At 41.1% G+C, this 114,468-nt stretch overlaps 4 protein-coding genes across 4 annotated transcripts; 1 reads left to right on the top strand and 3 right to left on the bottom strand.

Moving 5' to 3' along the window:
• Positions 1–13,527: 13,527 nt before the first annotated feature.
• mmp21 (matrix metallopeptidase 21) lies at positions 13,528–20,823 on the bottom strand. Its single transcript, XM_061029010.1, has 16 exons — positions 20,051–20,823; positions 19,878–19,961; positions 19,671–19,767; positions 19,407–19,481; positions 18,908–18,982; positions 18,726–18,809; positions 18,508–18,593; positions 18,330–18,428; positions 18,108–18,240; positions 17,310–17,473; positions 16,317–17,220; positions 15,890–16,029; positions 15,630–15,771; positions 15,162–15,419; positions 14,880–15,052; positions 13,528–14,447 (listed from the first exon to the last, which is right to left on the bottom strand). The coding sequence occupies exons 1-16, from the start codon at positions 20,111–20,113 to the stop codon at positions 14,142–14,144; spliced, it is 2,883 nt and encodes a 960-aa protein (XP_060884993.1). The 5' UTR covers positions 20,114–20,823; the 3' UTR covers positions 13,528–14,141.
• Positions 20,824–20,952: 129 nt separating this feature from the next.
• Positions 20,953–24,200, top strand: bccip (BRCA2 and CDKN1A interacting protein). Its single transcript, XM_061027430.1, has 7 exons — positions 20,953–21,135; positions 21,309–21,383; positions 21,494–21,574; positions 21,677–21,763; positions 22,493–22,680; positions 23,080–23,248; positions 23,500–24,200. Exons 1-7 carry the CDS (start codon positions 20,995–20,997, stop codon positions 23,668–23,670), a joined length of 912 nt encoding a protein of 303 aa, XP_060883413.1. The 5' UTR covers positions 20,953–20,994; the 3' UTR covers positions 23,671–24,200.
• Positions 24,201–24,569: 369 nt separating this feature from the next.
• On the bottom strand, positions 24,570–32,393 carry dhx32a (DEAH (Asp-Glu-Ala-His) box polypeptide 32a). The gene is made up of 11 exons (XM_061027429.1): positions 31,255–32,393; positions 30,271–30,464; positions 28,755–29,127; positions 28,421–28,660; positions 28,239–28,332; positions 27,899–28,048; positions 26,573–26,764; positions 26,223–26,363; positions 25,443–25,633; positions 25,165–25,355; positions 24,570–24,925 (listed from the first exon to the last, which is right to left on the bottom strand). Exons 1-11 carry the CDS (start codon positions 31,513–31,515, stop codon positions 24,727–24,729), a joined length of 2,226 nt encoding a protein of 741 aa, XP_060883412.1. The 5' UTR covers positions 31,516–32,393; the 3' UTR covers positions 24,570–24,726.
• Positions 32,394–33,604: 1,211 nt separating this feature from the next.
• Positions 33,605–114,028, bottom strand: LOC132954915 (disintegrin and metalloproteinase domain-containing protein 12-like). Its single transcript, XM_061027428.1, has 23 exons — positions 113,505–114,028; positions 100,641–100,762; positions 97,057–97,130; positions 73,175–73,253; positions 68,945–69,021; positions 66,429–66,615; positions 61,293–61,358; positions 60,627–60,698; positions 60,082–60,251; positions 58,851–58,935; positions 56,807–56,955; positions 49,561–49,738; positions 46,971–47,060; positions 45,834–46,029; positions 45,589–45,697; positions 45,071–45,269; positions 43,349–43,426; positions 41,851–41,959; positions 40,093–40,228; positions 39,897–40,008; positions 38,559–38,804; positions 35,761–35,927; positions 33,605–35,668 (listed from the first exon to the last, which is right to left on the bottom strand). The coding sequence occupies exons 1-23, from the start codon at positions 113,605–113,607 to the stop codon at positions 35,599–35,601; spliced, it is 2,874 nt and encodes a 957-aa protein (XP_060883411.1). The 5' UTR covers positions 113,608–114,028; the 3' UTR covers positions 33,605–35,598.
• Positions 114,029–114,468: the final 440 nt, after the last annotated feature.

Genomic DNA, 114,468 nt, shown 5'->3' with positions numbered 1-114,468 from the left:
GCTGTGAGAGCCGCACCCTTGTCTTCTTACAGGCAGCAGGTGCAGATGGTTAAAGGCAGGTGCTCTATGAAAAAAAAAAAAAAAAAAGGAAGAAGAGAGAGCAAAAAAAAAAAGGAACAAGCACCTGGTCCCTCTGTTGTAACAGTCTGGGGCCGCTCTCACTATGATTAGCTTTGTTTCTCCAACAGAGCGCAGCGAGGAGCAAGACCTACAACTTCATTAGGGTGGAGAGCAGCACCCCCCTTCTTTTTGCTTTTGTCCTACACTTGACTGCACTGAGTAAGACTAGGACAGAGTGACTGCTGGAGATCAGACTCTAGAAAAAAAGCTATAATCTGATGCCTGTTAAAGAGCTCAACAGTGACCGCCCACTTTTTCGGCGGCTCTGGTTCCGGAAGTAAATTTCCACATTCAAATCCTCCATTGACATTTCACAAGAGATTGTGAAAGCTTCAAGAGATTGAAGCCTGGAACCAAGACAACCGGCTACCCCAAAACTCGTGACTATAATACTTTTTATTCTGCACGAAAACTGCTTTGAAAAACCGAGAAAAAGCCAAAGGTAGCTTACAAGACTATGTGGGCTACAGCATGTTTTCAGAGTCAAGAAACTACCTATCCCACAACCCATTGCGAATGATACCACTTCTCTTGAAAGGCTTTATATGCGATTTTTCACACCTAAATATAATAGAAATCAAGTATATCCTCTGAAAATAACTCTGTGAGTAATGACTGTCTACAATGGGTGTAACACCTGAGTCCCACTGTCTGTGATGTTTTCAGAGTTTTCTTTCTGTATGTTTACATAGCCGGCCAGACGGCTGACTCCTCCCCTCGCGAATAAAAGTTGTTTAATTGAGGGACTAGAGAAAAGAAGAATAACATACTGTACTCACTGCTTAACTGCGTTTCTAGATCACGCTTATTTCGGGTAAATTTACATGCAGTGTGAAGATACGAGCATAATAAAGATCGCTAGCATTAGCATGCTAACCCACAATGCACCGCAAGTTGTTTTGGTTTCATGCTCGTGCTCAAGGGCGACATCTGCTGGATCAAAAAATTGCATATAAAGCCTTTAAACTGATCTTTTCACATTGTTATAATGTTTATACTGATTTGTACAAGTGCTGTGATATATTGTAGTTTGTGTTGTGTGAATATATAAACTACATTCACTGCGGCATAACAAGGTTATTAGTACATTTCGTTTTAGCTAACTAACTAGCCTGCTAGCGAAATTATCCAATCACATTTAGCACAGGGCGGAAAAAATTGCCATGGTTACAGCAAGTTCCACCAATCAGAGATGTCGCTTTGACACTATGATCTGGGGTAGTGTAGTTCTTTCCCGTGACATCAAGGATAAACCATGTTTTTCTTGAAACGAGGTCGATATCTCACAAACTTGTGTCGTCTACTGGAGCATAAACCATCATTTAACCCTTCGCTCGTGGTGAGTCTCCCTTGGATGGTTGGGTGTGTGTGTGTGTGTGTGTGTGAGAGAGAGAGAGAGAATGAAGCTCATCCTCATAGGAAAACCTGTAGCTGTCCCAAGCGAAGCCCTATTTTGAAAAGAAGCAGTATACATTTATTTATATTGTAATATAAGCCCCTTCTTGGTTGCAGAGGAAAGCCTGTAGCTGTGTGGAGTAAAGCCCTACTTTGTATGGAAGGTGTGCTGTGTGTAATTTGTTTTATGCATGTGTGTATGAGCAGAGCCCCTGCTAGTCACAGAGGAAAACCCCTAGCTGTGTTGACTAAAGCCATATTTTGTGTGAAAGGTGAATTTGCATTTAAACACATTATAATATATTTTGCACTGTTCGGTTTATTGTAGTTTAAATGCACTTTAGAGTATTTTGATGAAGCTTTATGTTAAATGAGGTTATTTACTAAATTTGTCAATTATTTTATGGGTATATTCTTTAGATATTATATCATGAGTATGCTATTCCATATCTCTCTGTATGTTTAATTTAAAGTGTAATTTATGAATTTACTATTTTAAATTGTTGCTAAGGAATTATTACCTGAACATTTTTACTGTAATCTCTCTTTCAATATTAAAACATTATATCTGTTAGGAGTAAGTTAAAGATATGTTGAGCAGAGGAGTAAACCATGTGTGGGCATGAGTAGAGCCCCTGCTCCCTTACAGAGGAAAACCTGTAGCGTGAATGAGGGACGATTCTGTATGAAAGCAGAGTTATGTTTCATAGGCCGATATAATCCTAATTTATTTTGCACTGTTATTTGTAGAGTATGTTCAATGCACTTTTTGTTGAAGATTTTTTGAGAGTTGAGTTTATTTACTTTGTTTTTAACAGTACTGGGAGAGAAGAGTGGGTTTTTTTCCAGGTATATTCTGAGTTTATTATTTTACTGAGAGAGTGTGCATTTACTTCTCCCTGCTTCGAACATATGTTGAATTAAGTCGACCACAGTTGTTGCTGTTGAAACATAACCCTATCACTTACGTGTTTGTTTTCCACCATGTTCCATTGGCTTATCATTATTTCTACAATGTCATGATGAGCAAGTTCTGCAAAACAACTCTCCTAGTTTCACAAAGACCTTTGTAGAGATTGAAAAAAAAAAAAAAAGATCATCAGAGCTGACCTCACCGTCAGCTCACTCCTACGAGAGTTTGGCTGAGATTCAGTGTGTGGCACTGACCCCCGCCCAACTTTGTTTTTGGGCTTGAATATGCAGGTATTTAGTTGGAGAGCTCTGGAGGCAAACGCATGTAAGAACGAGGGTGTGAAGCAACAATGAGCACTTATATTCCTATGCCTAGGTATCTTCACTTATACATGTAAAACTTCTACCTAACCCCTAACACAAAGATAGGTACTTTGTATGCATTACATTTTCAAACTGACACTTGAGGAGGATAGTTTATTATTTTAATTTGACATCCCTGTGCGCCACCTTCCCAACAACAAGACTGATTTCAACCCAAACGGATGATTTAAGACATGGAAAAGACAATTTGTGGTAGCCAACAAATATAATGAAAACGATGTAAAACACGCATCAAGAATAAAGAATAGGTGTCGCATACTGTAGAGGATGTGATGACTGTGACTGAGATGGGGAACTTATGGCCACCCGGATGCAGGTAAGCAGCCAACATGGTCCAGGATGTTGCGATTAAGAGCAGCAAGACATTCACCAACCAACCAACCAACCAACCAACTGAACATGTGAGCCAGGTTCAAGTGACTTATTTAAGTATATTTATTTAAATTTAAGCAAAACATTTTTCAAATACGACGTAGGGTTTCACACAGAAACAGCCAGTGACAATGTCATTGAGAGGGATTTGCTTTTCCACTGTTACTGAAGTAAACAAGCTGAATCAGTACTTCTACTTTTACCAGATCATTTTGGTACTAAGGATGTGTTCATTTTCTCCACCTTTTGCACTGCTTCAATTTTAAGACTCCGTGGTGTACCTTCAAGGACGAGCAGAGGAAATAAGTGCTAATTGTGTGTTTGCATTGTCAGAGCTCATAGGCCCACAGATTTGCTTTATTCATGGCCTCACTTCATCTGCCAGCCAACCATTGAATAATTGAAGGAATTATCAGGCGAGGGGATCCAAAGCCCCTCAGAAATGTGTCATGCCCCTGAGCAAAGCCTGCAGAGAAGGGGAAAAAAAAAAACTGGAGTAAGAGGGGGCCTCCTAATTCGGAGCTGTGCAGCCGCTCAACACAACCCAGTAATGTTCCACCTACATACAAAGTTAAAACACAGAGGCTGGTGATGCCACAAATGGCAAGCTTTGACTGGCAGAATATCAATAGCTCATAACAGCAGGAGCGCATGCATGTCAGATACATTTATGATTCTTTCCAAAATGCTGCTTTCCTATTTTCCTCTGCATGAGAATGGGTGTTTTTTAGAGTCGCTAGATTTCACCATGCAGTTTGGCTGGTGTCCCTCATACAAAGAATGTGACTGACGCAACATTAATCTCCAAACAAAGAGACTGGCACAACTACTCCGCACAATTTCAGGGCTAGGAGGTGGCAACGTCAGTCTCAATTTCTCACTGCTCCTTCACGAGCTGTTCCACTTTCTCCCAATTCTCATTTAGATCAAACAAAACGCTCCAGAAAAAAAAAAAGGAGGTGAAACGGTGCTGTTTAAATCCGTGACACACAGGCACACAGGGGACCTCCTTCTCATTTTCCAAACAGAGAGTCATGGTGAGAACTTTTTAAATTTGTCATAATAAGGTGTGACCTACATGGGAGGGAGCCAAAGCACAAACTCCAGCTCGCAGCAAGATTCCTGCCTATTGAGTGATCCAAAATGTAATGCATGAACACGGAGCAGGAGAGAGCTTCCCCTCTGAAGACATAATGCTCTCATGGCTGACATGCAGAACCTTCCTGCAGCATAGGTTACAAAACATGCCATATCCTCCAATGTGAAAGGCATGCAATATTTATTTTACTGATGCACTGTTGGGTGCATTTAAAAAAAAAAATGTCACAGGCCCCAGCAAGAGGTTGTAATGTAATATAATCCTACTGACACTGACATATGAAAAACAGTCTTCAGCTGACACTCGTGAAAATTGGCAGCTGTCTGGAGAAGAACAACTTCTGAGGTCTATTTTCACACAGGTCTCATCTGGAGCTGTAAAACAACTACTCCTCTCTATGTGTTGCCTTGAAATGCATCTTTCATGAAAACAGGATACTTAAACATGTGTTTTAAAGAAGAAGAAAAAAACAGGAAGGAGGAAGATTTTACATTCTAATTTCTCAACTCTGATTTTGTTTTGGACAGGTTTTGCGGCATGTCTAAGTGTGGCATTGCATTTCCTTGCAGATTTTCTTTTGCAAACATGTCAAGAGTTTTGCAAAGCTCCCCAATAATAGAATCTAGGGGTGAGAGTTGCCGTCATTCACTGTGTCCGGTGTGAGTGCAGCCTGTTCTCTGTGTGGGCTGGGGGGCCTTATTAAGGGTGAAAAAGCATGTGAAGAGCTGAAGGCCTCACAAGACCAAGTGAGGACAACATACCAACCTGTTCCACATGATTGGAAGGCATTATTTAGGAGTTTTGGTGATGATTACAACTTTTCTGAAAGATAAATGCTGAAATCTGCTTCAATTATATTGTTATATTTGTAATTGTATTCTAACCAATGTGGAGATTGATGGAAAAAAATGTCTTATTTTACGTCGTTGTGGCTAGTTATAAATTTAACGATACATATATTTCATTTTTATGTATGTGGTGGTTGGGCACACAGTCTCAAGGTTCAGATTGTAAATCTGAGTTTTCCTGTTCAGATATCTTTATTAGGATTTTATAGAGTTTTTGTTTTTAAAATGAAAATGAATGAATATGTGTAGAAATACAATAAAGTGCACATTTTTTGATTAGGAAGTGCTATTAATGCAACAACATATTTTTGTGTGCACTTGCAAGACTGTTGAAACCCACTTTAAGACAAATATCCATTTGTTTAATAACCATATGGTTGCATGGTGGTTTTGGTAATACGCATAACATATAATACATTCAAAAAGAATGGGGAAAAAATGTGGTATTGCCAAAAATTAGGATGAAAGTGAAACCTGGACACACACGCAGACATTCACACACACGCACATACGCACACGCGGGCACACACACACGCTGGCATGTAACATAAAGTATGACACCCTTCCCCCAGTTAAGTAAGGCACTGTTCACATCCAACCATCATTGCCCCCCCTGAGTTAAACCCCATCTGTTCCTCTGGTAGAAGAGGGAGGGAGAGGGAGGGGGAGAGAGGGGGGGGCATGGGGGGTGCTGAGGTGAGGAGAAATCAGGGAGGGATCTGGAGACAGTCACAGGAAAGCGATGGAGGAAAGACAAACCCCGTTGCTCGGCCACTTGGTCCTCGTTCTGATACCCATAGTCTCATAAGCAGGCGTGTATCTGTGGCTCAGCCGTGAATGTTTACAGGTGCTGACAGCAGCATGCGATATTTTGCGCTAGAGTGTAAAGTTGGGACTTGTTGTCATCCCTCAAAAAAAAAATAGATACACTTGAAAGTAAATAAAGGGCTCTATTGCTGCTGATTATGTACAAATGAATCTAAAGGGTTATAGTGACAGATATACACTGTGACTTCTCTTATACTAATTAAAGGGCCGGTTCACAGAGACCAGTAGTAGTAGAAGGTCTTTTTTCAGCCTGCATCAACAAAAAAAACAACACTCCAGGTAAAAAACTCAGTTGCCTCTTAATTTGTTGCCTGTTCATTTCTGATAAATGACATTGATCCAACCAATGGGGGAAAAAAGCAGTTTTTAGTGGCAAAACTTTTCGACATTGAAAGAGTCCCTAAAAACTCTCTGCATGGCTGAAAGCACCAAGAGCTGAGTGTGTTTGTTTCTCTGACCTTTTCAAGTCAAATAAACAAAACAGGTATAAAACTTGAAAGTGGGCACGTATTTTCCCTTTCACTCATATTTTATGAAGACGCCTGGCGCGGGGTCCGGGGAGGCCACTCCTGTGTGGTCATGCGTGGGACAGCCTCGTCCCTCCCCCTTGACCTGCAGCTGCCACTCAGACTGACATCAGCAGAAAGCCCCTTGTTTTGTCCATGAAAGTCCTCCTTAGGCAAAGGTCAAGGTTCAGCTTGTGACTAGGCTGGAGGGAGAAATTCCTCTAACCGTGTAGGGAGGCAAATTAAGGGCCGGCTGCTTGTGTGAGTCACATTCCTTGTGGTATGACAAACCAAATCATCTTTCACACCCCCTCCACTTATTTACCAGGTATTTAGTTCTTAGACCTACATTATGCATGAAGCTACACAACACTTAATTACACTTTCATGATTTAGATTCTTCATTCAAATTAGCCTGTGTGATACATGGACTATTCTCAAGAGAAGACATGTAATTACTGTACTATTTCTATTTGGCATAGGGACTCCTGCTTACAAGTGTAAGCAAGCAGAGGGGGGAAAAACCTCATAAATATACTTGTTCTGCGTCTAAAATACTGTTTTTTACCGCAGACTTACACACTTTTCCATCACAAAAACAGAGTTTCTTTTTCTTCACGGTATAATGAGAGCATGAAAGCCCGGGGTTTGTGAATTCCAAATCCTATTTACCTCTCCTCGACATTAAAGATCCTGGGAGCACTTTGCCTGGAAAGTATTTGATGATAAGAGCTTTTGAAATATTGATTTGAATGTGAAATTGAGAGGCAGTCGTGAAGGCATCAGTCACTGTTTTTCTCTTTTAATCCCAACTTCTTTATGTGAGGGCAAGGAGAGAAGAAAAGAGGGAGGGAGAGGGACACATGTGGGGGAACATCTGCATGTGTGTGTTTGGCTCCTTTGAGAGAGCGCATGCATTTGAGCGTGAGTGTATTGCAAAAGTGTCTCTTGCTTAGCGAGGTGAGAGACTGCTTGTTTTTCTTTTTAACCACTGTAAACAAGCCGGAGCCTTGTTAACGATGCCACTCAGAGTTAATGCGCACAACAACTTTCAACTGCAAATCCGCTTTTCAGGAGAGTCTGAATTCCTCGCTTATTACTGCAGAATAAATGCTGATCCGCACTCTACCCCGGGGGTGGCAGTGAATTCTTTGGCAGCATATTTCCCTTCTCAAACGGAGCATATAGAGTTTGTAACACCCAGGTAAAGGCATTTCCATAACCTGTCATTTAAAGCAAAAACACACACAAAAAAGTGTCAGCTTTTCCACAGTGGGCCTCTGACAACAGGGGGGACACATTCAGAGTGTGCAAAGAATTCTCCAATTTCTCGTTCTGCTCTCAAAATACACCTGACACGTGCTCAGACACACAGAGATGCAACACAGACACACACAGCAAAGACGTTTACCAAATAAACCACAGACTTCAAATTAGCAGCCCAATAATGAGCAGCAGATCTCAATCACAGGTGTCTTAAAAAAAGAACACAGGTGCACATTTTGTTTCCTTTGCAGACCGACTTCTTAATTAGAAAATCTCTGGGAGTTTATGAAAATGCAAAATAAGCTCACAAACCTGAAAAAAAAATGACCTTGAAAATGAATAGAAATTTGCCAGAACACATTGTCCAAGACTTTTTGAGGGAAGTGATCAAGGCTTTTCAATCAACTTCTGTGTGTGGAGGTCGCCCTCTACTGGCCCCTTTTTCGGTGGCTAAGAAGCTGACTTCACAGCTTTTGAAGGCACAATATCATTCTGTGCATTTACGTTCATATACAGAAGCTACACGGGACTTCACAGTGAGTACCTGTAGACTCTAATCCATCGTTTGTTGACGTTTAGTGTCTCGACAATAGACATGTAAGTATGTGAGAGAATTCATATGGGAAGCATGAGAACTTAAAGAACACATGATTTGTCTTCTTTCTCTACTTTTTCCACTTTGTAATTCTTTTCGTCCAGGCTGTGTTTTTAAATATTTTAATGTCCTATTTGTTTGCCGGTTTGTTGCAGAATCTAAAGATAGTTAATGTAACGAAAATAAAAGGGTCTTTCCACCAATTTCCCCCATAAATTCTCATCATCATACTGTACTCCTCAGCGTGTGAAAACCATCGTATTGTATTCTGTTGCTAAAAAATTAGATAATAAGCTAAGTAATATTGCCAGCATGATATTCAAGATCAAAGTTTCTTTATTGGTACGTAGAAATGTAAATTTGTTGTGCAGACAGAGATATTGTCTCCTATACAACACATGCAGAAACATTCTTATAACCCATTAAAACATAAAGTCAGGGAGTTTTGGTGATCTTACTGAAGGAGAAAAGGTCTAATAACGAGATGATTTAATGTTGCATTGAGGGAAATGTAGGATCTGGTATTTTTTGGAATCAAGCTCTTCTTGGGGACTGAACGTTTGGACATCTTAAATTTGAATTTTTCTCATATGAAATTCCCCGAATATTTTAAAGAGGTGGAATTTTAGACATTTAAATACCACATATTTAATTTATAGACTATTGTTTACATGTCTGTTCATCATATTGTTCATACAGTTGTGCATGTTTAGGTTACTCTTCTCTTGTCTGTTCTGTTGTAACTTTTGTGTCGGAGAAAGGTGTTGAGCTTCATAAAATAAAACTGTGTCAGACACCTTCAATGAAAAGAAATCAGACAAAAACAATTTGAAATATTTTATTTTCATCTGTTGGTTTGTATTGAGTGAGGGGTGGGGGTTTGGGGGGGGGGGGGGGGGGTAAAGTATTGAGGTTCCTCAGAGTCAGGAAGGGGAATGTTGTCCTGTCCTCTCCGTGCTTACTGATAAACAGTCGTTGAAGTGATTTTCACAGCCTTGTCTAAATGTTATGACATGTGCAATGAAAGAAGTACAATTACTCAACTGAAACATACAATCAATTATAAAATAAACTATTCCACATCCTTCCTTAAAGGCGTGACTCCCAGAGAGAAATCTCATTTTCTATTCCAACATAAACCCTGGAGGTGTTTACTGGGTAAATGTTCTCTTTCTGTAAGCATATTGAAAGTGATTTATCCTTGAACTGGCTTGTTATTCAGCCTTAGAGATCAGTAGCATGACAATAAGGATCTCCATGAAAGGCTAAATCCTGCAGAAGATACATTTAAACGCAATACATTACTGTATCTACAAAAGCAGCAGTTTATTGAGTTAATCCCATGGCGCGCGGAAAAGACACACTACTGTATGACACTCAGTGGAAATGACACTGTTGGAGTGATTCATTGCTGTGTTTTCCCACACTGCTCCAAGACAAGAAATGAGGCAACAGCGGTGCAAGTTTTTCTCACGTCTTGGCAGAGTTTGGGAGATTTTTTTGTTTGTTGTTGTTGCTATAAAAATGTGCTGCAGGAGTCTAAATCCCATTCTCCTGTTTCTGAAGTGCCTCCCATGTGGATTCCTGCGCCACGACACAGGTTTGTGTATCTCTCTGGGGCTGCTTCTTCCATCAGCATGACTGATCTCATTTATCCTAGTCGCATCCAAAGAGGCCCGCGGTGCAGAGAGGAGGGAGCTTCAATAGATCACTGTTCACTGTTAGATCACTGAGCTGTGCAAGGCTGCAGCCGGGGACTCGCATGTGTGAATAACAGTTTGTATATTAGAGTTCTCTGTATGAGCGGAACTCCAGGGTGCAGGGGGTGTTTGAGGCTTCATAATGGGATAAATAAACAGATCACAAGCTTCGACCAAAGTGCATGATCTTATGTAGAAGATGTATTATTAGTCTATCAATTATGCCTGCTGAGATGTCAACTATACACAGCAAGGTTCTGCAGATACAAACAAAATGCATATTAGCCTCAAACAAATGTGTCTTCTTCTTTTGGAATATTCAACATTAATTAGCTAACTTTTAAAGGTCCCATATTATGCTTTTTCTGGTTTTATATGCTCTTTAGTGTGTTTTCCATGTGTCCTGTGCATGTTTAGGCACATCTATGTGCAAAAATTCAAAGTCCGTGGAAACGTGGCTTCTCCTACCTCCTCCTGTTAGCTGTAGCATTAGCTGCATGTAACGCTCGGTTCTAGCCCCCCTCGATAAAAATTTGTCAGTCCGGCGTCATTGTCAGTGTGAGATCACTGATCTAAGCCCATTGGCTCGTTGTGGCAAGCCCAGCAGCTCATGTTGAAATTTCCGAGACGCGTGCTGAGCAACTGACCAATAACGACAGAGCGGATCGGCAGACCAATCAGAGCAGACTTGGCCCACGTGGGGTCTAACAGTGGGGGCTCAACAGAGCGTAGCTGACGCACTCAGAGTGGAGAGGGAGCAAGGAGGAGCAGTACATGAAAACAGACACTTTTTTTGGACTTTAGCTATTGTGACCGTACAAAAGTAGGAACATAGATTAAATATACCAACCCCAAAACGGGCATAATATGGGCTCTTTAAGGTTGTATATTATGGAAGCCCAAGGCAGACAAGCATCCATACATTTTTAGTCTGATTTCCCTTTGAGAAGGAGCAGTGGTTTACTCAAGAACTCAACTTTTTTATCTTGAGATAACCAAGCTGGTTTCCCTGTAATAACAAGCTAACTTTTCTTGGATAACAAGGATGGTTTTTCCTTTACATTGGATTAATCATCATTATCTGGTGATAACAACCACAGGGTTCCAAGAGCCCAAAACCAACATAGATATAGAGTACATAGGCTTAACTTAATTCATTAGTGTGGGCAATGGCAGCATGGCTGGTCGTCAAGCGCTGGCCTATCACAGCAACTAGCCTATTGTTTTTTTTTGCCGGATTACCATCAAATTACCCCATGATAAGCTTTAACAAGAGTTCATATAGAGTAAATGAGATAAATTAGTTGAGCTCTCAAGAAAATAACTGAATTTAAAGGTCACATATTATCCTTCTTTTCAACCAGTTTAAATAAGTGTCAGAGCTCCTCAAAACATGTCTGTGAAGTTTCTTGTTATGAATCTACTCTGATCCCGTATTTTAGCATATAAACCGCTCGATTTCAGCCCTGCTCAGAACAGGCTGATTCTGAGTCTGTAGCTTTAAATGAGCTGTGGTCGACCACACCTCTCTAGAGGGGCTTGGGTGGCTCAGGCTTTCTTGCACCATGACCTGTTGATTGGCAGACTCAGAGGGCAGAACAAACACGTAGCTGTGGGAGTGTCACCCACTTTGGGGAGGGGTTACTGCCCTTTGTGATGTCACAAAGGGAAAATCCCCAAACGACCTGTTTGAGCAGTCATTTTCTGAAAAAGTGGAGCAGGTAAAAGATGGAGTAAATGGACTTTTCTCACAATTAGGGGGTTTGAAGACAGACTAGGGACACATATTAATGTTAGAATAACATGGTGAAGTGTATTTTGCAAGAGTCGTGACCTTTAAGTCATTATCACCAGTGAACCAGCATTGTTATCTCAAGGTAATGAAATAAATAAGTACATATCTCAAGAGAAAACTACTAATTAGTCATTATGATAGAAGCACTCAGGGCTTTTTTTTTTATTGCTAGACACAGCCAAACACAGCTCGCATTAGTAAATTGATCTATGTTAGATTTTCTTTCATTTTGAATATATTTTTTTTAGTCCATTAATCCATTTTATAAGCTTTAGTTGTTGTTAAAGACTTAAATGTTTTTACCAAGGTTGTTCACGCTGAGAGGAATTAGGAGAGCTATGGTACTAAGTCCAGGATGAACCCAAACCAAAACCAAAGCAACAACTTGTCATGCTTCTAAAATGGAAAAAGATGGATGTTAACAAGTTCAAATCACTGGCTTTATAGGAAATGGCCCCTTCTATAAAAGTAATTAACTACACCTTCTTTTCACTAACAGGAACTCCTTCTGCAAACCCACCATCTCATGACATCCGTCTCTATAGCCGCTCTTGCTGTGACATTTTGTTCCTTTGCTTGTAATTGATTTCTACTTCAATTTATTAATATAGCCTACAGAGCGCCCGGAGCGCCACGCTAGTTATCCGCGGCCCACCAGGAGCTTAATCTTCCGAAGATGAGCCGAATTAATAAGAGTGTTCAAGTAACGTATCGATTACAGAATCAATGTCTCTGTTTCTTTGCACCCTGCTCACATGATTACTATGAAATGGAACAGCGTTAAGTAATAAGGCGAGGCCTCTTTTCAATCATTCTGCTTCAATCTAAATTTCAAAAGGCTCTTTTTTTTTTTAATTATGTGTAAGTCTTTCACTAGGCCTCTGACAATGAGAAGGGTTTAAAAGAAGAATAGATTTTTTTAAACACCTCTGGGATGAAGCTCATACTGTTTTCTTACAAATCAGTGTATTGTACTGCAACCGGTGAATCAGGACTGGAACTGATTTTCTTTAAGGTTTTCTATTGCTTTCCATATTATGCCACTAGTCTGAGTTTCTGCCAGTGGTTAAGAGCTAACTGGTTGTTAGGTATACAGTGAGTCCATATGTGCTATAAAACCAACAAGAAGACTTGGGATTAACATTTATATACACCAAAACCTGACATGCCTTTAACAAGTAATTTAAAAGAAATCTGGCATAGTACAAATGAGGAACAATCGAGGAACTAAACTATAAAGGTCATTTTTAGTAGGGGGCCTTGCCGGTTAGGTTACGAGCCATGCAAGGAGGCGAAAGTCCACCAAGTGGGCGACCCTGGTTCATGTCCGACATGTGGCTCCACAAGTCATTCCTCCACTCACAATCAACTTTCCTATCAAATAAAGGCAAAAAAGCTAAAGAATAAATCTTTAAAAAACCATTAGTGACTCATTAACTTAAGGTTAATTAATAATTAAATAACCATTAGTTAATCATTAACTAATGGTGAATTAATCATAAATTAATCATAGAAGTACGGTTCCTCATTCCTTGCATTTAGAAGACATTTTTCTCCATTATTGTCAAGCTTCGTCATATCTATATTGCATATTCATTTGGACACTTTTTTTTTTTTTTTTTTTTTAAACGTGGTTATTAGATACACAGGTTTGTACATGAAATGGTCAATTAAAGAGAAACAAGCCACAACCTGCAGTACTGAAAAATCTGGTTTGTATTTTTGTACTTTCATAATGAGCAATGAACTGAACTGAAATGAGATCATTTGTACAGTCTGGGAAAAGTTATTTCATTACTACTTGTGCAAAATTGGAAAATGGGAATGCAACATAAAAACAGGAAAGGTCAAAGATGCCTTTATAAATGGTATTTGCATTGTGAGCCTGTACTTTATTCAACCTTTTTGAAGAAAGAATCCCCTTTTTCATGGTGTGCAATTTAAGAGTCCTCTTACATTCATCAACAAATCAAATGAGGTGTCGGTATAAAGACTTTACAAACACTCTATAAATAAATGAAATCTCTCTAATGCTTTATATATTGTAAACATAAAAGGTCCTTCAGGATTTATTTCCCGCCAATATGCTCTTGGCACCTCAAAGTATGAGACAGACAGCATATGTATTAATAGAACTCTTCATTTCAATAAAAGCCAACAGTGAAATTCAGCTGTTTTTGTCTTTAGGATCTTAAATTATACATTCACAACACACAAAAACAAGTAGATAACTGACATCTGCACATGTATGACAAGAGGCGAGTGCGTAGATCATACCTGTACACACGAGTAGTGTTCAAAAAGTCTCTGCTTCAGCAACCTCAGCGTGTCAGTTTGAGTGCCGTGGGATGAACGTTGCAGATGTCGAACCAGTGCTGATCCACCTCCCTGTGTGGCAGCAGGCCATTCCGTGGCAGAAAGGGCCGGCGCCAGCGATTTCGGCTTCCCACCACCTGCCAGAAGCGTGTGCCCTTGAGTAGAAAGATGGCATTGTGGGTGTAAGAGAAGTAGGCAGCGTCAATGTTGCCATCTGGATGGTCTCCGCTCTCCACTGCAGGGAAAACATCTCTGATGTTTCTGGGGAAGCCTCTTGCCAAGCTGTTGGCTGACACGTCGAATGCGTACACCTGTTTGAACAGATAATTGTTTTGCCTCTTTTGTAGAAATCAATTTAATTACGACACACAAACAAATCACAGGAGGTTTGTTTGCTTGGGGTTTAAAGCTGAGAAACAAATGAATCAAGGTGTGCTTTCTTTTCTCTAAGACGTACCTTTTTGTATATCAAACCAGCTTGGTTAGATTACAAATCACATAAGAAAAATGCACTTTTAGCCCAGCACCCAAAGGCCAAACCTCCATTTGTGGTGCCTGTAGGGGCCATTGCTCACTTTCAGCTGCCTACTCTGACTCCATTTAAAACCTTTAATTTGTCACCTCTTCAGATTTCTTTTACATAATCCCCAAGTGTATTATTGTTTCAAATCTTACTTATCGTTGGGCTTTATTTGCCCTAGCTGCCCAACACAAAAAAAAGAAGATAAGGACGCTATTCTTACGAGAGTGTTTTTGAAGAAGTAGATGTGGGAGTCCCTCCTGTCATAAAAGGCCGTGTCAACGGGACTCAGTACCCCAGGGAAACCCTCAGAGATTAACCTGGGATAACGGTGACCTTCAGGGTCTTGTTTGAACGCCTGGTCATTCTCATGGTCGTATCTCCAAAACTGAGTACCTGTACACAAAACAACATTGGACAAATATACCATGAGGGCCTGTTAGAAAAAAAAAAAAGGTGGCACTATACTGTACTTACATGGCGTGAAGACTCGCTTCATGATTACCTTTAAAGAAGTAAACAGCGTCTCTTTTTCTGGACCACACATGCACGCGTGCATCCACTCCGTCCATGGGAATTCCACGCCAACCAATCTGCAGTGCGACTGGATCTCCAAACCGGGTTCTGTTATTCCTGTTCTCATACAGCCAGTACCAGCCGCCCCTCATGAAGTAGGTGTTAAAGCGGATGACCACGTCCCCATAGGGCGTCTTCTCCTTCCTGATCCAGTCGAACACTGTGTTGAATCGACCTTTACAGCCCCCTAGAAGCACACAAAAGAGCTTTTTACATACATGTTGACTGTTTATTCCTGTGTGTAAATAACCCTCAATCTGGGTCTGTGTGTGTGTGTGTGTGTGTGTGTGTGTGTGTGTGTGTGTGTGTGTGTGTGTGTGTGTGTGTGTGTGTGTGTGTGTGTGTGTGTGTGTGTGTGTGTGTGTGTGTGTGTGTGTCCACTAGATGGTGCTGTTACCATAGAGGTGCTGTATGGCCTTCCTGTCCATCCAGTCCACCTCAAAGCCGGACTCCTGGGGCAGATAACTGGGCTGCATTATAGAGCCGGGTCTGTAGATGTGGGGGAGACCCAAAACATGGCCGATCTCATGAACTGCCACCTAATATAAAGCAATATAAAAAAGATGTTAGAATGAATGGCGCTGTAGACAAAGCTCTGATCATTTACTCCTTTATCCTTATTATATTATTCCTATAGTCGTGCCGCGGTATTCTTACTTTGAGAAGGCTGATGCCACTGCCAGCGTCGGGACCGGTGAAATGTTCATCATCATCAAAGTGAATGTCACCCAGAAACCAGGCGTGGGCAAACTCTTGACCGGTGCCGTCAAACCTTTGATTGCATCCCAGGTGTCTTCCTGTGTGGAGTTCAGAACGGACAAGGTTTGAATTAGATGCATTGCCTTTTCTGTTTGATTTGAATTAAGAACTCTGCAGCACAATGCAACACAATGCAAAATCCTCCAGCCGTTCTGTAGTAAAGACAACACATTCTTGTTCCAAGGATAGAGACTCTAAAGGTAACACACCTCCTTTGCTTACAGGCTGTAGAAGCACAGATTCCACAATGTATCAGGTTGGATAAATCAAAGTGCATTGTTATTGTATCTACATTTATGAAAAAAGTATAATGCAATGAGTGTACCTGTGCCAAAGCCCAGCCGGATGTCCACCTCCTCTAGCGGGGAGCGTGTGTCCTCCACAAAGTCCAGCGGAGACACCTCGCTCCACATCCTGAAGGCCAGTCTGAAGATATGCCTCTGGTCTTCGATGGACAGCTGACTGCTGTAGCCTTCTCCGATCAGCCTCCACTTCAGCACCTTCTTAGAAAAGGCCATGTAGCCCGTTTCGCTCAAATCTCTCCTTTGTCTGTTTTTGGATACGAGAGCTGCAAGGTCACGTTTTCTGCGCTGCACTGCTTTGCTCTGCTGAGAGCTCAGGCTGATATGTTTTGTTTGACTGTGCATGCTGATATCATTGGGAGAGGTTTCATTTGAAATGTGATCAACTAAGTCATTTGTGTAATTGCTGCTGGTGTCATTGGAGATGTTTGTGAGAACACTTTCTGTGTCGTTGAAATTGAAAAAGTCATCTTCAAATGAGTTTTCGGTGCCAAAAAAAGTGTCGCTGGTTGCATTACTCCCTGTGTTATTACTGTCAGCCTCACTGACACTGTTTTCAATATCTGAAACGGTAGTGTTCTCAAGTGCTTCATGGGCGTTCAGCTCGATCTCCTTGTCGGGGACTCCACACCTCGGTTTGTTCATCGCCTCCTTTGTGGCCTCATCAAACATGCCTGTGACCGGCAGACCCGACACTCTCTGAAACTCCTCAATAGCTGAAGCAAACGCCTGGCTCTCTGTGAAGCTGTTGCTGTCATCTTGAGCCCCAACACGAGGCGAATCCCTTGATCGATGCACTGAGGTCCCTTCTTGGATCTTATCTTGAAATTCCTCCAGGAAGTCTTCAGTGAAAGAGGTGTCCACGTCCTCAAACTGGACCTCCTCCCAGTTTACCGGTTTAATGAATCCATATCTAGAGAGAAATAACTAAAAAAACAAGAAAAGGTTACATTTAAGCCTCCAAAAGGTCACTCGTTTAATGTTACATAGTGGAGAAATGATAAGATTGTTTTTACCTCTGCCGAGTACTTGTCGGTGATAACCTCAGCTTGATGAGAGTTCAGGTTCTGCACATCAGAATGATCCCTTTTATGGAAAAGTTTCTCCGCATCAGCTGAGCTAATGCTCGTCCAAAAGAGCAAAATGATCAGCTGGATAAAAGTCAGCATCGTGCCGTCGGTTCACTCCTGAGATTACAAGTGAGATGATGGCGAGGAAGACGCCGCAGTGCAGCTTTTAAAGGCAGACGCGGAGCTTCGCCACACCCACCTGAAAGGTGCGACTTTCTCTCTCTGGAGGTGGACCCACTTTCTCCAGCTTTGTGTAAGAAGTAAACTCTTTACTGTCTCCCCCTGCTCACTTTGACTGAATTGCATGGATGTGTGAGACATGCGTCATTGGTTTTAAATGGACTGTTGTTGACCTGTGGAAGGAGGGTGAAACCTATGCTTTCATGTGGACAATAACAGTATAGACTGCCAACACTTGCTTTGAAAAGGACACACACACACTCTGAGGTGATATGCAATAAATAACCACTAACCAAACCTTCCACATCATCACATTGGCCAAAGTTTATTCTCAAAAACAAACGCACAACATTCAACTTCCTTAGGCAGGCTTAACATAAACAGCATTATATTAAGTCACATTTTCTTCTGGCACAGAAAGCCACTTTTTAAGTGCAAATCAGCTTTTTTTTTTTACATGCAAAACTGGCAAGATAATCCTTGAAATAAAACAGGTAAATGTCAAAACACATCAACTATACAGAATATACACAGAACAAAGATCAAGTGGAGGGATTTAGGAGCCTGTGTTTGGTTCTTGTAGAGCTTTAGCGATTGCTGCAGCCAAGTATTCTGGTGTCGGTTTTTCCGCCGTACAGCTGACACACAGGCCTTCTGCTGTCATAGCGTCTCTTGTAGTCGGTCCAATGGCTCCAAACTGGAAACAAGACCAGTTAAAGCGACGGTCAGAGGCAATGGAGTTGTTTTAAAAAGTGTATATTCAGCGTGATTATGAGTCAGCTGTACCTTTATCTGAGTCAGCTGTTCACCTGACAGCCTCCGCACCACTTCCAGGCAAAACTTCACCCCCGAAGGACTGAAGAAACTGATGCTGGCTGGCGTGCCCTACAATGATGATACACTAATGATTCATGTATACATTTCACATAGTGCTCTCTAAAATTGCAGTAGGAGTGCAGTTTACCTGCTCGGTGAAATAGTTCTTGAGATTTTTCTCCAGATCTGGATGTTCAGCGGTTTGATAGACAGTCAGCGTCTCCAGGGGCACTCCTGGAAACAAAAGAAACAGATCCCGCACAGTGATAAAGGTAGCACAATTATTATTTTATAATTAGCGTAACCCCCGTGGGACTTCTATCACCTTGAGCTTAAACTCTGAGGCACAAAGGGAAACATGCTTACCACTTTCCCTTAAAGCCGTAGGCAACACTTCTCTTTTGATTGAGCCACAGGGGAAAAAAAGTGGGGGAATATTTGTGTCCTCCCCTGTGACGAGAATTCAAATGTAAGGTCAAATCAATTATCAGAACCATCATGAAACTTCAGCTAAGATTAGCCTGTGGAAGTATATCATCAAATCGTACGTTCGATGATGACACGTGATAGGGCGTCTGCTGTCCCTGTGTCCTCGCCCAAAGGGTTCAGGCCCAGGTTTTGTACTGTTTGAGAGAAAACACAAATTGTTATTGTTGTTATTAAAATATGGAAAAGAAACCAGCAAAACAATGACACATATATCTAAAACCTTTAAATTGATTTCATCGAGTTTAACTACTAAATACACAACTCCTAGAAAACGGACAATAAAGGGATCAGCTGTTACTAAAGGAAGAAGTTCCAGCACACGTCAGACAGGTGCTGCACCTGCTTGTTTTCTAAAAAAGCAAATATTTGCTGTGTCTCACACCAAGCTGCCATTTAATGTACAACCCACTTCCAAAAGACTTTGTGAAGTAGCAGCACCTCACACACCTCTGTCAGCACCTGGTGCCTGCCACACTTCACTGCAATTAACATTAGCACAGCAAGGATGTATCATAAAAAAAAAAAAGAACTACAAACACAAAGACAAATGTGTCTCACCTAATGCAGCAGTTGCTTTCCCGACCACATAGATTGACTTCATATTCCACTTGTCTTTCACAGAGCTGTTCCATTCTTAAACATCAGGAAAAAGGTGAGACATCAAAAGATACGTCTCAGAAAAAGTAAAGCAATACAGCACATGGAAATGATACTAATTTGTACAAAAGTAATCCAATTGCAAAGGATTCATAGCATTAAATGAATACAGTAAAGGTAGTAATAATTCCCTTTTCTTCCTTTCTTCCTTTCTTCCTTTCTTACCTTCCTGTCTTTGTTCTGCTTCTAAGCACATCCTCACAGCTTCCACTGCTCTTGGACTGGTGAATATAAGACCGCCATGCTTTTCTGGCTGGAAAAGCTGAGAACAAGAGTGAATAAAAAAAAAAACAGATACACATAAAGCAAACTAACATTAAGATGAATCAAAAGACACAAAATCTAGTTAAGGACAGCACCAGTTTAATTTACCTTATCCGACAGGGTGTTTAATGAGACAAACTTAAAAGACAGCACTGGAATAAGGGTTGCTTTGTGTCCGTGTGATGCCAGCTCCTGTGCAAACAAAGTAATGCATTGCTTTAAAATGAACAACAATGGTTGAGTGCATCGAAATGAACACAAAACAAATGTACTGTATCCACCTTAATGTAAGGATCAGGTCCTGACTCCTCTTCTCTTGGGTCTTTGAGAAGCAGTACATGCATCCTGGCCAAGACTCTAAAACACCGGCTGAAGGGTGAGAGTGCAGCAGAACAGAGCAGGGTGAAATATGAATGATGCCACTATCAAGACTCCAATACCTGCAAAAACAACTGAGGACAGAGGGTGTGAAGGCAAAGCAAGCCAAGCTACACCCTAAAACTGTTATATGCGACCTGCTGATAACAAAACTGTCGAGTCACGTTTGAACAAGACGAGTAAAAGCAATCATCCATTTCTTTTTCAATGTATCCAGATAATACGTGGCTATATCATAGTGTACTCTCATGTTATTGTTTACATTAGTAAGACACACTCATAGCTACATGTCGCTTTAATTGAACCCAGACGTGTTGCCTCATGATATCTAAAGTTATTTATCCATGTCACCTGTATTGCACAATGACACGAACAACATATAATACTCAAAAGACAAAATACTGCACGACATTTAAGTACCTTGGTTTGTCTCTTCCGCTTGGTGCATGACGATTACAAACACCGTCGAGAAGGGTAGAAAAATGCTTAAAATATTTATTAATATTATCGAACATTTTTAATAAACCATTAACGATTTCAAATGGTAAAAAATGTGACACTTAATTAATAGGAAATTGAATAGAAAACATATTTCTACAGGTAGAATTGTAGTTTTGCAATGTTTAAACGATTAGAGACCCCTCTTTCTAACATGGTTTAGTCCATTCTACCTACGAGTGACTGGTTTACGTTGTGGCTCCGCAGCGCAGATAGCAGCGCTGTAGTGTACGTTGGAGCCAAAATGGCGGCTTCGGAGTGTCAGTTTCCTACCTCTTCGCTCTGTGGACGCACTTTAAGCGTCGCCCCGCCCACCCAGCGAGAACACGTGTTGTTGTATGTTTGCAGCATGGCTTCGTCCGCTAAGAAGAGAGCAATAGGTTTGGGTGAAAACCCAGCGGATAGTGACAACAGCTCCGATGAGAATCCCGAGGACGACGATGAATCCGGAGAGGAGGACAGCGAGGGGTCAGAGGAGGAGATTAATGAGGTACAACTACAACACACAGCACTGTGAATGAGAATGAGATGCATGGCCTTGCTATTCGGCAAGCTAACTCAGCTGTAGGCTAATGGCAACAGGAAGCTCTCATTGAACTGTTTACTGACCAAAACTAAAACTAAATAGTTGACACAGCTGCTTTGTTGTTGTTTCATATGCAGGAGGTCATTGTGGATTTTGAAGCCCACACCATTCTAAGCAGTGACTACAATGGCATCAAGAAGCTCTTACAACAGGTGTGGAACAGTCTTCCATGTTTTGCTACTATATTCTCATGCAAAGTCTTAAGATCACATTTTTTGGGGACTGATCATCCCTCTCACTAATGCCATGCTTGTTTTTCCAGGTGTTTCTAAAAGCGCATGTAAACACAGCAGAGATGACAGACCTCATCATTCAACAGAATCATGTTGGAAGCGTCATCAAGGTGGGTTCCCTCAATAGCTCAAACTAATCTCCGGTTTTGCTTTTGAATTTCAGCTCTATCATGTATCTCTACTTGTTACTTCTTTTTTTTTTTTTGATCTAGCAAGCTGAGGTGCCAGAGGACAGTGATGACGACGACCCGGATGAAGTGTTTGGCTTCATCTCCATGCTGAACCTTACAGAGAGAAAGGTAACATTTTTTTAATTTTTATTTAACCATTATTTATCCAGGAAAGTCCCATTGAGATTAAAAACCAAGCAATTAAAATTATAAAAAACAGTTACAAGTAAAGGAGGTCGTCTCAAGTGCTCTCAGCCTGGATTTAAAAGCATTCAAAGAAATCAGTTCAGTTATTTTCCAGTCTTTTTGCAGCATGTTCCATGTAGAAGGAGCAGAGTAGACGAAAGCCCTTTTTCCCAGCTCTGTGCGGGCAAATGGACCAGACAGCAACGGCTGATCATTTGAACGCAAACCGTAAGAATCAACAGTTCTCCGTGTGATTAGGTTACAGATGTAGGAGGGCAAGTAGCCCAAGGATGGCCTTGTAAATAAAAGTGCTCCTGGTGGACAAAGAAGGCCATCCCACTCGAGAATACAGTTCACAATGACGGGTCAGGGCTCCACAGTCAGCAATAAACCTCAGAGAAGCATGATAAACAGCGTCAATCTTACTTAAAACATTTATAACATCTGTTGCTAACACCAACTATCTAAATATGCTTTAATTAAAATCTCTATAATGTTATTTTTTGTATTATTTATGCATTTGGTCAATTATTACTAACTCAGATTTTTTTTTCACATCATAGCAAACACCTGGCTGAATATAATTTATATGTTTTAGCACGTGAAGCTCTTTATTTAGATATTAGATTTATTAGATTGATTAGATACGTGTGTGTTTGATGCAATTGTCAGGATGTGCAATGTGTGGAGGAAGTGAAGGAGCTGATCGTGGACCAGTGTGAGAAGAACTCCACCCCCAGCATGACGGAACAGCTGGAGCAGATCCTCAGTGATACCAGCAAGCCTGTTGGTCTACTGCTGAGTGAACGCTTCATCAACGTGCCCCCACAGATCGCCCTCCCGCTTCACAAACAGCTCCAGTAAGCTCTACTCTGCTCTTCAGTGTCCTCTTCAGTATTTTTTTCTTTAGGGGTATAATTAACACTAAAGGGCCTTTGTCAAGCTGTCAAGCCCATTCATTGTCTATGTGTTGCTCTGTGCAGTAGCGTATCTGCGCCCCGCCGAGCTAGGTCTCGCTTGTCGTTCTTGCGCTGAAGTTAACAAATTTTCAACCTGGGTGCAGCGTTCGTGGCGTCAAAGAGGAAAGATTAGATCAGAACAAACGGTGTCCCTTTTTCCTGACCTCTAGTTTAGTTTGTAAAGAAATGTTTTTATGGTTCTAATAGCCGAAGGGGTTTCTGTTTTATTTCAGAGTTGTGAACTGTTAGAATAGTGTCCCTTTTTATACGCAAAATCTGAATGTTTGTCTCTCCTTTTAGGGATGAAATAGCTGAAGCTCAGAGGACAAACAAGCCAAGTGGGAGATGCCACTACTGTCTGATGATCAGCAAAACCTGCAAAGAGACGAGCAAGAATATTCCAGCCAGAGGAGGCGCTCCCAAAGATGAATACATGTTTGTCAATGCAGAAGAGGAATTCTTTTATGAGGTAAAAGCATGAAAATGCGTACATAATGTTTGATACTACACAGGGTGAGAACCACAAACAGTACTTTGGAAATATCACTTTTTATCTCTGAGCTTAAAAAAGAAAAATTGCCTCAAGGGAGTGATTTTTGCGTAGGCTACTAATCATTTTTAAGAATTCCTCAGCCCTTCAAATAGTACAGAAGTGATGCATAACAGCTTTATTTCTAAGTATTCCTACATGTTGAAGTACCATCTGTGTTCTCTTCACAGCAAGCCATCATGAAGTTCCACTACTCGGTCCAGGATGAAACAGACTCCTGTTTAAGCGGCAGGTGGTCGTTCGATGACGTCCCCATGAAACCGTTCAGAACGGTGATGCTGATACCAGCAGACAGAATGTCCGCTATTATGGACAAACTCAAAGAATACTTAACTGTGTAAACCTCACAATAAACCTCAACATCTGTGTACACCATGAATATTTTTCAATATGCTAACAAGAGACTTTAAATATACTCTCAGGAAAGGCAGTGTCAGTATTGTGATACAGCTTTTTACAAACGTGTGCTTCACTTTAAGATCCAACGTAGAAGAAAATGGACATATCACGGATAAAGCCAAATTATACAGCGATTAAGATCATGTGAATATAAATACAAATCCAGCACTAGCTTGTGCTTTTTTTTTTTTTTTTACAAGATTCTTTCTAACAAGATTATAAACTAGAACTGTTGAATATGATGCACCTTTTGTATTAATGTCAACAGCTCAGAGTTCAGCCACATTTGTCACACAGCAGATCCAGTTCTCTCTGATGACATCGCCCGGTGGGAAGCCGATTTCACACGTTTGTCCATAACCTGAGCAGAAAGCAGTCTTTTGTGTAGTAAAAGAGCAAAACATGGATAGAACTGCCAAGAATGTCTGTAGATCCCCTGCCACTGATTATTAATAAACACATTTCTTTGCAATACTTCTCATTTCTTTAAACCTTGCGTGTCATGTGAAAAGAAATGTACTCTTCCAACACATCTGGATTTGTCATTAAAACAGATGAAGGTAAGTCAGTGAAAGAGTCCTTTTAATCTGTATACCTGATAATGTGAACAGGAGGTAAGTATATATCTTCCTTTTTAAAGTACAGCATCCACCTGCAGCCCCTCTGCTGCTCATTGAAGTCTGAAAATCTCTAGTCTTGTCAGGGCCCTCACATATGTAAGACAGACTGCTGAAGTGCAGGAACAAAAAGAAAACCTGCCCGGATGTTAGCACGAGGAGGTTGGAAATGGCGTACTGGACCACGACTAATGAAAATGATTGCTATAGTACAAATTGCAACATCCAGTCAACTGTCTTTATTCCTGTACATGTGACCATCATTCAACATTTTAAGCCATGTAATGTATTCATATTTCACACCCTGGGTTTGACTTTTACACATTTAGAAGCATTAGGAGATACAATTACAGGCCAGATGTTCACATTTATAAATTCGGATCACTGAATCACACATCTGTCGTACGTTGGCGTCACCACTGCACAGCCACCGTTGGCATCACTGCCGACTGCGGCGGCTTTTTGTGTCTCATCATTCTGTTTGCTGGCTCCATCTGGTTCCAACATGTCCTGCAGTATGTCTTTGCTTTCACTTGGGGGCAGATTGTAGAAGAAGTAGACTGGTGCAATTCGAAGGAACCTAAAATAGAATTAAGAGCAAGAAAGAATTCGATTAAAACAGATTTTTTTTTCCTATTAGGAAATCACACAACAGACTTTAGAGTGAAAACAAAGATTACATTTAGAAATGTGATTCAATGTCTCAGGTTAACTACAATAATAAAACATGTTTGCTGTATGAGGGGATGATTAATGACAACTCAATTGTAATCTCCTCGGTCACATCTGGCAATGAGCTGAAAAACGGGACTGACTTACACTTGAGGGGAAATTTCAGAGACTGTTCTCATGCAGTTGTTCTCTGACAGGGTGTACTCGTGGAAAACAACCCACTCTGGCAGCCCCAGCTTGTGGGGTTGAGCCCCGTAGCTGGAGAGAGGGTGCACCTGGGCCATGTGCTTGTGTGTCAAAATGAAGTAGTTCCCTGATCCATCCACATCTCGAGCAATCTAAGAATAGGAAACACACTCTTAAGCTTAAATACTACTGAATTGCTGGAGGTAACATGTATTTAAAGCCACTGTGCATGGATGTACCTGCATGAAGAAGCCAGCCAGCAGAGCTCTCTTGATGTTGTGGGTGTTAGTTTTGGTGCCAAAGGACGGTTCGGAGATGGGAAGCTCGATCCTGTTCAGAGTGTCAGTCAGCTCAGATCTGATGGACTCTGCTGTCTTCAGGGCAAAATGATCCAGGAAGTAGTCCAGGCACCACTTTTTGGCACTGAGGTCTGGAGAAAAAAAAAAGCATCTCATACGGTGAAGTATTGTTTTTCTCATACTTTGAAACCAAACAAATTCATTGCACAAAGATCGTACCGGTTGTTGCAGGATATAAACGTCACTATCCCCCTAATACTCAGTTCATTTTCCTCAATAATTCCTGCTGTATTCACATACCGGCTCACCCCGTCTTCATTTTGAAAATTTAATAGGTAACTGGAAATAAACTTGTGTTCACACGTGCAGCCATCCCCCAAAAACCTTTTCCGGAATTTTCCAGATTTTTGTGCATGTGTGCATGAAGCTAAAGATTACATTTGTTTTGCAACAGTGAAGAACGAAATGATAACGCTTAAGGGTGAATGCATCTGGGTAAATTAAAGCATGTTGACGAAACCTGCGAAACCCTGGCATGTTGAATAATAGATCGGACAACTCATTTTAAACATACACCAGAGAACTTTACTGAGTTCAGGTTGGTGCTGGGTCAGACAATGGAGAGTTTTCCACATCATTTAAAACTACAGTTTGTCACTCCAGTAAGCTTTTGTTAACATCCTGACAGCAGATTGATTCTTCTCATTAACTGTCTCTTACATTGTTCTCTCTGGCATTGCTTGAAGGCGTTATATATATTTATGAGGGTGAAATGATCTCCCTCTGGGTGCTGGAACTTTCTGTGGCACTGGACTGCTTCATGGGTCATGCCAGCAGGCGGCTCCAGGAAACAGCTAGGTGCTAAAAATAAACCCAGAAAACAACAAGGTCAACTTTCCAGGAGACAAACAACTATCAGTGGGTTCAGAGAATATGCTGCTTTGTGCATCTGAAAATAAAGCATCTGCTGAATCCATCAACCAATCGGAGGTTCTTCACCTGCTTGAAAGTACTTTTAAGAAGTCTTGCTCGGATTATCAGCTAAAATCGAGCACATCGCACACTTGTACCTGACAGCATAGCTGCTATTGTCAACATCTCGCTCACGCAGTCGTACTCGCAGGATGCTAGCAGAGCTTTGGCCATCTGAGGGTCCAGAGGGATTTCAGACATTATGATGCCAATTTCAGATAGGTTGCCATCATCATCTAAAGCTGCGAGGTAGTCCAGCTCTTCCAACGCCTGCATGAGACCCTCAGGATCTGAAACAAGGAATTAAACAGCATTGTTCAATTAAAAAAAAAAAAAAGAAGAATCCCAAGCATTCAAACATTTTATTAACAAAGGGCCCACAATGCTGGTTAAATGCTGCTTTATGTGTCTAAACTGTAACAGCCACCAGCCAATCGCCGGGGCTGTTACAGTTAAAATCGACAAGAAAATGAGTCGCTAGGATCACCCCTTGTTGCTGCTTCAAGTATTATACAATGGTTTCTTGTTCGGTGTATAAAACTAAAATAAAGTGCTTTCAGACTTAAAAAAAAAAAACTCCTGAAAAACCACTGAAATTTTCAAGATGAGCTCCATGTGTGAACAAGGTCACATTTTTTTCACGAGTTTCTCCTGCGACCACACTTAGTAATTTTTCTGTAAAAAAATCAGAGTGAATCAATGTGAGAATGCATCAGGATATTATCAGGAGAATTCCCCTTGAACCTTTTTACATAATGTCCTGGCCTGGGAGACCCCCGCCTCCCCTCCCTGTCCACCGAGATTCAGGGACAGTCCTCCTGAAATTCACTCAAAATTTGGGTTAGGGTTAGGGTTGCAGGAGTGCATATGTGAAAAAGGCTCTTTTAAGTATAGAAAACAAATCCTTGTGCTGGTAATTCAAACTTGGAGGCAGCAGTGGTGATATCTCAAAATGACTGTTTAGTAGATGAGATTAAATAATAGGGCTGAAAACATTATGGTGACTTGCTTCCGTGCCAAATTCTATTTGAATATTGAACAAGTACAGTAACTTTGGCCTATGTTTCCCCTTTATTGTACTGGTCGGGTGCTCCCCAAATGAGACATGTTGTATAATCACTAATGAGCTGGCCTCTTGTAGCCTCTCCTGTTCTTGTTAGGGTGGTTCAGAGCTCAGACAATAGCTAGTAGCAGGGTCCTGTCAGCTCAGCTTATTCACGGCTGACTGGGCCCAAACAGCTACACAGAGCAAATTCTGAACTTCCTCTGGACTAGACTTCCTCTAGCCAAAAACACACCCCTCCCATATACACCTCTCTGGCTGCATTTTGGGGTGGGAACAAGATGTCATCTGTGGGAACCAGTAACTGGAGTTTAAAAATGTTTCAATGGCTAACTTGGGCAATGTTCACTTGCAGGCTTACCGGGCCTGTCGATGAAGTCACACTGCCCAAGGCCAGCTATCTCCATCCGTTTCAGAAAAAGGACAGTTGGTGTGATGTTGGACTCAAGGATCTGTGGGGAATTCTCTGCAGAAAGCTTGCTGTCTTCTGGATACAGGCAGAAGCATTTACCTAGAAAAATACATGGAAATTAATTCATGAAGGAGAAGAGTTGATACACTAAAATACCTTATTTGATTCATTCTGATGTTGCTACTCCAGCATTATTGTAGTCAAGTTGCCAGGATGTTTTCTGACTTGAAAATAATCATAAATTAACCCCTTCAAACTGGGATCAGTATGTCAGAATTGTCATTCCTACCTGTTGGTCCAGAGAGCTGCTTACGTACATCTGCCTGACACTGACTGATGGGTCTCAGTACCTCTGAGTTGGCTCTTATTCTTGGATGGTACACCTACAAAGCCAACAAACAGTTCAATAAAAATCGTCATATTACTTCTTTTTGGAAGATTTGTAATTGTTGTATGTCCATAATACTTCACCAGCTTCTTCTGGACTCCAGTGTTGATGACAAAGTTGACGGACTCTGCAGGCCACCACATGTCCTCCCCCTGTTGGGTAGAGAGGAAAACCCTCCTGCAACCTGTGGCGCCTTGTTGCTCGGTCTGCACAGGTAGCAATCGTCCCTGGACGGGGCACAGGACCACAGGGACCATCTGGCCCAGTTCTGCTCCAAGTCTGGTGCACTCTCGCTGGAGGATGGTGTAGGCAGAATGAACTTCCTGAAGAAGAGACGACAGGAAAATGCTTTAAACCAATCTCAGTTTAGGTCCAAAGAAACCATTCTTAAAAAAAAAAAAGGTAATAATCTCTCACCTCGTTAGAGGCTAAAAACACGACAACATCTCCTTCCTCCTTGGTTCGGTGTATTTCGAGCACTAGTCTCAGTGCGGAAAAGAAGTAGTCTTTGTTGCCACTGTTGCTGTGGACCACCCCAGCAGGTGTCGAGGCCTGTACACTGATGAGTGGGACGCTGCCATAGCGGCTCAGGAGCTTGTCAGTCATTGGTGGGATGGCAAGGACCACCACTCTGAGCTCAGGCCTCTGCAGAAGGATGTCCTTGAGAAGACCCAGCAGTATGTCCGTGCTTACAGTTCTCTCATGGGCCTGGTCAATGATGATAACTCCATAGTGCTCCAGAAAAGGGTCCGACATCATCTCTCTAAGAAGCATATCGTCGGTGCAGTACCTGCGGGATAAAAGCATGGACTATATGAAACATGGACATAGTCTAAGTGACATCACCCTTTGGTTTCTAAAAAGGCATAATAAAGATCAGTGATAGCGGTGGCCATATTGGAAGTCCTGTATCTACCTGACTTTTGATTAATCTAGAAATAGGTGGAGCTGAGGCGGGCCTTCAGCCTCCTGGCAAACAGCTACAATGCACACACCTGTCAGTCAACTCTACCACGCCTCTAAATATGAAAATGTCTGCATAACTCTTAGTCTAGTAATGTAATCAAAATGGATGGCTTCTAATAAAATGTATCCTCTTAACAGTTTTTAGTACAACTAAAGAAACGAGCTTCAGAGACCAGTTTTCTTTTTAACCAGGCCGTGAGCATTTCTTCTTCTGTTGTAAAAATGGGCACTCAAATATGAGTCTCAAGTGCACTCTCGAAGACTGCAGTTTTGTGCAATTCCACGTTGGCTTCATTTTTTCCAACACTGGAGGTAACAGCTTGGATAAAAGCCATCACAGGAGTCTACAGTGGAGATATACAAGAGCAAGATTTCTCTTTTTTTTTTTTTTTTTTTAACAGCCCAAAGTGGCAACTTAATGACAATGGCTACACTTCTCCGAATACTTTTGAGTGTGTTGCTTTAAAGACATCATCAGCGCACAAACTGTCAGAGGCCCTGCAGACACCTTAGCATATGCCAATCAGATGCGGCACATGAGTGGACCAGACCGCCATAAGCCACTCATGTGCATAACCCACACAATGCAGCGTTAGTGCATGTAAGTGAGGGGCGTGGCATATGAGGGAGCACACAGGGAAGGGCACTGAGCACTGAGTGAATGCTACTTTCAAAATTGTGCTAGTTTTAAAAAAATTACCAACCCTGCCTTTAATTTCCACACTTTAACTATTTCCACAAGAAATACCTGCAGGTGCAATATACTGGCAGCTAAAGGTCACTTTGTTGGTAGGTTGACTTAAAATCAGGTACCTTCTGCTAGAATTGGTTGTGTGTGTGTGTGTGTGTGTGTGTGTGTGTGTGTGGTGGTAAAGAGAGATAAAGAGTGGCGAAGATGATATTAAATTGACATTCAGCGAGTTGCTGACAGCCGTGAAATGGACGGACTGGGAGCTTGTCAACAGACCTCAGAATAGTGTCGGAGGAGCAGCAGGTCTCGTGAGGGATGGTGTAACCCACTTCATGGCCTATGTTGACGTCCATTTCATCGGCGACACATAGAGCCAGGTCTACAGCCTGCTGTCTGCTGGTTTGCGTGCACACAACCCTGCCGCTCTGGTACTGAGCAGACAGACAGATCTCCGCACACCACTGAGGGATCTGAAAGGAGAAGAGTCGCTTACTTGCCATATATCGCTGTAGGTTTGTGGCCTACTCCCAAATCAAACCAAACATTTTCAAACTGGAATTTCCACAATTGCACCGACAGCTTTTGTTTGAAGGACAGCACAAAACAAACAGGGACAGGAGCTATTATACGGTATTATTACTCATAATGCAAACATTGCTTTGGCAGCATGGAGGGGCTCAAGCGGACAGGGGCTTAACAGCAGGAGGTCCCCTAACACCCCTGCTGGAGCCTTTGTGAAGCCTGCTTGTCAAGAGCTTGGACAGCCTGACAGTGACAACAGCATCTGCTGAGCTGGGCAGCACGGTCACACAACAAGCTCACATAATGGCACAACCTCTGTGACATAACAGAGTTTTAAAAAAAATACTGTCACAGAATCAGAACTTTGAAAGGAGAGAAGTTGTCGTGTTAACATGAGCTCTGTTACGACTTGGCAGGGAAAACACATTGAAAGGGTTAACTTCACATTAGAATCAAATCAGGGCTGATGCCCGAGTCTGTTAACTGAATGCAAGTCATGCAAATTGAGTTAGAGTTTGGTATTTGAGTCCAGTCTGAAGGAATTCAACCTAAAAGAGAGACATATTATTCTTTATCTTTTTAAGCTCATAAGGGAGATTTTTGACCAGCTTTGAGTGAGATTTTAAGCACTCCCAAGGAAAATAAATCAAAGTTGGAATTTAAATATTTGATTCCAACACAACGTTTTAATCCTCCCCTCTTCCCAATAAAACAGTCAAGTTATTCATTCAGTCTTACCTGTGTACTCCGCCCAGTCTTTGCCATCCCAGACAGAACAACCAGCTGGTTCTTTACCAGAGCATCTTCAAACTCGTGCCTGACCTTCCACACAGGCAGAGTCTTCCTCTTCTTCAGTAATTTGTAGTAACGGGAGGAAAAGGGCAATCCGTCGAACAGATTTATCTCCAGGTCATCCCCGAAGCCAAATAAACCGTCCGCAGGACATTCCTCACTCTTTGGGTGAATGTCAGGCTCAGCGGGATTGATTTTCTCCGACATGCTTTAACAGAATATTGTCATATGTTCATCCAGACCAGGGCGCAAACTGGGTTAGTGTCCGGCTGCAGCTACGGATCCATTTTTGTTTTGATCGAAAATAAACGATCCGCCTTCAAGCAGTCTATCACTTAGAACTTTTGCTTCTACTAGAACAGTAATAAGGCTACCAGAATTGCTCTTCTCGTTTTCTTACCTTATGAAACTAAGGCTATAACTTGTTCAGAGTCTGAAGCGGTTCTGTTTCGGGGCTGGCTGGCTGACTGGCAGTGCGCACCTGCGCGTAATTTCTCGCCAGCGTGGCTTCGAGCGTGTTTCTGTTTGCATAGATATTTTATATTCAACTCCGAGCCATGTTCAGTAGCCTGTCATAATCTCTTGTGTTCAAACCCAGCGTGTTTGGATGGCTCAATGTAGCCTATCAGGTGTCAATCAGGCGTTTTACCACCAGCAGAGAGTTCGATTCTTTAATATAATGTAGCCTACAGGTGAAGTGTGCTCATGCAGCCGCTGCAATCGCACACTGCTTTCAATTGGAGGAAATATCCTTTACCTAACCTAAACCACCTGTATGCAGATCCAGGATAGATAACTTGCCTGCAGCGATACGGAGTGGGACTGATGGTGGACGAAGCCCTTCTGTCCACGACCGTACATGCCTCCTCAGTGAGCCCTCGTGTTTTACCCTAACTGAAACTTTCTTTTACGTTGAACTTCTCAACCGTCATTAGGCTACAGGAGAACATAGAGGAGCAAACAATCATTGTATGTGTTTGTGATGTGATGTTTCTTCTTCACCATGACAGGGTGTCTCTGCAGAGTGGAATCATCCCAATAAACTGCTATCAGAAATAGTTCTTCGTGGTGTCAGCGGCGGCGGAAGGGAGGGGCTACGAGGGGCTGAAAAAAGCTGAGCCCCCCCCCCCCCTTCCCCAGTCACCTGTATTGAAAAATGTATATGGTATTTAAAAAAAATCATCAGGCTTACTTTAGGTTACGAATAAAATGAAATGTGAAGTTATATTTTTGCTGATGTCCCATCTTAAGGTACCTCTGCTGATTCCCGCGAGCTATTTATGGTTGTTTGAATGGTTGCAAGTGCGGGACAATGTGCCCGCAGTTTTATATACATGTATACAGTTTCTGCAGCTACGGATAACTTCCAAGTGTATACATGCCTTTCACACATATTAAGATCTCTTTCTTCTCACATTGAAGGTTATGATTGCTGACAGGAATTACGTCATGTGCTTTTAAGAGAGACACCAGTTCAAAAAGATAATGAGAGACATCCTAGGGTGTGACAGTCCAGACTTACATTTATTTTAATGTTACATTCATGGAGCTAGTTTGGTCAGGTTCAGGTAGCTCATTCAGTGAGCCAAGGTGAGGTTCAACACTTTTTTGCTCAAAATTTGTGAGCGAAAAATACATTTGCTCAGTTTGATTTCAGATTAATTTACGATTCAAGTTCAGGGACGCTTCGTCTGATCAGTAGCAGTAAAATAATCGTATTGACTTGAATCCCCCATTTAGAACAAGTGAATCCTAACATGCAACAGAGAACATCCATTCCACCTTAAGGTTTATTAATTTACTCCTTATGAAAACTTTGAAGAAGCTGCTGAAACACTCAGGACTCTTGAAATGAGGTAAGCAGCTTCCAATATTAAATTAGTTATTTTAAAAGTTATAAAACCTTAAACCTTCCTGAATATAAAGTCTGCTGACTGCTGTAGAATGTGAAACTGCATTTGAGTTTTCAGTCATCTGGTAGCAATTTGGCTCAAGTATAAATGAAAAGCCAGAGGCTCTTTAATGTGTGTAAATATTAAACTATTGAAGTTTTTAAATGGGAGAGAGTTTGAAATCTTTCTGCGTATTCTTCAAACTAGGACTATTTGAGATGCGGCACAGTTTGAGTGCATGCATTTTTCAACTGCTATAAAATTGCTTTTTTGCATAAATAAATACATGCTGTGAAAAAGTAAAAGATCGGCACACATATCAATCACAACTAAAACCATATGTGTTTAAAAAAAAACAGTTTTACTGAGACTGTTTGAGTGTTGAAAATACTCAGACTACACACTGACATTTGAAGTTTTTATGATGTATCAAACAATCATATAAAAAAAGCATTTTCCATAGACATGTGTTCACCTGTAACACAACATAAAAGAACTTAAATGGACAAAAAGGTGCAGTCAGGTGACTGCCTGTTTGTACAAGGACACACAGAGCATTGAAAAAGAAGCATATAAACAAAGCAAGGCATGTACACGTAGTGTAGTATTAAAAAGAGAACAGTATAAAAAGTAACAAAAGTCAGATATCAGCCAACACATTTTTTTTAACAAGAGCTGGGCTTTAAAGGAAATGTTGCTTTGATGAAAAGTGAATATATGCTGCATGGCAATCCAGTTAAACAATAAGTCTGCATTTTTTTCTGATGAACAAAGCACTGTTTAAAGGTCACATATTATGAAAAATACACTCTACCATGTTTTTCGAAACACTAACGTGTCCCTAGTCCGTTTACAAACCCCCAATTATGAGAAAAGTCCATCCTCCTTTGCCTTTTCCCTGTTTGGAGATTTCACTTTGTGACATCACAAAGGGAAGTAACCCCTCCCCCAGGTGGTATGACCCTCCCACAGCTAGGTGTTTGTTCTGCCCTCTGAGTCCGCCTTCTCACTGTCAACAATTGGGCATGGTGCAAGAAAGCCCAAGCCACCCTAGGCCTTCCAGAGAGGGGCGTGGTTGAACACAGCTCACTTGCATTTAAAGCTACAGACACAGAAACAGCCTGTTCTGAGCAGGGCTGAAATAGAGGATCATAGTGGATTTTGAGCAAGAAACTTCACAGACATGTTTTGGGGACCTCGGAGACTTATTTAAACTTGTTGAAAAAAAGTGTAATAGGTGACCTTTAATTACCAGAAATCTGATTTATGCATGAGTTTGAGTCTGGCATGTTAAATGAGTTAAAATAAACAAAAGCTAAATAAAAAGGTAGAATACTAGAAAATGAATAACTGCAAGATAAGTGCATACGTCCTTTATGTCCCATCACAGATTCTAAAACCCTACATCACCCATTTAGAGTTCTCTAGAGTGCCTCCATGACGCCTTGAGAAAGTCCTCGTTGATTCCATGATTTGATCACACAAAGTCCTCAGCGTAGACAGGCACACAGGGAAATAGTCAAAAACACATTTTGACACTTTTTCGGTCAAAGCAGAGCAAGATTTCAAAGACGCTCTCTGCGGGATGAACGTTTCCTTGATTTCCTTGAGCTCATACTCTGGTACCCACATCCCCAAAGTGAGCCTCTCACGGCTTGTTAAATCAAACAGAAATCAGTGACATTTCATTATTTCCTTCCTATGTGCAGAGGAATTCAAACACAACTTGAGCCGCCTGGTCTCCACATTCGTAGAAAACTAGTCAGAACAGATGCAGCAAAACCACTTTTTTTTTTGTTTTCTTCTTCTGTGGTTGTTTCAAGCCTCGTCAGACTGGCTCAAAGCTGCTACACAGAGCATTAACCTTCAGGGAAAAAATTTATTATCTTCACAATCAAGTGTTCTCAAGTGAAGTCATTGCACACATCTCTTTTTCTCCTCATAAAGTTATGGGAACAAAACGGTAAAATAAAGATGTAAAGTGTTCCCTTCATTAAAAGACATTTCTCAAAAACATTCCTGCAATCACAATTTCACAGATTTGTGTTTTTTGTTTTGTTTTATGAAAATCTCCTATCACTCGTCTTGATGAACAATTGATAAAAAGAAAATGCTGTAAAACACAAATTTCAAACCTATGTTGCTTCCGTGTAGTAAAAGTGTCTGGCACAGTGCACTGCGTGGCAATAAATACAGAATATAAATACTTTACATGTACCTGAGCTCAGACTCGTAGCACCATTCAGAGACAGAGCACCAAAAGGGACACGGCACGTCTACTGATCCTCAGAGAAGCCGACATCTTTTTAAGGTTTTCAGAGTTTTCATAGTGCAAATTTCTTTTTTCTTTTTCTTTTCTAAGTGTCTTATCACAACAATGTCCCCTTGGTCCAAAGTCTCAGCTGCTGTATTTGATGTTGGCAATTATGCAAGGCTTTGGTAGTGTTGGGGGCTGCTTGGGATTGGGTCTAGAGGAGGGAGAAAAGTGATTTAAAAAAATGGATAGAGGGTAAAACAAGCGTCTTTTTTTCCCCAAATAAATGGGATGGATGGAACTCACCTGTTCGGGCGTGGGAGAGGGCGCACAGGTCTGGGTACAATAGATACGGCTGAAGGGCCACAAACTGCTGCCCTTGGCCCTTGGACTACAGAGGGACTTCGAATCAGGCGAGAGCTCCTTGGGTCAGCTGGAAGTGGTTTCTGAGGAGGGCTGGGCTTCTCCAACTCCTTGTAAAAAAAAAAAGAAAAAGAAATGACTTGCTATCTCCAGCAGATGGCACTCTCAGTCAGATAATAACAGCTCTTTCAGGCTTTAAGGGCAGCCCTGCCCATGCTACTTCTTGCAAGTAAAGGAACATGTCATGTGGTTTTAATCTTCTCTAAATGAGTCATGATACAGTCCTCGATCTGGACTCGATTCACTTCCTCCTCTCCTCTAGAGAGGGATCCTAAAACATCAGCAGAGGGGAAGGAGCCAAACAAGAATCACCCGTTAAATCAGGTCTGCAGATTGAAAACATGAATACTTAAAAAAAAATGAATGTTGCCATTAAAGTTGCACACACTAAGTAAAGATGACAATGTAGTACAAGTCTCTCCCCTTTGCAAGTTTCTGCACTCTAGCAGTAAAGTTACTAATTCATCACATTGACAGCCATCACTGTCCTACGTGAGCCAACTATGAGCCAAAAATATCAGAAAAGTTTCAACAGGTAGTAAAGTGAAATGACACAAAATGCCGCTAAAGCTTCAAATGAGAATACTTTTAAACCACATCTCACGTATCCAAGCCTGTCTAAAAAAATCTTTCAAGCTCCATCAGGTGAAGCTCTCCCTTTAGTTTAGACGTTACTCTCAGGCTCCCAGCAGAGAGCTTTCAGTGTGGGGAGGATAAAAAAAAAAAAAAAAAAAAAAAAAGGTTCTGTCAACTTCTTAAAGCTGCCAAACAGCTGCTTAAATCACTGTAGGTGAAGTCTGCTGCCAACAGGCTTCACTTTCAGATTCACACTTTGACATTAAGTAGGAACATCTGAGAGGGGAGAGCTACTTCCCGAAGTCAAACATTTGCACTGAGCCGCAGTTCTTCACCTGATGTACAGGGGTATGATGACCCTTTGCGAAACTGAATGGAGTTCTTTGAAACTGAAGACTCTTTGGGGGGCCATTTTTTGCCATTATTGGATCAGACAGTTGAAGAGAGAGGGGGGATTACATGAAGCAAAGGGCCGTGATCAGATTTGAACTGGACTGTAGCCTCTGTACATGGGGCTCGACATAACAGCTAGGCTATCCTGCGCCTCTGAAACTGAAGTCCTGTATGCAATTTTTTTTTTTTTGGGGGGGGGGCTTTTTATCTACAGATAAAACAGTGGCTAGATTAGGAAACTGGAATGAGAGAGTGGGGAATGAAATGTGGCAGAGAGTCAGAGGTCAGAGTTGAACCTGGGGCGCCTGTCTCAGGACTGTAGCCTTGAGTACATGAGGCACATGATATAACATCTAGGCTTTCTGGCACCCCCTAAAGTAAAAAAGACCATATTAAAGTGATTTGGAGCAGAACTTTAATTAATGTGACCCCGGGACAGAACAGATAGCTGCAGGCTATGTAGCTGAACCTGGAATATTAATGACACAATGTGTACGATGACGTTTCCCTTTCCCCTGTGGAGTTCACTGTTTACAACCACTACATAAATGTCTAATAAATGCCATCCCACATTACTGTGTTCTATAGCCATGGCATTCCTTCATATTATATATGTTAATAGGGGTGGTTAAAGGCAAAGTTAACATTAGTGTGCACTGTCTCTCAATCTTTAGGCATCTCAGGATATCTTCAGGATGGGGTGACATCTTCAGATCACTTGTGTTGTCTGACCACACCTCAAAACAAACAGCAATTAAACGTATGGTGACACGACAGCTTTAAAAAAACATTTTGATTTGAGCTCCACCAAGTTCATACTTGCTTTTAGAGAGGGAACAATTCCACTGATTTGACTGCAAATATAAAATATTACGAGTTGAAATCAAAACGAACGTCTTCAAGGTGGATTCAGCAGTAGTGATTGTACACTGATTTGACAACGCAGAGGTTCCACATCAACCCATAAACTGACGTATTACTGTAATCAGTCGATAATGGCTATTATTTAAGCTGAAGGATATTTCAGGCTCTCGTATTGATTTTCATTTTTTTCATCAATTCCCTAACTTATTATCGTCATCCCCCCTCTGTCTCTGTATTGTCTTTTCTCTCTGTCGATTAAATCCTCTCTCTCTCTCTCTCTCTCTCTCTCTCTGCGGCTCTCTGCTTGACTCTCCCACAGAGTACAAGTCAAACCGGATTAAAGGCAAATAAGAGTCTTTGAGAATCCCTGAGTTAGAGGGATTTAACAGCAGGAACCTCTGCCATTCTCTCCCCCTCAGCTTTGACAGCCTTGCAACGCGAGGAGCTGAACTCGGCCCAATACCAGTGGCAGCAAATGTGCCACCATGTGATATTTAGACACACTTTCTCACTCCAGTTGCTGTTTCATCTTTTCCGTCCCTCCCCCTCCCCCGCCCGTCCCCTGAAAGTCTGGCTCCATTTTCAATATTTATGTGGCGGTTTTGTAACGCAGAATTGAAGTTTCGCTTGGGTGAGGCTAGCTCCTGGGTTAACCTCGTTATTTTATGGGACTGTGAATAACTGTCAGCATGCATGCAGTATAGAAGACACACAAGAACCATGAAAGAAACACTCATTTGAAGGTGCAGCGAACAAAACTGTCTCACCCGGACCTGGCGGAGGAATTACAGCAAGTTAACATCATCAAATAAAAAGTGTCTGACTGTGGAAACGGAGAACTCACTCACCATGACCATCCTGCAGGAGTTATGGCGTGACGTGTTTCGAAACGGCGCCCCGCGGGGTGCGACGTGGATGTGAGGCGGAGGCACAGGAGGTCTTGGCTGCGCGGGGCCGGGGGAGAGGGACAAGGTGAGAGACAGGGGGACCGGGTGGCTGAGGTGAACTGGAGGGCACAGGGGCAGTCTGTGCAGGCTGTGGTGGGAGGGGTAAGGGGCTGGCGGGAGCAGCGCCTCGGGCCCCCGGTGAGGAGGCTGCAGAAAAAAAGATGAAAGACAGAAAGGGGTTGGTCAGGAGAGAAAGCGTCTGCTTCCTATCAGAAACAGTCACGTTAAACCTTCTCCTCTTCCTGCGCTCGTCTTCCTGACGTTGTCAAAGATATATAAATCAAACGTTCCCCCCCTTTTTTTTTTTTTTAGCTTGCTCAATTTCCCCCCCCCCCCAACTCCTCTTCAGGTAACCTTTAAAAAAGGCCTCAATCAAAGGTGGACACAGCTAAAGAGCCTACACACACTCCTGTTGAGACCGGTCAGACAGAGAATAGAGCCAAAAAATGACTCTGTCAGGCATGAAGACGCATCCAGATGTGCACACGAACACACACACACACACACACAATGCAGCACACAAAGCATGACCACGGCTGTTTAACGCAACTCGCTCCGCCTGGAAAATGACCTAACCTACACTGTGCTGACATCAAACAGCCTTACATCCTTTCTCTTCTTACCGTTGACCCCAAATGAAAACCACATGCGACTAACTGAAAACACCAAACTCATGCTAATGCGCAACAGCTTTTTCCCCCCCTCACCCACTGTGTGCCACCATGAAGCGCAAATGTCAGTCCTGACACAGCTGCAGAGATCGATCACAGGCATCTTCCCATTATAAAGCATGTCAAGGCAGTAATAAAGTAGTTAAGAGACACGGGCATGTAGGAATTACAGGGGGGGGGGGGGGGGGGACATGCAACTATCAGCAACAGGATGACTCTACATCTGAAGTAAGCAGCCAGTAAACATTCTTCATGTGCAGATGATGAATTTCTGTCTTAACAGACAGCTGTTAGAGACAAGAAATGTATTCAAGTGTCAGGAACCCGCAGACTCCATTATCGCAACCTCCTCCACATGTGCACAAACAGAAGGGAGGATTTAATTGGATTTGAATGAGCTGCCATTTGTGTGAAAACAACACGTCAATCCTGCTGAGGATGATATGTGAAGAGCATTACAGAGCGCCGGTTGATCCTGCGTTCGTTTTAAAGTCAGATACCGTCCTGAACATGTCTAATCTGGTGTGTTCGTGGACGGCTTGTCGGCTAAGACGTGCGTTGTAGTGACCTTGAAGATGGTGGCGCCGTGGGGGACGGGCGGAGCCGGCCGTGACGGAGACGTGCTCGCAGACGGGGGCTGGTTAAGAGGGGATGGTCCGCTGATCGCACCGCTCACTGATCTGGAGAAGCAAGAATGAATTAAACATATTCTGTGATATTTATATGTGATATGATTCAATGATGGTGTTTCTAAAATGAATTACCTGAGCTTCTCCAGATGGTTCTTCTTGCTGGTGAAGAGGAGGCCGAGGAGGCTTTTTCTCTTGATGCAGATGATCAGAGCAGCTCCCAGGACAGTGAGGAGAGCGACCAGGATGCCCACAGTCAGATTCCTGCTGTCTGCTCAGAAACACACACGGATTGATATTTCTATTATTGTGTCATGTATAAATAATCTGCCCAGCCCCAAACAAATTTAGAAGAAACCATTAAGTATGTAAGAAAAAGCAGAACTCAAAGACGACTCATACATCATCACATACGCACGCTCTGAAAACAAGTGGCCAATCATTCTGTGAATCCGCTGCACCGAAACATTACTATTTAAAAAACATACAATTCTTTGATTAAAGCTTTTCTTTTGATTTTTTATTTATGTTAAGAAGGAAAGTTTCTCACCAGAACAAGTACTATATTAAACCACTATTTATCCTTAATTCACATAATCATATTTTTTGTGTTTAATTCTTTTATACTTATTCATTTGCATACTTTTATTTTAAAGGAAGAATGTGCAACCAGTAGATGTCGCCCTTGAGCACCAGCATGACACCAAAACAAATTGCTGTTTGGCCACATCTCTGCCATAATGAAGCCTCCGCTCTCCTCCAGCGACACACCTCCAACCCCCTCGCCACTCGCCTTCACATGAAGGAGTTTTCCAATGGAACCCACCATGATTAGGCATCATTAAGCGCAAGCGGTGGGCAGAAATTGTCTTTTGCTCGAGCTGCAATTGCCCGTGGCCTGCAGTGTTGTGTTAGCAGGCTAATGTTAGCACACTTTAGTTAGCTCATAGCTTCAAATTGCACATTCATTGACACGGTCTGGCCTTGATATAAAATTGTTACGTGACATCAAAATAAGCAGTGAGTATGTTATTCTTCTTCTCTCTAGTCTTTGACTAAAACAGCGTTTACACTCAAGGGGAGGAGTCAACCTTCCAGTGCAATGTGAAGTTGATGTAAACACAGCTCTAACAACAACACAGCCGGCGGGACTCAGGCTTCTCACTCATTGTAGACAGTCATGACTCAGAGAAACATTTACAGAGGACTTGATTTATGCTCTATTTATTTATTTGCACATCCTTCCTTTATCTTTAGAAGATGATGGATCCCAATTTCATGTTCATTATTTTGTAAGTCAATTTGCATAAATCTGTTTAGCAGTACATTTCAAGTTTGATTCATTTTGTTTATCTGTATAAAAAAAAAAACAGTGTAATAAAAACAAAATAAACACAAAAGATATTATTTCTATAACCAAAAAAAAATGTCCCTTAGACTGAACGGTACTGCTTCTATGGCACTGGAGCCTCTTTAAAATCAGCCTTCTCAGCTGTTCTAGCTCACATTCAACATTTCCACTAATGATATTGGACAAGGTGAACTCGGCTGAAAGAATCACAGCCGCACTTGATTGATGTTTTCTGCCAAATAACTGTCATATTCCATATCGTGCTCTGCTTTGTGTTTACTTTATGTGCCGTCTTCAGTTATTGCGCGCGTATTTTAACCTGTCTTCTCTCTGTTCTGTTTTTCCCCCACAGTAAATGGATTGACATGAGATCGACTTCTTTCTATTGATTGAGTTGATACGAGTAGATTTCTATCTTCATGGTAAAGATCTGCTTTAGAGAAACAGCACACCTTAAAATGCCTCAATTGACCAATCGGATGTGAGTATTCAACACAGCCATGTAAAGAGCTACAATAAGATTAGCTCTTTGGTTGACCTACCTGCTAATCTAATGGGTCCACTGTCCACGCTCCCTCCAAAGCCCGTCTTGTCACAGAAAGGCGGCGCCCAGTGAGCCTCACAGTGACAGTTCTTGTTGTTGTTGCACACCTGCAGGACATTGAAGGGCCGATTACCTGTTAGATGAGCCTACAATCACAATCACCAGCTTTTCTGTTTCATGCTACATTTGAGCATATGCCGAACAGTACACTCTGTTAATATGCAGCTTCTGCTCTCATCAGGCTACAGTGCATTTACTAATAGTGACAGATGAGTTATGGCTATGAAATTGGATGCAGACTATAATAACACCCGGGTCTCAGCTAATGATCATTTTCAAAATGGATTAATCTACTCATTATTTTTCTGTAAATATAATAATTAATCTACTGTATTTGAAAAAAAAGGCAGCTAATACTCATGTTTGGGAATCAGACAAATCAATCAGTGTTTAAGATTTTTGCATGCAATAGCTTTAAGAGACTAATGGATGATTAAAAGATTATTCTCTGTAGATGTATTGTGTTTGTTTTATGAACTCTAGACCATTGTGCTGCACTGAGTTTTTTCAGATTCAACCACAAGCGATCCCTGCAAGGCCCCAACATTAAAAGGCATCTTGTATAAAAACTAGATTTTTTTTTTTTTTGCCTTATTCCACTTTTTTTTCTTCTCTTTTTCCTTGCCTTCCTGTCCTGCGGAGAGAACAGGAATTGTAAATTCTATGAGGACTTCCCAGCAGGGTAATGTGGAGCAGGTGAGGGCCTTTTTCCAAGGCAACATCTTGATCTAATCCTGGCATGCGGGGTTGTCCTGTCTCCTCCAGGAGCAACATCTTTTTTTATTTCTGTCAGTAAAACTGTCCCAACAGCTTTATAGATATGTCTTAATTGGAACTAGAAAAACAAATATGGCCGTATAATAAGTGGTGATGTTACATTTTAAGAGACAATAAAAAAGGTTTCCTCTGTAGCTTTGATTGAGCTGTCACTGTTAAACCCTTTTGAGACCTACCAGTGGATTTAAGGGCAATACCACAAAGCCACATATTTCATCTCAAACAGGCCCACCCATAGACGTTTGTCTGGTGGTATTTCAAAGAAAATCCAATAACCATGCTCCCCACTCTCAAAGTCAAACTGTGTGCCACCATTTGGCCAAAGAAAGCCTGGCCTTCAGATTTCGATATAGTTTTTGGGGACAAGGACGACTGCCTGAGAGTATGATGAATGGCACTCAAAGCGTAGCATGAATGAAGCCATTATGTCTAATTGATTGAACCTTTCAGCAACCAGAATGATTGATTGTGAGGCCGTGTAATGGCTCCCTTACCGGCGTATACTGGGGATTTTTTGAGCAAATTACAGGCAAAATGAGCGTCTGTGTGAGGAGGGAATGAGATATTAAGTTAACAGATAATTCTGGCTGGGGACAGGTAGAGATAGAGAGCAATCAGTCCAGGTGGACAAAGGTAGGAAAAAAGGCTGCTGTACTCACCCCCCGACTGCTGCACTTGGCTGAACAATCGTGCACACCGAAAACACTGACATTCTGGCACTGACGGTTTAGACACATCTGAGGCAGAGAAAGACATTTAAAAAAATGACAGTGTGAGCTCAAAACCCATTTCAGTAATCTTTGAAACCTTTCATGTTTCAAGAGTAAATGATTCAGCTTTCTGTTTCTTTTAATTTGCTACAGATTCACCACATCAGTTTAAAAAAATACAAATAAAATAACACTCCAAACTTATTAAAAAACTGCTTTTTAAAAGTTATGCAGGCAAGACTGTGGGCGCCTTCGAGCCTCCACACCATGAGACACCCAAGCAGACAGCAGAGATGAACTTGGCAGCATTGGGCACGCACGCACGCACGCACGCACGCAGGCACAGACACACACACACGCACACACACACACACACACACACAGTGATGCCAGGGTCTTTGACAGATGAAGGCTGAGGCTGGATCCTCCTTCAGGGTGGAGACTCACAGAGAAGTAAATTAGACTAAATGGATTAACTGTATCATTGGAGTGACCAATGAGTGAATTGATGACCTCTGAAAGATGCCAAATAGGCTGAATAATGTTAAGTCAATTAAGTGTGGGAGGCTAAAGTGACTAGAGGACACACCCTGAAGAACGTCTTAGTCATGGACTGTCTGACGCCTCAATTTTTCCATTCTTACGTCCAATTATTTAGGAAATCTATATCTATGTTATGTTTTCATGCAGTCTTAGCTACCATACATGTTTATTTGTGGTTTTGGGGATTTCATACCCTCTATAGGTTTTAAAGTCTGGTTAAAAACAAGTCGTGAAAACGGTTTTTGTTGCTTCAATAAGTGGATGGTGGGCACAATCTGCAGTCAGCAATACAGAATGTAAATACATCCAAAGGTTCAGCCGCAGATAGGCTCAGAGGGTCAAATCATGAAGATATCAAAAAAGCCTTGTTGTGGTTGTATCTTTACACTTAAGCTCAATAAGTTATCAATTTGGAGGGGAAAATGGAATAGAAAAAGGAGACAAGAATGTTTTCTAGGAATGTTCCAGATGCCACTGTTGGAAGAGGAAATGGTTCAAACTACCAATAAATCTTTAAATGTATATATAGGCAGGTGAGTACTCTATTAACATATTAACAAACTCCTGAATACTTCCGCTTTTTAGATTTTATTGTTGGGCTTTTATGCCTTTATTTAAAAGGTAAGTGGAAAGTCTAGGTAGTGTTGAGAGAGAGGGGAATGACGTACAGGAAAGGAGCCACAGGTTGGACTCGAACCCGGGCCACACGCTTGCAGGATTACATGTGCGTGTGTGAAAATAAACATTTAATAATTTTTCACAAAATTTTCGCCTGATCTCTTCCTGCCAGGGCACTAAATATGTCACATGAAGAAAGGTGAGCCGATGTGAGAACACAGCAGGAAATAATCAGGAGAATTCACCAGCAGCCAATGGGAGGGTTTGATGACGTTTATATCCTGGGACTGGCTTGCCACTAGTATGAGCTCAGCAGTGAACAGTCAAATGCAAAACACAATTTAGCACTAACATATCCCCCTGATATTTTTAGTGGAGCAGAAAAAAAAAACAACCAACAAACTTCTCCACCACTGCTTGTGGGTAGGTTGCCTGTTGAATTGAGTTGTGTTGCATATAAACATGCAACACAACTCAATTCAGTACCAGCTGTATTTAAGCAGCGCTCACCATTCCATCTCCACACTTGGTCCCCATGAGCACCAGACCGGGGTCGGGCATGTCATCCCCCAGGTAGACGTGTGTTCCTCTGCACAGAATCCTCCCGCCTTCCTGCAAGGGGATGTTTGTTTCTATGGAAACAGCGTTGGTACCAATTACTGGGCGGTTAGCTCCTCCTTGACACTGGATTTTGCCACATTTAGCATCTCTGCAAAAAAGAACCAACCACGGAGAGAAAAACAATCTGATAATTGAATAACACACCACTGTTTCTCCAAATGTGTAAATATGCAATTATTTTTCCTTCACTCTTGCTGTCCAATTATGGGTATAGAGCAGAACAGGCAGCTTGTTTGTGCTGTTCTCACACAATCACCTGAGACATTGTGGAACTTTCTGCATTTCACAAACTGACTCTGTCACCTTCATTTAGAGCTGCTATTAATTATAACTTCTTTTGTTTAAGCCGTCACTTGTTTTTAAGTCGAGACTAGTTCATTTGTTTCCAGGCGAATGTCAAGTCTTACCTAGCTTCACATTTGGCAAAGGAGCCTTTGGAGTCCTTGCCACAGTTGCCATAGGGGTCTCCTGCTGAGTTGACTCTTTCAAAGCAGATACCTGGAGCTGGCTTTGCTCCTACATAAATATATAACATAATATACAACGTAAATATATACTGACATAAATACAATGAATCAAATAGAAGCTGGTGACCAATATTGAACCAGTCACAAAGAGCGTGAGCCGGTAAGGCGGCTTCTCTTACACATACCTTGGCCCCACAGTGTGATACATTGCTGCTCGTGGGTCTGGCAGATGCCGTTGTAGCAGTAGCCGTCCACGCTGTGGCAGGCGTGGCCGTCGTGTAGGTAGACGTTGGAGGGGCAGTTAGGGCTGGTACCCGTGCAGAACTCGGGAAGATCACATGAGTTACTGGATTCACGGCACGGAGTTCCTGCTGGCTTCAGCTGCATTCAAATGTAGGCAGCAAGGAATGAGACAAAGAACTACAGTGACTCTAAAAGCTCTGTTTCCATTAGGGATTAGCATGCCAATATGACTATTTGATCATCACTGGGAACTATCTGACAATTATTCAATGAACCTGCATATCCCATTTCCTAAAGCCAAACCCTGTGTGTGCACAAACAGATATGAGGAGAAGAGAGGATTGTTGACTCTTTGCAACTTTGCAACTGTTAGCTTTATTTTCATGTCAAAGTGTGTAGACTCAGTTTCACCTGGCAATGTTCTCATTTGAGATCATTTTTGATTATTTGTTCAAAAGATTTCCAAACAGAACTTTTTGGTGGATGCAACAGTCTCTGCATTTTTCTCAGGATCTGAATCTAACAGCACCAATGTCCTTTCACTCATGCTTTTCTATTCTTCTGTTTTGAAGGTGGTTAGCAGACCGCTTTCAGATGTGTTACAGGAACTTTCTGGGGGTAGTATTACAACACCGATAATAAAATAATAACATGAAATTATAATTGCATTGATTGTTTTTCTGATTTCTTCAAAAATTAATAATAATTATTCGCCCATCCTTAGTTTCCATTTAAATAACTTTCCCAAAGGGACTCTAAAAGAAGTACCCCGGCAGAGAGCCAGTTCTTTCTGAAAGTACAAGGACTTTTTTGATGATGCGCTGAACATGTCTTTTACCCTTTACATGTCATTACCTTCAGTTGACTTATTTCTATAGGTCTTTGGATCTAAAACAATTTGCTGTATGAACCATTAGTTCCCCTTTAGAAGAAGGCCAAAGGACTCAAAGTCCTGGGTACTTTTGGTGGAAATGCAGCTTTAGATAAACAAAGAAAAAAAGCTGAAGATTTGCAACAACCAGGGAAATATATATTTTTTTAATCTGGTGTAGCTAGCTCATCGGCATGACATGTTCTACCTGGCAGTCCTGGCAGCATTGTCCGTGTGCACAAACAGCATCTCCCTTCAGAGTGCAGGTGGTAGCATTGCAGCAGGGATTCATACATTCCTTTGGATATAGAGTAAAGGAAAAAAGAAGAAGAGAGAAATGGATTGTAAGTGAGGGGGGAACAAAGGTAAAAGAGCATTAACTCAGCACAAAGAGATCCGTGTTTCACCTCAGAGCAAAAGCTCAGGCTTAGCTATCAGAAAGGATGAAGCCTTAGCAGGGCTGTGTTTGTAGGAGCTAAAGAAACCCGACAGAGGAAAGGAAACAGCAGTTTTTTATTTCTCTGAAAACAACAAAAGTTTCCATCTGACAGCTTTTAACAAGTACAGTGAGGCACCTGGAACTTTGAAATGAGCTCAATAGAGAATAATATAGAAAAATGAGCAGAGGATGAACACACTGCAGAAATAAAAATGTTTCAAGAAGCAAGAAAAATAATACCAAATGTAGACAAACGTTCAAGTTACAGAATAACAGCACACAATTTATTTGAACTAAAAGTCTATCTGACCTTCTTAGGAGTAAAAAAAAGACTAGTTGTACACAATCAAACACCAGAAATTAAGTAAAAGGCTGTTTTTATTTAGCTCATCGTGGGAAATTGAATTCTAAAACAGCACCATAAAAAGTTTCCCAGATTGCCTCCCACATAAACAAAACTCTGGAACATGCTCTCATATTTTTAGGGTTAGCTGAATTTTACACCTGACGTCATCCAGACTTTTATCCAGTCATTTCCATAGTTACATTTCTCTGCAACAAATTGGGGTGAGTCGATGGGTGAATGCAGCAATATCGAGGAATATTCCCCCATGAGGGAGTGGGCTGTGGTGATGATGTTAATCCTGCAACTGGTGCATGACAGGTTTGATCTTCTGCAGCTTTATACTCTTTTCTGCTTGCCAGCATTTTCTTTTCAGCGCTTTAAGATTATACTGTGAATAGGTCCAATTACACATTGAATTGATATAAAGTCAAAAACCATCATTGCCATCTTGGATATGTTTTAAACATAACAGTTACTTCTGCAGCATCCTTTTCACGTCATGTCTCCCTTCCGTCCGATGGGGTAAATCTCTTGATGGGAGGGACGTGTTTCAGAAAGCAATTTGAGAAGATTTCATTAGGAGGCTGTCCTGGAATCTATAAGATATTTTCACAAGTGAAAAGGGCCACAGCTCAAAGTGACCTCCTACTTTAACTTGGAAAATGATCAAAATGTAAATTGTAAATCATGGCTTTGGCGCCCACTAGTGGTTCAACACCTAGCTGAAGTGAGTTGCGGAGAACTCTTACACACCGTGACATTACTTTTGGGTGTGGCTAACGTTGAAATATTGCACAGAAATCCTGACCGCACTCAAAAAAGCCATTTTGGCAGTGCAAATACAGACACACAGTCCCTGACTTACCACCCTCGTAACATTTCCACTTTCTGCGTCATATTCCCTTTTATCCTGAAAAATGAGAGCTTAGAAGAAGTAGATGGATGGAGCTGGCAGGGGAGACAGCTGACATGATGGGCCGTCCACACCTTCTCTCGGCCCGAAAAACCATTAAGGGGCCTTTCCCATAGTCCCCTGGGTCAAAGGAGAGGCGGAGGAGACGCGCTGAAAAGAAGTAGCCTGTGATTGTGAGGAATGGGACCCAGGCTTTTTAATGAGGCTTTTTATTGGTGGAGGAGAGAAGCACTCTGATCTGGCCTGGGTTGGCATGAGGTCTCATGACTCTGTGGAGAGCTTTATCATGGCTGCTGGCTCGGACCAGCGGGGCTTATGCTGGTTCTTTGTTTCTTAGGACAAGGCCACTTTCAGCCTGACCCTGGATGGAGCCCGAACACTTGCTGATGAAGGTGTAAACTAATCATGAAGGAAAACAAGGCATTCTCTAACCTAGTTGATTATACAATGTGAAATATTCGTCCAAATCACAAGAGCAGTCTCCTTTATATTTAATGTAACTGTCAGCCTGCCTCTGGCTAATTGTCAGTTGCATCATGATTGACTGTTTTATCTTCCTTCAGTCGCAGCAGTTAGCGCAGTGTGCTATCATCATATGTGAACGCCAATGCAGAATCTTTTCAATAATTCAACAGATGACGGGGTGAAACTGTCAGTGACACTTCCTCTCAGACAATTGTATCACCATCAGACAAAATCTCCTCCCAAACCCCTCCTCAGCGCACAGAAAGAATAAATCCACACTCGCGTCTCCAAGCTCATTTTCTGGAGCCAGTGTTTGCATTACGAGAGCTCTGCGTCGCTGGCTTTGAAACCGAGTAGAACTGTTTGTTTTTGCTTTACGAAATGTTGCTGCGTGCCATGCTTCTGTCAGGGATGCTACAGAACCCCCCCCCCCCCCCCCCCCCCACCCCCACCACCACCCTCCCCCAACTAGCACTTCTGCTTAATTCATTTCTCAAACATGGGAAACATAATTAACAATGATTCATGGGAGGGAGAAATGGAACAGATTTATTTCTTTTGGCAGAAGGGGCATAAAATAAGAATTTTGTGATACAAAAAAACATTTTCTTTGACATGATTTATAGCGCGCTCACCTCAAGTTCTCCACAGTCGCACTCCTCTCCCTCCTCCACGTAGCCGTTGCCACATTTCTGCCCGCCGTAGAGCACCTTGACCTCGGGCATGTTGAACAGACACATCCCGACGCCTTTTTCAAAACTGGCCGTCAGGTCCTTTTTGCTGCAGCTGCTAAACACCGTGGGGAAAGGATACCTGTGAGGCAGAAGACATATTTCTGAGTGACACAAAGAGAAAGAGGACAACAGACACACCCTCCCCCTCTCCTGAAGGGGTCCTCTCTGGTCTGATTTAATCAGTGCTAATTGCTGCTAATCACAAAATCAATTTACCACCAGAGCCAAGGAAACTCTCCAGAGCCCCATCAGCATGCAAACAGTGCTGACGTCTTTTCTCCCCAGAGAGAGAGAGAGAGAAAGATCTGATATGACGCTTTTTTTTTTGTGAGACAAGGGTTCATAAAAACTGAAACCAAAAAGTGCTTCCTTCGCAAGAATTTCAACACCCATAAATTTGGGAGAAAGGAGGGATGGTGTGTTTTTAATATTGTTTTTGGAGCGGACAGAGGGGGTGGTCTGCTCTGTGGGGAAAACATAGCGCTCCGGGCTCTGTCTGCCAAGAGCTTTGTTACAGACCTCATGCGGCTTTATTGAGCTTTTTCCGTGATAATATAGTGCATTCGATGACAGTGCGTGTGTGTCTGTGTGAAGTGTGCATGAATATGTGCAGATTTTATCTCGTGTTCTCAATGTGGCTCGTGATAATAAAGCACCATATGAGATTTTTTAATACCTCCACCCACACCATAAAATTCAGCCTAACAAGGCCAGGGCGGCTGAGACTGTACGTAATATTCCCACTTCAATCTGGGCTTGCTCTTTGTCCACGCAGATGAGTCCAGGTATGACACAACATGAGGTCAGCTTGGATCCTCAAATGTATCTTTCAACAAGCACAACCCACCCAACAGCTGGCCTGAGAAGACCTGTGGACACAGTCTGCTCATAAACCTTTGTTAGGCAGTAACTTTAGTGATTTTTTTTTTAATATATATAAAAGGGACAATTTCTGAGTCATTAACTATTCAGAGCAGCAAGTACAGTCCAGATAGGCAAACATCCTGCAGAGTAAACCAACCAAATACCATATATTCAGTTAAGGATGTATTTACTTGAACGTCAGAAAGGGAAATTGGCTGGTTATCTTTTGAGGCGATTGTTTTCTAGAAAATGACAGTTCTGAAAGGGCAGTAAACATGTCGAGGTCGCACGACAATTGGTTATACTTACAATCAGCATGTGTCGAGGGAAGTTCTTGCATAGAATTCATACTCAACCGGAGCAAATGTGGTCTCATTCAGTGATATGTAAGCATCCTTTGCAGCCGGTTATTTGCAGTTCATTGAGGTGTTTCTATGACTGATAAATTAGATTAAATGTAATGGCCTCGTTGTTGTTGTTGTTTTTTCAGCAGAGCCTTGAACTTGAACTAAGATCCATTGGCTGAATTGGTATAGAAGCTATAAAAAAAAAACTCTGTCTCCGCAGAGTTTGGATGCATTTCAATATAGCTCAATGTCGACAACCCTTTCAAAGTGTGTTTTCCTCTGATTGGGTTCCACATCTATAACGGCTCTAAACATGTCATGGCACTCTGTGAATGTTTTGACATGACCTCATTCACGGCTTGCCTCTGATTTCCCATCCTGTGCGGAGGCGGCTTACATCAGCTCCTGCTGCTGACCCCCTCCCCTGAAACACATACCCCACCGCTCTCTTACATCAATACTTTGTAAGGTCGATTTAGGTGAGAGTGGGGTACCGCAAAGCAGATCTCTAGCCACTCTGGATTAAAGCAAAAGATCAGAGTGGATTTGTAATGACATGAAATGGCAAAAGGAAATAGCAATAAGGAAAAGCTGTAATAACAGCCATTATTGCGCCCTGTTCCCCCCTCCTCCTCTTTCAGCACCCCTCGACATCTTGCTATGATGAACAGCTGTCAAGGCTGCTGTTCAACAGGCGGACCACTTCCTTAGCAACTGCTGTTGTTGATTTCCTCTTTGCCCCCAAAGCCAGAGCCAAAATTGCTTGCTCAAGTTGCTGCATTTATTCAATTTCCATGAACTCAGCCCTGATCTTCAGTTACCAGCCAATGCAATCCATGACAAACACTCACATCCCTGCTTTTTCAGGGGGGGGGGGGGGGTACTTAAGGAAACATGTGTGGCTCGGGATCCAGCTGTTCTTTATGAGAGGCAATACAGAAATAATTGGTCTACCCTGCAACGGTCTGGGGTTGGGAGGAGGAATAATGGCTGTTAAAAGGCAGAGGCATCCATGAGTTACAGTGGATGGCATTTAGCAGCTGCACTCCCTAAGGCGACTAAACAGCCAGGGCCAGTCACAGTGGGCACATCTGGGGCTGATGGCGGACTACAGATACATTAGACAACCACTCTACCCGTGGGAGTCTGGGCCACCACCTCAAAAGAAGAGACCCAGAATGACTCAGTGACCTTCTCCTCATCTGGTTCTGTGTTTACAAAGAATGAGGTTCATCTCTCCCTGGCCTTTAAACTGTTCACTTTTTTTTTCTGCATTGTTGTCTGCCTGGTTGTGCTCCAGTTCCAGATCAGTTCTGCGTTCTTTTTTTTTTTTTTGTCTCAATCTCTTACACGCAGTCAGGGTAAGACAGCTGGCTCTTCAGCTTCAGAGGTGCTTCAGTAGATGGTTGATAGATAAGAGTGTACAAAGCAATCAGTGGTACTAAATTGCAGCCATGGCAAAACAAGGCTTTAATGGATCTGTGGGAGGTCTGGTGATAAGGAATCACTCCCATATCTATTACAGGCCCCTATGATCTACCCCACACTGTGACTGTACCAACAGAGCTCAAGGCTGTTCAACGTCTATCAGCCCTGCTGCTCGACGTGGGGAGAGATGAACCGTGACCCACATTTTATGTGGAGAGGTGGAGAAGAAGTGTTAAGTAAAGACTTTTAACACAGAATGGAAATGGAATGAATGGAAAATCTGAATATATTTCCATTCACTGTTGTCTTTTTTTAGTTCCTACTTTCACTTTACCTGCTGTTTTTTCTGATCAAACTTGTCAATCAAATTTGAAGATTTGAAGAATCATAAGAATTCATGTAAAACAGGATATCTTTTTTTCCAGAGGTCTGCAGCAAATTGGGGTATTGAAAAACGTTATTTACAACTTCATGACACACTATTTTTTTGTCGCAAGCATTTCCCCCAAAAGATCTTTATGGTATCAGGATCAAGAAGTTAAAAGGAAGGCATAAACAGCAAGAGATTTTTGTAGATCAAAAGAATGCTACGAAATTCAGTCCAGTCAGAGCACTGCAGGCACTTCACACATTTCTTGTTAAAATGTTACATGGCCAACCTGTGAAGGTCATGTTTATACAGAATTTCGCTGCAGAGTATAATCCATGAATCAAAACCCATTTCCACCAGCAATTAGAATACTCTTAAGGCAAAGTATCACATTAAAATCAAGTGAGCCATTTAACCCAAATTTAGCTGGGCAGGGCTCTCTCCTCCTTGCCACTTTGTCCTTGTGGTTCAGATCACACAAACCACAGAGAACATCTTACACAGATAGTTTGTCACAACTTTTCAGCCATAAAACACAGATCAAGCAATGATGCAGATTGCTGGACTATTAGTGAAGCTTTTGCCAAAAAGATTTAACCCAATCCCTGGAACCATTTTAGAGAAAAAACTATATATGCACAAATACTGACAGTGACTGTAACCTCAGTCAGTTATAATAGTTTTATAACATTCTTGAAGACCTTGATCATCTGGCACAAAAGTGAACAAAAGTTGATTCAAACCTGACTGTGACAGCTTTAGCTTTGACAAATATTTCATACTTGCCTAAGTAATTCAAAACCATAGTGATTCACTACACATTTAATATTCATTTTACGGCTTCCTTTGTTCATGTACAGCTTGAGCTCAAGGCGATGACATTAGGTGATATGATCTGCTGTGGCCTTTGGTGCCAGTCAGTCTGGCCTAAAGTTGTGGATACTGAAGAGCATTTTCACTTTGATTTCCCTATGGACCCAATTAAACAAGGCATATTTGAGAGTTCCTGTTCTTCAGTGGGGCACGGGTCACATTTCCATTGCATGCCTTTGACTGTGACTCGCTTTCTGTGATTCCTGATTATTTTATGACAAGGGAAATATATCAAATCTCTGTCTGAAGGTGATCACGCACTGCACTCATCATTTTACTTAGGGCCTTACCAATGAGTGACTGAACCATGTCTTAATAATGCACCCTCGAGTCTTGCTGTCCATCTCAGCTTGTGCGACTGTCTTTGAAGGAAAAAATGAAAGTATGATTTACATATTACTATCATGGAATTCACAACCGATTTGTAACTGTTCATTAGATTTAAGAAATTCTGATCACAAATTAAATTCTCTCAACATGCCGCGAAAAAGCTGCATCAATTTTGTGCTGACCGAAGATTTAGTTAGATTAGATTATAATTGTATCATCTGCATACAACTTGAAACCATCAAGCACAATCCTTTAAATCATTAAAAGTCTTTTGCACAGCTGTTTGAAATTAGATCTCTGGGCTATACATCTCAGAAGTGTTTTTAATTAACATTTTTATAACTGGTGGTCTGACTCTCTTTTGTCATGTTGTCCCAGCTCTATATTTTTGTTGTTGTCCCCCTGAATGCCACTAAACAGGCACCAATTTTGTCTCCTAGCAATGGTGGTAAAAAGTTACATTTGTCGTTTAAAGAACAAATCAATAGACTTGGCAAAAGAACAATAGTTAACCCATCTTAAAGAAGACCAACAAACCAAGAAGGGGCCCATTAAAACTGAGGAGAAGGGGACCAAGTATAGAACCATGTGGAGTTCCTGTTTTGGTCCCTGGGAGGCTGATCTCTTTTATTTTTTTGTGCAACTTTGTATCATCCTGGTATATGCGTTCCAAGCAGCAGCTCAGTTCTTATGTGTGTGTGTGTTCCTCAGTGAGTGTTTTAAGACTCAAATATCTCAAAGGATGAGAGACACCAGCCTGTTCTCATTAAAAGCTAATGGAGGGATGGAGAGATGGATGGAGAGGGGGATGCGACAATTGGCCGTGACCAATGTGAACAGGAAACAAGCAATGCTCGGTGCAGATGTGCAGCTGGCAGTGGGACAGCGAGTAGTTTTACTGCCCCCAACACCACCCCATAACCCTCTGAAATCCAGTATAATAATGATGAACTGGATCTTATTATCTTTTCTGTTCAATTCCTGGAGCCAGAGCAAGGCCACGAGCGGTTGATGGGTCTATGTCTGAACAAGTGACATTGAATGCTTTTCTGTGCTCTTTTTAAGCAACATGAAAGATCAATAAAAACAGCAGAAAAAGTAACACAAGAGACTCCTCATTCACTAAGTGCAGGCGAGTTTAGCAAGTACTTTCAATTACTGAATGCAGGAACTGGTAATCATTGGGGCTTTTGTACTCATCCAAGTCCTGGCCTTGTGAAGAGGCATTCTGTATAATCACATTGTGCTTTGAAAAGAGCTGGTGGGTTGCCTAGAAAAACATGGCAGTGAATGCTGTAAACAAATAACTGTAGCTGCTGGGTGATGAACAACATTCAGGTGATTGCAACAGAGCTCATTTGTGTGGCCACATGGCATTTGAAAGCGTGGAACTGCGTGGGGTTTGAGCTAGACCCATGGGAGATGTTGTACCGCCTCAGGCATAGTGTTCGGTGCTGACCTGGAATTAACCAAGGAAGTAGAATGAGGGAATACATGGTTCCTAAACATCCTTATTCAAATTAGTTGCTTCCTTAATCCTGGATTAAATAGCAGAACAGCAACCTGGGGCATTTAAGAGGTGTAGAAATGATAATTTTGATACTGAGGGCTTTCTTTTGACAGCTGGAATAGAAAAAAAACACTGTCCCAAAAAAGCAAAACATTCATGCCTTTGTTTTATTTCTCACTGTTTGCTTCAAACTACACTGCCACAATGCTACACTGCTTTGAACTACTTCAGATTTAGATCTTCAACAAAGAGTGGATGAGTGTTCCATACATAAGCTCTGTATAATAGACAGTTTTCAAAGGTATTTTAACTATTTATTCAACCAGCAGAGAGATATTTTCCAACATTAAAGTTGCATATGTGTCAAAGAATAGAATCACTCTAACTGGCTGTGAATAAGAAAGAAAAGAGAGCGACATGAACTGACAGGGAAGTTAAAAGACGAAAGCTTTACTATCCTTCCCTTTTTATGGGTTTATCTTGTTGCCAATTTTAGGACACAGTCCTTGTCCAGGGTTAGCCTCAGTCAGGGTTATTTATAAACCGTCATCTGTGCTGTTTTATGTGTCTATAATCGAGAATAGTGTTCCCCAGTTTTTCATGGATCTGGTCCAAACCAAATACAAAGGGATGTTTCCAGCATAAACACTAATCTGAGGCTCCCACAGACCACTAAACCTTGGGTTTGAACCGGTTCTGAGTGTTTCCGCCCAGAAGATTTCGTCCCTCTGTTCAGTCTACTACAAGACGTTGGACATTACAATCCATAGTAAGTAACTATTTACAAACTACACCTCTATTGATATCTTTTTAAAGACAACACATTAAAGTCGACTTATTTGTCGTTTGCGCAAGACATTGTGCTCACAAGCTCTGGCAACATATCTTTTGTGAATCACAGGTGCATTAGACGGTTTCAGCACATTAAAAAATGTCTATTATAGATTGTTTTAGGAAATATATCTAATTGTAATGTTTTGGGCATGCACCAGCACTGATTCCCATTCAGAATGAGTCATGTTGCCCCAGAGCATTACTACAGCTGTTGAATCTGCCTATAACCCAACGGCTCAACATTTCAACAGCTTTATTTTCTCACCGCTTGTCAGAAAACTAATTACAAATAGAGAGCATGTGTATGAATGTTTACATATGATCACTATCTGGGATCTCTGCAGAAACACTGGCTGTTTTCTAATAGGTTAATAAATTATTGTAATTACTGACAATTTGACATTAAGATGATGCATTTCAAATGTTTTTTATGAAGCCGAAACAAAAGCGACCCTGGAGTGCACTGAAGCAGTGCATTAAAGCGGAAAATAGCTGTAATAAAACTCCCAAAAGCCTTCATATTGCAGGGAAGAGTCTGCCAGCTTAAAGATCTACTGACTTTTAATTGTCAAGATAGAAAATGTGACTCACCCCGTGGAGGGAGTCATAATGCAGCCTCCACGATCCACTGTGACTCTGCAACCACATCCCCTCTCTGGCGTGTCATGGTTCATTCCAAAGTTGTGTCCGAGCTCATGGGCAAGTGTGACTGCAGCACCCAGGGGGTTGTCCGAATGGTCCTACAAAAAAATGATCAATCATGCAGAAAGTGAATTGTCATTTCATTACAAGAATATTTGATCAAAAAGCTCTTAACCCTACGAGTCTGATTACTCAAGTTTATTCCTAGGCTAGACATGACGCTACATGAACCATACCATAATAAAATCTGCTCAGTTTACGGTTCTGCAAACAAAAGATAATTAAAAACAGACTTTCCGATTACTTTCTCCAAGAAAATGACAATAAACTTAATGCAAGCCAAAATGTTGTTCCCCACAGGACCCACTGGAGAAACATAACTCAAAAGAACTGAGCTTAATTGCTAATACCAAGAATAAACAAACGATGCTGTTAGATCTCATCAGAGTTTTCATCTGCTTGAGTTGTGGCACTAAAGTAAGGAATAAAGAGTTCTCCAGGCTGACACCACCAGCCTGTACTGCAACATTTTCACAGAGCCAGATGTGCTGCCTCATCTGCACAAAGTAAGACATGAACATACAGTGAGCAAAACTAGTAAATAAGTTAAAAGACAGAGAAAAGCTCTCATTGAACAGCTCGAAAAACACACAGCCAGTTGTTAGTTGTGATGGAAATTCAAACGTCACAGAGGATGCACTGTGAAGAAGCATATGCAGTGACACAGAGTAAATGCTGCTGTTGGCTGAGCTAAGGTGCTGTGATTCCCTGCAAATAGTGTAAAACCTGAACACATGAGGAGGCCAAATAAATAATGCAACTGCAAAAGCAGCATCTATCATCTCTTCACGGATTCACAGCTGTGCGTCAGAGCTCCTTGCCTCGAGAGTCTTCCGTCACTGTGCATTATTCAGGAGCGCTACACAAGTCCAGCTCACACAGATGAACTGCTCTGCGGGAGGCTTTCTGAAAGAAATGGTCATCAGCTGTTCACGCATGCCACGATCTAACCGTGCAGGGTGGATTCATGCTGAAATACACCCTCTGATTCTGTTTTCCTGTAAACACTCAGACACCTTCTCCAACTGATGAGTCTAAAAAGACGCTCCTAATAAATGTAGCATTCGGGGCTGGTAAATGGAGATCCCAGATGGTTTGAGAATGGATGTTTAGGATTTAACTGACTAGAAAAATAACAATGAACCCCAGAGGGGAAGTTGTCTAATGAGTTCAAAGGGTACTCTGCAAACGAAGGCAGACAACTGAGACAACAGGGTCATGATTTGCCCTGCAGAAGAGTCTGCGGTTTTGAGACTAATCTTTTATGTCTCTGACCTGATGTATGCGTGTATGTAGAGTTCTATCATAATGACAGAGGCCCCACATTACCATCTGGTTGGACAAGAGTGAAGAACCATCTGGGGACTAGCTGTAAACCTCTCCAGCCAGCCTGGCCACAAGACGAACAGCTACTCAGAGACACAAAGTATATAATAATAACAAGAATATGCTAATTCAACATGACTCTTTGGTTCTGTAATGGGTGATCACTTACGACATACACATTGGTTCAGGCTGTGCTGTGATATGTGGTTAAACCTTAGATTCACTCGTCTGTCACACCTCATGAAGAAGTAAAGGTTTCCACTCTTGTATTTAATACACATTATGATATACCTGCACTAAACGAAGGGTACTATGCATGCCCTAGGCTTTCCTGGAAAAAGACTCAATGATGTGTGTGACTTGGAAGTTAATATCAGCTCTGGAATCCTTAGCTCAACCCTTACAGGAAAGACCCAGGGGAGAAATATGAGCGTATTATGTCAGACAGGAGGGGGATGGGGACCAAAGCAAAGAGTGGGGGGCAGGAAGACGAAAATGATAGAATAAGTCTGGTGTCCTTTCTGGAATCCAAAGGCACACCAAATGTTCATTTTGTGCTCCATTGCTTGAGGGTAGAAAAAAAAGGTATTTTTTAAAGTTCACTTACCATCACAATTCCTCCTGACTGCTCGGCTGTGCACATACTCATGATAGGTGCCATACCAATAGTGGTGCCCTGGAAATAGACCCCACTAATGGGGGGAGGGGGGGGGGGGGGAGAGGTCATCACAATATCAACATATAATACTTCAACTGTCAATGTAAATAACCCAAAGAAAGTTTCTGACCAATATTGACTGCAGAGGGCTTTTGTGCAAATTTGTACTTAATGCTACTGTAAAGTTATCATTTTCATGTCTCTTACATGCTGGACACATTTCCCAAATAACTGACCAAGCGCTCACATTTTCAAATTACCTAAGTCCATTTTGTTAGCTAGCAGTATTAGCATTTTGGTATCGTAAACTTGTTTAAATTTTAGGAGAAGAAAAGAACACATTTCTTACAATAAAAAGCTTAACACACTTTCATTTCTACCCAAACAAAATACTTTGTTAGTAAATTCATACCCTTAGACAAATGTATGAATAATTTGTCAGCATTAAAGAGATGTTTCCTTTGTTAGCACTACTTTCCTCTTTTAGCTAGCGGTATTTTGTTAGCATTTGGGTATTAGAAAGTAAAGAAATTAAATACCTTTTTAGACAATCATACGTATTTTGTAAGCATTTATCAGCTTATTGTTGGTATTTCTTTAAGCTTGAATGGCTTTGAACACTGATTCAAAAAGCTCTCGCATATGTTTCATGAAGGACGCAATTTAATTTGTTTTGCTCAAGTAGAATCATGTTGTTGGTTATGAAAAATCCTCACAGCAGGGTACCTTTCAATGTTAGCTCAAAAGAACAGGAAATAGCTTTTCCACAACAAAATATCATATGTCATTGTGTGTTGGGAACAATATAAAACCCTCCTTTCAAACTAATACCTTTCAAACACTGTGATGTCTTTTGAAGCACTATTACATTAAATGGTAAATGGACTTGAGCTTATATGGCGCTTTTCTTGTCTTCGGACTACTCAAAGTGCTTTTACACCCATTCACACCCTTTCACACACTGATGGTAGTGATCGCTATGTAGTATCATCAGAAGTAACTAATCCCATTCATACACCACCACTGAAGCAGTGGGAGCAATTCAGGGTTCAGTGTCTTGCCCAAGGACACATCGGACATGTTGCTCAGCTGGGGATTGAACCCTTGACCTTCTTGTTGAGAGGCGACTACTCTACCAACTGAGCCACAGCCGCCCGGTACATCACAATAGCATATCTACCTGATTAGCTGGGCGTTGTCATGTGGCTTCTGAGGCAGCAGCTTTACTTTCCTCCAGTCGAGGAACTCGTGCAAGGTGGTGAAGGGGTCCTGGGTGACGGGACACTTGTCCACATCACTCCACACCTCCAGGCCCACCAGGGCCACGCGGATATTCAGAGCCCTGTAGAACTGAAGGGGTTTAGGGGGGAGGGACCCAGATGTGGTTTTAGATTATAGGCCTCTGATGTCTTTTCATTGTATATTACCTTTTAAAACACAAGTTCTATATAATATATTTCCTGAAGAAATCTCACAACATTAATCAACACACGGCTTTTCATGTGAATAAATCACTTTTTCGCTTTTGTTTCATTAGACCCCCGTCCACGGCACATTTTATTATCGGCCTGTCCCCAAGATTTCTCTGCCCAGTTATGGAATTGATCTTCCATTCATAATCCAATCAGCCTCTGCTCACAGGGCGGTTAAGTCTCACCAAGCTTGATGTGACCTCTAATAAATCACATTCCTATACAACATTGTCTCTGTTGATTTGATTGTTACCTTGTCCACGTAATTGGCGATCTCAGCCAGCCGCTGTTTGACCTTCTCCATGTCCTTGCCTTGCTTCTGAAACTGAACAACACCAGCGGAGAGAATAAAGCAAGGAGAAATAGAGGTGATCCATCCCTCTTGAATGTTTATTATCATCAAAGACATTATTTGGGACTTGATAACGCTGTGTTAGCTCTACAAATGTCTCCGCGGGGGGAATCCTGGAGCTGTCATGTTAATTCCTGTGGAGCTTCTGCTGCGGTTGCTATCATCAAAGAGCTCTTCAATGAAGCTTAAGCTAAAGAGATAACCTCAGCCACCTTATATATCCAGCATTTACTCATCTGACATTGACCTATATGTTTCATTTCAGCATGAAACACTCTCTTCTCTTTGCCTTCTTTAAGGTCTGAAGGCTTGAGATAATTCAAAGCACAGAAAATGAAAGCATCTCATTTGTGAGTCAAGTGGTCGAAGGATGTATGCAGAGAGTTGTAACTGGAGCTGAGCAGATGAGTAAGTGGACACGTCAGAGGCGAAAACAAGTAAATGCTAGAGCCATCTTATCTCTGTCTCAAGGGGGGGGGGGGATGGAGAAGCAGAAGAAACATGTGACCCCTGAGCCTTTTTAAGGCAGGATTCTAAGAAGGTCGAGACAGCGTGACCTCTGCTTACCTCTCTGTTGTCAGCCACGATGATCAGCTCCACGTACTTGGTCGTAGTCTGGACGTGGCGTTTGTGCTGCACATGGTGAGTTAAAAAGAGTGGACAGGACAGGGGGAGAGGGTGGTTGTGAAAGAGAAAAAGACATGACGGAGAGTGACAATAAGTGGAGGAAATGGGAGCGGGAAAAAAGAATGGAAATGATGAAGAGGAGAGAGCAGAGAGAAGAAAAAAAAAAGGACATTGTGAGGACACACTTAACTGCAGATTTCCGGAAAGGGCAGACTAAACTTAACGGGTCGCCACTCAATAAGGCTTTTCACCTGAACTACTGTACGCTCTACACAAACGGCTGCAGAAGCTAGAATCAGCACAAAGCAATCAGCCACACTTCACAGTTCTTCCCAATAAGAGCCGCTAAGGTCACACAGACCTCTGATAACTGCACTCTACAGGAACCAGCTTATTAAGTCATAAATCAGCGTTTTTGGACAATGCTCCATGCACTGTAGGCAGCACAAAGTATAAAACACTTACCCATAATGCTTTTCTTTGAAAGGTTAAGGACTCTGAAATGTTCAATATTATATAAAAACTTTAAAAATGACTGCACCAGCACTCTTCTGCAGTGCAGGTGTTAGTGAGCACAAAAAGAAGCTAACAGGTACACACATGAAATTTAGTGACTTGCACTCAAATAGATGTACTAATGTATTCCTTTTTTGGAAGTTATGTTTGAACAGGTAGGAATAATCCAATGCACTGAATTATGGCCAGATTTTCCCATCCGCTTCAATGGATTATTTCGTAATATGTAAGAAATGAAATTTTGATGATGTTTTTCACATTAAAAAATCTAATTGAAATCAACAAATATACAAGTTGATGCAAAGCAAGCTATTTTCCAAGGCTGCCGGTGAACTAGTGCTCTGAGCTAAATGACTAACTAAAATGCTGATTCAGAGCAGAATTAATCTTTAATCATTTTTATTCATTTTTTGGGGGGATTTCTGCCTTTATTTGATAGGACAGCTTGACAGTGACAGGAAATATGGAAAGATAGATTTGGGGGGTGACACGCAACAAACAGCGTCAGGACCGGGAGTCGATCCTGCGACCAGTGCAACGAGGACTGTGCGTGGTGCGCTTGCTCTGCTGGCTGAGCTTCACTGGCCCCCAAGTGAATTTTTTTATAATGCTTACATTTTCTTATTGAGGGGATTAATAAAGTAGATCCAACACTGATCCAAATACCATCAGTTTTTAACAATATTTACAGCTCTTTACTTACACCATGATTATATTTTTCATTTTTATTTAATTTTTTTTGTATATTGTTATTCTAATCTATTTATGTCTCGTTCATCAAAAAGACAGAGACAAATTCCTAGTATGGGAAAAGCATATTTTAATTCTGACTTTGAAATGAATCAAAATCTGGACATCAACAGCCCTAGAAGTGTGGGGGACCATGAACATCTAAATAGTATTTATTTTCAATTGCAGACCGTTCTTCATGAAGCAGATGCTGCTCTTGTGCTGTGTGTATGTGTGTGTGGGGGGGGGGTCAACTTCCTTTCATGCACAAGGAGCTACGGTCTGCATCACCTGCACACATACATACTGTACACACTCAAATAATCTCTGTCTTTCCACTCACACCCACTCACATCCTATACTATCCTGCTGGCTAAGTGTTCTGCCTCCACACACTATGGCCGGCTTTCAGCCTGAGCCTCTTTATCCTCGCTAGCCTGGCAGCTTGGATCCCCTCTGCTCTTATCTGCCTTCTCTATAGATAAGCCAGGATGGGCAAGTGAGCTCTAAATGCCCCCTATGGTGATAACCAAGTCTCAGGGAGACACAGACACATACAGTGACGCTGTGTTCATGACACTCAGGAATAAAATCAATGATCTCGAGAACGTTTCTGTGACTTCACAGCAAATTTAAGGAAAAAAAACGTTGAGAAATGTTGTTTTATACTCAAGCTTCTAATGGAAAAGGTAAAATATTTGTTTTTCTGTGTCCAAATTCAGAAGTGATGTTTAAAGAAATATTCTGTTAATACAACCATTGAGGATTTTAAATCTTGAATTTCAATGAACATAATACTCTCCCTCTTTGTCCTTTTGTTCATCTTTTACACAGCGCCATCCCTGGGTCCTCACACCATTTAAAATGCAGAGGAACATTTTAAGAGCCCTAGAGCTTTCAAGCCAATTTCACAGTCTTCATTAAACCAATGGCGCTGGCTCAGGTGTGGATCAAGATGAAAAGTGAGTAAAGGAGCTTTGTGATTAGATTTTCTTTCCACCATCCAGAAGGCTGCTTCAACAGTTCAAATGTAAAACCTTGTTACTAAAACGCTACAATTAAGCATAGGATGGCAGTTTCCTTTTTCAAGCCATATATGATCAGCCAGATATGATTCACACCCGTATACAAGTTATGATCTGCCCTGATATTCAGTATCCAATGTATGAAACAAGATGATATCAAAATTACAATTGCATGATGTGTGCAGGTTTCACACCCACATTTCTTGTGACAATCAAGAACTCATGTTGTTTTTTTAGCTCCTGTCAGCCAGCCATCGTATCTCTCTCCCCTTCTCCACTACACCTGACTCTCATCATCATCTAGTGGCTCTCTGCCAACACGCCTCTTTATCTTTAGACCCTCAAGCAGGGCACATCGCGGCTTATCGAAGCAGCGGCAGCACACCTCAGCGTCCCTGCAGTGCTGACATGTGCTGCTAGACTTTAAATTCTCACTTTCTGGTGTACCTTCTCTTTGCTCAGAGCAAAAACAAAACTCTCGCTCTACTAGTAACACGTGACCATTTTCTTTTTTTTTTTTTTTTTTAAATATCTGTTTCCATTTCTTCTTATCACCTGTGGGATTACCATGTTTGACCACCTCCCTTATACACCACATCTGTCTTCACTTAGTTCAGATGTTTTTCCTTCTATGTCTGACATGTCTTGCTGTGTTAGGAGGAGCAGGCACGTCGTATTTCACACTAACAAAACGGGACATTGTGATCAGATAAAATATATTGAAGCACAATGAAAAACTTATTTCCAATTAAAAATAAACCACATTTCCATTAAATTTGCGTTTTCTTTTTCCTTATTTTATTCTCCCTCTTTTTTTTTTTTTTTGCACATAAGAACTTTTGCATTGTGCCTCAGCCAGGATTTCTTCACTTGTGCTGAATCTTTTTGCAGCCTTCTTAAAACTTAAGACAACACTTGCACCGAGGCCAGCGTTATAATCATCAACAGGAATCAAACTGCAAATTGAAACATCAGAAAAACAAAAAAAAACAAAAAACACATTACTTCATGAATACATAAAAATGAACAATGCTCAAGGACTGTAGGTTTTTAGCCAGGACAGCCACATGTCTGGCCTTCCTCCCTGAAAACACTCAATTGCATCCCAATATTCCCTTAATGAAATGATTAAACAATTGCAAAAATGAAAACACATTTTAAGAAAATGGTAAGTCCCTTACTTTTATGAAACGTGTGCTTTCACCCCTGTGGGTCTTGAACATCTGTTTCATCTTTTACGCCACCTATCTCTCTCCCTCTCTCTTTTTATTTTTAATGATCAATCAAGTGAGTTCGTCCACTCCTGTCATCCCTTACCAGTCAGATAGAGATCACTAGAGTGTGTGTTCTCCTGATATCAGGCCTCATCATCTTTAAAGCCTCATCATACTATCTAAGGCTTGAGACCAAACTGGACCATGGACCTTATGATTTATCCCTCAGGATGTCAAAGTAGGGTTGTTTTAATGAAATATGCTTACATGTTCTACTTAAGGAATGGGTCTGCAGTCTGATCATGGTTTCAGAGCAAATGTCGCTGCTACAGCCTGTACACTTTCCATAGGTATTAATCAACCCCTCTCTTACGATAAACTCCAGATCACACATGTACACCGTGAATCAAAGCAAATAGACGAAACCATTCAGCAATATCTACAATCTCAGTGATCTATTTCAAGAGGGTTAAAGTAAGCCATATTTCATAGACAGTAATGTGCAGTTCAAATTAAACAGGTTCTTCTTCAGCTGGATGATGTTGCCTCATATTCTTGTTTTGAGCACACTGTCATAAAACAATACCAACTTACTGGATGCATTTGATTGGAAAATGAAAAGTGAAGGGCAAAACGAGTTCAAAATGGAGGACATTTATGAAAGGTGCTTTGTGAGTTCAAATAAAAAGAATTAGGGAAAAAAGACATTCTTCACTAGTCCAAGGTTGAGCCAAACAGTGAGGCATGTTAAAAACCCTTATTTAGTCAGGCATTTATGCGGTTTAAAACATGAACCTCAAAGAGCGCTCAAAGTTGAACTAATACAACTAATTCATTAAACCTGCTTTATACAACCTGGAGGAGGTACACATCATTTCATCATGTAATGAAATGCCATTCATAGAAATCATCATCTTCACCCATAAATGTGATTGTTAGCATATTGTATCAAAGGGAGGACACACACAAACAGACTCACTATATTGTGCCTTTAAATTGGTCATATGTATCTTGTTCAAAAGGTGACTCCATACCTGTTGTATTTATGACCTGAAAGAAGAAATTCTCCACGAGATGGTTTTCAGAAATGAAATGTTCATTTGTCATTGAAAGAAAGGAGTGTCATTTAAGTTGTATACAGTATTTCTAAGGTATTTCTTTGTCATTTTATTGAGGAAAAATGTGGTGTTCTCAAAAGCCACATCTTTTCCTATCTTCTCTGTCTGTATTTTTCTTCTGACATTTTTACATAAGGATGCTATAGCACCCAGAAGTTCTGTGGGTGCGGTGAGAGCTAGCATGGAAGGGGGTAGCTCTGATGACTCTGGGTATAACTGGACCGAACACTGCAGAGGGGAGGTACACACTGGATAACCCCGGTGATGATACAGTTGGGGTTATTTTTTTAGAATAACTAAACAAAGAGGGTGCAAAGATTGTCTTTGTCCTTCTCATTCACATCTTTTTTTCTCTCTCTACTCTCGTCTTTATACATATTACGCCAAAAGATACTGGAGAAGGAAAAAAATATTGCAAGTCATCACAGCATCAGACATCTCAATTAAGATAGAGATCAAATGCAGACAGTTTACCCTTGTCCTGAAAGCTGTGAAAGGACTGCCGTCTGCATCTTCAACAGGAGAGGATATGTTGAAATCATGGCCACAGGTGCCAGGAGTAAAATTGAGGTGTTCAGCTGTGTAGATCCAGTGAGTCCCATCAAAGTGGTCAGCAGATGGTTCCAGTACATAGGATTTGCCTTCGAGGGATATGAAACCCCTGCAGGGAGAGGAAGAAGTACATGAAAATATGGCTCAAAGGCTGGTTTTTATTCATTTTTGTGGAAATTCACATATTGGTAATGCACTGAAAGAATATACGATATGTACAAAATGTACATAGTGGAATGTAAATCCCAATTTGACTGAAATACAAGTAGTCCTGACTTATGTGAGACTTGCCAAAATAACCAAAAAAAGGTTATGCATCATTGGTAATAGGTGTATTCATCTGTCAATATCATGCATTTGAAATGAAAGTAGCTGAACCTTGAATTAACACTTGATGATGGAGTGGCAGAAATTCCTATTAAAGAGTAATAGTATCTCTCCTTTTTGCACTGATGTGGGCTTTGTTTCCTCTTTTTCCACTTTTCTCATGTTTTCACAGTGTCATCTATAATTTAACGTGACATCCTCATGCAGTGAGTTTGGATAAACTGAGAGATTCTCATAAACCCTTGCACAATATTCAAAATCCCATGAACTCATAAAGCCCTCAAAATCCTGGACTTTGCCAACCCAAACCAAGATCAATTTGTTTCACTGAGCTGTGCAGAATGTGGCTCTCTGTCAGAATAGCTTTGTGAATCTGTCACTGGGCAGACAGGTTGCAGAAAAACTGGAACAAATAAATTAATATTTAGACTAAGGTCAGGCAGTGAGGGTTGCATTATCAGGCGAAAATCACCATGCAGAGGGTGTAGACGTTTGGCTGGTTTGTGCAAACATTCCTGATGGTTTCCAATGATATTAGTGAAATCATTATTCGTGTCTGACATCTGCAAACATAGTGCTTCCAACGCTGAAATCCCTCACTTAGGAATTCCTTACACTATGTCAAGTTTACTGCTTTTCAACAGCATACAGCGTGTTTCCTGCATTCAGTAATGTTTCAAAATTGTGTTCAGTTCATCTGTTGACATGTAATTCCTCATAATTGTACAATTGAATCTTATGACTTTGTCCTAACCAACAAATATAGAATAAGTTCTGTTCATTACAACACGGAATCAGTTTAGGTAGTTTTGGTGACCACTAGTGATATCAGTAATAATCAATTATTTTGAATTACAATCTTGTAACAATGAAATTTGTAATAGGTCTCCCAAATAACTTTGGCAAAGCTAAGGCTTTGTTTAAATGATGATCATGAGCAAGGCTTCAGTATTGTAGTCATGAATACTTAACCAAGTCATGACCAAGACAAAACCAGACTGTGATTAGACCAAGACACGATCATGGCTTTGAGGGATTTAGACTCAGACAAGACCAAGAACAAGGCATGGCAAGGCTGTTTCATCACCAGGATAAGACCATTGGACGACTCACACTGCCTGACAAAGTTACAATAAAATGTGGAGCATGCAAACTAATTGATCCATCTTTCCATTCGAACACCCACAGAAAATCAAGATTGCTCCTCAAACACCTATTTCTTTGCTGTATAGATAGTGGCTAAGACACTGTCTATATGCTTACAAGTGTAGAATGAGAAATGTCTTGCTAGAAAGATATAAAAATTGAAGTGGATTTTAAGGATTGGCTTAAGGTTTTTGTAGAATGGTGGCACATTTCTAGCTTGAAAATCTATTAGAAAAAATAAATAACACAGCTTGTAGGGTTTATTTTCAAGCTGACATTAACTAAAGTTGATGTAATGTAACATTATACTGACATTTTTGTGTGGTATGTCTTGCCATTGTTTATCACAAGCCAGCTTTTTATTGCATTTGAAATAGAACAGAACTATTGCATCGAACAGTAATACAAAAGTAATAAAAAAGGACAATGCCAAATCCCTTTTCATTTTTTTGTCTGAGACTAAGACCAAGGAGCAATCTAGCAGAGAGACCTTCAGAAAGTGGTCCTTAGACCGGTCTGGAGAACAAGGCTTATCTCAAGTGCTGTGGCAGCAATAGGAATCTGAAGTTGCGGGTTAGTGTCGTTTTGATGGATAGTTTCCGTGTTTTCACTGTGCCTGCATGCGTTTCCTCTGGGTGCTTTGGTTCTCTCTCCAACAATCCAAAGGTTAGGGTAATTGGCAACTCCATTTTGCTAATTTGTGATTGACTGACAACCTGTCAAGGGTGTAAAGGGTCTCTCATCCATTGGCAGCTGGGATTGGATTACACCCCAAGAGACCCTCAAGAAGCACAGATAATAGGTGGATGGACTTATTAGACCTGAATTGGCTTGAGCTTCACTAAAAACCAAAGACTAACAACATCTCTGCTGTTTACTGCATTAATTGATTTCTGGCATAATCTTACAAAGATTGGACCATTGTTAAGGTCAGTATTTGAACAAAGAGCGACTGACACACTTACTTCACGCCAGAACAAGTACTGAGGCTGACGTCTGAGTTGGCATGACCCACCACCTCGCCGTGGTAGTAACAGTTTGCCTGAGGGAGAACAAAGAAAAAAACACTTTGGCATTTAAAATTGAAGACAGGAAGAATGGAACCAGCATGAAACAAAACATGTCGAAAGGTTTTAATCATGGTTCAACAACAGCAGTCCCACATGATAACTGTGACAAATGAGCGAATTAACTCTGGGGAGATAGTCTTTTAGGGTTATCAGGAGCAGTTCAAACCCATCACCACAACCTAATGATGGCTGAAGTATGAGAGGAGTTTTTCCATTTCCCTTGCTTGCTGTTGGGTTTCCAGGTACCAACTGTCATGGACCGCCTGTCAAGCTCCAGCAGGGAGTAAAAAGAATGAATTAAGCCCATGTTTATTGAACCAGGCCTGGCAGCAAGAGGGTGGGGAGGAAGTGTCTGGTTTAGAGTGAAAACAGCCCCTCTGCTAGAGCTAGACCGCCTCACTCAGGTGAGGTCTGACCAACGGCCCTCACTGTTTCCCTGTTCTGGAAAACAAGGAAATGTGAATTGTCCAACCCTCATTGGCTGTCTCTAAATATAGAATTAAGGCAGTAAATATCAATGTCTGGCCTTCTTGAAGGTGGTGAAGCTGCTGAATATGCATGTTCAGTTTTTTAATGGGTTCCTGGTGTTAAAAGGGAATCCTTGCTTAAGCTTGAATCACAGTATTTCTGCAATTCGAATACTTACTCCAATTGTAGTTTTCTTACTTCTCGAACATGCCAGAGACACTCCAAAACGAATGTGAACATTGGTTTTGAACCTTTGCTTATACATGTGTTTTAATGACTTTTTACATTGATAACATGAGATTGATTGATTAGGTTGGATTGCTATCCTGAAGAGAGAAGGCAAAAATAAATGTTCTTTGAAAAGTTCAAGACCTTAAATTAATATTCAAAGAACCAAAGTATGAGTTTTGTTGGACATATAGCACCTTTATTTAGCCAATTTAATATCTGAAATTTTCATTTTTATGTTGTTTACTTAGAAGGCATAGAAAGTTCACCCTAATTGGAACCATATCCAAAATGGCAGCCATATCTTTGAAATGCTTAAAGATGACTAAAATGCAATACATATAGTTGGCCAGATATTCTTCTTGTTCTTCCCAAGAACATAAACCAAGCAGCAATCTTCTTCCAACATGTATATGGCAAAAGAGTCATGCAGCATATGAAAATAATTTCTTGAGGACAGAGTTGAAATATATATTTGGCTATCATAACCCGCTGAAAGCACAATCTCTTATTCAGAGCAAATCCAAGAAGTCGACCCAAAGCCCAGAAAGCCTTGGTGTCGATGACCACTCTCCATATCTTTACCTAGATGTGTACTGAGAGAGACCCATCCATTATGGCGAGGCAAAAAGGTGCAAAGAAGGGACAGCCCATTACATGAAATATGAAATTGGAGTCTTATGGGGAGGAGCAGGGCTGGATTTAGTGCACTGAGTTAATGCTACCACCTCATGTTTCTTTGATGAGATCATGACTGTGATGCATCGATATGCGGGATATGAATAGACTTTTTGTTTCTGCAGAGAGAAATGAGAAGGGAAAGTGCTTACGCCTTCATTTCTCGAATAAGGAAGATTAATAAATAATACCCAGATTATTGTAGGAGCCCACCCTGGGTGTGAATATTACATTGTTTATCATACGTCTGCACTTATTATTATTCCACGTTAACTCTTTAATATCCATGCTGGTGATTCATATTCCCAGTAGATGCTTTCCATGCAGCACATGGCATTCATTTATTGTCTTGATGTAGAAGTTAATGTGAAAGGAGCGGTACGCAAAACAGACAGAGGCAACCAAGGGAGGGCTGACTCACACTGAAGTCACTCCCAGCAGTACCTTGACTTCAACTCTATATCCCTTTCCTGGATCCATGTATCAGTCTCCACCCTGCCAGCAAGACAAATAAATTTAGTTCGGATCATTCTTGAAAGATCTGTTCGTTTCCAGGAAAAGACCCTCCTATGAGGAGCTGGCTGTGGTCATGAGAGAGGAATGAGAGGTCGAAAGATGTCAGTGAGTTCCCAAAGCTGGTAAGACACTAAGCAGGTAAATACTGCCAGCTTAAAATCTTTAAGCAATTTAAAATCATTAAATCTTATAATCCATGCATATTTCTTCTGAATATTTTATAAGCAGGTTAATAAACAGCTGCTGGAAAGAAAATCCAAGGCCGTTTGATGGGAACATGGTGGGAAAATACACAAATTGGTTGGTTTGAGCTTCTTAGATTTTCAAACTTTTGGATTTTCGTCATTTGTGAGCTTTGGAAATTGAATAGAAAAAAAAAACAACTAATAAATAAGGATCCCCCTGGACTTTGGGAATTTTCGAATCTTATATAATTCTTAAACTTAATGATAAGGTACTGCATGCATGACAACAGTTTTTATCAGTTGCTGTTTTATCAGTCCCATCTTTAATGTGCCTTTAGCACGTGTTCCAATGTGTTTAAAAGTTGGAATGTGATGATTGTTTGAGCATTGACAAATGAGAGTTTCTGTCAATGGTGGAACAGACAACCAAGTCTCCAGCCATCCATCCATCCATCCATCCACCCATCCATCCATAATATAAATGTTAATGGATTGAACAGCAATTGCAGCTACACCCATTTAACCATTTACCATCATCAATGTAGAGGGACATAGTATCAAGTTTTAATGAGCCTAGATTTGAAAAATTTAGCTAAATCTCAGATCAAATTTCGGTTTGAAAATGTGCATATTTTGTCCTATCTAGTACTTGTGTGTCTTGTATTTAATTTTTGTCTTTCTTTGATGATGCAAATGGATCTGTTGTGACGTAAAAACATGTCAGACTTTGACCAGAAACTAGTCTTTTCTACAATCATCTTCTAGTCATCAATTTGAGCAATTTAGGCTGGGATACTCTCAAAAGTTTCAGAGTCCACCCTGAGCTCATTCACTACAGCTACTTCTTTGTCTTTTACACTTTGGAATGGCAGAAATTCTAATGAGATGACCAAGCCCAGACTGTGATGGTCCAGCTTTGTTCTCCCAGAATTCTCCAGTGGAAAATATTGTTCATTTTACTGTGTAGGTTGGCCGTAATGAATTATATTAATCCCATCTTTTGTGGGTTTCATCATATGTAGGCCAGTCTTTCTATACACAGACCTCACATGCTGTCTATTATTGTGCTTGATGGGTATCTAAACAAAAATAAGACGTTGCAATGTTTGCTTTCCAAACTGAAAATGATCAAATCTCGGAAATCAAGCAAGAAGGTAGAAGGTTTGAGCAGAGAAACTGTTCCACTCCAGCAGTATCAAACTCTTCCATTGCTGTGCATGGGGGTGCAGCTTCCTAACAGTATTGCTCCTTCCAAACCTTAAAAGAAAACCCTTCAATAGGGGGCTATTTATGGAACCAAGGAAGCTGTTTCAAAAGAACCATTGTATTTGAAAGCAGGACATGTTTCACTGGAATAAAAAACCCTAGGCTTAAAAAGATTAGAAATATCAAGACACAGAGGAAAATCACAAGAAACTGTAGAGAAACCACAGCAAAACATCAATATGTATTACTGATGCAATTAAAAGGTATCAGCTGTGCAACTATTGACTTACAAACAAAAAAACATACGCTATATTTGAAAATTCTTATTTTTAAAACCAACACTGTATTCTCTAAGAGTTGTAATTTAACAGATGCATTTTGGACTGAGGAACCCCACTCATAAATGCAAGGACAGTTGCTGAATATTTCACTGTCAGAGCGACTTCTGAAGTGCACTTTGATGTTCACTCGCTCAATATTTTCTTGCAGACCTGCGCAGCAAAAACAGTTTTTAAGATGGTTTTAAGTTATCCATTATAAAAGACTCGAGCTGTTCTGTAAAAATGTGTCAGTTCTCCGACCTCTGTCTGCTTTTTAGTTCATTAAATATGAATCATCCAGCAGAGAACAAAAATGTGTCCGCTTACCTACACAGGCTTCCTTGTGCGCAAGACGGACCAATTCCAGACAGTTCAAAGATTTCCAAATGCAACATCCTTTTTTTTCCTTTGCTTTCTAATTGAGTGCTGTAGGAGCGCAACAGAACTGGACCCAACCGGGCAACAATTCATAAACAGCAGAAGAAAATATCTAAGAAGAAAAAGAAGCTTTTTTTACAACATACCGTGAAGTTGTGAGAGCCAATGTAGGCATTGCCATCTTCCAGGTAATGGGTTTCTGTATAGTTACTTGCAAACAGGCCCCTGAAAAGAAACACAGAAGAAGTCAGTAAATCTAATGTGCTCAATCCTGATATTCCAGTGTATGGAATGATTGTAATTTGATTGAAAATGTAACCCTAGAAGAGCAAAAATAGAATAGAAAAGGTGTTGGCATTGAGGAAGAGAATGGAAATGCTGCTGTGAGGTTATCTATTAAACATTGTTATACACCACATGCACCATGAAAAAAGAAAACATTATCAATCAATAACTCATTCCATTTGAAACAAGCTGGCGGTAATTAGCTTACATGTTACAAGTAATGCATGATAGACATATGATCTGGAAAAAATGGGAATGAGGGGATTATGTTGACGGATAAACAGTGGAGAAATAATTTATTTACAGACTGAAATCAATAAAACCATAGAGAGACTCTCAGAGGTTACCAAATGATCCATGAACATTTTATGTCTAGAAAGCACAATAAATCAACACCGCAAATCTCTGCTGCAGGCAAACAGAGGGAATTTTCTCTGGGTAAGACTGATGAAGCAGCAGCATATATTCAGAGGCCAACAGCTCTCTGGTGTTTAAGTCAACAAGAAGTGAGGGAGGGATAACTCCTTGGTGTGTAAAAGTATGTCTTTTGTTTATAAAGATAGTGACCTTTGTGCATATTTTGACAGCACAATCTAATATTGCAAGGGAGAAACGTTAAAAGACAAAATGGCAACAATAAGCTTTAACATGGAATTTATCACACAAGGGAACAGTACTTTTCTATCATTGTGTTACAACAGCCATGCTGTGTTTAAAATATTTGTTTATATCATGGGCTCTGATCCAAGTTAAACACATTAACATCAACATTATAGGTGAGTATTTATCATGAACAGAGGCTGCAGAAGAACACATTCTTCTACTCAAGAAGACATGATTTAACTTGTGTTTAATTAATGGGATTTAATAGAAAATACTGTCTTCTTTTTGCATAAACTAAATGTGAAAAAGTATGTGCTCTGAAATGTACTCATGGTTCAAAAGTCAAATGTAGCCTATAGGACTTAGCTCATTGTTTTCTGAGCAAAGCTTCTTCCTCGTGTTATTTCTGGATACTACTAAACTTTAATCATTCAAACTCTGAATTAAACTTAAACCATCTTAAACCAATACAATTTTTCTTTGCTCCAATGGGCAAATCACTTGGATAGGGAATGTCTTCCTGCCTAAACATTGTCTGCCATGTTGGGTTATTGACATCCATAGTTCCCCCTTTTTGAAATGGACAACAGCTAACATAACTGTCAATTATCGCCTCATCTCTTAGTGGAGTTTCCTCAACAATCTGTTTTGTTATGAGAAATCATAATCTTTAAATAACTCCGACAGATACAATAGGGTCCTCGCTCCGAGGTCGCTGCTCGGGCCCTAAATAGACTGTTTCAAAATGCCTGTTGTGTTTGATTTGCTTTGAAAGATGCACTAAGTATTTTCTTCTCTATGCATTACTGTCCCATCCATTAAACTGAAAATGTTCTTGTTTCCCACCAAATGTTTCAAAACTGAGGTAAAAAAAAAAAGAGCCTGTTTTTGTGGGCGGTACAGATACAGTATGTTTGTTAAAAAGTAGAAGGTTGAAAGTTGCCACAATAAATTATATCGGAAAAATCTACCAATGTTACAGTATCTGTGCTTTGTTACTTACCCCCTCTACACAATGAAAGATACATAACAGGAAAAAAGATTTGAAGAACTACTGGTATTTTGACATGAAACCCACAACACAAGGTCCCACTTACTTTTGGTCTATACAGCCTCAAACCAAGTGTCTTGGACTTCCACAGATGAATGAGCAGCTAACATGTCATGGAGATGTACAAATATGTTGGCCTTTGTGGTATTTTAATGTTATTCACGGGCAGGAAGGAACCTTCAAGCTCTTCCTGTATTGTGTCCTCAAAGGGAAATGCATTTTCCGCTGTCTCCCTCAAAATCTTTAACCCCAACAATAAAATGCTTGACATGCTACTTTGTAATGTTTTGTGATTGAACATATGGGCGGACATAGCATAGAAGTAGGTTATGGTACAAGACTTTAGTTTGAGAAATCTCTGCAGATGTTTGTATGCTTTATATTCTTGCTGTGGCTCTGGGCCATCGTTGGATCCAAAAGCCGCCTGTAGTCTTTTGAAGCCCACAAAATGGTTCATTATTTGACACCCAGAACATAGATTTCCACCCCCTAGAACCCCAACCCCTGGAGAATGTGTTGGTTCTGTTTGGCAAATATCTTTGAATGAGCCACTCACTTAAGTGAATAAAAAAGTATGGGGACCTTACTTTTTGTAGTTTAAGTTTTCAGATGGGGTGCTCAGTTGTAACAAGGAAAAGCTAAATTCATGCTAATTCCTCTATCCTAGGAAGGGCTTCCAAAGTTCATTGCTGGAGTTGCAAATGTTTGTAGTTTCTTCCTCATAACCATACACCTCCTGTATATGGTTGTATTTTACAGTACCAGTTTAGATGTCTGTCTGGCTAGCTAACAAAGTTTGGAATGTTGCCTTTTGACTAAGAGATGGGTACAATACCCAGCGATGTACCTGTTTACCCGTTTCAACCAACTGATGCTCTGTGACATGGTGAACAGTATGGTGTACAGTATATGTCATGCGTGATATGCACTGATGTGCTACTGTCCCATCCATTTCAGTTAAAATATATCTTGATGTCAATAATTCCATTAAAATACATCAAAACTACAATAATGGGCCCTTTTTAGAAGTAAAAAGAAGGGGTTAGAATAAAAAAGGTGCTAGAAATGTCATTATTCAAGTGAAGTATATATGAACACTTTATTTATGTACAGTAAAGAAGTATTTTCACTATGTTGCTGTCCATCTTTAATATTAGCTTGTGAAAGTTGTTGAAAGCCTCAAGTGTTGTAGGTCACTCAGAACCACTGAGGGTAAAGAACCTCAGAACTCCAGATTTCCTTTTTTCGACTCAACCAACAGATGCAAAGCCGTTATATCCCCAATGATCAGCTCAACTGCAATTGTACTTTTTCAAAACAATCTTAAATGCCTGGTGCACTGGTGGAAATCTAGGTTTCTCGCGTTTGTTTGAGGGCACCATAAAACCTCTGAACTGTTCTATGCTGTAACTGTAAAGACCTTTTCACCGTCACACTACAAAATCAATCATGGCTGTCCTTCTTGTCACCTACAGAGATTACTGAATACTGCTTTCCATTCTCTGGGGAAGTAAAGGACACTCAGCAGGGGGTAAGAGGATCAACAGCACAGACATCAACAAACGAGCCAAGATCCAAAAAGGCCACATGGACCCCTACAGGATTGATTATTCCAGCATGAGCATGTGTACTTGTGTTCATTATTTGGACAAGCAAAGATACAAGTGTCTGTGGATTTAAGTGTACTGTACAAACAGGGAGTGCTGGTGTACTGTACTGCACTACAGTACACCAGCAGATGGTTGGCTGGTGCTAATCCACAGCAGAGGAACAAACCTCAGCAGGCAGCTGGATTCTCTTACTGACCTCACCGCTGACAACCCAGCTGGGAGTGTCAAATGTAACAACCAGGGGAGGGGGGTTATTTTGTTTGGGAGCTGTCAGCATGAGACACAATGCTTCCCCGCCCTCCACTCCTCTGCTGAGCCAAAGAGCTGGTAATAATCATTGGATCAAAGCGAGGCCAGAGAGGAGAGAGAGCCAGATAAAATGATGTGTTTCTTCAGTCTTAATTAGGTCTGCGCTCTCAGTCGGACACACAACCTCAACATCTGCCCACAACAGACAACCCAGTGTGGTTGGTGAGTGTGTCTGCCTCTCTGCTTGTCTGTAACACCCCAGGGTAGTGTGGGTATAAAAAGATGTTGTAGACACCCATGTGTCATCCACATGTTACATTTTCTTTCTGACTACCAATGAATGGGAATGGGAGGGGGGGTGGGTGTTAGAGTCTCGCTCAAGCACTCTGAGAGAGAACATACAGTCGTTGCTGGATTCAACCCAATGACTAACCTCACTGTTGAATATATGATCAAAATTACAAAAAGGTATGAGCTAATGTCACCAGTCAGTAATAATCAACCTGCTTTTAAAATAGCTATTAGCTTTCACATATTTCCTTTACTAGCTCCATTTTTTTCAATGCCTATAAATGAGAAATGGATGGTTTCAAATCTGGAGGTCCCTATTTTTGGACATGCTATCTCCAACTAACTTGACTAACATCAATGTAGAACCACTGAAGAGGTGGAGCTGAGGTTGGCCTTAAGCTGCCTTGCAAACAGCTACAACGAGCCCACCTGTGACTCAACCTAATCTCTTATTATGCAAATATATGCAAACCTCTTTGCCTCAATATAATCAAAACAGACGTGAAAAGGCCCCAATAATTATTTTACAAAAAAGGAAAGAGTGGACACTTCACCATTCCGACTTAATGTGGATTCCTTGGCCTTTTGACACTCCAGGAACTCCTTTGCAATTCGCATTGGCTTCATTTTTCATCACCTAAGGTTGCCACTTGACAATATTATACATGTTCATACGTGGTATTTTTGCATTGCCAGCAACACAAATAAGCCACTGATAGGCCTTTACAGATTTTCATCTCATGTAAGCGCTAATGGCCTTAGCCATGTCTGTGTCAACCCAGCAATCCAATGCAATTTGTTACTTACATTCTAATGTATAAATGGGCACCGGTCTATTGTTTAAACAAACCTGCCTTTAAGGGGCTAGAATGTGATAAAATACCATGTAAGGGTACAGTCTTTCCTGCACACATCTCTGGAAACATGCAGAGGAATAACTTCCAGAAGTTCAAGCTTACTCAGGAAAGTGCAGAAACAAACCTAAGTCCACACTAACCAGCCAACAAGACTTATGGTTTCACTTCATCAAAGCATAGCAATGGACCACCAGCCAACCTCACCATGTGTTTAATTCCAAGAGCCTCTGCCTTGCATTGCAGCAGCCACTGTTCATCAATAAGCAGGAAGTTAATGAGGCGTTGGAGAAGGAAGGCAAGGGAGGGTCTTGTCCCCATTTAAAATGCATTACCCATCTAAAAAGGGCCACCAGAAGACTCAGTCTGGCAGGCAGGGAATTGGTATATAGGAGAGGCACCAGCAGTCAACAAGAAGATACAGCGTTACGGCTGTTAATGCCAAACCTGTCCAGAGTGTAGGCAGGCTGACACTTGAACATCCACTTAATAAACGCATAACTGCAAGTGGGTCACAACAGAAAGTAATTCTCGCTGAGATTTCTGGGACTGCTGCAGGAGCTTGTCTTAAAACTCGGAGACAATGATATTTGTTAACATCTCAGCATCCCATCTGTTAGACAGGTACAAGAGCCATAATTACAGTCTTCATGTTTACATCTTGTCATGCTGTCTCCAGCCTGAAAAAGAACAAATCACATTTTGAAGGAAACAGCATTACATTTGGGAAAAGAGTCTGATTTTCCTGTCAGTAGATTTGACAACGCAGACAGAAAGACAATGAAGTCACTTCAAGCTAATCCCGAATGCCAGCAACGAAATGCCAATTCTGTTCTTCTGCCTGAAATTATCATGGTTTTTTTTTTTCTGTTGAATCTCTTTTCACGATTGTCACTCTCTTCTGTCTGTCTTTGTACAGGGAAATTACTTACACAAAACTGAATAGAATAAATGCGTATAGAAATAAATGTCATAGCTGAAGCATTCACGCAGATCCTCTGATCGGGTAATACAATCACATATGTCAGACTTAATCTGTTTGGAAAATTATCGACAAGATCAGGCATGATTTGGCATGTAGTCATTGTGCCTCGTAGTAGTGATAGCTCTGCTCTTTGCATGTAAAGTAAATGTTGGGTTTGAGGCATATTAATTGAAACAGGCCTGATGAATTGGAGGAAGTGCCCAATCAATCAACAGGAAAAGGGAGGTCTTATCTGTCACTGTGTATGACCTAGAAAAAGAGATTCTGACTGTCTCACATTGCACCTGGCAATCATGCTGAAGAATGTAGTTTTCAGCTTTCATATGCTAATGCGACATCGGTTTTCTATTGATTATGACACAATATTGTACATGCTTTGATTACTTGTGATATGATCATGGCAATAACAACGCAATCGAATGTGAGACAGAGTGAGAGCCAAGCAAAAGTCACGCACAGGCTGATAAAAAAAAAAAAAACACACCATCAGTATGGCAGAGGCTGTCTGGGAATTTGGTTGAAAAGACAAAACATCTGACTGCAGGCCAAGAAAGTGTTCCCCTCAAAACGTTTGCTTAATGGCTTTAAGATACTATTGGATGTAGAACAGTTCAGCAGGCTTGCCTTCGTTGTTGGCCTTATATTTCCGCTATATTTAGCGGAAAATAATAACCTTTTTATTTTGTCAAATGGGGTTCCAACTTCAAGCTCTGCAGGATATCTTCGTCAGATGTCTAACCAGGCTGTAAGTGTAATTGTGCAAAGAAAAGGTTATCACTTACACATTCTCTGACAGTCATTAATGTTCTATAAAAAGTACATCTACTTCCTTTTTTGGAGAATATAACTTGAGTATCCTTAATTGACTTGCTATGATCAGTACTTTGACACTATAGCCTCCATTATCATTGTTGGAATACATGTAAGATGAACGCGTAGTGATTTCCCAGTCACAGGCTCCGATATGTCTCATTACACTCAGACAACCTAATCAGGGATTTCTGGACAAATCCTAGAGTTAACCATGATAAATGAGAAGCTCGGCATTAGGCCTCTGCAGAGCGAGTTGCTTTCTTGCGCTTGTGAGCCCTTCTCTGTAACAGAAAGTTATTTAGAACAGATGTAAATAAAAACATTAAGAGCAGATGAAATCATCATCAAAGCAATACGTTTCTTATAAAAACCTAATCTAGGAGCTCCAATTAGTACATTACACTGCAAAAGAGAGACTTCGTAAGGCAATGTGGTAGTAATAATGTCCCTTCTCTTTCATGTGGCGAGTGGCAAGAACCCAGCTTGGTTCGGAAAAAGTGGGATCATGTGCATGAAAAATCTACAATGGCGCAAAACCCCCCTGAGCCAAAAGAACTTGTCTCAGTGTAAGTAACATTTTTTTTCCAGAAGCGTCGGGAAAAGGGCCAGTCTTCCTGGCTGTGATCTGTCTGACATCAGGCACTGTTTCAGGCCAGTGCCAAGTAGAGCAAAGAAGTAGAATTCCCCCCGCTTACCCCAAGCTCAATGCAACTCCCAGTCTTCATGAAGCATGTCTTGAACAGAGCCATTAGAGCATGCTAGCCAATGATTTCTGCTCAAGGAAGAGGGAGGAAGAAGGGAGGGGGGGTGGATGGGCATAAAAAGTCAAGGCAGATGGTTTTGACGTTATTTATATAAGCTGCCATGTTCAGAAGTGAGTTAACATGCAGCTCAGTGGCTCTGCTGGCACAAAGGCCAACACTCGGCCCAACACGACAAGGAAAAAACACAAAATGAATTTTTGCTTGTGTCAAGAATTCTGTTGGAAGTGCGAAAAGTAAAAGTGTAATTCATTCATTCAAAGGGAAAGGAGGTTGAGTCCTGATCTGAACTCATAACTGCCTCATTATGATTCTTTACACCAGTGTCTGTGGCAGCCCGAGGTGTTTAATTGGCCAATGAGATGGTCAAACAAAATAGCCATTAGTAGCTGTTGCACGCAAGAATTGCAGTGACTGTCACCTCAGGATTGATGTGGTTAAGCCCAGGCATGCCCCACGAAATCAATAAAGTGTCATCACTGTGCAACGTCTGTGTGATGGATGACTCCACAGGATCCCAATTACAGAGAGGGGATGATGAATACCACCTCAACAATGGATGACTTAATTGGAATTAGGACATAAATGCAACACTACTCTTTGATAAAGTGTGAAGACTATGATGCAGATCATGATGAGATACACTAGTATGGGAGTTTCAATCATAATAAAAAAAGGTTTTATAGTTTCTCAAACAGTGTTCACCTGAGCTGGTCCACCAACACAAGTTATACTTGTCAGACTCAACTACAGTCAGAAAACTAACCATCTTTACATGTAGAACTTTCAGTTTGCCCGCACTTTCATAGACCGAGCCCGTTTCAAATTATTGCTTTTCTCCTGGTTATGTTGCTTGCAGCATTGACAAGGGCCATGCTTGTTGGCCGTTTGCAATGAGTGCCTATTGAGGTGAGCTGGGGCCGAACTGTTGGGGAGCATGTCTGTTTGGAGTCCATGGACTCTCAGACATGCACCCATTGGGAACAGGCCCCTGAAAGTAATACTCTCAGCATTCTTGAAAAATCCTTAAGGTCTACAGCAAAACACAACCCAAGAGTGCAGACAATTGGCTGAAATCTTCTCAAAGTATGCCAAGTTGAGATACACAAATATTCCTTCTTTGTAAGCCAATTGTTTGCAACGAGTATGAATCAAAGAGTGGTAAGTATGTAAATCAAGTAAGACAGTGTGATCTCAGACCAAGAAAGAGAGAAAGCCCGGAGAGGAACTGAGGGTTCTCCAAGAATCCACATGTGAGAACATACATCAAGTCTGTCCTCACCTAAAAAACAAACAGCATTGGTGATTTTTTTCAAATGCTGGTTGTTTTTCCAGAGCAGATGTGGATGATAACCATTGTGTGCTATCTAAACCAAGGCATTTCAGGTGCCTTAACTTCAGAGATTTCAACCATGTTCTGGGGAGAAGAAGAAATCCTCATGTACTGTTTTCTGCATTTTGTCAAATGGGTCACTGCAAAAGTGCCTGGACGAGCATTTCATTAAGGCATGAGGACTTGTTTTCTTTCAGCTGTCCCGTCGACACAGTTGCTTCCTGTGTCACATTAAGCACACAAGCTGTTGCCCCATCATATTACAGCAACACATTGTCTCCTGCTGCTTCACAGTCCAAACATTCCAGTCACCATACTCAATGAAACTGTGATAAAATAATAGAAAGTCATGCTGTCTATGGGCTGGTTGTAGTCACAAAGTCGTAACTGTGAACACTACAACCACAGGAGACGTGATACTTGGGAGTCATATGTTGTTTCTTTGCCTGCTGTCACATCAAGGCACATCTGGCTCTCACATGTTTTACTTTTACTCCTCACTGTTTGTCACCCAAAGGCATGCATGCATGCACGAGCCAAATGCTGTCTGTAATAACAGTCTTACCCAAAATTACCATCCCATCCCTCAATCATCCCCCTGTGTTGTACAGCACTTTGGTCAGCTGTAGCTGTTTTTAAATGTGCTTTATAAATAAATTTGACTTGACTTGACTTGACTCAAGGTCAAACAGGACAAAGGGCCTATTTAATTTCTTCTTCAAACTTTATTGGTATCCTTCATGACATCACATTCCTCGAGAACTTGGAAATAGTGTTCACATGTGACTAATCAAAAACAGTGTGACCTAGGGCTGAACAATATATTGTTTTCCTATTATAATTTTGATGCACTCACAATGCAAGTCACAGCGCATCGCGTCAATTGTGTGAATACGTAAGTCACACCGCAGCACATGGGGTGTCAGTCAAGCGACTTGAAGGAAGTCATGATGCCACTTTTGTGTTGTTTGATGCAAACCAAAATGGCCAGTCTGCTTTTGTCCATGAATAATTCACAAGAAGTCTGATATCACCTCCGACCACTGTGCATGCAGAGTCTGTGTCCCTTGCATGTCAAACTGTTTAGGCTGCTAAACGCTGATGCTGTCACAGATACAGCCGCATGAAGCATGACCCATGAGACCTCCTGAACTCATTCTGCTTTCCCTCCTCCTTCTTGGTGTGTGTGTGTGTGTGTGTGTGTGTGTGTGTGTGTGTGTGTGTGTGTGTCTGACCTGCTGTCAGAGGGCTGTATGCAGTATGTGATGAGAGTTGTACGGTGTTTAGATTTGAAATGAGAAAATTACTTTTAGACCAAGGTAACTGGATAAGTGTAAGTGTTTGATCGATGTACAGGAAAAGAAACTGCTTTTATCTGGTTTCTTTCCTTCTTTTTCTTTTTTGAAATGGCTATATATATATATATATATATTGAAGAAAGAGAAAATATTGCAATGTCAGTTTTTTCCACTATTATTCAGTCCTAGTGTGAACTCTGAAAGCTCTACAGAGCTTTTTTTTTGTCTTGCCTTTACACAAGTGATAACTTCATTTAAACAGCAGGAAAACAAATAAAAACAGAAAACTCTTGGCAGTCTTCTCCAGATGGATTTTCTTTTCTCTTCCCTCGTGGCATGGGCCAGTGACATTGTTATCTGAAACTAATTATCCCGTGTGCCAAAGCAGCAGTCTCTCAAATCGCCTTTGTTGTTGTGGATCACTGGAGGGGAGATCCTTCATCCTGCTTTTCTACTGCTATCTGCCCTCGGGGGCTTTGGTTGCTCCATGGCAAGAGAGCATATGCCTGCGCTCTACTTCTTCATCTTCCTCAGTATACGTGCTGTGTGTGTGCGGGGGGTTGTGGGAGCGACGGGAAGAGGGAAAAAAAAGTGCGTCCCAGGCTTGTTTGAAGGAGCCTTTGCATGTGCTGTTAAGCTTGATGTGATTTATGCACATCTGTGTGGGAACATGTGTCTGTGCACTTGTTCACATGCAGGTATCACTGCATGTGTGGTTGTCACAATGTGGGTTGTGTTTGTGCTACACACACACACACACACACACACACACACACACACACACACACACACACACACACACACACACACACACACACACACACACACACACACACACACACACACACACACACACACACACACACACTCACACAGCAGGCTCATGGCTTATAGATCATGCAACACATTTTTTTTTCTTTCACCACTATCAGCAAACCCCAACACTCCCTGGCTGATTTCCTAAAACGACTTATTCAAAACCTCAGTGCACCCTGTTTTAGAAATCAGGAAGGCATTATGGAACTGAATTGTTTTCTTGTATTTTGCACACACTTGAACCAATTCTAAAAGGGCCAGTTATTCTAAATTCCAGGGAACTACTCTGCTACTCAAGAGGCAGTTCACTTAGCCGTTTTTTGGAAAACCGTTTCTTTCTGTTTCCAGACAATTTTATGGAAACAGAAACCTTCATTGTGTTAAGTGAAAAAAAAAAGAGGATGAGTGAAATCCTCATGTTGATGTACATGTCTTTGGCCTGCAGCTAAATCAGCAAATATTTATATCTTGCAGAAAGAAATGCAAAAGATGTCATCCGTATTCCTATCTGTGGGTTCATTTCCGTATTCCTATCTGTGGGTGCATTTCCATATTCCTATCTGTGGGTGCATTTCAAGTGAAAACAATAAAGCCGTAACAAATTAATTGCATCATTGTGTCTGTTTTTTCTTGCATCATGTTCTGTGTGCAGAGTTTGTTATTCTTTTGTGTCATAATGTGGGTTAAGGCTGCGAATGGAAGGAAGCGCAGAGGAGGGGGTGAATGCAAAGTCATTTTCAGGACGGGTCATGCTAATGCAACAGCTTTGAGCTTCCGCATTAATTCAAATGGTTTGCAAAGAAACTGGCCCAAGGCCCGTGCATCTATATTCATTGCAACCTCATGTTGAACTAATGAGCAACTTGGGAACTTCAAACAATCAAGCCTATCAGTCTTTTCACAAGGTAAATGCATACCAAAAAAAAAAACAGCATTTCAATTAATTAAATCTGTCTGTACTTGGACGCCCTCCCCTCTTCTTTTTTTTTTCCCTTGCCCTTCTCCCCCCATCTTGGAAGCCCTCGAGGGAAATCAAACAATTAAGGACTGAATACAAATGCACTCTCCCTCCCTTCATGTCTCTCACCCCTGTGATTGTGTCGGGTAGAGAGATGTCCTCTCTCCTTCTAGTAAAAGTCTGGCTTTGATGTGATGGGTTTCCTAGGATGTGCATCCTGACTGTCTGTGCTTAAAGGTGGTGACTGACTGGAGGAGATGCTGCACGATTCTAGGAAGAGGGAGAACAAAAACATCTTAATTATTCAAAGAAAAATGAACAACTAGTGCAACGTGGTCCGAATTCTTGTGCATTTGCTACAGGTTGTGGTCTGTTTTTTTCAAACAAATCTGTTTTCTGAAGACAAAAGGTGACACAAATTGACGACTGAGTTCCCAGTAATGCACTACTAGCCCAACAATCATGCGCGGTCCAGTGATCCTTCGGAGGGAAAATTGCTGCTCTCGTTCAGCTGATGCAAACAGGACGTGGAGCATTATTGGCTTTCTCTGAGACAATGTTTGTACACATCACGTCATACAGCAAAGCGTGCAGATGGAGCACACAGCTGGGGCTTGTTCATTTTTTACAGCGTCCATGGCACATTGCACATACACAAAAGGTGTGTGTGTGTGTGTGTGTGTGTGTGTGTGTGTGTGTGTGTGTGTGTGTGTGTGTGTGTGTGTGTGTGTGTGTGTGTGGTTAAGTTGTATTCACAAATAAAACACATTTGCTAATAATCACTTGATATGCAAAACCAAGGCCATAGCTCAGAGTAGAACAAACCTGAGGTCATGAGCGCATTTCACCCAACAACAAAACATTTTTTGTACATTTTCGCTTAACCCTGAACAAAGCCTCTTATCATTTACATTTTCTTCCTTTAAACAAGCAGTTGTCTTTTTTCTTTCATGTGTATTTTAGATCCCAACATGAAGGTCTGAGTGTTGTTTTAAAGCTTTCTGCTTTCCACTCTGCTGGGAAAGTCTACTGAATCATTTATTGAATTGTTAATTTATTGGATTTGAATATATATCAAGTCTTATATTTCTTTTAAAGAGCTAGTCAATTATAACACCATGACACACTTGAAAGAGCATAATGTTTAAAGGAACAATTCAACACTGGGTAATGTGTATATTTGGGGAGTTTTACGAGAGGTCAAGTTAAAGGATGAAGTCAACTCTCTTACATATGTGTTAAATACAGAGCTGGAGTGAAGCAGACGGGGGAAATTGGGAAAAAGGTATAGGTCACTTGTCAACCACTAGCGAGTCATAGGGCGCACTAACACTAGGCAATGCGTACTGTGCCCAAGCACGTTTAACCCTCAAAGTCCAGTTAATTTGACTCGTGTCAGGGCTCCGTGCCTACACTTCCTTGACCCTGGCACAGAGGGAAGAGGTCGGCTTCAGCACGGTACAGTTGCTCATGCACGAGCACAAGCACGAGCACGCCACAAATATTATCCATCCCTGCCTTCCATTATCGAGGAATGCTGCTGTGTTGTGGCTGTTATGCCAAAATGACTTAAAATAAGCCACGGAGTCAAGAAAGTTGCAGTCACATTCTCTGTGTTGCCTGATGTGTGTACGCAGTAGGGCTGGTTAAAAAATTGATTCATCAATTCATTGCAATTATTAATTTCCCAATTCAATATCGATTCAGGGAAATCCTGAGATCAATTTTTTTTTCCGTTGCAATGACACGTTGTGGGTGCTGTGAATTCAGATCAGGCACAATTTTGCACTTTTGATCATCCTGTACTTTCATGTTTTATTCTTTGTTTATTAAAGAATAATGCAACGATGAAATACGTTTTTTTGAGTCAGTTTGTTTTAAACTAATACAAACACATAATTATTTAACAAATATAAGAAGGTACTGTGAGTAGTTATCTGGGTATTTCTCTCATCTATGTGTAATATTGAATCGATATCGAAGCATATTGATCAATATTGAATCGTATCGAATCGTGACCCAAAGAATCAAAATCGAATCGAATTGTGAGGTTGTGGACAATACCCAGCTCTAGTACGCACTCAGCCTTTTTTTTTTTTTGAGTCCACCTGTCTTGTAAATTAAGCACGCTTCATGATAAGCAGAGTGTAAAATGCATTGAAGCATTTGTTGCATGAAAAATCAAAGTATAAAAAAAGTAAACCTGGGATTTAATATGGGTTCATGTGCGGGGACTATTTCTTGGCTGGGCGCAGTGATTTCCTGGAAAGCTCATGATGAAGACCAGACTCCAGACGTATAGCCTTTGCTTAATAGATATGCGATATCAATCTTGACATTCAAAATCAAGAGAGCAAACAAATATGTCCTCAAAGTTGGAACTTTTGCTTGAACTCCCTTAACCTTGTCAAATCCCAAAATCTCTCTCCGATTCCCATCAGACTACTGGATCTACTTCTGCTGGCTAAATTAATGCCTTTTTGTTTGTTTTCTGAAGTGCCCATACCTTTTCCTGTCAGCTCATGTGCCAACAAACAAGAGCTCCTGCTGAACCCTCTGAATTTACAACCTGGCCCCCTGACCTCTTTGGAAACTCTGTTTATGATTTCAAGGCGAGTGTGTCACGGCCTCGGGGGTCCCTGCACCCTGAAGCAGTGCACAGCCTCTTTATCAAACCCTGGCAGCTCCTATTGTTGTTGGCAGCTCAGTCCTGTCCCCTTAGCTGGAGGGATTAGGTGAGACTGAGTGAGGAGGGGTATAGAGGGGCTATAGGAAAAGGAGACCCCGCTGCATCCCTCACCCCAACAGGGAGTTATTAAAAGCTGCTGAGAAAACAAGTAAGGAGGGAGAAACGCGAAGGCAGGTAGACAGAAGAGGAGGCCTTCACACTTCATCTGACAAAGAACAAACCCTCAAATCCAGTCATCACACACCCTTCCTCTTCCTCTGTCTTACTCCCAGTGTGTCCGTCTCTCAGCACCGTGGGGCCTCAGATGTGTTACTTTAATGACGAGTGGGATGGAGGATTCAAAAGCATCTGCTTTTTCTGCATGACATGGGGGAAGGGGGGGGGGGGGATCTGTGCCCTTGGTCCCTGACTTTCTCTGCACCATTTCCTTTTATCAGTAAGCTAAATTTAGTGATGAAAGAGGTATTTGAACTCCTACACAGGTTTCCCATTTAGTCATGTTGGGACTGGAGGTTTTTAAATGAGTCAAAAAGCAGGAAAATAAGAGGTAGCGGAAGGATGTTCAGCAGCAGAGATGCAACCTTTTAGGGCAGGAGAGGGAACTGAACTTGGAGTTTTTTTTGTTTTTTTTTGCTGTGCTAGTCAACCGGAGCGGATGCTGTTTTTGTGCTCAATCCAGCATTCATTTTTCACAAGGACACTGCTCTGCATGAAGAACAACAGGAGAAGGAGTGGGGGGAAAAAAAAACTCCTACATCAGCCGAAAGAGACGGGCTTCCTTAAGCCCAAATCTGACCGTCTGACTGATGACCGCGCACACAGCTTCTACGCTCAGACGTCGACCCCAGCTCGCAGGGAGGGCTGGTCACAGGAAGGTCAGTGGAGTGTGAGAACGAGGAGAACAGGATGGAGGACAAGTAGAGCGAGCGTTCCCTCCCGGCTGACACAGACTCACACTGTAACTCAGGCAAATTTGTCCGTCTGTCAGAGCGAGGATGGAATCCAGAAGTTTGAGCCTGGACTGATTATCTCTAGTCAGCAGCGAAAGAGGTCAGAAACTTTTGGCTGCTTTTGTTTATTCCCTTTGGCAACCCCCCAGCCTTGAGAAAATGAGATTTCGTCCGAAGAAAAAAAATGATGGAGAAAGTTTGCTTAAATAGGTGAAAGGGGGAGATTGTGAGCCAGAGAGACAGAAATGCAGACAATCTGATGAAAAGAGCAAACAAAAGGAAGATGAAGGCAGAGGGCCTTGGATTACCGATGCTGAAACTAAATTCGGTGCTTCAAAATCCCCAAGAACCTCGAATGAAGCCATCTTTTCCTATGCAATTCATATTCAAATGACTCTTTCTGCACTTCTGCTCCTGCTTACTGGCTGTAAACAAATTGTGTTATTCCTTAAAGGCATACCAGTCAAATCCATAAGACAGGGTGTGTGTTTACGCTCTTCTTTAATAGCAGAGTTTCGACAAAACAGGAGCCGCTGGAGGAAGTTATATCATTTTGCTTGCTTATTTCCCTGATGTCTGTATTAAACATAACTATGACATTATTGCAAGCCTTTCAGGAAGACGAAAGAAGGCAGCATTGTAACAGGTTTCCAGTCCCCACGTTTGGCTATTGTGTGCGCATTTAATAACAGTGAAAAATCCAAAGAACAGGGATTGTGTTACAGTGCGTTGATTTGCCTTTTTAATTACAAAAAACATAATGCCGAAAACAAGCAGGAAGCATGAGGAAGCACACAAGCGAAATGTGATTTGTGCTGATTTGTTTGCAGAGTGGCACTTCTACAATTAATAAGACAAACTGACACAATTGAATGTCAATGAAACAAGCAGTTAAGATAAAAACAGGCACTTTTAATTAGTCTGTGTTGAAGCATATTACAAAAGATCTGGAAAAGTCGAAATTGATAGATGGTAATTGCTGTTTATCTTCAAATAGTTTTGAAGTGACTTTGGAACAGAGACTCAAAACACAATGTCATGATTTGGATTTTGAATATGCTCATTCAGTATTCAACAAAGTTCAATCCATTAGAGCTGAAAGAAGGACAGAGCTGACTTGCATTAAGCTTGGTAGTAGTAGTAGCGACAAGTAGCGACACCTTGTCATTGTGTCATTCCAATCTCTTACTCCTCTCTCTTAAGGCGTAAAAAATCCCAAACTTAAACCTTAAAAAAAACGTAGTCATGCTCATTTTCAATAATCTTCATCTTACTCATTCACTTGATTTATTCAACCTCTATTTTTCCTGTTTCCCGCATTTTCTTAACATCTATAACCTTTATCACCTGTCATACAGCTCACATGTTTTTATCCGTCTTGTACTTCTCTTATATTTGATGCTCTTTTGCCTTCATCTTTTTATACTGTAATGCTGCAGCAACCTGGCACAAGATTAATACAATTCCATCTCGTCTCATCTTATCTTTTTCTAACACAATTTACAAGAGGGATTGAGTGTTAGAAATAGAAGAAGTACTGTACGTACCTTTCTCTGTATAAACCGTCTGGAATATGTTGAAAAGTCATACAATGATGGATCTTCTGAATAAAGCCTTACAATATGCTCAATGAAATAAAAAGAAATGAAGGTCTGAAAATGAATCACATGGCCCACCCTACTTTCATAATCCCCCCCTTTTCATAACCTGTAATGCAAGCTGATATTAAAAGAAGCAACAGTGCCTTTTTCTACCAGTTTACTGGTGAAATATGAAGGTATTATTGTTCACTCTTTGAATTATTACTTTAACACCACATTTTGCACAGCTGGTTTTTAATAATAAAAGATCTTAAAAGATAAAAGAAAGAACAAGGTGAGGGCTGTATGGATTTTGATCCCTGGGAAAGTGGTTTCATTTGCAACGGATTTACAAAAGACTGCTAAACTCCGTCTGTAACAATCTCTATCACATAAAAATGCATCCTTATCTTTGGTGAAGGTATGTATTGAGTGATGACTCGTCCTCCGGAGGAAAAATGCTGCTGACAGAAGGTTTTAGTTGGCTGTGTGCTTTGTGGTGAAGGGAGGGCGGCTGAGGAATAGATCTAGCAGCTGGAGTCCTGAGACCCCAGTGGTCCGTCTGGAAAAAGGCTCAGAGCGGAGAGGGGAAGACCCCTATCTCTGCACAGAAGGTCTTTTTTTAACAAGCTATTAGTCAATCTTCATTTTCTTTGGTTTCCTACTTAAAGAAACCATCCATCCCTTTGAAAAGTGTTTTGCTTATCGGGACTTAAATGTTTGACCTTCACTGTGCAGGAAGATGTATGTGCAGAGGTTGTACATTCATCATTTGATGTTGGGTCTTTTTTTTCACATTTATCTGCTGCATATGGACCTTTAATTATGTGCAAACCTGAAATCTAACTTAAAGACATGTTTGTACGATGGGATTTTGCAACATTGAAACTACTGTGACTTTTTGTAGTCAAAATTGGAAACTTCCCAGATTTCAAGTCTTTTTTTTTTTTTCATTATTTGTTGGCCCCTTAGCCTTAATTGATAGGACAGCTGAAGAGAGACTAGATGTGAAGAGGAAAGAGCCAGGTAGACATGAGTTAACAAGGCCGAGGCTAGGAGTTGAACCTTCGGCGATGAGGATCAAGTATTTTGATTGTCTTAAAATATTTCTCTGGGGCAATAACACTCAGTTAACAAAGTATTGAGGCATTGAGGTGGGACATGAATTCCAATGTGATTTTAGTGCAAAATGAGAATCTTTTGAAAAGTGTCTCACTTCAAAAATTGCTACCTCACCTGTGACAAATATTCTCAAATTGCTTATCAACTGGTGTAATGGTCTCTGAGCATAATGGCCAAATGAGGGAACAGGAAAGTTACAGAGAAAGAGTGACATCAGGACAGGTTGGGTTGTTTTGGGGTTTTGAAGTTAGTGTAAAGGTTGTGCTGGGGATTGAAGGCTTTTAAACCTGTGAAAATGCATTAAAACAGAACTTTAAAGAACATCTTGCTTGCATGTCCTACTCCTCTCATCCACAAAAGGACAAGCCTTTCTAAGAGTGTTTTTTCCAGTGTTGCCGGGCACTTCCTAATTAATAAGGAACATGGAGTAGCAAATCCACATTATTAATTACTGCTCTGAGCTTGAAAATAATTGGAGCTTCTGAGAAGGTAATTCAAAAGAGGACAGCTCCTTCCAAAAAAGAAAAAAAAAATCCCTTTTGAAGGAAGTAGTTAAAAGGTGCTGGCGCAGGACAGAGACGCACCCATTTCCATGGCTTGTCTTTGAAACTAATGAATCACAGTATATCATGGCCCTGCAGCCGCAAGGTTGACGAGAAAGGTACAAAGACAAAGTTAACCTCAGTGCATCCTTCTTTTGGAAAAAAGGTTTGTGGTTGAGGATGAATTTTAGAAGCTGGTGTGTGTGAATTCTGCCGATAAAGGAAGTTTATGTTTGCCTACAGGAGAGTGAAAATTAATGAGCATTCTTACGAAAATGCTAAATAAGTATGCTTTGTGTTCATAAACAGATTTCAGTTCTTACTGGTCATTGTTGACTTCAATGGGCTGCTTTCGCTATCCAGTAACTTTAATGTACATGCCTGCAAAACATTAATGTAACCACTTTTAATCTGTCCTTCTTTCATCATGTTTTTGTAATTCTTGGCTGATAGATTTGAGGACAGTCTGATAAGTCTCTGACAGTGGATCCAGATGTGCACACTTGGCGTCTGATAAGATAATCAGGAGTAAGGCGTTAATTAGATCCCATCTCCACAGTAATAACAGGAGCAACTTGAGCTTTAATGAACGGAGATTTCAAATCTTCAGTTTTATCTCTTCGTCTTCCTTAAATATTTGAAACTTTTTATCTTCCATCATTTCTCATGCCGAGCCTTTTCCTCTTGTTCTTACTCCAGGTCTACAATGTGGGGATGTTGGGTTCTAGCACGTATCAACAGGGATCAAAGTATTGCTTTAGAAAAATGATAATCATTAGGTCTCAATTAAAACTCATGCAAGGAGCTGTGTCTTGCCCAATGACATTCCGACATGTGACTGCAGGAACTGGGTATCAAACCCCCAACTTTCCAGTTTAGAGAAGGCCAACTCTACCAGTGCGCCGGCCCTACCATGGCTAGACGCATCGTTGCATCACTATACAAAACTTTGGAAACTTTGGAAAAACGTGTATAAAAACAATATTTGTCATAATGTTTGAAATGTCAAACTAAAAATCCTTCCTTAACAATTCAAACAACCCTATGGATGGGGGATTAGGGTTAAGGTACTATGGAGGCTCACTGACTTATGTCTGTTCCAATAGAATACAATTTTACCTCAGATTTTGCACTACATTTGTTTTAATTGTCAACCTTCATTTCAATTAATACAAAAATTGGGTTAAATCTCTAAAAGCCATACTTAGAAATGTAAACCGACATTGTTTGAGATTAGAGCAGCGATCACAGACATTTGCCTTGCCTTGTTGCATTCAATGCAAGCACTAGAGACAAGTACTATTAATCTTGTTTTATGACTGATTTACAGTAATGACTTGGAGAAGGATTCGATACACTTCTGGCTCCCTCCTCCTTTAACAACAAGAGGTATGATTTGATACATGACTATCCCTAGGTTTGACATTCCTTAAACAATCTGTGCGTGGCTCCGCATTCGAGGACAGTAATTCTGCAAAGGAGGTCATAAGACGTCTTTTCTCCAGAAAGGGTTGGTTATTTGTGCATTGTCTATAGCCTTCTGTTTGTATAGATCCCCAGGAGAGCTTGTTTCCTGTTTGTGTTTTCAGTGAGACACGAGGACGTCTTCATTGCGTGAAGCAACAGATCACAGGCCATCAGCAGCCCAGCCTGAGATATGGAGTCAAATAACATCCCTAAAACCCAATACGCAAACCGGGACAAACAGTGTCTGGATCCTGTCCAGGCTTAGTTTTATTGTTCTTCCAAACACCAACGAGATAGAAAAAGTTAGCAGCCAAGCCTTTTACTCAGGAAGCCTCTGCCTGCTTTGTATCCAGGGAAAAGGCTAGATTAAATTTGCTTCTTTGTGTCTGTTGGTCTCAGAGCATGAAGATGAAAAGTCTCCATAAGATTGATAGCCAACCCTCAAGGCCCCCTTATGTTTAGAGCCAAACAACATGATGAGCAGGGTGGAACTCCAATGCAGACAATCGAGAACATCCTCCACCCAGTTGACAAGCCCCAGGCCTCCTTTTAGTGATCCTGCAGTCCATTAGAAAGATAAGAACAGGGCAGGAGAGCATGCTGCCTGCTCAGCTAGGGACTCATCTTGATATGCCTAGAGGCCTCACATTCACAGAGCTCAAGGGCTGTTCCCAACGGTGCAGATGCGCACAAACTTCAGGGTTTCTTTCCTCCAACAGAGCCGAAGGGAGTAGATAAATAAATGGCTCCTTTTGTGCAAAAAAGTTAGTGAAAACAACCATATGAAAACATGTTTTTTTTTCTTTCTGACCAGGACAAAGCGCCAGAGCACATGTACCCACACTGTCCCTTTTCATTGGGAATGTACAAATGGTTCAGAGCCTTACCTTGAGATGGAAACAAAGGAAACAAAGGATCTATTTCAGAAAGCAAAGGTCAGGTTTTGTAATTGATATGAAAGGTTCAGATGCTGCTTACACTGTACGCTAGAACCACACTGTTGTTAGTGAGCATCACTCTGTACATGTATTTGTAATCTGTTCTTCTCTGATGAGGGGCTTTTAAAATATGGAATCAGATTGGATCTATAGTTGGTGTACTCGCAAATACCCTATAACACTGTATAAGTATTAGGTAAGGTTTGATATTCCTTTATTTTAGAAAGCACCAGCTGGACTTACATTTTAAACATTAGTACCTTCATTTGAATTACATCATCAAAACTTCCTCCACTGTGTATCAGGTTACAGGTATCATTTGTGTCCTTTGATTTAATCAGATAGTGCTTCATTTTTATCATACATATACAGTTAGTATAAGTAGAAAGTCAATAATTTACTTTACAAAACTTCATGACACAGAATTGTAAGATTTATATGTTTGACATTGAACACCGCATTGAACACCAAAATAATACAACAGACAGCTAAATTGCTCAATACTTATTCGAACGGGCCTATGCTGATGTCCATCCACTGGAGTCCATCAGCAAATTCCCTTTTTCAATGCAAACAAAACTTGAAATGAAAAAATGGAAAATGTTAAATTGGACTTTTATGAATGCTGCCTCAATAAAAGTAATTGGATTATAGCCAATAAACGTTGTATATTCTTATTGACAATCTTTGAATTTAAATAAATAGAGCTATATGAAAATATTCCTGGAATGGCTCTTCAGGCAAGAAATGTTTTGAACCATAATATCCACACCAAAAGTACCACTTAGATGGCACAGTTGGCTCCAGGCATTGTGTGCACTTTCTATCCAGAAAACAGGCAGCTTCATAAGGCAGTCAGAGGATATGTGACATGTGTCTCCAGCTTCTTCTTTTCTAAATGCCGAGACGCAGACAGACCATACAAAGCTCTATATTGGCTAACAAAAACTGGTCCATTGTTGAAACTGGACACATAAAGATTGTAATTTCAGGAAGTTTGGGATCACTTGTTCATGGTCATTGTTGACTTCAATGGGCCGCCTGCTTTAATTTTAAACTTTACTCTCAAGAACACAGCAGTAGTGATGTGTAATCATATAAATATAGAGCATGTACACTTCTCAATACAATAAAACAAACTGTATTCAGCTGTGCAGCTCACATCATTGTGTGCCAGCGATATTTATTAAGAAAGACCTTAGGAAACAAAAAGCATTCTCAGGCTTTAATTCAAATCACTTCACTCTGGAGAACATCCATTCCTCCCGTACTGATGCAGGCTGTGTTTGAACAACTGGATTTCATCAGCCAGTCTGCCAGAAACTTCAGACAAGGACCCTCACTTAATGTCAGCACAGCAGGTTCAGTTCTAATCCGCAGAGCAACTCACTCAACAAGTCACACATCCTCTTAAAAATATCCACGTTTTTGATTTTTCTTGTCAAACATTCATGACATAAAGAAGCTTCTTTTTTGGAGATTTTGAAGTAGAGTTTTGATTTATCCCATAAATGTGTGAGAGTCTGCAGATGATGCAGAATTCCACCCTTGCCGGTTCTAAAACCTTGTTCTTCAGACTAGCTGGAAGTGTTGAGAGTAATTCTGACAGGTTGGTGTTTGGAAAGCACAGAGGTTTGTTTAGGTAAAGTCTTTCCATCATGCTGGAGCTCATTAGACTCGTCTCTGTTTGTGGACTTTATCGTTGACTTCTACGGGACGACGATGACAGCCACGCTGGATTAGGATCATGTAGGCGATTTATGGGAATGCAGGTTGTATTTCCATTCAAACCGATCACAGGGGGAAAGTTAAGTTCCCCGTTTCAAAATGAAATGTTTTTACTGTAAAAGAGCGTAATTCCCTTCTATAAATGGGCCTGTTGAAAATTTGACAATCTGCAAGTCAGCTTTGCAAAATCCCCACCTGTGCAGAGCTGGAATGTTATTCGACAGAAAGAGCGAGTGTGATTTCCCATCAAAATATTTTCAAAGTAGGTAAGCCGTAAAATTGCGGTCGCTGGTGTTGAAAGCTTTGTCCCACAGTCTGCAGGTGGAATTTACATATATTAAGTCTGGGAAACAAGTGAGATTCATGGCCGAGTCTGACATAAAAACCCCATCCTCGCTCTCTTTGACTCTCTGTTTGCTCCATCTCTTTCCCCTTTTCTCTCTATCTCACAGACAACTCTGCTTGTTCCTGGCTGCTCATGTGTGGCAGCAGAGCTGGATGGAAAACATATTGCTCCATCAATCACGTCCCATTCTTCTCAGAAACACACTCGAATCGGTCTCTTTCAAGTCAGCCCTTGTGTAAAAATGCAAAGATGACAAATAATTCCTACCAACAGATCCAGAGCTATATCTCCATCAAACTACAGTGCTATCTATATAAAATGATGTTCCCCCTCATTGTCAGTTTCCAGGCTGACAATGTGTTGACAGTGTGTTAATATACACAGCAAGGAGTGGGTAACATGTTCAAACAAAGCCCCTTTTCCCCTGTGTTATGCCGATAGATCAAATGAAAAGATAGAAGGAGAAGAAGGAGGAAGACGTTGGTTTTAATCAACGTCTGTCTGATGTTTGCGAGAGTTCTGTCTTTCAAGTCTTTGATTTCGCACACAGGATTGCCAGAGTGCAAATAGCAAAACCATGCCTGCATTGAAATAAAGAGAAACACTTCTTCCTTTGCCTTGCCTGGTTTTTAAAATGTGACACACAACTTGGCTGCAGCCCCAGCTGTAGCCCCTGGGCAGTGCATATGTCGCCCATTTGTAATCTAGAAAGCACTCAGTTCCAGGCTAAGGCCAAGTATGAATGGAGAGAGCACTTACTCGTTTTTCTCCAGAGCCAAGAGCAGCTGTTCACCTTCCGCTTCAATCAGGAGCTTCAGTGATGCAGGGTGACTCTGAGGAGACAATAGTCAGGAGAGGGGATGAGAAATATTGCTTCTGGTTTCAGGACGAGAGCATTTTGATTGAGCAAAGATTGCTATGTTTTGTTTGTTTAGGCATTAGTTAATTTGTAAGACCTGATTCAGACTTGAATCAGTCAAACGAGTTTTGACTTTTTAATATAAAGTTGTGCCATTTGTTTTTCTCAGTAAAAATCCCAATGAAATGAAAAATACATTTTCACAGTTTTAATCCTCTGTTTCCGTGTTTAAAGTTAATTTTTCTGCCATTAGCTGCCAAATATATTTCAATAAAGCCTCTGATTATTTTCAGTATTTGTTCTTCCTGTAAAATGTTTCCAATGTCTGATAACTTATCCGGCACTCAGGGGGCATTTACTCATATTACAACCAATTTTAAAACCTCTCAAAGCTAACAATCCAATCAAATTCAACGTTATTTTGTGATCGGTTCCATCCATTTTAAGTTGGAAATATGTCACATCTTGGCAGTTAGATACTCTGAAAGTTCTGTTTTATGAGGACTTTAAACTCCACATCAAACTCCTAAAGAATATCAGCCAACATGTGTTCCATTTTTCACAACACAAACAGGTTTTCAACCACCGTTGTTTTTGTATTCTACATAATTTAACTTGAGGCAGGCTTTTACTAAGCTAGTCAGCTAGCTTGTGAGCAAAAGCATGCAGCCAAGCTAGCTCCGCCGAAAAACAGACAAATATTTAACTTGAAACAGCCTTACCTAAATTAATACATTTTTCTCAAGTAACTCACAGAAAGTGAAACCTCTGCGGATAATTTTCTGATGATAAAAAGCTTAGTGAACCATAAACACTGAAGGATTCCTTACCCCAAAAACAAGCTGAGCACTGTCAAACAAGCTAGTAGCAGCTTTGCTAGCAGCATTTTTGCTAGCCTGATGTCTTGCGTCAGATTAAGAAAGGAATCAAATCAAGGCAGAATTTTAAAGTGAAATGTCTTTGTTTTCTCTCATGAATAGGTGAGTTTGTTTGAAAGAGAAGAGTGATAGTTCAGCTAAAGGTGAACCTTTATGAATGTTTAGCATTTTAAGATTTGTTTTTTAATGAAAAGCCTGCTGTGCTCTGTGTACAATAACGCAGATAAAAACAAAACAAAAGAGCAAATCTTTCACAGACAAAAAAAAAAGACAACTCAGGATACTCACAACTGATGATAGGAACTATTGCATGACTTTTTTTGGGGGGGAGGGGTCCTCTTTTGCATAATTGCAATTGAACAGAATAATGAAAAAGAGGGCGATGTGTGGCCACAAAACAAAAACACATTTCAGTCCTGATGAGAGTGTGACTGAGCCACCCACACTGCGTGAAAACATGCAAGATGACTGTTTTCAATAGATGAGAGCAGTAAGAAATCCTTATGAGGCGTCTTTGAATCTTAGAACAAGAGCTGAGAGGATTAGCTTTATGTTTCTATTCCATTTGACATTAATCCTGCAGAAAGCCTCCAGTTTTTGCACCCCTGAGTTACAACACTGAGAGCGTCCGTGTGTCTCTGTTACAGTCAGATGAAGTGGCACTGAGTCGTACATCTTTTCTGTCAGTCGTGCCGTGCAACAAACGCGGCTGCTCAAACACACACACATATTCATCCACATGTCAACACCTAAACCTCCTCTTTTGTGCAGCGCCCCCCACTCCAAACAACGACAAAAAAACAACTCACATTCTCCATATCACCGAGCAACCACACACACAAACACATTTTTAACACATGTAGTTCAATGAGGGTCAACTATAGAAGGGAGCGCCACTCTGGGTTAAGTCATCCATCACCCCCTGTGGAGAAGAATGTGTAGCGGATCATAAAAGGACATGGAAGCAGAACACTTAAGGTTTTAGGCAGTATCATTGCACAAGTCATGTGGGACTAAACTTCCTGCTGTTTTTATTCAGACAGCACTCTATATGCATGCTATGACCTCCTTCACTCTGCATAATGTTAATGACAAACAGCCATTTATAACCTAATGGAAAATAAAGATAGTACACTGCATGTTTTAGCTCGTAACTTTGAGAGTACTGGATTTAAATAAGCACTTGTTTCACCCACACTGTGAGTATTTTTAACTCTGAGGATCTGTTTTGTTTTGTTTTCCGAGGTAATAATGTCCCAAACAAACCTTGTGGCACCTTCCCTGTTTCGTTATAGGCCTTAACAAATTAATTCACAAATGAATTGACTCAATAACACCACCTGGGGACACAAGCTGTGTTTTTAAGTCTGTTGGCAGCCATGTGTTTGGTGTTATTATCCCAGACTGTTTAACAAAACCAAACAGAGCCAAGGATGCCAGATTTCAAATATTTAATTAACGTTCCAGTGGGCTGTATCGTGTTTTCCTCCCCTCTACGTTGTAGATTCTTCAGCTGTAGCAGCAATCTCTGCCTTTGTTGCAGAGATGTCTGTTGACTTGACTATTGATTCCATAGTCGTGCTAATTTAAAGGCTATACTGAATAGATACATATAGCAACTACCTCTGAAGGCTCGAGGTAGGGCTGCAGGAGAAATGTGAAAGTCATCTAATTCATAGCTTGTGGTATAGCTACATAGCTTGTGTTGCTTTCTATGAAGCTAATTGAGAAGATATTGGATTGGACTTGAGAATCAGATTCAAGAGTGTTTTTATAAAAGTTTAAAAGTCTTTAATTAGTGGCTAAGATGAAAGGCAACCCCTATAGGCAACCTATACCAGGAGCTTAAACTTTCCATCTTTCCATTTTAAAGCCACATCTGAAAAACTTTCCCCTGCATGAGAAAAAACAGATTCCTCATTTGACATGAGAGAACAGGCCAGAAACACAGTGTGAGTGAGAATTCAGATATCACAGGGAAATCAATGCTGAGGCGTCTGGCTGACGTAATCCAGCATGGGTAATGGCAAATGCATTTGGACTTGTAAAGCACTTTTACACTATGTGCCATATTGACAACACATTGACACTGATGACAGACGTTGCTATGTGAAGTGCCCGCTTGCCTGACAGTACTATTCCATTCACATGCATTTACACGCCGCTATAGCAATTTGGGGTTCAGTGTCTTGCCCAAAGACACTTCAGCATGTGTCTGCAGTGTCTTGGGATCAAACCCCCGACCTCGGGCTGAGAGACAACCAAGTCTCAATCAGCGACTGTGCATCAGCCGCGGCCCACTGATCCACAGCCACATGGCAGACGTTTACTTTCCTGGTAGATTCCTTTGTCATGTTAACACCATATTTCTACTTTTGTTATTTGGATGACAAATAATTACTAAGAGTTATATTATCTCTGGAGTATTTTGGGTTCGGATAAGCCAAAAATCAAACAGCACCAATGTTGAAAGAATTTAAAAGGGGTCCTGGTTCGGCACCAGGTTGGACTCCGACCCTTGGCTCTTTGATGCAAGTTGTCCCCACTCTCTCCCCATATTTCCTAATAAGACAAATTAATCATTTCATCAACTAACTATTATTCACCTGGGGTTTGAGCTGGCTGATTGGTTTCCAGTCTTGTCCAACAAACTGCAGAGGTACTGTGGTCCCATAGTGTTTCTGCTTGGCTGTTGGTCTGTGTTGAACAGTCGGACCCACAAGATTCCCTGTGAAAGAAGAAATAAATACCATATGAGAATACACAGACAACTTCAAAGCTTTCCTTCTTTATTCCAAATTCTCGTAGCATCTGTTAACGCAGACCTTATCCAGCTCCGCGGAGACAAACAATAGGAATATTTCCTAATAGATATTATACAAACAACACCGGTAATTAATTCCTCCATGCTATTAAAGGCCTGAGCCTGGGGTTCATAAACAGCATCAGGAAAGAGACCCGACAGTGCAGCTGTCACTTAAACAAAATCACAGTATTTGTTTTTGATGGCTCTCTGTGTCTCAGCATACAATTAATGCTATCTGAATGCTTTTGTTTTTCATTACTAACAATTATCTAAGCTGACAAAATGCCATCTCCAACACATCCTCGCTTTTCCTGAACATATGCTCACGCCTCTTGATACGATTGAGGCCGTCTACTCTGCCATTAAGACGTGAATACAACAGCACTAATCAGCACCCTCACACATCAAGGGATGAGAGCCGTTAGCCTGCGGTGAAAACGTAAACACCCCTCTGCCACTCCAGCTGCATAAATCTGGTAGGTTCTTCAGGAAAGGAGAGTTTCAAGCGAAGAGAAACTGGTTTTGCTGCTGCTTCTGTGAAAACTCCTGACACAAAATAGTGTTCAGGATAGGGGGCAGGGCTTAGACGTAGCATTGGGTCCTTTTTCCAATGCATGCTTTTTATGTCCTCTCACTCTGCTCTGACAGGGACTGTAAATAAGATGTGGACTTAAGCTTCATGTTCCACACCTCATGTTTTACACACCTTAGTCTATCAATCCTTTCTAATGGCCAGCAATGGGGAGACTCCACTGGTTACAAAAATAATTCTGATTGTGTGAGACCACACCAGAAAATCAGCCTAATTCTCAGTTTATTTATAACCCCAGTAAACATTTTCTTAATGAGTTTATCATCTCAAATTCTAACTCCAACCCTTTTATACATACAGCATGATGTTCCAGTTGTAAATACTAGTCCCATTTTGAGTAAAGTTGACTTTGAACCAGTATGTGCTCTGCTATTTTTGATATGCAATTACTATGGAAACCTGTCAACCAGTCAAGGAGACATTGGGTGTCGTTGGACTGCAATCATTCCTAATATTAGATCATGTGATCAAAGAGATGTCGAAGTGCAATTGTGAGAAACCAGAGGACTTTGCTACCAGTGATCCCTGCAGTAATCAGCACTGCCCAGCGGGGAATGCTTTATCAGAGCCGGGGTCTTTCACTGAAGCAGCAGGGGTTGCTGGAATCATTAGTTAGTGCAAACATCCTAAATCAAATGTTTGTCTGTTTTTTGTTTTCTTCCACTGATGCTCCACCGAGCGTTTCCAAACAGCGGGGAAACAGATTTAGCTCAAAGATGATGTCAGCGGACTTGTGAGGAATTATGCATGTGGTCTTCAGAATAATTTATGGTTTGTTTTGAACATGAAAATTTGTTACTTCTTAATTCTGAATCCAATTTTAAACAAATATGGACACAAAGCATTCTCGAGGGGAAGCACTCGTCACAGATCATTATTATTACCAGCACATTCAGGGCTCTTCCAGCTCTTTCTTTCTCTCTACGCATGACTCACCCAGCTGAGTCTGCTTTTTATCCGGCATTAATAACCCACACCAGGCCAGGCCCTCCCCAGCTGAGCTTTTGTTCTGGTTCTCCTCTGAGGAAAACCACCTCCTCTGGAGTCCATCACAGAGCCGCTCCAGCTGATAGTGGAGAGCCAGAGGTGACCAGCTCAGCAGTCCTCATCCAGCAAACCACCCTGATGATGAGAAGCAGGCTCCAGCAGGGACGGGAGAGACTCACACACACAACAGCAGGGAGAGGCATCTTACCCTCATTAGCCCTCGAAAACCACACCGTCTGGGGAGGAGAGGTGGGCATGCTGAGTAAGGCAGCATGGTGACCTCTATGAAAAGTGCGGATGGATACCAAAACAACATGGGGAGGGGGAAAAACTGGGAAATTCTGAGAGAGAAAAGGTCAAATTCCAAATTATGGTTAGCCAACTTATGAGGCTAGCACACACAGATGGAACTGCCATTCACATCAACTTTAAAGACATGGTTGGCAACTATACGGTTCTTTTTTTCCCCCTTGACTTCAAAGTCAACAATTGAATAACCATTTTTTAATGTGGTGTGCAATGAGCTTTAATTCCCGCATATAAATGCCAATATATTAGTGGAAACAGTCTGCAGGCTTGGGAAAGACATTTTGGTAAAGTTGGAGCGTGCTGTGGCTCCTGTGTGTAGAGTGTGTAAGCTTTTGTTAGCTAGAGTGTTATAGGAGCCACCAGAAGCATTGAGGGAGCGGTAAAAAGTGGCACCAGAACCCTGAGCCTTATTTATATGTTCAATAAAGGAGAGTGTAAACAGAGGTCTTAATAAAGCAGAGTTCTGGCCGCGATCGGCTCCCTTTATGCTCCGGTGTACACAAGGAGAGTTTGTGCCATTTATACGGCCTCAATAAAGTCAGTGCTAGGGTCGGAGGATTGTATGAGTGTGTGTGCGCGCAGAAACATGACTGTGTGTGTTTGCTCGTGTGTGGGAGAAATGTGATACAGACCAATGCCTGAATAAGGTAATATAATTTGCACTCCCCAGTGGTGTTGTTAAGAAAGAACAACAAGTTCTATTATGTACAGCCTTTGTGTTGTTGTTTTACACATTGTGGTAATCACACTTATCCCTGATTAGGCGTTTCAGACAAGCATCTTACCTGAACCAAATTGAAATGTTTTTGTTTTTTTTAATGCAATTGGGTTTTTATACCTTAAGGGTTCTCCATCTTCAGATTGGGATCACCCATAAACCCGTATGGTTGCAACATTGTAACTTCAGGAAACGTTTTTCTAAGGAATTAGAAGGTCTCTTTTACTAGCGTCAAGTCTTATTAGATACAGCATGTTGTTGATTTTCCAAATAATGGTCAATATCGTAAAATCCACAGTATCCATGGTATTCTTTAGGGCAATGCAATTATTTACAGGTCACTACAATGGCGACCTATAAACTGGGACACAGACATGGCAGCATGCATCCACCATCTCGTCCAAATGTGGTCACTTCAGGCTCCAAGAAACCAATGTGGTGCAGCTGAACGGCCAACTACCAACGGTAGGGGGTTCACAAATCAATACATGTGGGTGTGATCCATTGAGTTGTATAATGTAGGTGGATGTTAGTCTAAGTGACATCACCCACTGGTTTCTGAAGAGGCCTTTAAAGCCCAACAATGGCGATCACCACTTTGGAACTGTATCACAACCTAACTTTTGTTCAGACAAGAAAAAGACAAAGAGGTAGAGCTTGGGCGGGCCTTAAACCTCCTGTTAGACACTTACAAAGTGCCCCCCTGTAAGTCAAATAACCACATTGCTAAGTATGCACATTTATGAATTAAATTAAGTAACATGTTTATTTTTTTCCGTACAAATTGACATTTTAACGTGTGACCTAATGGGAATTCCTTGACTTTTTTCAGCCAGCCCCAAGTGAGGAACTGCAGTTTTTTGCAGTTTCACATTGGTTTCATTTTTCAACACTGGATGTTGGCGCTTGGCGTTATGTCAGCTATACATATTTATTTTCAACAGTCCAACAGTTATAAAGGGTCACAGACCAGGTTAAGACACTGAAGTGTGGTTCTCTTTCTGCGTTGTGTCCCCTAGGGTTACCTTTTTTTTCCATCACTACAGATTTGGATTACAAATCAAAAGTCATTCTCCCGTGTTTCATTACAGCAACATTTAAAGAAGCAGAACATTTTTCAGATATTTTTCAGATACTTTCTCTGGCTAATTTGTTCAATCACCTTTTAGAGAGACCAATCCCTGGGGTTAGGATATTGCTGTAGATATTCACAGACTTCACTAATCTGTTGAAATGTAAGCCAAGAGGTGCCTTTGGGGGGGTACGTTTGGTCTGCTTATTAAGGACTTTGAACAACCTTGGTGCAATATTTGATCCTACAGAACTTCAGTCACGACATTTCATTCAGGTTCCAACCCAAAAAATGTTTAGTCTTCTTTATGGGCAAGCGGAATCAGTCATTTCAGGCATTTGACAGAAAATCATTTTGTTTAAATCAGCCCCTCTGATCCCCAATCTGTAAACTGCAAGTCTGAGAGAACATGACCTTCCTCGATTCTATGCACATCCCAAGACGTCCTCTCTTACTGCCCTTCCACACCTCCAGCCCTTCTGCTCCCCCCCCCCCCCTCACTTCTGCTCCCCAAAAACAACCCAACAACTGTTCAGCTTTATTAAACCCCAGAGCCTCGACAGGCAACCATGAAATAATGTATTCATAACAATCTTTGCTTTTCCAACACAAATAGCGTGCTGTTCTTTTCATCTGCACACTCAATGAGGTCGTGCCCCCCCCCCCCCCCCCCAGACATGTGGGAAGGTCCTCTGAGATGGGATACAACCTACACATGCATGCACACGTCAGTGAAGGGCACTCGTAATCACAGTCGCCCTTGCCCAAAGCACACAGTGACACACTCTTGTCACTTCTCACCAAAAATATGGCAGATTGAAAATTAGAAACGTCTTTAGCGGCTTGAATGAGATTCTTTGACATGCAAAATCCCACGAATGGTCCAAAAACAAGCTAGAGCAAACACTTGAGATGATTCCAGCATTGTTTGACTTGAATGGACAATGTTTAGTTTCTCAAACCTCTAGACGGAAATGGGATGGAAATGAGAGCATGTGGGTTTAATTAGGGCAGGGAGTTATGACTTTAAATTGGTCTGTTTTGAGCAGAACCATGACTCAACAAATACGGTTTAAGAAAAATAAATATACATCTCGTCCCTGGTTCCACATGAAGGTGTGTTCTCAATATAGCAAATCTAATAAAGTGATCGTTGAATCAAGAGCATGTATCCATGACCGTTTTTATCCAGATTTGGTGGATGTCTTTAATCAGAGCGCTGGCTTGATTGTGGAAACATTCCAGCATAGTTTCCGAGCCAAGAATTGTTTCTGACATCACCCCATGAGGTGGAAACTTCAGTCCGTGTTTGTGGCTATTGTTCATTTGATAACTGGCGATTGACAGGCATATCACGGAATCAATTTATCCCCAATCAGGGCGGGTAAATTATGCTAATTAAAACTGAATGGCGATTGGGGAAAGTGTGATGAATGATACATTGGGAGGACGAGCCATCAAGCAGACACTCTTTTATTAAATGACCTTGGATAGAAAAAAAAAAAAACAATGAACTCTGCTGTCTTTCAGTATCCCCTTTTCTCTCATTCATTATCTTCTCCCGGCCAGTCACTAACCATTATTGACAGTTCAATGAGTTCTTCGGACGTCTAATCAAGGAATCGCCTTTTCTATATAATATCCAACAAAGGGAAAAATGACCATCTTGGTCTCCAAGGCACAAAACCATCTTTACATTGTTAAATTAGATCAACAAGCAATCTGAACACCAAACCTGTTCCATTTAAATGTATTCTTGCAGGAACAATATGACGGGAAACTAAAAACTGGGTTCATGGTGAATAAATCAATATTCAATTACATCATTTATGAAGGAAAAGAAATATTACGCTCATATTTGGTGAGCATTTGCTTCCTTTTTAATAATTAAAAGATTTGGGACTACCGATTTAACAACACAAGCAATTTTAGGACCTTTATTGACTATATACTGACCGTTTACCTTGGGCTCTGATAACTTGCATTGAGCATTCATCACTATTTTCTAACATTTATAGATGGAAACAGACTTTCAAGTTCACAGATAAGTCTATGATAAATGATAATTCCTCGCATTAAGAGAAAATGGCTATTTCTAATACTTGGGGAGCAGGTACCAATGTCCTGTTTATCACCTAATCAATCAACTTATCCTTTTTCTGTCGATCTATCACACTTTTTCATCCCAACCAGTTGCAGCAGATGGCTTCCCCACCAATGATTACAGTGCTGTTTGGGGTTTCTGCCTGTTAAAAGGACGTCTTTCCTTTTTACAGGCAGCTCATTGTGGATTAATGCATAAAAAAAGGGTACCGTCTGGATTGATTGACCTTGAACCATATTAACTTGCTCCTTGAGCCACAGTTTAGGGTTCATATGGATTACAGAGCAAAGGTGAAAAGTGCCTGGTAATCTTGGCTTAAGTCCACAGCAAACATCTGATTCATTTGGGGGACGTAATGTCAACACCCTGAAGGTTGAACTAAGAAACTTAGAAACCTTTAGGTGACATCATGTAAGAAGAATCTGCACATGCTGGAAGGAGGGTTTCCTTAAATCAAATCCAATAAGGGCACCAGTGTGTCAAAATTAACTGCAATAAGAATTGTTAATGGTTTTTCAGGTCAAAGTCAGGGTCATAATCAGGCCATCTAACACTGAGCCTCCTCTACTGGTAAATAGCCCTTTTGTTTGTTCTCTCACATTAGTCTGTTTCTCTTCCCCCACCTTGTACACCAGACTCATTTACTGTCACACGAGCCTGATGTCAGCACATAATTACTCTATGGGAAATAAATGGCCCTAGAGGCTATATCCCCCCCCCGGCTCAGCAGGAGGTTAATGTTGTCCGAGAACTGGTGCCGTAAGCCCTGAGCGAGCGGCTCTGCAACACCTCCCAGGCTGCGAGGGCCGCACTGCGTGGCATTGAGCGCGCGTACCTCAGGAAAGAAAAAAAAAAAAAGGTCAGAGTCATAGAGCGTCTAAAGCGGAGCAGTGTGAAGGCTTGTTAATATGGTTTCTATGATGGATTACTTTTTCAGCGCCCTGGAACACCTCTGTCATGGGAGGCACATGTCTGGAAAACTTTCAAAATTAAAAAAAAAAAAAAACTAAAAAAGAAATCAAGACAGAAAAACAAAAAAGAGAAAGAGCCTCAGGTTTTAATACAGTGTGAAAAATAAACTTCAGGTCTATAATAGTAATACCAATATCAGTGATGGAGGAAATTTAAATGGTTCTGTAAATTGGATCAATGTAATGAAATTTATAAAACCCTTAATTTTAATAATTCTGTTAATTCCTCAAACAAAGCTGTAAAACATTTTCTTGCTTTGCCAACATATATACAGATCCTGGAATAAAAAAATCTAATTTCAGACCTTGATGTAATGATTCACGCTTCACACACGTGTATAATTCCTGGGAATGGAATATAGTTGATGATAGGACTTCTACTCAGACAACAAGTACCTTGGCATCTTCCACGACGTTAACCACTAGCTTTGATCGCCATTACAGATATCCTTAAAGGCTGCCAACAAAGCGTCCCTACCATCTGCAAATTTGGGCTCTTCCTGCTTCTTCTCTATCTAGGTATTATTGAATCCTTCCTGTTACTACTGTGCCACCTTTTATGTGACCATGCTGACCCCAACCACAGGAAAACAAATGGTAAATGGACTTGAGCTTGAATAGCACCTTAAGACTAAGAACACATTTTCTCCTTAGAGGACTTCAATGAATAAAGACAACTCTGAATATAAAGACGTTAGCTTCAGCGCAAGGTGATACAAATCAAGAACTGCAGTTTCTGGGGGTGTGAAACCCTCAAACCATGCCCCCCCCCAATCCAAACTTTTTAACAATCTTGACTGAGCAAAGTTCTCCTTTAAAACTTTGTTCTTATTTGATGTGCTGCTCGCTCTGCTTCACTATAAAAATACATCAGAGGTCGGCCCGTGGAACACAAAACTGAGACAGAAGCAGACAAATAAAACTGGCAACAGCAGAACTTCATTTGGTCCAATTTGTTAGAAACTCACCCAGGTGGGAGGTGACCTGTCCTGTTCCCGAGAACATGTCTGCCTATTAGGAATCACATCACTGCTTGTCTCTTCTTGTTGCAGAGTAGGCAGGTAAATGGGCCATTGCTGTAAGCCAGACTGGAAGATAGATGGTCTGGTGCTAAGGTGTGTTTTCAAATCTCAGTGGAGGCTGAAAATTCATATGGAATGTAGTCGAGCTGACTCTTGGTTCCTATTCCTCACTCTTCAGGATTTAAAAAAAAAAAGAAGGTACAAGTCGCTTTGATTTTCAAGTTGCAAACAACCTTTGAGAAAATGTACCATGTGAGAAGCGCCATTTCAGTTTTAGGTTCAATAAAAATAGTTGACACATGATCTGCTTGGATATTTATCTAATTTAATCTCAATGAAAGAGTTTTTTATATGGTTACACTTTACATCAAATACTGAATTAAACTATATCATCACACATTAAGGACACATGCTATGTTGAAGTGCTGGTTTCCTTTGTGAGCAGTGCAGCAGCCGGCATGTCCTTCATCTAAGATTCGATTACAGTGCAGAATAGTTTTTGTTTGGACCAGAGAAGTAATATTGTTTAAGCGACCCCTACACAGCCGTTTTGCCCACCGCCCCTTGGTTTGCAAACGGCAAACCAACAGGTCTTTGCAGTGATGGAAGTGGGCAAGCGAACTGGTTCAGAAATACCTGATTCTACCCGACATCAAAAGTCATTTTTCAAATATCCTCCATTACCAGAAACGTGACAAAACGAGGATAAATATTGGAGATGCTTTAGAAAAATGGAGAGAAGTTAGAACGCCAAAATGTTTCAAGACCGATGCAGAGCTGGATAAAGTGAAGCTTCGGTGTCTGGATCATACCCATTTTCAACTCTAGGTGTCAGTAACATATTGGTCCTCTAATGTTTATCTATATCTCATTATCTGGCAAATACATTGCAATAAAGCATTATCTTTAGGAAAGTATTTTTCCATTAAACAAATATGTATTTTCTCTTCCCGTAAAACGTTTCCAATGTCTGATGACTCATCATGATCTCAGGGGCTTTTATTGATTTTCGACTGATTTCAAGTTCCTGTGAAACTGAATTTCAGCTAAACCTAAAGCTCTCTGAAAAAAGTTGAACACAAAAACAGACCGATAAACCTTCAGTGATTTTTTTGTTGTTGTTGTAAAACAGTGATGGGGTGGAACTTGAACTAACCCAGATAGGAGATATCTGAGCCAGCTGAGCTCTCTGACCAGACGAGAGAGAGAAGACGCTCAGGGAGAGCTGTGCTGAGCTCAACTCTGACCTGTCTGGGTGTGAAAGTCCAATGAGAAAGTCCAGAGCCAGCATCAGGTTTCAACATCGTGTGTTGAAATGTTGTTGGGTGGGGGGAGGGGGGGGGGGGGGGGGTCATACGAGTCCAACACAGAAATTAATACAACACATGTAGGGTTCAGGCCACATGAGCACAGTCCAGATATTTTCCCCTTCCTATATAAATATCCCCACTGCGGAACAGCAACTGGTTGATCAATCTGTCTTAGTGCACAACCCCACTTCTGCCAACTCTTCATACCAGCCTCCTGGGTCCTCCTAACTATCCCCAAACACTCGTCTGGAAGATCTGAATCCATTCAAAGTCAGAAGATACTAAATGCCTCTGACTTGAGATGGGTCACATCACAGGGATAATGTCTCTCCTGGGGAGGACACTGCTCGCTAAAGGAATGTTTTACTACGGTCCAAAAATATATTCTCAGCTCAGTTTTCATTTGTCTGAGCATGCAGCACGCAAGCTGCACGCACTGCTTGAGGCGAATGGAGTCATGTTGGCTGAAACAGTACAGCTGGCTAGTAAATACTGGCTGACACTAAGTGTGTCAACCATCGGAGGAAATCATTCACAAATGATCGCCGGCTGAGACAGCGACATGCACAAGACAGACAGGGAGAAGCGGAACTTGACAAGGAAGCTCAAGCAGGGGTGTCATGAAATATGTATGCCAACATGACGTTGCATGGAGCTGAGCTGCTCCATCTTTTCTCAGCAGACTAGAATTCCTGACAGCAAAGACAAAAAGCGCAGTCTGGAGGCAAAGTACAGAGACTCGTAAAAGGGAGCGCTAATGAGCCCCAGTCATGCTTAAGCGTGATGTAAGCTGCAACTAATCATTTCATTGATCCAACAATCATTAAGTCTACAAAGTGTACAGACAAATGTGGACGATCCGCAAATGCCCTTCAAAATGCTAAAAGCTCAAGACACATTTTGTTAAAATGTTAAATCCTCACATTTTGGATAGAAAACATTTGGCAATTTTTACTTAAAAGACCTAAATGATTCATGTTTAAGCCAATAAGCGGATTAAGTTTTGGCTGACTTTTTTTTTGCATTCAGTGTGCTCTCGAGAAACAGTTTGATGAGGGACAGATCTCATCATCTAAAGCTTCTAGTGTCGGTGTGCTGTATTGGAAGTTGTGCTGACTAATTATGTTTCAGCAAGCTTTGGTTGCATGCAACCAAAAATAGTCCACGTGGAGGGCAACACATATGGGACACATTAGAAGAAATGGAATCTTAAAGCCCTTTCCGGAGTGCTTTTTTTTTTTTGCTAAAGCGCCGTAACTAAGCTACGCCATCATCACGGCTTTTTAAATTCATCTCGATTCCGCGAAGGTGTAATATTGGTGTCCCAGTCCGCGAATTCACATTGCGTTTGGGCGTTGCAGAAACACGGCACAGCGAGAGCTCCACATAAAGAAATACACGCTAACATAGCGCTGCGCTCCATCTCGCGTACGTAATCCCTCCGTTACAGAAATTGGATCACTTTGTCCCCCCATTCCCTCCAGTACATTCAGATTGAAGGCGAAACGTTACAGGGGCGTAAATACTGCGGCTTGATCAGGCCTTTAGGAACTATTGGCTTTGTCTGACGATGATTAGCTTTTAATTAGCCTTGTCCATTCATTTCATCCAGTTTCTTACGCAGATATCTGCTAAAAAAAAAAAAAAAGTTAAACCGTAGATTCTGTTTCTAAATTTCAATGACAATTTTGAATCTCAATTTGCTAAGGATGGAATAAAAAGTCTTGGTCCGAAATATCCAAATTTAGGGTTAGGAATCACAGGGTAACTCAAGATACAATACACAACATGTGGTCTGCCATTCTGGCTGCTGGAACACCTACATTTCCCTGCTGGGATGAATAAAGTATATCTTATCTTATCTTATCTTATAATTGATATGACGCAAGATATCTTACAAACTAAAGAATGCAAAAAGCAGGATGAATATATTATTCACTGCAATTTGGTGTCATTTAAACCTCTTATCAGGCTTCATCCCTTAGCTTCTTTTAACCGCTATCTGACATTATCCTGCTGTTTTCCTCTTCTTTTATTCCCTTGTCAACTTCTTCTTCTTCTTTGGCAACTAAACTTCTGTTCATGTTACCATCATTCATAAGCGCCACCGTGTGGAGTCATTAAGTGGTGACGCGTTGAGTCTTACTGCCAAAGAAATCTGCCCCATCTTTTAAATTGAAATATCAATATTTGGCAATTTAGATAATTATACCATACGAGCCAGGACAACAGTATATCGCCCCATCTTTATCCAGTATCCTTTTTTTTTTTTGCACTGTATATATGAAGACTATATATTGGCTGTCATACCCAGTGACTAAATTGTCGTTTTATGATTGCCAATTCAGTCTGAGATTGCATGGAGTCGACCATTACCCTGCAGGTCAAACCAATTGATTAGTCGTTACACCTACCTCTTTATCTACAGTCTGAACTACTCCAGTAAGGTACGTTTCATGCCAAATGAGATTAACTAGAGAAAACACCAAAAAATGACCTGGAAAAGGTGGTTTTCCATGAGGCTGAACCCATGGGAACCAACAGATCAAGGCCAACATCTGATATATCCCAAGTGTGGATGAATTAAGATGCCTTCTTGACGCCTGGATTTCACTTTTAGACATTTGCCCTTGCTGGTAATTAATTCCCAGGATTTCTCCGTGGGAGGGCATGACTGGCAGTGTGTTTGGATGCAAATCAGAGAGCGCCTCCACTCCGTTTCTCCAGTCTCCGCTGTTGTACACAGAGTCCTCACCTAGGGCATTAAACACTGGCGACTGAGATGTCATGAGCTATAGCCCCAAGGGTCACAGTTTGAGAGACAAACACCCTCTTACATCACTTTTGAACATTTTCCCAGAGCTCTTGAGCAGCTTTTTTGCACGTGTTGCCTGTACGTCGTAATCACACAAAAAAAAACAGTAGTTTACTGTTTTCCAAAAAAAAAAATCTACTCTCCTCTTTACAATGTGACTTTTATTCTATGTTTTGCCACTAAAATAACCCTGGAGTTCATCCATAATTCAAACCCTGAAGTATGTTTGAAGTGTCTTGACAAAGTGAAGTTTGCTTCAAGCGCCTGCAAAAACGCCTCAAGTGCTACTACTGATTACCAAGAGGAATTTCAGCATCATCAATTATAAAGCATCTCCTCTCCTCTGAGGTAGATTGGCTGCCAGCTTCAAATCTCAAGTTCTGCGTTTTTGAAGAGAGACATATGTTGGCGAGAACTGCACATTTACATGTGTAAGGAAAGCTTGTGTAGACTGGAGATGATTCATTCTGTCCAAACATGTGTTACAGATCTGTAGGGATGGTGTACTAACAGAGGATTTCATTTAACATAAAACAGAAGTCTGGTACCAACAAATGCTTTCATATAACATGCACCCAAAAGGCTAAAGGAGAGACATCATTTAGGATATGCAGAATAGAAAGAAAGGAGGACAGAATAAACACGTTGCAGGGAACATAGAATTAATGCATTAAAAGGTTAAGCTTTTTCTTCATGTTTCCAATTGTTATTTGTCTGAAATTCCTACTTTTGAGCATGGACCTTTTTAAATTGATACATCTTACCTTCCGTAGGTTGGGAGAGCGCACTGTCACACAGCGACACAGTGACAGACAAAGCCTGAAGTGCTGTCAAAATAAACTTCAGACTCCGGCACCCGGGATTCATGATGCCCGGCTGAAGCGTGGACGGGACTGACCAACTGTTTCACTGCTGCACGACCATCATACAACCGTGACAGTCCTCCAACAGCTGATGTGCAAGAACCCCCCCACACACACACACACACAAAAAAATAAAACCACTTCCTGAAATATGATCAAGTCAATGAGGGGTGCTTTTAGGAAATCCCGACGACAGCTGATTCAGCTCCTTGCACTTTCCCCATTCAGAGGTGTCCGAGTCAGAAGCTGCCTCGCGAAAAGAAAAGTGTTTAAAGTGAAGTAGATCGCGAGCGATGAAAACATTAAGAAATTCACAAACCGCTGCTGTCTCAGTCGCCCACTGGAATGACATCAATTCCAGAGCAATTACTGGGGAGAGAAGTGTTGTCTTATGAGTGGGGACCATGTGCTTCAAAGACGCGCTCCGCCAGGTCCTAAAGCCGCCTCTCGCGCTCAAAGAACTAGTATCAAAGCGCTGCCGCGAACAAGCCGCGAACAAGTTCCGTTTTGTTCCTTCAGAATAAAGTCATGTAAAATCGTGAAATGCACCTTTGAAATCATACGCCCAATAATGACAACATGTATACTAACAATAAAAAAATAAATAATAATTTTAATAGAGGATGTGTTCAACCGGATTTTAGATCAAAGAAATTAACTTGAAATAGTGAAGTATTTTTCTATTGCCCTGTAGCCCATCAACTTAAAGCAAGTACGAGGAGTTTTAAGCTGATGTTAAAACTGACTGAAATTAATACAGATGCCTCTATATGACCTACATGAGCAAATAAGACCATAAGCAACAAAATATTTATATATTTTAATTGTACATTCTTGTCATCCCTGTCGCGGGGTATGTGTCAAA

Source organism: Labrus mixtus, chromosome 21 (genome assembly GCF_963584025.1).
Source record: "Labrus mixtus chromosome 21, fLabMix1.1, whole genome shotgun sequence".
Taxonomy (NCBI): Eukaryota; Metazoa; Chordata; class Actinopteri; order Labriformes; family Labridae; genus Labrus; species Labrus mixtus.
The sequence above is the reverse complement of the archived record's forward strand: the minus strand, read 5'-3'. Positions and strand labels throughout refer to the sequence as shown.

What these genes read in the sequence shown, in the direction of transcription:
- LOC132954915 (XM_061027428.1), bottom strand. Translation starts at nt 113,607, where the DNA reads ATGAATCCCGGGTGCCGGAGTCTGAAGTTTATTTTGACAGCACTTCAG. An exon ending in TTGGCTCTGGAGAAAAACGA is followed by an intron (nt 73,254 to 97,056) that starts GTAAGTGCTCTC and finishes GTTTCTTTTCAG; the next exon opens with GGGCCTGTTTGCAAGTAACT. An exon ending in TCGTGGCTGACAACAGAGAG is followed by an intron (nt 60,699 to 61,292) that starts GTAAGCAGAGGT and finishes GGTGTTGTTCAG; the next exon opens with TTTCAGAAGCAAGGCAAGGA.
- dhx32a (XM_061027429.1), bottom strand. Translation starts at nt 31,515, where the DNA reads ATGTCGGAGAAAATCAATCCCGCTGAGCCTGACATTCACCCAAAGAGT. An exon ending in TCCTCCGACACTATTCTGAG is followed by an intron (nt 29,128 to 30,270) that starts GTCTGTTGACAA and finishes TTTATCCCGCAG; the next exon opens with GTACTGCACCGACGATATGC. An exon ending in AATAGCAGCTATGCTGTCAG is followed by an intron (nt 26,364 to 26,572) that starts GTACAAGTGTGC and finishes GTTTATTTTTAG; the next exon opens with CACCTAGCTGTTTCCTGGAG.
- bccip (XM_061027430.1), top strand. Translation starts at nt 20,995, where the DNA reads ATGGCTTCGTCCGCTAAGAAGAGAGCAATAGGTTTGGGTGAAAACCCA. An exon ending in ATGTTGGAAGCGTCATCAAG is followed by an intron (nt 21,575 to 21,676) that starts GTGGGTTCCCTC and finishes TTTTTGATCTAG; the next exon opens with CAAGCTGAGGTGCCAGAGGA. An exon ending in TGAACCTTACAGAGAGAAAG is followed by an intron (nt 21,764 to 22,492) that starts GTAACATTTTTT and finishes TGCAATTGTCAG; the next exon opens with GATGTGCAATGTGTGGAGGA.
- mmp21 (XM_061029010.1), bottom strand. Translation starts at nt 20,113, where the DNA reads ATGCATGTACTGCTTCTCAAAGACCCAAGAGAAGAGGAGTCAGGACCT. An exon ending in AGCAGAACAAAGACAGGAAG is followed by an intron (nt 19,482 to 19,670) that starts GTAAGAAAGGAA and finishes CTGATGTTTAAG; the next exon opens with AATGGAACAGCTCTGTGAAA. An exon ending in ACTTCTTCAAAAACACTCTC is followed by an intron (nt 14,448 to 14,879) that starts GTAAGAATAGCG and finishes CTGTTCAAACAG; the next exon opens with GTGTACGCATTCGACGTGTC.